The 144179-nt window shown below is 38.1% G+C and overlaps 4 protein-coding genes, 1 long non-coding RNA gene and 1 pseudogene across 8 annotated transcripts; 3 read left to right on the forward strand and 3 right to left on the reverse strand.

The window, feature by feature from the left end:
• Nucleotides 1–4154: 4154 nt before the first annotated feature.
• On the forward strand, nucleotides 4155–9453 carry LOC148870335 (uncharacterized). The gene is made up of 4 exons (XM_088968220.1): nucleotides 4155–4603; nucleotides 6132–6243; nucleotides 8701–8772; nucleotides 9002–9453. The coding sequence occupies exons 1-4, from the start codon at nucleotides 4476–4478 to the stop codon at nucleotides 9089–9091; spliced, it is 402 nt and encodes a 133-aa protein (XP_088824346.1). The 5' UTR covers nucleotides 4155–4475; the 3' UTR covers nucleotides 9092–9453.
• A 4461-nt stretch (nucleotides 9454–13914) lies between these two features.
• On the reverse strand, nucleotides 13915–36822 carry LOC148870336 (CASP-like protein 5A1). Of its 2 annotated transcripts, none has more exons than XM_088968221.1 (3): nucleotides 35670–36442; nucleotides 30351–30483; nucleotides 13915–14232 (listed from the first exon to the last, which is right to left on the reverse strand). In XM_088968221.1, exons 1-3 carry the CDS (start codon nucleotides 35879–35881, stop codon nucleotides 14023–14025), a joined length of 555 nt encoding a protein of 184 aa, XP_088824347.1. In that variant the 5' UTR covers nucleotides 35882–36442; the 3' UTR covers nucleotides 13915–14022. The 2 variants fall into 2 exon arrangements, with proteins under 2 accessions (XP_088824347.1, XP_088824348.1); XM_088968222.1 differs by lacking the exon at nucleotides 13915–14232 and adding an exon at nucleotides 23866–24249 and having other exon boundaries at nucleotides 35670–36822.
• Nucleotides 36823–52843: 16021 nt separating this feature from the next.
• LOC148870337 (uncharacterized) lies at nucleotides 52844–82122 on the forward strand (annotated as a pseudogene). The gene is made up of 19 exons (XR_016107262.1): nucleotides 52844–53542; nucleotides 54203–54306; nucleotides 54887–54973; nucleotides 55117–55192; nucleotides 55267–55341; nucleotides 55437–55490; nucleotides 67891–67950; nucleotides 68063–68179; nucleotides 69211–69305; nucleotides 69408–69613; nucleotides 70752–70849; nucleotides 75130–75233; nucleotides 75314–75527; nucleotides 76643–76771; nucleotides 77830–77912; nucleotides 78170–78311; nucleotides 78924–78955; nucleotides 79115–79180; nucleotides 80997–82122. The product of XR_016107262.1 is annotated as an uncharacterized LOC148870337 (transcript).
• Nucleotides 82123–88180: 6058 nt separating this feature from the next.
• Nucleotides 88181–89856, reverse strand: LOC148870338 (uncharacterized). Of its 2 annotated transcripts, none has more exons than XR_016106500.1 (3): nucleotides 89682–89856; nucleotides 89061–89219; nucleotides 88181–88734 (listed from the first exon to the last, which is right to left on the reverse strand). It is a non-coding gene; the product is annotated as an uncharacterized LOC148870338 (long non-coding RNA). The 2 variants fall into 2 exon arrangements; XR_016106501.1 differs by lacking the exon at nucleotides 88181–88734 and adding an exon at nucleotides 88741–88971.
• Nucleotides 89857–100520: 10664 nt separating this feature from the next.
• LOC148870339 (ubiquitin-like protein 5) lies at nucleotides 100521–111548 on the forward strand. Its single transcript, XM_088967535.1, has 2 exons — nucleotides 100521–100899; nucleotides 111368–111548. Exon 1 carries the CDS (start codon nucleotides 100678–100680, stop codon nucleotides 100897–100899), a length of 222 nt encoding a protein of 73 aa, XP_088823661.1. The 5' UTR covers nucleotides 100521–100677; the 3' UTR covers nucleotides 111368–111548.
• A 14570-nt stretch (nucleotides 111549–126118) lies between these two features.
• LOC148870340 (auxin response factor 18-like) lies at nucleotides 126119–131317 on the reverse strand. Its single transcript, XM_088973687.1, has 5 exons — nucleotides 130168–131317; nucleotides 128775–129966; nucleotides 126811–127733; nucleotides 126627–126692; nucleotides 126119–126327 (listed from the first exon to the last, which is right to left on the reverse strand). Exons 2-5 carry the CDS (start codon nucleotides 129894–129896, stop codon nucleotides 126246–126248), a joined length of 2193 nt encoding a protein of 730 aa, XP_088829813.1. The 5' UTR covers nucleotides 129897–129966; nucleotides 130168–131317; the 3' UTR covers nucleotides 126119–126245.
• Between the last annotated feature and the right edge of the window lie 12862 nt (nucleotides 131318–144179).

Raw genomic sequence — 144179 nt, forward strand, 5'->3', positions numbered from 1 at the left:
CTTCATTAGACAACCGTTACAGAGACTGAAAATATCCTTAATTATAAATACAATATCTTGATGACAACCACCCAATCCATACCAACTCCACTTATCAACCCTTAACACAACGTTACAACCCACCAAGTAGATGAGAGAAATTGTATGATCACAAAGGGAAGGTCACATCTGCTACGACCGTGGTCACATCCGACCCCAATGAAATGCGACACGCCAGTGTTTGATGTGAGCTCCACGAGAGGGTGGTTTGGGTGAGGTCAACTCCAGCCAAAGAAATGATAGAACCAAATCTATGTAATGCAAACTTAGGAGAATAAATTATTATATTAATAAATAAAATAATATTTGATAGACTATTTTCTTAAGGGGAAAAATTATTGAGAATGAATAATTAAAATTATACTATTAAATGGATGAACAAAATTCTTCTTCCCAAAGCGTTGATGCTTCTTAATTTTAACCAAGGTAGTTTTAACGTATGGAATTAAATTTTCTCCTATTGAAACTATCTGAACCATTTTGTGTGTTTCCAAAATAGGCATAGACATAGAGAATCTCTTTGATATATATTTGTGTATGTGTGTAATGACAAGAAAACCCTTCCCATTAAATGAAAAAAATGATCCTAATCCATTGTGTAAGAGATCTTTTTATTCATTACTGCCTTGTGTACTAGATTCTCAAATTACAAATCATCATAGAACTTGAGCATTCAATTGCAGCCTCTCTTCAAACATGAATATATCAAATTCTTGTAAATCTATTTTTCTTTATAAAATTGATCTATGAACCCAGCTCTGTGCTAGCCATTTGGAAAATTACTGATAAGGGCGCTCTTAACTTTTTACTCACAATCAGAGAATTTGGACCATAATCTTTGAAAAAAAAAAAAACAAATCCTCAATGAGAACTTCTACCCAATAGGTCTGCTCAACTATTTTTAAGATGGCCATTACACACCCAATGACTTTTTCAATTGATTGTTATTATCCTTGAGGACAGATCCATTAAAAATGCCCTTATGTAGGGTTCCTTTTAAATAATTAGTGTACTATGGTTGGTATCAATGGGAAATATTGTTATGTGTCCACCATTTGTTGTCACAGACCGGCCCACTGGGCTCGTAACACTGCAAGGCCCAGAAACGACAGCATTGAACACACAAACTTCTGAATTCAAGGCCCTACTCGCCAAGGAGTGGGCTTCCCTATTCAACTCTCTGGGGATAAACTCATAAAAGAAAACAAAATAGCCGAGAAACCTCTAGCCAGGTCTCAAATGTCCTTCATGATAGTGTGGATTATATAAGGTTAATACTTGTGCCTTTACGCATTTATTGTAATCTGTGCACACAAGATGATGGCCTGATGGGTAACAATCTCCTTTGTCGAGTTCTAACCGGCCAAAGAGAAATACCACCTAGAGAATGGGAATAGGAGATATCATCAAACGTAATCAAAATAGTCATTGTTGATTTTATCTCTTAAATTTCTAAGTCTAGATTTTGAAACCTTAAGATATGATAATATAGTGGAGTATGGTCCTCCCAATTCGGATCTCCTACCCACACTTATCCACATGATACTGTACATTGGAAATATTTCCCATGAACGATAGCATGCAAATATGAAAAATGTTTCCAATGTACGGTTGTAGTGTCCTGTGGGTAGGATCCTTGTGAGTAGAAGATCCGAACTCTGATCTTCTAACTGCAGTGAATGGCATTTCATAATGAGTGTGGGGAAAATAGTACTTACACTTAATACTTTTTTAGTTGAAAAGATTAATAAGGACCTGAATTAACTAAGGTGTCATATGTAAAGGTTCCCAAAAGAGCGCAGGCTACTTTTTCCAAACAGCTAATGTGAATTTCCTGTTGGTTGGGCACTTCATCTTCGTTTGGTATACCTTTGAGTTCATTCCCACTGTTAGCGACTAGTGAGAACTTCCAATTAATCCAATCCTTCTGACAGGTGTTTGAACATGTGGGTGAACTGCTCCCACATCCATTTTTGCCAGCCACAAGTGAAGGAGCATTGCTCTCCACTCTTGTAAGGTGGTGTTCAAAGCTGGAAGCTATGAAAGCCATCTCTGGCTTTGATACCAAATGTTCGTTTTGATCAATTTACCAATACTACTTATAAAAGTATGAATGGGATGTAATTTTCTAGAATTTTTATTTAATAAAATTCACTCCTTCAATTTGAGTTATCTAAGGGGTAAATTTGTATTTTAATAAAACTTTAATTAAGATGGCTGTCTTGTAGATTTAGTGTCTGGAAAATCCCCTCAGTATCTGATTACGACTGTCAAACTTCGAATTATCATTGCCAATAGGGACTCATTGCACATTTAACCATCATCACCCTTCATATCAACCGCTCAAAGGTAAAGCTACAACTTTATATTCTCTTTTTTTATTGTTATTATTTTTCTACTTGCAATTGTGTCAAAAAATTTAAGAAAAATAACTGTAATTATCAAACTTTAAGGGAGGTTTTAATAACGATCATGCTTTAGGATGGTTTCAGCAATTTACCCTTTTCTTGACAAATTCAAGAAGATTTGATATATTTGAATGGCCTTAGTAGTTGAAACGTTCGTATATCATTCAAATGGTTGTGATTAATTTACAAATCTTAAGAGGCTATTTGATGTCCTAGACATTTTTATTAATCTTGTGCATCATTTAGGAGTATCATGTGGGCCGGGCCTTTGGCCTATGTCACTATATACATTATATTTGATATCTAATATTTTATTGTATGACATATAGTATATGTATAAAATATATACTATAATTTATATAATATAAATAAAATATAAAATGAAATATATATATATATATGCATATATTAATTATATATAAAAATTCACATATTACAAACCAGGTTGATCTGCAATCAGTTCATTCATTCAAGGTTGCTTATTTGTTTTGATAATGCAGGTCATAAATTTTATCAATGCACCACTTTATATGGACAGTTTTTTAGAGTTTGGATCTATTGCTCGCCCTCCAAGTTCTAAAAAAAAACTGTCCACTTTATAAAGTGATGCATTGATAAAATCTACGACCTGGATTATCAATTGAGCGATATCGCCCAGTTGTTGTGTTGAATGAATTATTCCAGCTGTGATGTTATATGGTTCACAAAAGAGTAATATCAGCTGTGATGTTATATGAAAGTGTCAATCAATGATTAATATCAAATGTGGGGAGTAGCAGATCTAGAGTGGGTTTTTATTAGAGATTTTAATGCACCACTTAAATGACGGCACGATGAATATGGTTTGAAAAATAAATAATTATTTGATGATGTTGAAATTTCGGTTGAAAATAGGTCACTAATCTTAAAGAGGCGACTTTAATGACCTTGAAATTTCTATGGTTGTATTTATTTTAAATTTTTTTTAAATGATTTAAATGATAAAATCAATATTTTTGAACAGTTATTGATCTGGATGTATGGTCAGAGCATTCAGCCTAGGAACCATCCAGCCAACTGGTTTCGTTTTATCCCAAAGCCGATCATTGATCAAAAACAGTTGAATTGGTCAATGATTCATTGATTTGAGTAGTCAAACTGTTGATCTATTCAACGGTTTTTGGCCATTTTTTGTTAAAACGGGCCATCCATTCAAACCAGATGGTCAAACCATCAACCTAGAAAACATTGCCCAAAATGATTCTGATTCCAGTTGGTTTTTAAAACCTTGGATAAAATTAATTAAAAACTTGGTCAATTACATGCACAAATAATAAATGGATAATATATGGGCTTCTGGGGTATGGGGATGTGCAAAGTTTGAAGATAAAGCAAGGTTTTAAAAATTGGACCGGGCATGAAACCGTTTTGGCCACTGGTTTCTGAGTCAAACGGTCCACCACCCAATACAAACAGATAACCCATTCTGGTTTAAACAAATAAAAAAATTAAAAATAAACAAAATAAAATAAAACAGTCAAAAATCATTGTCTGAATTGACATTTCGATGGCCCTAATCAAAGGGTCACTCACCAAATCAATGGTTTTTGGCCCAGATGCGGTTTTAGGGTGAAACAGAACGAGTTACCTGACCGGTTCTCGCGCCAACCGATCTGACTGGTCCGGTCCGATTTCAAGACCAAAAGGTTTACATTGCCAAAATCCCCCAACTTTGGGCTCTTTTTCTGTTTTAGGAGGGGGAGTAAAAGAAAATTTATTGCTGAGAAGGACAAGAAAAGCCGAGGTCATCCACGCATACATGGCCTCAAGCAAAACCGCTGGGTGTGGAAACTTTGGGCTCAGTCAATTTCTCATTTTCTTCCCCCGTCATTCATTAGAAGCTCTGTTAATCGCTTTCTGCTACCCATACATGTAGCTTTCCGTTCACTTGAGATCAAGTGGAGTGGTGGACTCCGTCGCCACTCTTTCTGAATTCTGAGTTAGCGAGAGAGAGAGAGAGAGAGAGAGAGAGAGAGAGAGAGAGAGTCAATGGCCCTAGGTACGAGAACGCCCATCTTTATTGGCTTGATATTGGTTATGCTTTTGGGGATCTCCATCTACTTCAGGCTTTGGTCTATGGATTACAATTTTTCTTCTGAAGACCGAGATTTGATAAGGTTGGACTGCATTTACTCCCAGATTCTTTAATTCTTTAATTCTTTAATTCTTCCCTTCTTTTTTCCACTGTCAATGGATACTTTTTTATGTAGCAGCGGTTTTCTTCATTTTTCTGTCAATTCTTTCGTTTATGGATTATTCATCTTATTAGTTCTTCCTTCTGGGTGAATCGAAATGTATCCTTTGGAGAATCCGTTCACTTTTCTTGAATTCTTTTCGTCAATGTCAAGAAGGTAGTTTGACCATATTACATTTTATTTGTGTTTCACTGTTGAGTTGTGATGACTGTAATGGCATATTACTTATAAACAAAGAAACCCAGAATGTTGCTCCTTCAAAAATTTTGCGTTTCATGAATACCTTTGACGTGATTCGGATATCTTCTCATTTTACCTGTTCCTTTCCTTCCCTTCTCGCTTTTCATGCGTAATTCAGTTTAGGGTATAAAATCGTTCTCCATTTGAGACCGCAGTACCTGGCTTCATGGAAACGCCCCTGTTTAGTCTTAAGAATTGCTTTTCTTGGCGTCACTTCGGTCTTCAAAGTTGTAATCTGTGTTTCAATTGGGCTCCTGTTGTCAATTTTACATTGCAGCATGAGGGCTACCCATTTAGAAGGTAGTAAAATAATCATGTATCCATCTGAACACTCCCAGTTAGTCTTGGATTCAGTACAGACTCATCAGAAGCCGATAGAGAGCCCATGAATCCAGAAGACTCGTTTAAATTTATTTTGGATATTCTCATCATTAAAACTATTCAACTGCTGTGGAAAACCATTCAATCCTGGTACTCTCTGAATTCATGAAGGTGGAGAATGAATACTGATACAGATAAAAGGCATTACTGTTGGGGGAGGAAGTGTGTAATTGTCTCCAGCTAAAGCACATTGTTCTCTCCACAGCCGAATTTTTTCCAACCTAATATTTCCTGAGAAGCCTATGCAACATCAATGTTTAATACCTTTTTGGATTTGCTAGGAATTTTGAAGATAGGATAATTTAGGGGAGAGAATAAGAGGAAAAGTGAAGTTCCCCTTGGTAGAGAGGTTTTTTATCAAATAAGTATTCAATAAGTGGGCCTTATACTGACCCCCACCCAATGTAGAACATTCACTGCTTTCTGCTTGGCTAGCCAAGTCTTGTCTAGATGATTCTTTAATCACAGTACCAGATAGACATTTGGAGGTGGCTGATTGGCTGAAGTTAATTTCTCATTTCTATGTTTCCCATGATTAATGTAAAACCTTCAATCAAGACCTACTTCTGTAATAAAGTTTCAACTGAGAAGTTATGCTAAAAAAGAGCTTAGCTTTACTGATCCTATTCTGGAAATAGATCTTTTTTTCCATTTTTATTCTTTTTGCGATAACCCAGTAATATCCTTTTCTTTTCCTTTTTATTTTCTTCCATGATTAGTTTCTTCCCATCCTTAAGACATACTTTCTGTAGATGTATTATGATTGTGCATATAGTTTATATTATTTACAGTTGCAACCAATATTGCTTTCATTTTCTCCATATTGCAGGAGACAGTTTGATCTTGCTCACAAGGAAGCAATGGATGAATCAGCAGAATGGAGATTGAAGTATGATGAGGAGGTGGAGAGAGCTACGAAATGTCTTACAGAGCTGATCGAGGTCTTACCTTATCTTAAATGTTTGAATAGTTTTTAAATCGATCTCCTTGTCAATATGTTGTTCCTTATATTACCTTTTTATAGATATTTCTTTTTTTTATAAGTGAGAGTAATTTTATTAATTCAAATAAAACAAGTACAGTCAACGTAGGAGGAGTTACGAGGTGTTACCTCTCCCAAGGACTGAACCATAAGCACTAAACATACACAAGCCTGATACACAATTACAAGGTAGCCCAAAACAGATCTTCCCTTGATACCCCTTACTTGGCCAGAGAATCAGCCATTGCATTTGCTGATCTGCTAACCCATTGAACCCTGACTGTCATATTTCTTGTCAGCCATTTAACTTTCTTTAACAGATCCCTGTAGCCCCAACAAGTTGTTTCTGGATTTGTCAGCCAACCCACTACTATCTTGGAATCCCCTTCTAATATCAAATTGTTCACTCCAAGTTGATTGGCCAGCTGTATACCTTGTACCGCTGCTAGTATCTCAGCCCTTACAGAATCACCAACACCCGTTGGTCATGAAAATAAAGACAACATGTTTCTGTCTTTGTCTCTTAGAATCCCTTCTATTCCAAATGGCCTTGGGTCACCTTGGCAGCTACCATCAAAATTCAATTTTACAGTTCCATCCAGTGGGGGTTTCCATTTGGCTTGTGGTTTTTTCTTTGTGTAGACTATAGAAGCCACTACTGCCCAGTTTCTCCTTAAGTCATCAAAGGAGTAATCCGCCAACAAGTGTGAAGATTTCAATCACGAGGCTGTCCTTGTCATTATGCACTCCTTGACTTCAGCAAGGCTTCTTTCCTTTTCTTGAAATATTCTAGCATTTCTCTCCTCCCACAGGGTCCACAAAGGCAGATGGAGTGAGTAGCAACTTTACTTCTGAGGGCAAGTTCCACCTGCACCCAAATAATGATACAACCCAATTCCAAATATTGGCAGAAAAAAGAGCATGGTATCAGCAAATAATTACAGTCCTCACCCTTCACTTCACACATAAAGCACCAATTTGGGGACAAACACATATAAGGTTTCTTCTTTTGCAAGTTTTCCATGGTATTGATCTTACCATAATAGGCTTCCCAACAGAACACAACTATTTTAGGAGGTATTGGCCTTGACCAAACCTCTTTAACAGGGAAGACCCGAGAGGAGGGATTGGAGCAAAGGGATTTAAAGAAAGATGCACAGGTGAAGGAGTCAACCGGGGTTAGAGACCACACCCTTTTATCCAGATTATGGGGGTCCAAACACACAGAGTTTAGAAGCAAAAGAGCTTTGAAACACAAGAAAATTCATCATCCCTTAGCCCTCTTCGGAATTCAAAATCCTAGTTTAAAGCCAAAGGGAGAACTGGGGTGGGGAAGGAACCATGAAATAGATTTCTTTTTAAAGAAGGAGGTGGAATAGAGAGAAGGGAACAGTCTTTTAGGGGTTGAGTGCTCACCTAAATATCTTCCCAAAAAAGAATGGAATTTCCAGAACAAACATCATACCTTACAAACCTGAGGAATTTGGGGAGAATGTCGGAAATAGCCTTCCAAGGTGTTGTGAGCAAAGCCCTTCAGGACACCCCCACGTCCCAACTTGATTCAGAACAGCCATGGATACTCTTCACTACTTCATGCCACAACCTCTCTCTCCAGGGGCCACCTCCAAAGCCACTTACCTAAAAGAGCTTTATATAGATATTTCTTGATTCATGAAGTTGTTTGCATTGGTTATTATTGCTTCTCTAGTAGGTTAATTACCATGCATTAAAACTTTACACGTGCTTATGAAAATGATGTATATCATCTTCTTGAATTGTTTAGAGTAGTTTTTGCTTCTTCTCACACTTAATGTTGTATGCTTGAGGACCTGGCAGGTGAAGTTTTACTTTATCTCAATGTCCTACCTCTTGAGATGCCTACGGGTTCTGGTCAAAGCAGCATGTGCTTTGATATTTTCACATAACCAATGTTGTGATGAGGTTGTTACATGAAAAAAGAAAAGCTTTTTTCTTGTATTTTATACTTTTCTACTCCCTCGATCAAAGTACATCTAGCATTAGTGGATTTAGGACTTAGCATTTTATGTTTTAAGGGCCAATGGCACTAATTATTTCATTATTATGGACATCAAGAAAAGATGTCAATAGATTGTGAAATAAGTTTGTGGAATAGGAATGTCTAGACCCTCCTATCAACCGGAGTGCTGTTTGTAACCCTTCAAGCAGTTCTCAAGTACTCTATGCTTGTCTTCTGTAAAACATATATAGGGAGGAGTGGACAGGATATTTGAGCTTCCTACTTGTCTATGTTTATAACTTAATATTTTGCACAATGTTGTGCTGTTTGTTTTTAAATGTGAAGGACACATTCATTGTCTATCATACTCGGTGCATACAGGATATCCTATATAACCCATTCCACCTTTAATTAGATAAGCATGTTTTTCTCTGGCAGGCTAAAGAAGCTCTTGAAAAGAAGGCAGAGGAAGTTGCAAGCATCAACCATCAACTGACCATGCTACAGAAGGTGACTACTTAGCACCAATTTTTTTCATTATTTTCTTCTTGTTCTTGTTACCTTTTGTTGATTTCTGACGTGTGTTTTGTCAAGTAAGATTTGAAACTTGGTTTAGGTCATTTATCATGAAGTGTTAGCATGATTTGAGGGCCATACTGCATACCATAACAACTTGGCTGAATTGCACCCTACGTAATTTAACCGCCCTTGAATTTGTTTCTGCTTATGAAAATTTCAGGAAAACATGGGCTTGCTAGGCCAAGTAAAATCATTGAACCAAGGGCTTGAAGCTGAGAAGTTGAAATGCAGTTTACGACAACTTAGATGATCTTTAATTTGGAAATTGATTTGTAATGTGATTATATATTGGAAAACCCACCTTTGCATCTTTCACAAATGTTTTTCCACAGAGATCGGCTAACATGAGGTTGATGAAGGAGGTAAATAGTTGGTAGACTTCTTGAGATGCTGTATTTCCAGATGAGGTATATGTTGCCTCCCTACCACTTACTATGGCAACTACCACAACTATTGTTTTAGAAAAACCTACTACTTGACATTCCTAAATCATAAAGCAGTAAGAGGTGTGACAATGCTTTTGTAATGGTCAATTTTCTTGTCTATCTTTTGTAAATTGACGTCCGAGAATATTTTCCAAATTAAGTATATGCTTTTGGTTTTCTTTTCTCATTCATAGTTACAATTCTGTAAAGTCTTGCTGAACTATAATTCTTCGAAATTTTTGAGTAAAGAAGGATACAGCTTTTGTCTGTAACTAGATCATATTTAAATTTCTTAATAGAGAACTAACCTTCGATGACTCATACACTCTTGATTCATCAGCTCATATTCCCACTTAAAAGAAGAATCACATGCCCATAAATGGACCACAAGCAGTTTATCACATGTACAGGTATAAAAATTTGAAATGGTTCTTAATTATGTGGACAGGATGTTAAAGATCACATGGCTGAACCTGCTTTTGGAATGTCTTGTCTATTTGGATTGTATATATCAATCTCAGTTGTACCATACGCAGAAAGAGCTTAAGATGGAAAGAAGGTAGTACCCTTGCAACCTACCAAGCTACCATCAAGGTTTAAATGATCAATACGTATGGCATTGTACCATGCAGTATCAAATGTCACTGAAACTCGAAATATTTACAATTTTTACTGTTAATTCCCACCTTTTAAGTGCATATTTAAATATCAAGCTAAAAAGGAAAAAGAGTATTGACCCATTTAAACGAGATGAAGGGGTTGTATACATAGAAAGCTGGACTGATTTTCACGGGATCCACCCCAAATCCGGCTCCAAATTTGCTACAAAGTGGGCGACAAACTACAGATTTATGACACGGTAAACAGAAATAAGCATGTTATATGAAACTCAAGATATAGCCCTACGAGTGGGATAGAACAGGATTAAACAATATCACTTTGGTACTGTAGTATTTATTTAGGGATGACAATTTTTTCCATTTTACCTGATTCTTTTGGAGACACGGATAGGGAAATTTTCATCCCATTGGCGGAGATGGGATGGGGACGGGGAGAGAATTCCTTGCCCTGCAAGGACTCCGATCCTCACTCCATGCAGATCCCTGGTAGTATATATGTATATATGTATGCATATGTTAATATATGTGTGTATATATGTTTATTAATATTTTTTTAAAATGTCTGAATATATTTGAATCCTTTTTAGTAGAATTATAAATTTTAATTATTTTATTTTTAATTTTTTAAATAAAACAAAAATAAAATGATTGACATTATAAAAAATCACAGGGAATGGGCCCATGGGGATAGGGATGGGGATTTTTGTGAGGATGGGGATGGGGAGTAGCTCCCCACCCCGTTGCCATTCCTAACAATATCCTGGTGATTGGGCAACATCTCTCCCTAGTTCCAGGTTCCAAAATGTAGCCCAACTTATGAAAGCTTGAATAAAAGGTTATAGACATTTTTGCATGGATGTAGACGTATCTGAGAATCCGAATTCAACATGTGATACAATAGATACACATTTAAGGGTTAAGAAGTAAATTCACAATTAAAAATGCATGATGTCGGCCGCAAGGCAGAATAGTGGCCTCGCAACAATATCAACAGAATATGACAATAGTTTTGCTTTAAAAAAAAAAAAAAAAAAAAAAAAAAAAAAAACTAATGACATAGTAAGGTCGCATCATAGATCAAGACCTCACAAGGCTAAGTGAAATCAACCTTCACCAAATTCTGAGAAAACATCGACGGGAAAGCCTAGTTGGTGCGCTAGATGAATTGACCCAATGGTGGTGCAATTATAAATCAGACCAGAAATAATCTGAATTAAAAGAAATAGGAGAAAAGAAGGATTTTGAAGAGAGAAATGATGGAGGAAAAAGATGGAAGAAAAGAAAGAAGAAGAGAGAGTTGTTCTAAAGCTTTTAGTCAGCCCCCCAATATCTCTTTTATTCTTTTGTTGTAAAAAATAAGGACAATTACATAAATGCCCTTACTAGGGCGTCCACTAAAGACAGCAATAAAAAACAAGAAAACAGGCCCATAACTAAGGCCCACTACCTACTAACACAAATCATAAACATAACTTAAAGAAAAACAAAGAAACCAAAACCCATTCGGCCCATTATCTCTATACTCCCCCTCAAGCTAAGCACAGATATTAGTCATGCCCAGCTTGCTTACACAATGTTGTAACTTTGCCTTGAGGACACCCTTGGTCAAACATCTGCTAACTGTTGCTCTGAGGCAATAAAAGAAATGCAAAGTTTTCCGAAAGCTACCCTTTTTGTTATAAAATGCCAACCAATCTTAATATGTTTTGTCCTATCATGCTGAACTGGGTTATGAGCTATGTTGATCAGCTTGGTTATCACAACAAAGCATTAAGGGCTTATTATGTGTAATACCCATATTCTCTATAAGTGACCTGAGCCATGGCGACTCTAAAACTCTTATCATCAATTCTACCAGCCCAATCAGCATCTATGTAAGCCTCTAGCTTCATGTGTCCATGCTTAGAGAAGAAGATACCCTTTCATGGAGTTCCCTTCATATTACACAGAACTCGCTCTACAATAGCCATATGTGAGTCTCTTGGGGCATGCATAAACTGATTGATCACACTAACATCATATGAGATATCAAGTCGTGTCATGCAAAGGTATAACAACTTCCCCAAAAGTTTATAGAACACTCCCCTATCTACCAAAAGTTCACCATCACCAGCTAAGAGTTTATGGTTAGCATCAATACGTGTAGAAACAGGTTTGACACCAAATTTCCCTGTCTCCATGAGAAGATCTAGCACATACTTCCATTTGGAGATGATGATTCCATCTTTAGACCTAGCAACTTCGATTCCTAAGAAATATCTTAATTCCCCTAAATCCTTAATTTCAAATTCTGAGTTAAGAAATGTCTTAAATGCCTGAACTTCCTCTGTATCACTCCCTATAACGACAATATCATCAACATAAACAATGAGGAAGGTAACCTAAGTGTTTCTCTTCTTTACAAACAAGGTATGGTCGAACTGTGTTTGTGTATATCCAAACTCAATAAGTACAACTCTGGATCTATCAAACCAAACCCATGAGAATTGCTTAAGGCCACAAAGAGATTTCTTTAACTTGCATACATTGCCTTACATTTCCTTACCATACATATCTGGAGGAAGTGGCATATAAACTTCTTCAGTCAAATCTCCATTTAAAAAACCATTCTTCACATCAAATTGATATAAAGGCTAATCATAACTCACCGCCAAGGATAATAGAACTCTCAATGTGATCATTTTTGCAACTAGTGAGAAAGTTTTCATATAATCAACTCCATATACCTAAGTATAACCCTTAGCTACTAGGCGAGCCTTATACCTCTCAATGGTGTCATTAGCATGACACTTGATAGTGAACACCCACTTACATCCCACTAGTTCCTTTCCATGAGGCAAATCCACAATTTCCTAGCCTCCCATGTATGATTTTTACAGTTCTATTTCAGTTCTTATAGCCTCTCTCCGTTCTTGCTTAGACAAGGCCTCTGGTAACTGACTTAGGTATAGGCTAAGAAGAAATCAAGGCTAAGAAAGTATTATAAGATGAGGATAAGAGGTTGTAAGACAGGTGTTTGGAAATATAATGTGTTGTATATTTCATCTTACTTTTTTTCATAGCAATAAATAGGTCCAAGTCTGGAAAGGGAGGTTCTGAAACAAGCGGTGAGAGACTTGTCCTCTCTTCAAGGGTTGAGAGTGTCTAAAGCTCAATTGTAGACGAATGAACAACTTGACATTCCATAGCCTCTGTCTCTAGTACCACCTCTGAACAATAAGATAAATAATGAAATTGGAGGACTAACAAGAGGAGGAGGAGTAGCATAAATGGTAGAAGACTCAACCTTAGGATCAACAAGAGAAGGCAAAGGAAATGGTGAAGAAAACAGTTCAAAAGAATGCGCCCCCTCAGAAGAATGACCATAAAATGGAAGTGACTCTACAAAGGTAACATCCATGGAGACAAAACAAGTTCCACTAGTGGGATAAAAAGAGCAATAGCCCTTTTGTGTGGAGGCACACCCTAAGAAAATGCACTTCCGGGCCTTGGGTTTAAACTTATGTCTCTATGAGCTAGGGACATGAACATAATAAATGCACCCAAAGGCACAAAACAAAATAGGAAACAAGACAACAAAGGAAAATTTGAACCCCAAGAGCTAAAAAGGCATGTGGTTAATAAGGTAGGTAGTTGTCATCAATGAATCACCCCAAAATCTCACTAGAATATGGTAGGCAAAAAGGATGCTCTTGGCTACTCCAATATGTCGATTCTTTCTCTTTACTACCCCATTCTGTTCTAGAGTACGAGGACAATAACTTTGGTGTATAACCCCAAACTTCTCAAAATATGAAACAATATCTCTTTTAAAATATTCCCTAGCATTATCTGATCGGAATATATTGATGTGGGTATCAAATTGGGTAAGCACAAATTCATGGAACTGTTTTACAAATTTGGGTACTTTAACATCGAAACGTATAAGATAAAATCAGGTGTAATGAGAAAAATCATCAATAAACAAAATAAAATATTTATAACCACCCATGCAAGGTAAATGGTATGGCCCTCACATGTTAGAGTGAACAATATGAAAAGGAACTGTAGATCTTTTATTACTTATAGAATTAGAGTTTCTACAATGCTTTTACAACTCGCATGACTCACAATGTAGACTTGACAACTTAGTTTCTTTAAATAAAGCTGAAAACAAAAAATCTCAACGAAGAAAAAGAAATATGACCCAAATGATAAAAACATAACATAATACAATTGACTGACTCTAACACATTTGAACTAAAAGTTGCTCTCGGAGGTGATACTTGACTTTGTCCAAGCATGTCCAGCAAGTATATTCCGTTCACCTCATGGCCACTTCCAATCACCTTCTGAGAGTCCATGTCCTAGAAAACACAATAAGAAGGGAAAAATGTTACACTGCAATTCAAAAATTTTGTCAAATAACTAACTGAAAGCAAATTAGTGTTTAATTTACGAACATGAAGAACTAAGGATAAGGTGAAGGTGTCTAAAGCTTTGACGTTTCCCTTGCCAGAGATAGGAGTAAGAGAGTCATCATCAAGGGTGATCTTATCTTGACCAAATAAAAGTTGGTTAGTAAAAAATAAATGGGACACAAGTCATGTGGTCAGAGGCACCAAAATCAATTATCCAAGGGATCCTACGATTACCTGAGATAGAAGCATGATTCGCAATAACACAAATACCTGAATGGGCATATGCAAATGAAGAGGGAATTATCTTTGATGAAGTAGGTGTTGTAGCAGTAGACTCCAAGTGACTAATTATTCGGTTATACATCTCATACTCAGCCCTGGCGGTTGCTAGCTGCTCTCCCACTAGCTTCTCACCACTACTCCTCTTCACTCTGTGAGGAGGTAGCTACATTTGCATTTCCACCTTTAACATTCTCATTCCTTTTTCTATTGTTTGCATTCTTGAGTCTAGCAAGTTTAAACTCTAGATGCAACTTCCAACATGTGTCTTTAATATGTTTAAGCTTCTTACAGTATTCACAAATAGCATCTTTCTTCCTAGTGTTGACCTTCAGTTTCATCACACATTAGCATAGTGATCCATTTGTGGCTCTACAGGTCGAACTTGTCTCTTGCTCTCCTCACTACTCACCATAACATAAGCCCGAGATAAAGTCACATCATCCTTCGCTAAAACATTATGTCTCACAATATCATACTCTGGGTTGAGTCCGATAAGGAACTTAGAAACCCAATTTCTTTCCACCAGCTTCCTATGTGTTTCAACATCCTTTGTGCACCCCCAAACCACAATCTCCAACAAATCAATCTCCTGCCAAAGAGATTTTAGCATGGAGAAGTAAACAGCTAAGGGTTTCTCCCCCATGTCTTAGATTATTCTCATCATTCTTTAATTTGTAAGCCCGAGCAACATTCAATTTTTTGGAATAGGTCTTCGTAACATTATCCCACACCTCATTTGCAGTTTCCATCCACAAGTAGTGCTAACTAATATGTGGCTACATAGAATCCACTAACTAACCCACTACAGTGTAATTCTCCTACATCCACCTCTCATAGGTAGGGTCATCTTCCCCTGGTTTCTTCTTACTCCCAATTATATAACCCCATTTTCCTCTACTACACACATGTATCTTAATAGACTAAGACCAAGCTAAATAATTGGTCACATCTAGCTTAATAGTTGTCACTACCCAAAAAAAAAATCTACATTGAGCCCCCATGTCCAAACCCGAAACCTATGGGATATTTGGTTTCTCCTCTAGTTTGTTCAATTAAGTGAAACACATATCAAAATAAGTCTCAACTGAGCTAGAATTGATATCCCAAGTAAAAAATTACTCTTCAAACAACCAACTCTAGAGTTTCACAGGACCCACTTGAAAAGGAGAAGAGGAGAAAGTTCAACCGCTCCTACCAAAGGTTCCAAAATCCTGTCCAACTCAAATCGCCCTTAATGAAAATCAAAAGGCTACCCTTTGATCTCCAAGCGCTAGCTTCAAAGTGTCTCTAGGATCTATAACTAGTTTTCTCTAGTTGTCTAGGGTTTTCTAAAAAAAAAAACTCAGAGAACCTGCCTGGGCTTTAACTAGGGATGAAAAAACTTTACAAAACCCTCCCAGATGGTCTACATAAGCTGCTCCCTAATCAATTCTCCATACACACTATGTATGGTCAAAGAGAAGAAAGAAAAGAAAGTGAGAACCTTCTATAATACCAAGTTGTAAATCACATATGCAATAATCTGAATTAAAAGAAAAAAATTGGAGAAATGAAGGAGATTGAAGAGAGAGAAGTGATGGAGGAAGAAGATGGAAGAAAAGGAAGAAGAATTGGGAATTGTTCTAAAACCTCTTTTCTACCCCCAATGATCTCTTTTATTTTTTGTTGTAAAAAATAATGACAATTACATGAGTACCCTTAGTAGGGCATCCATCACTAAAGGCAACAAGAAAACGGGCCCATAACTAAGGCCCACTACCTACTAGCATAAGTTATAAACATAACTTGAAAGAAAAACAAAAAAATTAAGGCCCATTCAGCTCATTATCTCAATAGTTTTGAATCTCGCTATTATCATCTCTATAAGAAAAGAGTTGTTGATGTGATATTGTACTCTTCACTTAAAAGAGTAACAACCCTTATGGGGGTGTCGGGCAATGATTAATACAAAAAAATTTGTGAGGAAACAAATCCTGAGACAGAACCTCCCAAGTTTAGCGCAAGATGGGATTGCCAGCTATTGACCTGGCGATGCTGAAATAGAGCTCAAAGGCCGATGATTCAATAACCTAGTAATCCCCCACTCAACTTTGCACCCAAGTGTTGCTCTAAGATGTTATAACTTAGACATGTGATTGTTGCTTAGGGAAATCATGTATGGCTATACACCTAGTAACCGCTTTCAACATGAGTCATTTTTTTTATAGTCTTGAAGTCATGCCTGAACAACCTTGTGGTTCTCGAGAACACGTCCTTGAGAATATCCCTTATACCTCCATGCAAGTAGTTTGCCTCTAGGATTCTATAAGTAATCGAGCAAACAAGGCATTGGGGATATAATTCCTTAACTAATTCTCTACAATCCCATAGCACTTTAGATTATCCTTATCTCTATTGACTTACAACATAGGAGTCTAAATGAGCAAGAAGAAATAAGGACTCCTGGCTTGTGAGGAGTAACCATTTTCCAACCTCAGAAGCCCTAGTCTTACAAGCCTAGAGTAGCCCTTCCCCAACAATGTTTGCCTCTTAAATGTGAGAATACCAAAGGTTAAGTTCAAATCTTATGCACACGTCATAAAAGAAGTGGGCTACATTACCAGTAACACATCATCGGGCATGTGGATCGTCTAAACTCACAGATAGAGAGATTAGGGAGTTATTAATTTATCTCTATTAAAAATTTGGGCAGCCCAATAAATAGACTTTCATTTATTTGAAAATGGTGTTAGTTCATTGTCATGTGGGTGTTTGTCCCAAAATGCTATTTGCAATGATGTTTATCAAATAAATGTTTCTCTTAGTTTATGTGTAAGCCAACCGTTGGGGAAGCTTCATTTTAACATTTCCCCTAACACCAAGGTATTTGTTTATTGTTTTGCTTATGCGGCACCTAGTGGCATCTAATGGCACATATCTGTCAAACAAGAGTAGAAAAACATTTAACAATCACTTTTCTCGGTTTTAAAGATAAATCAAGTATAAATGCATTCCAAATAAACGGAAGCCATATCGAACATTATCCTTATCTTTCATTCAGGTGTTGTCAAATTAGAAAATATTGTCAGAGCAAACCAAGCCTTCATTCTCTCTCCTCTCCTTCAAATAGGAATAGGAAAAAGGATTTTTTTACACACCTCATGCTTAAATTTTATTTTTTTTTTTTTAGTTTTGTGGCTTTTGCCTTTCAACAGCAAACTTATCTCTCCATCCACCATCCTTGTATGCTCCACCTTACGTAAATGGCATTGCAACACCTAGCATGGTGTTTGGTATGGCTTCCGCTTATTCAGTAAATGGTGCCATCTCATCACCATGTAGGTGTTTGTCCCAAAATGTTATTTGGTAAGCTTGTTTATTAGATAAACATGTCTCGATTTACATGCAAGCCAACCGTTGAGAGAAAGTTCATTTTAATGTTTCCCCCAATATTAAGGTATTTATTTATTGTTTCACTTGTTGGGCCTAATGGCATCTAATAGCGCCTAACTGTCAATCAATAGTAGAAAAACATTTATCAACCACTTTTCCTCGGTTTTGAAGACAAATCAAGTACAAGCATTTATTAAATAAATGGTTTATTAAATAAATGGAAGACATACCAAACATCCCCTAAAATATAGAACACCCCACAGTAGGAGCGAATGAGCCAACTTGGGATGATAAGATAATGCCACATGGTTCTCCTTTTTGATATATCACCAAGGGATGACCATGCAAGCCATGGTTATTAAATCAATCCGTAATCTGTCAATCTTCAATCTGTTTTATTTTTTCTGAATTGGTTGTTAATTCTTAAAATAAGGTAATGTCTAGAACTGATGTCACTTTTTCGGTGTTGTTTTCTCAGAAAACAATATTGCATTGATATAGCTTTTTTTTTTAAATTGACAATTTTTGTTTGGAACTATTGCTTCCACTTAGATGTTTTTCAACACCACATCAACAACAAACTGCTACTTTTAACCATATAAACATGATAAAACATTAAAAAGAAAAAGACATTTTCTCAAACCAAGTCTTTCCTGATTTTTAAGGTATGGTCTAAAAAACATTTTTCAGAAAAATAAATAAAAATATCCAACCAAATAGGTATCGTTTTCCCCCGCACCAAATCTCCTCTATGGCACAACTAAAAAACATTGCATCATCTCACGTTGCTTCGGGGGTTATAGGTTAACCCTCATAATGAAGCTAGTCCTATATTTTGCATTTTTCCTCATGCATATCATATCCAAATGCCACCTATATTATGAAAATTTTCAGCCCAATATATTACATGGTATTCACAAATCAGTTCTCTTTTGGTATGTTAAGTGTGTATATATAGTACAAAAAGAATAAAGAAAAAAAAACCATGAGAATATATTAGAGCTATCCAAGAATTCTAGAAGGTCCCAAGAATCAAGAAAATCAAGACAGTTGTAACTGAATAAGGCGGTGTTCGGCATCGTGTTCATCTCATGGACAGGACCGGTCCACGATATCGTGGACCGGATCATAGACCAGTCCCATCCAAACCTCAATTTATCATCAACGGCAAAATCTCGTGGTTAGGGACCGTCCGCTTGATTTTTGATCCCCTACTTCACACTTTCCCTAAAAGGCTTAAACCCTATTGTCTGTTTCACATTTTAATATTTTTATCAATAAATTATTAATTATCTTACTTAATTTTTTTATTTTTTTATTTTTAATGTTTTATCAATAAAATGATATTTAAAATATATTTTTTAAAATTTTAATTATTTTAGTATTTTATAAAAATAATATTTATTAGTTAATTTTAATTTATTGATGCACTTTCCAATATATTTATCATATAAAATGCAAAAATTATATATTTATGATTAACTGTGTAGATCAAGGTTTTTGAACCGCTGTTGGCCCAGATGATCAGACCATTTGGCTCTGGAACCATCTAGGCAAGCGGTTCCGTTTTACCCCAAACTTGGTTTTTGGCTAAAAATTGTTAAAAAGGTCAACAATCCATTGACCCGAGCGATCAAACCGTCAACCTGTTGAATGGTTTTTTACCTTTTTTATTTTTAATTATTTTTTTAATTTGTTTGTCAAAACAGGCCATTCATTCAAACAACACGGTCGGACTGTCGACCCGAAAACCAATGGCCATAACGTTTCCATTTCCAGGTTGTTTTTTAAAATGTTGGTGTAGATCATTCATAAATGTATATGAGATACATGGAATCAAAAAGTGTGGTGGACTGGTCCACACCACGCCTACAGAACGCCACTGTGGGTGTGGACTGGTCCAGTCCACACAATTTGTCCACAGTTAGAACAGTTGTAGATTGTGGCGTGAAGTGGATTAGTCCCTACCACAAGGTGTGGTGTGAACCAATCCACACCCACCAATTTTTGCATCCACACTAGCACCCCCTAAAGCTGATGTGAATACAAGTCAGTTCACCTTTGTATCTATAAATATGTATCTATGTTTCTGGTTTAATACAAGTCATTTTTTGCCACCAATCCATTTTGTCATTGTATCAGAGTCGAACGATACCCCCTATTTCCCTATTGACACTGCATGCATCTCATATCCTTTGAAGAAATCGCCGCCTCTGCGTTCTGAATTCCAATAACCCGTCTGTACTTCTGGCAAAAACGACCTTTGCGCCTCCTGGATAGAGGGTTGTCGCTGCATCTTGCTCCCTCCGATCAAGGTAATTCTTGCCTTCATTTTGCCATTTTTTTTCTTTGTTGATTAACCTGTCGCCATGGCTGAGTTCGATCCATCATCTCCGTATTATTTGCACCTGTCGGATAACCCTGGTGTTATACTGGTGCTCCACCCCCCCCCCCCCGGTGATAATTACTCTACTTGGCAACGAGCAATGCATAATGCACTACTAGCCAAGAATAAATACAGTTTTATAGACGGATCTCTACAATGTCCAGAACAATTTGTGGCTGAAGAAAATGCATGGATCAAATGTAATTCCATGATCATATCATGGATCCTCAATCCATTGCCCCGTGAGCTACAGGGAAGTGTAGCCTACGCAGAGTCAACTTAAGATGTCTTGATTGATCTACAAGAACGCTTTTCTCAAAATAGTGCACCTTGAATTTATCAGCTCAAGCATGATATAACACTCCTTCACCAAGGAGAACTCTCAGTTGCCTCTTATTTCACCAAGATCATAGAATTATGGGATGAGCTTGCAATCTTATCACCTCTTACAACCAAAGAAATATTAATGGAACGAGAAAAGGATCGGCTCTATCAATTCTTGATAGGTATGAACAACAATTTTACTAATGTTCGATTCGACATCCTTGCCTCAAAGCCACTTCCAAGCATCAACAGAGCCTATGCACTAGTTATTCAAAAGTAAAGACACCAAATCACGGTGTCATAGAAGAGCTTGACATTCCAAGAAGTTGTAGCTCTCCATGCTTCCACACCGCAACCTACATCTCGTCCCAAACGAAAATGTGAGCATTGTAAATGAAATGGGCATTCTAAGGAGCATTGTTATGAGCCCATAGGATAGACTTGCACTTAACTTTCTGCTTATGCACAGACTGATCTAAGTGCTCAGACAACCCCTATGAATCTCACACATGACCAATATGCTATGTCCGATAAGATTTATTTCTCCTTTAATGCACAAATGCACGATGCATGGATCCTTGATAGTGGAGCTTCAGATCACATGACTTCAAATATATCTTTATTATCGCATATGGTACCATTGCACATTCTTGCATCTGTCTCTATGCCTAATGGCTCTATTATCATTGCCACACATAAAGGAGAAGCACTTCTGGCTCCTAGACTAGGACATGCATATGCCCAGCAATTGTTCTCTTCTACTACTTGAAATGTGTGTGACATTTGTTAACATGCTAAGCACACTAGAGTATCACATAGTTTGGCCTAATCCATGTTGATATTTGGGGTGCATAACACATAGTTTCTCAGGAGCAAGGTATTTCTTAACAGTAGTAGATTACTATGGTAGATGCACATGGCTATTCCTCATGAAATGTAAGTCTGATACTTGTCAAATATTGATCTCCTTTTGCAACATGGTGCACACCTTCTTGATAATGCAAGTCTGAGACTTGTCAAATATTGATAATGGAAAAGAATTTTTCTCGGGGCCTATGCAGCAATTTTATCTAACTAATGGAATTGTCCATCAAGCATCTTGTGTAAATTCCCCCCAATAGAATGGGATTGTTGAAAGGAAACATCAACACCTTCTTGAGGTGGCTAGGGTTCTTCATTTCCAAGCATCACTTCCCTTAGAATTTTGGGGAGAATGTGTGCCTACAGCCACATGCTTAATCAACTACATACCGTCCATACCACTTCATGGAAAAAACACCATATGAAGTCTTGGTTAGAAAAACACCCAATTATAGTCATCAACGAGTTTTTGGCTGCCTTTGTTATGCCCAAAAACGGCCACTTCCTAAAGATAAGTTTGCTCCACGTGCTTCTAAATGCATTTGTGGGATATCCCTATGGAACAAAGGGGTACAAAGTATATAACTTAGCCATCGGCCACATATTTGTTTCTCGGGATGTAACATTTTATGAAAACGCATTCCCTTTCAAGGACCACGATTCAGCCATACTCTTTGAACATGTTCCAAATACAATTGGCACATTCAATGAGACCATCCCCTGTGCCCCAAACATACCAGTTAACTTTCCTACTACAACATCACCAACCACATCTAAAGCCATGTCACCACAACCCATCATTGAAACTGTTCCATTTGAGCCTCTTACTTTTTTTGCACCCACCCATACAAATACACGGCCTCTCCATGCTCATAGGTTACCCAACCATTTCAAGGACTATATTTGTTATGGACCTACTACAAAGTTGACCAATCTCATTGAGCCCAAAGCATATACACAAGTTGTCTGTGACCCTAATTGGCAATTGACCATGCAAGATGAACTTGCCACCCTCGAGCACAATCATACTTGGTCAATAGTTGATCTTCCTCCCAATAAATGGGCATACAAACTGAAATTTTGGGTTGATGGTTCCATTGAGCGTTACAAGGCTCGATTGGTGGCTAAAGGTTATACTCAAGTAGAAGGTCATGATTGTCATGATACTTATGCTCTAATGGCCAAGTTGGTTACATTCAGATGTATACTTGTCATTGCCGTAGTTCGTGGATGGGAACTCTACCAACTAGACGCCAATAATGCATTTTTACACAATGATTTACATGAAGAGGTCTATATAACACTACCACCCGCCTTTCCCTCTTTATCAAAGAACAAAGTGTGCAGACTCCATAAGTCCTCATATGGTCTTAAGCAAACATCTATATGCTAGTTTGAAAACTTTACCTCTGCCCTAAAGAAGATTGGATTTTCTCAGTCAAGTGTTGATTATTCACTATTCACTTCCTCCCAGCAAAATAGCTTCATTGCTATACTGGTCTACGTTGATGATATTGTAATTATAGGATGATCCAAACCGCATAGCTTAGCTCAAAACATGCTTGGATAGTTGTTTCTATCTCAAAGACTTGGGTTCATTGCAATTCCTGGGCCTTGAGATCACCAGATCCGATTCCGACATTTTTGTTTGCCAACATAAGTATGATATGGATATCTTAACAGAAGCTAATATGGACTCCAAACCCATTTCTCATCCTATGGAACAACAACGTCATTTTGACGACCCAAAGAGTCCCACTTCTCAATGACCCAGCTCAGTATCGACGTCTGGTTGGATCCTTAGTCTACTCACTATTACTAGGTCCGAGCTTAGTTATCCAGTCCATGTGTTAACTCGATTCCTAAGTTTCACCTACAGAAGAACACGTGGTTGCAGCGCGACGTGTACTTTGATATCTCAAGACTAATCCTAGTCAGGGTATTTACTTTCCTAGCCACAATGAACTTCAACTTCAAATATATTGTGACTTTGACTGGGATTCTTGTACACGGCAACCCGTGACTACAAGTGAAGCCCTTTGGCTCTGGCGTGTCTCCAACGATCTTCAACTGCCTCTATTACAGCCTACTGTGACAGCAATCCATATAACCACTAACCCAGTCTCTACGAATGCACAAAGCACATTGACATTGACCGTCATTTTGTCCGAGAACACGTCTAGCGCAAAGACATTCAACTCTACCATCTCTCCTCCAAAGACCAGCCTGTTGACATCTTGACAAAGGCCTTGGGTGCTGACCAGTTTATTCTTCTACTAGATAAGTTGGGCATTATCCATGCTCCAACTTGAGGGGGAGTATTAGAGCTGTCCAAGAATTCTAGGTCCCAAGAATCAAGAAAATCAAGACAGTTGTAACTGCAAGCTGATGTAGCAATACAAGTTGGTTCACCTCTATATCTATAAAAATGTATCTATGTTTCTGATCTAATACAAGTTATTTTTTCGCCACCAATCCATTTTGTCAGAATATCACACGAATAACACAAACCGTTCAGACAATGAAGGCTTCTCTATAATTTCCTGTCATCGAGATGCCAACGACCAAAAGTTCAAGAAAAAAGATGGAGAAACAGCAAACCAGCTGATGAAAGCCATTGCTGTTGCTGTTTCAAACCTTCCGCAGTGGTTCTTAGAACAATCACCAAGATCATTGCCTATGAGCACAGTAATTCCCGCTGATGCACACGCTGCAGCAAATGTAAGCGTGGATGTAATCTGAGATGGAAATGACCCAGTATTACAAGCTGGCGAAGAAGGCACATAAAACCGGAGGAACAATGAAATGAAATATTACAATCACCATGATTCCAGATGGATCCTACAAAGAAAAATCAGTGTAACAAAAAAAGGCGCAACTACAAGCAATGGCTAGCACACTCCTCCCTCTTCTTTAAGAGGCACATGTCTAATTGGTAAATACCGCTTTTCTACCCCAATTTTTTTATTTTTCATTATCTATCTTTTTAACTCTTTGGAATTGCCATGTTGCGTTGGTTGCAGGTTTTGTTTGAGGGTTTGTTTGGTGATTAATACAAAATCATACTTGCATCACTGTTTACATTGCTCAACCACACAATATTACAATAATATCCGCATGAATGAAGCATGCACCTGAATACTTGTTATATCTTAGAAATATCATCCATAACCATAAGCAATCCACGTATCTGAAGTGCATGTATAATGTGGATATATTTGCGTTCACATACGAATATTAACATAGGCAAATGATAGATATAAAATATCTACATCTGAGCATAGCCAAAACCTTCTTTTCAATTTTTTGAAGAGGCTTTAGCTCCTGATAGGATTCCCAAATAGGTAAAAAGGAAATTTTTTATAAGCTGAAAGATAACAGATTTCACTAAAAATGAAAGGGGTACATGAGAATATGTACAAAAAGAGGCACACACATAGATTACATAGGCATAACTCTCTCGCTATGTAAAAAATCCCTATGAGCTACTGATTTAGCCAGCAATCCGCTACAAAATTTAACTCTCCGGGAATCCAGAACAGAATTGCGTTCAAAGAGTCCAGAATATCCTGAGCCTCATCCAGATAATGAGCTAGCCTCCAATAGCCCCCCATTCTTCTCCCCAAGCCATCTGATGGTATTGCTTGAATCACCTTTGATGACTAGGGAAGGTGATGTAGGACCAGCTCAGTTCTAGTCCCTAGAGAATGTTGAATGGTCACTTGGATCAGAATTTTATGGCAGTTGATGGCTGTAATGGCTTCTTGAAGGAATAAAAGAGAAAATAGGGAGAGAAAGAAGAGAGAAAGAAAATACCTGGAATCACTCACAGGGTGCCTAGAATCACTCTAGGGCATGGGAATCACTCACCATAGCTAGCATAAGCTGAAGAAAACTTAATAAACTTCATTGCCTTTGTGTAAAACGTCCATACATATTTAAACCCATAATAATCCTAGGAGTCAAATCATAAGTCTTAGGAGTCAAACTGTTAGACTCGATAATCCTAGTAGGGCTCAAACTAAGCTGTCATATCCTATTTCAATTCAAAGAAGACTCAATAACTCTAATCCCACTTATGCAATGACACTGAAATTTTAAATATAAATAAACTATAACTAGAAAAATTAAACCCTACCGTTGGACCCTACAGAAAAATTATAAAATGGCAAAAATACCCTTGGTGTTTAATTCAGTCCAAATCCCAAGTACCATCACTATGCCATATCAGGACCGGTTGTAAGGCCTTCTTCCTTCTAGAATAAGTCTTCAAGGGTGCTGATTGATTTCTATCAAAAGGCAAGCCAAGATCTCTTGCAATCCGGAGTCCAGTTAGCATGGCTAAAACTACAGCCTTTGTAGAGTATGCCATCCCGATTTGGACCATTGTAAGCCCACAATAAATTTCCATCCCCTCCCTTAAACATACCACCAATCCCTACTAGACTAGGGCTCCCAAGGGCACTTCCATCAAAGTTCAGGGTCACCTCTTCCAATCTTTAGTGAAGGGTGCTTGTTGCTTTTAGAGAGAAAGGAGAAAAAATAGAATCTCCACAGTGCTTCTCTGGATATCATTCAAAGATACCACCCATAAGTTGCATAAGTAGAATATGTAGGATAACAGCTCACCCATAGATCTAGCATTATTGTTGAAGATTCAGTTGTTTCTCTCCTCCCACACCCCCCAAAAAACTGCTTGAACCACAATGTGCCAATAAACGTTTCCCCTTTTTCCAAGGCATCTTGCTTGCCATTGGCAAAAAAGTCTTCAATGTGTTCAGGAAAGACCCAGCAGTACCCTACCAGGTTTAAGAAGTACCAAACTTTCCTTGTTTCTGGGCAATGTAGGAGGAAGTGCTCAGCAGTCTCACCATTGTTAAAGCACAGTATACAAGTATAGGGGGAAATACACAGTCCACCTTTGTTTTTCCTCTGTAGTAAGTCACAAGTGTTTATTTTTTTGGTAAAAGGAAAATTACCCACTTGACATCCCAACACCCCAGCACAATCTTCAAGAAGCCCTCCTCCAGTTTCCCTCATCCTTTATCATAATGCTCAACTACTTATCCCAAGTATATGGAGTTGGCTACATGAATCCTATTCCACCATTCTGCTATGTTCAATGTCATATCAATTGTTAAAGTTATGGGCCCTTAAATCATTTCTCACTACTTCAGCCCCTATCATAATGCCCTTTTTCAAATTATTTTTAAACCTGACAATCCTTCAAAATTCTTCAATACAGATCTAAGATTTAAAGCTTCTTCCACAGATGCCTTCATAAGCACTAATTTATCATCCACATAACCATCTGGAAACATCTAAACCACCTCAATCAGTTCTAGATGATCACTTGAATTTAGCATAGCTCTAAGGACTTCTGCCACCAAAACAAAGCGTGGAGAAAGAGAATCGCCTTGCCTGATACCTTAATATGCTTGAAAAAATTCCATTGAGGATAGCGAAAAAAACAAGGATCAATTAACCAATATAAGACCTCTCTCACTTGCCAAAACCCATAACTCTCATCACCCCCTAAGAAGCCACACGCCCCCACTTGGAAGTCTATCATACACACACTCACCAGCCACTAGCACCCCATCAAGAATTTACCTTCCTTTAATGATGCCATCTGGGCGAATAGGCCCCACCACCTCATGCAAAACTGCTTCAAGTCTTCTAGGCAGTAATCTTGCAATCACCTTATGGACTTGATAATCACTATCTACTACTATCCAACAAGTGAAAAGATTATCATGATTTTTTGTTCTCTTCCTGCACTAGGGTTTCATATTTATGAACCAAGAAAAGGATTCATGTTTATGTAGGTTTGGCAAAAGGTCTTTATGATCCCACCTTTATCCAGTCTTGGAACCGGCAAAACCAGCAATGGCAGAGTTTTTTATCTCTCTAAACTTAATAGTCTCCTTAAATTCCTTCAAATCCAATTTCCCTTAATTTAATACTGTAGCAGCCCTAAAATTTTCACCATAGGTAAGTATTCACTTCTTAATTCTCTAACCTAAATAAACCTCAAATACAGCCTTAGGCTTGCAATTGTAGATTATCCCTACATGCCCTGCATCACTATGCTAATAAATAAGCAAATAAATACATCAAGAAAAGTTAGGAATGGGAACAGCTAATAGATTAGCTGACATGTGTGCAAGGTTGACACCGTGGAAAAATACTTACGAAGGAGCAGGGAGTTAAATTAACATGCAATTGCATCAATGAACTCTATTTGTCAGCCATTGGCTGTTTTGTAATTGGCATGTTCCTATGTCTCCATAACAGAGAGTAATGGTTTGTCATTTTACATTGGTGTTGATGATCATGTGGAGGACAGTAAGAGCTGCATTTGTGTGGACAATTTGGGAAGAGAGAAACAATAGAATCTTCAATGAAAAGTGCAGATCTAAGGAGGACTTAATGGAAGTTATCCTAGTCAAAGCTGCACACTGGGTAAAAACCTTGGAAACATTCAGAGTCTTTTCAGTCAATAATATTATCAGAACTTGGTCTGAAGTAGCACAAACAGGTAGACTCTCTGAAGAGGTGAAAATGGATTAGAAGCCACCGGCTGAAAGTAAACTGAAATTGAACTTTGATGGCAGCTCTATGGGCAACCCGTGAGAGACCATCAAGGTTTGGTGGTTGTGATGTATTCAGGTCCAGCTGGCTTAGGAGATTCAGTCAATGCAGAAATCATTGCATTCCTACAAGGTTTGAGATTAGCATAACAGCTTAGTCTTAGAGATTTGGAAGTTGAAGGTGAGTCGCAGCTAGTCAAAGAAGCACCTTGGAAATACAAACATGTGTTTATGAAAATTGGTGTGATGGCAAAGAAATAAGCTTCAGCTGGGTGAGAAGAACTGCAAATGGGGTAACAGATGCATTAGCTAAACAGGGAGTAGATAGGCCAAGTCTTTTCTGGGCAAACTTGTAAACATTGTTACTGAAGGGTGTTGGAATCTCCCAACAGTTCTATTAAGTTCAACCTTAAGTCTTAATGAAATCTTTTTTTCTGATAAAAAAAAAAGGTTTGTTATTTTACACAATATCAATAAAGTTATAGCTTGTTAGCGAATAAAAAAAAAAGGTAGGAAACAGGGATAATAGGCAACAAGATAAAGAGAAGCTGACTGAAATTGTTCAGTCAAGTATAACAGAGACCATGCCTATCAAAAAACAATGGATAGCAAAGACCAGGTTAGTACCGGTAAGGCATAGTTTGGTGCAAATTAGAGCCTCTTAAGTTGGGGAAGGCCAAACAGGAGCTTTTTCTTCTTTCACCTTTGCAATCGTTGATGTAGAAAGAAATTAAATATGCGCAATTTTACCATATAATGTCGATACTTATCAACAGAAGAGTTGATATAACAGAGATCATGTGCTTTCTTCCTTCACCTTTTCTTCCTCTCCCTCCTTTTGCACGTGTCATTCAACTAATTGATAATTTAAAAAAGAAACCAAAAATATACAACATAAATAAAGTGCACATAAAAGTTGACACAACTTTGATGATGATTATGATTTATTACTATGTTTTTTAATAAGTGGTAAGAGAGTATTATATTATATTAATATACCAAAAAAAGGGGATGAAAGCCCCGTGGTAATAACAGTAAACCATAAACAATCATCTACATATATAAACTGCTACTCATCAACAGAAGTGTTGCACATTATGTCCTCTCATGATCATATCTGAAATCCTTCAAACTGTGAGCTGTGACCCAGCTAACCAGCCTCCCTTAAATTATTCTTATCAACCTCTCATGCACTAGTTTTTACCACCAAAGGTAAAGTCATTTCCTTCCTTACATTCTGGAAAAGAACAAAAAAGGAGGTTCAACAAAATTTTTCCCTGGCGGCATAACCCTCTAACAGATCAAGAAGAGAGAAGCATAGGGAAGCATATTGGGGACAGTAACCCAATTCCTTTCCTTTGAAAAGCAAGAAATGAGACCATATGCTAAAGGTGAACAGTTTCCTCTGTTCTACAGAGACTGCAACAGCTTCCAAAATTTCTTTTTCTTGAGATTAAATGATTAATTGTTAGAATCTTGTCTGCTAATGACTTTATCACTTAATACACTTTTTAACAAGAAAACAAAGGTTGAGGCCCTGCAGATCCCTTTCTTGGTGAGAAAAGGTGGAGTTCTGATTTGTGGTCAAAGTGCATTTCTTGAGTTATGACCAGCTGGTGAGATAAAGGTCAAAGAAGCAGAAGGAATTTCACGGACACAAAGACAGAAATCAAAATCCAGCACTGTCCAGGAGTCTGACTCAACAATACCAAAGAACATGAACTCATTGACCTTAGTATGAGATAGTATAAGCTATTAAAATAGCCCAGATTTCATTTGAGTTCTATATTTATATGCCTATAGAAAATGGGTCTAGAAGTTTATCTTGTTGCTTAAATAATGCTTAAGAAAAATGTCATTCATTGCATATATTGGCTATTCCTTTATGTAAAATAAGCAAGGAGAGAAAGGAAAATGGTATGATTTGTCAAAAAAAAAAGGGAAAATGGTGTGCAAAGTGTCCCTCAAGAATCCATGGACTGTCAGAATCCAACACAAACACTTCATTCCTTTAGAAAAATCTGCATAACACTGTTAACCCCCCTCCCGGGCCAAATCTAAAATTGTAACTGGGGAAAACATGACCCTTAATAAAGTTCTGTTACAGCACATATCAAAGTCGATACAAGGTCAGAGTTTTCAAGCAACAATCTCAAATTATTGCAGATATTCCTGTGCACCACCATTTAAACACCATGCATTCTGAAAATTAAACTCACCACAAAGTATTATCAGACATAACTTACCCCATCACCAATGGTGAACAAACTGATAACTCGGGAATTCCGCAAGCATCGCCTCACTAGAAGGGCATATATATCAACAAAAGCTAGTGATAAGCTCCACACACTCTGCAAGCCAACTGCTGCTACAAGGTAACTGACACAAGTAACGGACAGGACATGCAAAAAAAGGTTGGTCAATACCAAATTCATGTACTAGAAACAAATTTCACTTGATCAAGGACCATAAGCACAACCATCAAAGTGGAAATATAAACAATGAAATGGAAGATGGCTCAAAGTGCACTATTGGACTAACTGAAAACCTAAAATCATAGTCTAGATTTTAGAATTTAAAATATATATATATATATATATCAGATTATGGTTCATCCAGAGTTCATACATATTGATAGAAGTGATCTGGGGAGAAATTTAGGGGAAGTGCTGGAAATTCATATTTGTAATCTGGAAAATGTGTTTTGAGTTTGGATCCTACATTCTTGGTTGTAGTGGGTGATGACTCATCACCTTCTTGTATTTTCTTTTATTGTAATGAAATTTTTGATTTTTACCTATCAAAAAATAGTATAGATTTTAGAATAAAAAAACTTGAGTAAATTTCAAGAAACCTGGATTCTCACCATGTTCTAAGTTGTTTTTAGCAGATGAAAAATATTTGGAGAAATGATGGTCCATTTACCTTCACCAATGAAAAAATTTCAGTCCACCTTCTGAAAAGTTGATCTACATACATGTTCAGGCACAAAATTTTCACTTTTATTTGTTATTAGCAACCATAGAAGATTTCACTAGGTGGTTTTTGGATTGTGAAGAGAAATCTGGAGAAGGATATTTCCCCCAAATTCACAAGATTTTGAATTTTGCAGTTTGGCTCCAAAAAGGCACCATGCTGAATTCAGAAACTTGAGAAATTATTTGGCACAATTCCATTTTAGAACTTTTGACATAGAACCATCCACTAAAGCATCAAACCCCAGGCCAAGCTTTAAAGCAGCTCATCTTCAAATCATGAACTGCCAGCGCATTTGCAATTTCATTAAAAATTGCTGAACAATCTTACCGTAACATCCCATGACAGCTCCATTTGAGTGTAAGACATCATCTTGCCCACTTGTAGCGATATGTTGTTAAACAGCTTACATGTAGTCACAAGTATTTTGGAGAATGCTTTGTTGGGTCTAACTGACTAAACATTTAATTGGTTCACAAATGTACTATTTTAGGGATTTTTTTGGAAAACAGATAAGGTAATTATTAGATAGAAACCAAATGATACAACATACAAACAGGTTTGCCAACTAGGCAAATTCCACTTCAAATACATCAGTCAAGCCACAACTGAGAACCATCACAAAGCTCAATCAGAGACATATAAGTGAATCCCTTAGAAACAGAAACCTAGGAGCCAATTCCACCAATCACAGCCTTGATCAGCGCCCCACACACACCTAGATCTGCTCAAAAACAGTCTTCTATTTCCTCTCGGTCCAAATGGTCCAGATGATTGCTCCAGGGATAAGCTACAAGATTACTTTTCCCTTGGCACCATATCCAGGTCCATACAAGGCCCTTAGAAGATCCAACAGGGAACCAATCACCCAGGCTAGCATGGCTGCACCGATAAAATGCCACCAGATCCTGCAAGCTGATCCTTCATCTGCTGACATAAAATGGTGGAAAGAATGCAAAGATGGGAGATTTACTGTCAAATCCATGTATAATGCATTAATGAGGTCCTAGATGGAGGCTGACCTCCCAAGAATCGAAGCTTTTGCATGGCTGATTTCTAGAGACTGCATTCTTACACGGGACATATTGAAGAAAAGAGGCTATCAATTCCCAAACAGATGTGTGCTATGTTTTGCTGAAGATGAGAATGTTATGCACTTGATGGTTCATTGCTTCTTTGTGAAAAAGATCTGGTCCTACTTTAAGCTCTTTAAGGCGACTATATGGGCCCCAGTGGACTCTGCTAGAATCTTTGGTGATTAGCTGTGAGTTGTGGAAAGTACTAAAGCAAAAAAGTCTCTAGAGCTGCATTCCATTTGTTGTCTGGTGGGAGAGGTTTGGAGGGAGAGAAACAAGAGGATTTTTGAAGGGAGAATGAAAAGCTTGGAAGAAGTTGGGGCAGCAATCTCTTCTTTATTTGTTGGCTGGGTGTTGGTACTCCCAGAATTTGAGGGACTAAAGAAAGAAGATTTTGGTTCTGACTTTTGGCATACTCTAAATGTTTAAGATCTGATTTGGTTATGTAATTTTCTTTTTGTTGTTGTTGTGCTGGGGTGACTCTGGTCACTTAAGTTAGATGTGTCTTTTATTTTCAGCAATAATTTTTTCTCTTTTATTTATCTTCAAAAAGGTACAGGTAAGTTTAACTTCACCCTGACCTAAGATAGGGGTCTGAAATCCATTAACAACAGTAATTGTACCCTTCCCTGGAGTTAACTTATATTTAGTAAAAAGTAAAGGCATACCAGTCATATGGGCATTGGCCCCAAAGTCTACAATCCATGGGCCGGAAGATGTAGAACAAGAAAGTGCAATACTTTTCTTAGCATATGAACTAGATGAATTACTAGGACCAGAACCAGACAAGGAGGATGTTCCACCCTTTTCCAGCTGCAACAAGATACTCTGGAGTTTATCCATTACATCAAGGAGTCAGGAGCATCAAAAGACTGAACATCATTACCAATTATAGCCAAGTGAGCATTGCCCTTCTTCCCAGTTTTGAATTTTTCTAGCCTTAAACGAGGATTGAGCTTCTAACACTTTTCCTTAGTATGACTTGGTTTCTTGTAATAATCACAAATAATATACTCAATCTTCTCAGTAGCAAGATGCTTACTGGTACTTTGCTTGGGTTGAAATGACATAAAGGCAGAGTGATAAATCATAGGAGGTGCATCATGATGGTCCCTCTATTCTCCTCCCTTTGTACAAGGTAGTAAGTGGAAGTAAGAGTGACAATGTCGGCACTAAGCTTAGCATATTGGAACCACTCTAAAAAATTGGTTCCATCAAATTTAACAATGGTTATCATACCATTAGAAATATTTGCATTGCCCAGGAGCACATTGGAAACTATATGTACATCCTTGGATGATTCCATACTCTATCACACAATTAAGAGACACAAGGAGGCCAAAAAACTAGGTTAATAGCAAAATAGAGAGAAGAAAATCTCTCGAAAATTGTTTAGGGCTTAGAAAATTGCGGGACCACTTCCCATCATTCCAAACAATGTTTTAAAACCCGAAGGCATGACACGAGGCGACCCACTACCTAGAGGTGTGAGGCATAGTTCAGAACGTAAGAGGCATAAGCTTCCAAAACACAAGGAGGCATAAGCCTCCTTAAGAGGAGGGGTCAAGGAGAAGAAGGAAGAGAAAGGGGAGGAGGAAGAAGAGGAAGGGGGATCTCATTTTTTCTTTATTTTTAATAACAATCTTTTATATTAAGAAGAATAAAGATGCACATCACTTTCATTCCCCTTATCTTTCCGTCCCTTCCCTTTCCTTTTCTCTTTTTTTCTTCTCTTTCTTTCTTTTTCTTTTTTTTTTTGATAAATCTCTTTCTTTCTTTTTCTTTTTCTTTCCCTTCCCTTTTCTTTTCTTTTCTTTTCATTTCCTTTCCTTTTTTTTCCTTTTTCTTTTTTTCAATCTTTTTATATGAGATGTGCATGAGGCACATGAGGCGTACGCCTCTAGCACGCCTCATGAAAAAAGCACATGAAGCATATGCCTCAGAGGTGTTAGCGCCTCTGGCATACACCTCAGGGCATTTTGGGCGCACCTCCAGGCGTATGCCTCCCACGCCTTTTAAAATACTTATTCCCAAAATGTAAAACAACCCAAACGGTCTAGGTTTTGCAATAAAAAACTCCGTTAAACATGTTGTATTAGGCCCAACATCAGGTCTGGAATCTCTGCAATTTTCTTCTTGAAAAATCTACAAAAAATCATAGAAGCTTCAAACAACTGCAATAATCATACCAAAAAACTTCTAAAATCAAGGCAAGCCAAACCATGTAGGATTCATAGACTACCACCATCACCTGTACAGACTACTGACGTCATTTGGCTATGATGTCAGCAAATCATCTCATGGGAGAGGACCAATAGAAAAAGTCTTCCTAAGAGCCCCTATATGCTCTAATACCAAGTTGTTGATCTAGGGTTTGTAGAAGAAGAAGGATGTTTCAAATGAGAAGTGTGTGTTTCTGTTACACCTTCAAACTTGCTATTCATACTTTGAATAAAAAATTACAAGAAAGCCCGTACTTGGGCGCCAAATACAAAAAGATGATGAGAAGACTAAAACACCCTTGCCCAAGCATTCTCAACAATTTTTTTTCCATGAAACAGCCTTAAGTTACATCCCAATTTGCTTATGTGCACTTCATGTTTCATTGTGTATTTTATTAGGAGCAGATGCACGTAATGATGGCTTACCATTATTCCTTAATGTACTTATAGTTCCATGCAGAGGGATATATAGCTTGAATCGCCATTAACTGGCATAAGCTTCTAAGCAGGATGAATGGTGTTTCTCACTTCAAGAGACAGCATATGGTATTCAAAACAATGGCATCACATGCTTTCACAGTTCTCTGGTTTTTCTCAAATAAAAACAAAAAAAAAAAGGTCACTACATGGTTTTTACTTTTTTCCTTGTTTTGCTCTACAGCATAGTGTATAAAATGGCAGTTAACTGGTTGTGTAGAAGGGAGTTATGCAACATTGACAATGATATTTCACAAGGTTCCCCATTAGCAGGCTAAATTCCTTATAAATAATTTATCAAAAAAAAAGAAACTCCTTATAAATAACAGAGTGCCATATGGGACATGAAAATAACATATCCAGGTATACTCAATCAAGCCAACAACATGCATTAAGAGTTTCATGCAATTACAGGCCTGAACGATTGGATTCAAGAAAAATAGATATCATGTTAGCATGGGATTGGTAAAAGATGGTCAGATAGAGTTCTGTATTAACATTCTCGCTTGTGCAGACATAGGAAAAACATGAATACATGATTGATCTCTGGCTCTCAGTAAGTCAAATTTTATGGATTTTGTCCTTTTTTTTGATAAGTAACAATGTTTTTTTTGTCCTTAATATGCGTTCATAGTTGGAAAGTTGTGAGTTTGAGTAAATTCTGTAGTGAAAAAATAAAAGCAATATTTAAATCGAACTAGATTTGCATCCCTAGTCTGATGTCTAAAAGAACCCAATATGATGAAAAAGAACCGATAGGATGATAAAGTGGGTAGAGACATCAGAATAAGAAATGACAGAAATAACACGTTACCAGAAGGCTGTGACAGAGGTAAAATCGTTGGTAGAAGCCATGACGCAAACTGCTGCAACTGCAAAGACAGACTGAAATAAACGTAAGGCAACCCCTCCGGAGGTTCCAGGCATGCCTTGGATGTCCTTCATTCTCACTCTCGGTACATTGCCTGCAGCATCGGTGAGTGGGGGAGCTTCTATTGGGTGCACTGCAGGATGGCTTGCATTCATCGCTTCAGAATGATATACTTATAGAACATGAATTCTTATATTTTATAGCCTTACGATGCGCATGGGCATAAAGAGACAACAAAGCTTCTGTTATCGTAATCAAACAGCTCTAATCTGGTGAAACAGAAACTACTAATCTCCCTCTTAACTCGATACTCACATGTCGACCAACAGAGATCCCGATAATGGAAAAGGGAAAGACAGGCTTGTGGCCTAATTCCACGAGTTTGGTATGGATTGTGAAAAAGCCCTAACCTTATTGATTTGGGACATAAATGAAGAAATGCTTCCGCCAACGAAATCACATATCCCAGAAGCGATGAATGTAACCCTAGACTTCCACGATTCAGGGGAGAATGAAATAAATCTCTTAACTCAGAACATTCAAATAATTACGCTCCTCGATTCAGAGTTCTGGTTTGTGGCTGGCGGAGCTGACAGACAAATAAACAACAATATAACCCCACTCCCCAGTCCCCACCCTTCTCTCTCTCTCTGCTTAACGTATATACGGTTATACGCGGGACGGGAAGATTATATACATATGAGATTTTTCCAGCTACTTTGGCCTGGTAAATCTAAATGTTTATTTTAGATATTAATTATCACATTGAATTGTTGGATTATATTATATTGGATTAAGTTGCGATAAAACCATATTTGATCCGGTTATAAATGAATCAAATTCAGGTTCACCCAAAAAAAAAAAAAACAGATAGTCTTCAATGGATCGGGTTCAATTTCGAAATAGACAAAATTACTGCTTTTTTTGTGGTAAAAGATTTTATTCCAACAAAACAACACCAAATGATGGTATTGATACGTCGTCTGCATTTTTTCGTATGAAAGAAAAACAACCCTCTAACTACCACTGTCCTAAGAACCTGCAAGCAATAACTTTCGCACGGGAAGACTTCATCTCTTTAAGAAACAGTAGGCTGAGCACAGAGAAGACTCGCCTTTTTTCCCCCTAATGTTAGTATCAGCCGATTCGACCAAGGGAAATAGACCCAACTTGATTATTCAGGCTAAGTTTGGTTTGTAGGATGGGGATAAGAAAAAGATAATATTTTAAAAATATTTATTTTTCTTTTATTTGTTTTGAGGAAAATAAGAGATGGAATGAGAAAAATGTAGAATATCAGGTTTCAAAATTGTGAATTCGGGGTCGCACCAAAACCATGTGATCCGAGTGGAAAAATGTGAGAAACCACTATTTCCTCTCTCCTTTGATGAAACGAAAGATGATGGCACCCCTCTCCATTCATACCCAGAAACAGAGCAGCGGCAGCGGCACCCCCTCTCAGCCACTCCCTTCCTCCCTCTCTCTTCTCTTCTTCTCTTTCTTCTTCTAGGTTTGTCGACATTGGTCGGGAACGCTCCCTTCCTCCCTCTCTCATCTCTTATTCTCTTTCTTCTTTTGGGTTCGCAGACACGTATCTAAGTCCTGCCATGGTAGAACTTAGATCTGGGTTCGCAGACACAGGTCATAGACACTCTCTTCCTCCCTCATTCTCCTCTCTTCTTCTCTTTCTTCTTCTGAGTTCGCAGACACAAATAAGAGCTTTAGTCATGGAGTTCCCCGTCTCTCTCTCCATCTTCCTCTTCTCTCTTCTCCCTCATAACAGTGTTTTCTTATTATTTTCTCATGTATAAAACCAAACAATGAAATAGTACATTTTTACACTTTTCCCATCCCACCCAAATATTTCCACAAACCAAACAGAGCCTTAGGGGTGTTGTGGAGTGTGGATGAAAAATTGATGAGTATGGATCAATCCACAACACATCAAAGTCCACAATTGTTATGAATTGTGCCCATAGTGCCATTCCATAGGCGTGGTGTGGACCGGTCCACACCACACTTTTTTGATTCCATGTATTTCATATACATTTATGAATGATCTATACCAACATTTAAAAAAAACAACCCAGAAAACGAAACTATTATGGCCACCAGTTTCTAGGTTAACAATCAAACCGTTTGATTCAAACGGACGGGCCATTATGACAAACAAATTAAAAAAATGATCAAAACTATTGAACGGGTCAATAGTTTGACCACCCGGGTCAACGGGTTGTTGATTTTTTTCAGTGGTTTTTAGCCAAAAACTAGGTTTGGGGTAAAATAAAACCGATTGCCCGGATGGTCCCTAGGCCGAACGATCTGACCGTTCAGGTCAACGGTAGTTCGAAAACCTTGATCTACATAGTTAATCATAAATATATAATTTTTGCATTTTATATGATAAATATATTGAAAATGCATCAATGAATTAATATTAACCAATAAATATTATTTTTTTTATAAAAATAATAGTAAAATAATTACAATTTTAAAAAACATATTTTAAAATATTCTTTTATTGATCAAAACATTAAAATTTTAAAATATAAGTAAAATAATTAATACTTTATTGACAAAAGATTAAAATGTGAAACATACAATAAGGTTTCAGCCTTTTCAAGGAGAGTATGAAGTTGGGGACCAAAAAATAGTGTGGACAAGCCCTAACCACGAGTTCTTGCTGTGGATGAGAAATTTGGGTGTAGATGGGACCAGTCCACGATGCCCGTCCACAGCCAGCTGAACGGATGTTCATCCCGTGGATGGTCCTGTCCACAAGATGAACACGATGCTAAACACCGCCTTAATAATTTCATCTTAATAAAAGGCTTTCTTAAACAAATTTGAAGCACAACGAGCTGAATGATATTTTCAATTGGACTTCATTCAAGTCGGTTCAATATATTTTTTTAGGTGACCTAGTTGCGTGTGACGATTTTTTAAAATTGTTTGTAATTTTATTAATTACAATTACAATTTTGTTTACTATTTTAGAGCTTATGATATTTCCAATCGGCCAAGTTGGTTTGAATAAGCCAACATTATTTGTGGGTTATATATTGTCATGTAAAATTTATTAATCATATATCTTTTATATATATATTAATACGGAAGGGGAGCACTCCCCTTTCGCCAAATGACAATAATTTAATTATTGAATGTAATTAACTACTGATTATAATTACTAACTATTACTGACTATAAATACCAAACCCGATTTTATATATAAGCCCAGTCTAGGTAAATACTGTTATCTAATTATTTTAACCCATTTTTTATAATTACCAATTATTCAGTAGTTTAATAAATATATAATTAGTGATTATAATTAATAATTACTTTTATTATAAATATTGTTAATAAATAGATATTTACTTTAAATATTGTTAATAAATTTAGTAATTATTTTTATATTAAAATAACTAAAAATGTTATTGAAAATATTGTTATTGATTATTTAATAAAATATTATAATTACTAACTATTACCGATAAAAACTGATAATTTAATTTAATTTGGGTAATTGTTAATTTAATAAATATTGTTAATAAATCCAATTCATCAATCTAGTTATTGTTGCTATATTAAAAATAAGTAAATAGTATTATTAAAACTATCATTACTGATTATTTAATAAAATAATATAATTACTTACTATAATTGATAAATGTTGTTAATAATTAAATATTTAATAAATAATGTTAACAAAAACCAGCAAAAATAATGTTTATCTTTGCTAATATTTGGTTTAAATTTTTGGGTTTTTGTGCTTTGAAGATTGTTACATAATGTTAGTTAAAAACACTATTTGCATTTAACTTAATGAACTGTTTCAAGGTTCTAAAGATTGGCACGGGCTGATACGCCATGTGTCATTTCTTTTTTTTTCTTTCCAAAATTGGTTCAGAGGGGCCGGTTTAAGGCCTAGCTACCCTCTAAACCAATGGTTGACCCTATACAACCCCTGTAGGGCATATTGGGAAGCCACCAGCATCATATGTATCGGTCGATACAGGCCGATACGTGTCGATACTTTGAACCTTGAATTGCTTTGGTTTACATTTTTATATTTTGTGCTTTGAAGATTATTACATATTGTAAGTTAAAAATATTGCTAATTGGTTTTTTTATTTGATAATTGTTATACCTAAAATTGTCAAATAATATAATAATAATAGTTGTCAAATAATTATAAAAGTAATCAAATATAAAGTAAAAGAAGTTACCATTATTAGACATAAATTACCAATATTTATAAAAAACACTAAAAATAAATCAAAAGAAATTATCACAAATTCGTAGACTTTATGATGATAATTACTTGAAATTATCAAATAATATAACCCTAAGTACATAAAAATAATTTGCCAAAAATTATTATAAATTAATAGAAATGTCCAAAAATAGCCACTAAATTCCATAAAATTGACAAATTACTAGAATCTACCAATAAACTATCATATAAAAAGTATATATTGACAAAAAAATCCTCATAAGTTAGTATAATAAAAATGACCATAAATTAGTAGAACTTAGCCAAAAATAACCACTAATTTTCATAAATTATTATATTTATCAAGAATTATCATAAATTGTTATATAATAGAAATCAGTAGAACTTAGGGAAAAATAACAACTAATTTCCATAAAATAGTAGAACTTATGGTGATAATTAATTCAAATTATCAAATAATATGAACCTAAATAAATTACAATAATTTGTCAAAAATTGCATTTCATTTTCCTGTGCATCGCACGGGTCCCTGCTAGTATATATATATATATATATATATATATATATATATTAATACGAAAGGGGTGGTCTCCCCTTTTTCCAAATGGCAATTACTGCCATTAACGAATATAATTACTAACCATTACTATTAAAATTACTAACTATTACTAATTATAAATACCAAACCCGATTTTATTTATAAACCTAGCTTAGATAAATACTATTATCTATTTATTGTAACAAGGTTTTAATAATTATTGATTATTGCAAGAATTTAATAAATATATAATTAGGGATTATAATTAATAATTATTGTTGTTATAAATATTGCTAATAAATAGATATTTACTTTAATTTTACTTTAAATTAAATATATAAATAATACTAATAAATTTAGTAATTATTGTTATATTAAAAACAATTAAAAATGTTATTAAAAGTATTGTTATTGATTATTTAATAAAATATTATAATTACTAAGTATTACTAATAATTTAATTTAATTTTGGTCATTATTAATTTAATGAATATTGTTAATAAATCCTATTCATAAAGTTAATAATTATTGTTATATTAAAATAACTAAATAATATTATTAAAACTGACATTACTAATTATTTAATAAAATATTGTAATTACTTACTATTATTGTTAGATGTTGTTAATAATTAAATATTTAATAAATAATGTTAACAACTGATGGATGGTGATTTGGCACGACCTCGCAGCACGGGTACATGTGGGCTTGACCTTTCTCAAACAGTGACTCAGCGTGACAGCGCAACTAACATAACCACAACTCGGGGGAGGGTCTCACCGAGTTGAGCTCGACAATTGGGCGGATAAACTACTCGCCAGAAGTCGTCTTGCCTACATCTCCTCCCCGGGGTTAAGGCACTTCGGGGTGCCCCGAGGTCGGGGTACCCTGACCTTTCTTGATACCCGAGCTCCTCCCGATGGACTTCGGGCCACTCCCTGACGGGAGCTCACTGACCCACCTCTAGACACCCCGGGGCGAAAACACTTCAGGCCAGACAGCTCGGCATAGCTTGCCACAGGCAGCTTGCCGCCTATGGGATAGCCCGACATGGGGTAACTCGCGAAAGGGTAGTTCGACGTACCGCCGAAAGATCTCCTGCTCGACCATCGTAGCCGACAAATCTGGGGACAACAGCCATGTCCCTCGTCAGATATCGTCGCGCCTGCCACCTTTAGAAGGTGTCTTACACCTGACAGGCACGTACCCTACAACGACGGCCCTGCGCGTGCCACCTCAGCCTTGCCTGTAACGGCTGTGGCAGGCTAACAGTGGTGGTTATACCTGCCCTGTCAGAAGCCAGAGGGCCTGGTGTGACGGAATTCTGTTATATGGGGCTTATTCTCAAGGAACAAGGTATCTTCGAACCACTTGCACAATCTGCACTCTTAGCCTTTGTCCTCCCTTTGTTTCTCACACAGAATACTGACTTAATCGTCAGAGCGTTTCCGTCAGGCAAACCCCCCGGGAATCCTTCTTCTTCCTCCTCGTTTCAGGTACCTCTCAGGAACCACGTGAGTGCCAGTTAGGAGTGACCAGATCGCGCAACATCATTTGGCATCGTCTGTGGGAAACGCTTTGAAAAGCCTTTTTCCAAATTTTCACATCTCTTTACTCCGAGCTCGCTGGTCTACCACCCACAACCCACTCGAGGAGGTAAGCTCAGGCGAAGTCAAGGCACACATCCTTTCAGTTCAATCCCCCTGTCTCCCGAGCTCGTGGTCCCAATGCCTAAAGATTTTAAGATCCCCCCTCTTGATAAGTACGACGGGTCGTTCGACCCAAATAATCACATAGATGCCTTCCAGTCGCAAATGCACCTAGCAAGAGCAAGTGAGTCGTGCATGTGCGTGGCCTTCTCCACCACTTTCAGAAGAGTAGCCCGGACATGGTACCGGAACCTGGCACCCGGATCAATAAGAAGTTGGGCGCAGTTTGCGCAGGATTTCATGTCCCATTTTGTTACCAGTAAGCGGTGCCTACGAACTGAAGAGAGTCTCCTCAGCATAGTGCAGAGAGAAGGAGAATCCATCCGGGGCTACGTCAAGCGGTTCAACGATGCTTGCATGTAGATACCGCGCATGGACCCCGCCGTGCGCCTCGCAACAGCTAAGAAAGGCGTGACACACACAGAGTTCAAATGACACATGGTCGTCAACCAACCAGCGACCATAACTGAATTTCTTAAGCTCGCAAATAAGTTCATAGCCACCAAAGAGGAGATCAACCAGAAGGGTGAGAGTGTGCCCGAAAAAGAGGAAGAGGGAAGGAGAGCCTTCCAGACAAGGGGACAACCGAAAGAAAAGGGATGCAGCTCAGGGGGCAAAGCCAGGTCAATCATTCCGAGCTCCTGCAACAGACCGAACTGATTACACCCCACTGAACACAAAGCGGGCCGAAATCCTGATGGCAATCAAGGATGCTTCGTATATGAAGTGGCCACCCCATTTGAGGGGAAATCCCAGTGAGAGAAATAAGAATCTATACTGTAGCTTTCACAAAGATCACGGTCATAGTACAAAAAATTGTAAAAATCTCCGCGACGAGATTGAAGAACTCATCTGTTACGGATATTTAAGGAACTTTGTACAAAACAACAATAATAATAATAAAGTAGGTCGACAAGGGGAGCACGGTAAGGATGCTCTCGAGTCCAGCAGCAGGTCAGCCGAGCAGTCACAGAGGCAGCCTCCGGAAGAGAGGCCGGTCCGGAGCACCATCCATGTTTAGTGGGAGGTTCGATCGTCGCGGGTTGCACTTCAACGGCAGCTCGGACGTCAGTTCGCGACACGGCCCAGGAAGAGCGGAATCCTCTGAAGCGGCCGAGGCCAAGAGAACCAATTTTCTTCACAGAAGATGACGCACGAGAGGTCCACTACCCCCACGATGACGCACTTGTGATAAAGTTGGTGATCAACGACTTGAGGTTAGGTGCGTACTCGTTGACTCGGGCAGCTCGGCAAATATCCTCTTCAAAGCTGTGCTCGACCAGCTTCAGTTGTAGAAAAGTGACTTGAAACCTGCGGACACTCCTTTGGTGGGCTTCAGTGGAGAAGAAGTCCGGCCCCTTGGGACAATAACAGTACCTGTGGAAGTTGGCACATGGCCTTGCGTAGTCAGACTCAGCCATGACTTCCTGGTGGTCGCGACCCTCTCCCCATACAATGCCATAATAGGTCAGGCGATCACCCATATCCTACGGGCGGTGGTCTCCACTTACCATTTGGCAATGAAGTTCCCTATAGACTTCAGTGTGGGGGTAGCGCGGGGCGACCAGCTCGAGTCCCGCAAGTGCTATGTTGCCGCCCTAAAGGAAAAGACCAAGGTGGCCAACGACCTCGAACTGGAGCGGCCTATGGACCAAGGCGAAGAACGAGCCGCATCCACGAAAGAAACAATCACAGTTTCGATCTCAGCAGCAGACCCAACTCGGACGCTTCAGATCGACGCTTCCATCCAGGAACCTCTACGATCCGAACTGGTAAGTTTCTTACTTTAAAATTTATATATTTTTGCATGGTTTGCGACAGAGATGCCCGGTATAGACCATGACCTTATAACTCACAAGCTGAATACTAATCTTGTAGTTAGGCCCGTTAGACAGAAGAAACGCAACCTAGCCCTAGAGCGGTGGAAAGTGGTCAACAATGAGGTCGAGAAGCTCCTCGTAGCTGACTTCATAAGAGAAGTCCATTACCCGAGCTGAGTAGTTAACCCCGTCCTGGTAAAGAAGGCCAACGGCAAGTGGCGCATGTGCGTTGACTACACCGACCTAAACCGGGCTTGCCCAAAAGACTGCTTCCCGCTCCCCATAATTGACCGCTTGGTGGATGCGACCTCAGGGCACGAGTTGCTAAGTTTCTTGGACGCCTATTTGGGCTATAACCAAATCAAGAAGGACCCAGCGGACGAAGAAAAGACTGCCTTCATCACGGAGTTCGGTCTATACTGTTACAAGGTTATGTCCTTTGGGGTTGAAAAACGCAGGGGCAACCTTTCAAAGGCTTGTAAATAAGTTGTTTGCGCCATTAATTGGTAGAAAAGTAGAATGCTATGTAGACGACATGGTCGTCAAAACTCAATTCTCACATGAATTAATACAAGACTTGTATTCTGTTTTTGAAATTTTGCGTAAGTTTAATATGAGACTGAACCCAAACAAGTGTGTGTTCGGTGTGACCTCGGGCAAGTTCCTAGGATACATTGTTAACCGGCGCGGCATTGAACCCAACCAGGATAAGACTAAGGACATCTTAGAAATGAGACCGCCCCAAAAGTTGAAGGAGGTTTAAAGGTTGAATAGCCGCATAGCCGCCTTGAGCCGCTTTATGTCCAAGTCGGCGGACCGCTGTCTGCCATTCTTTAAGGCAATTAAGAGCAAAGGGTTCGAATGAACCCAAGATTGCTAGCTCGCGTTTGACGAGCTCAAGAAATACCTTGCTAGTGTGCCGATCTTAACCCAGCCCGAGGGGGGCGATGTTTTAGAACTGTACCTCTTGGCGTGCGACGAAGTGGTTAATTCGGTACTAATAAAGAAAATATATTGGGTCCAACGACCCATCTATTATGTTAGTAAAGTATTGCAGATAACAAAGATGAAATACCCAGAGATAGAAAAGCTAGCATACACACTGGTAATTGCAGCTCGGAACCTCCGCTCGTACTTCCAAGCTCATATTGTTATCGTCCTCACCGACAAACATCTGAGGCAAGTCTTACTCAAGCCTGAGGTCTCTGGTCGGTTGACGAAGTGGGCCGTTGAGCTCAGTGAGTATGACCTCCAGTACAAGCTGCGAACTGCCATTAGGGCTTAAGCCTTAGCAGATTTCATCGCTGAGTGCACATTCAGCTCCAAAGTTCCCAGGCCGGTTGAGCACGGGGTCCTTAGTTCGGGTGAGCCCGAAGCTCCCAGGCCGGTTCAGTCCGAGCTCCATGAGGTAGCATCCAGTGTCGCATCTCTCCTAGCTAGGCCAAGCGCGAGTTGGGATGAGGAGCCCTGGATCCTTCATGTAGATGGCTCCTCAAACCAACAGGGTAGCGGACCCGGAATAGTTATGCACGGCCCAAGTGGCACGGAACTGGAGTATGCGCTATGCTTTGAGTTCGCGGCATCTGACAATGAAGCAGAGTACGAGGCGTTGATAGCTGGACTAGCCTTAGCCAGAGAAGTAAAAGCCAAGCACATCGTTATCTGTAGCGACTCCCAGCTCGTGGTCAACCAAGTCACTGGCGAGTACGAAGCTCGCGAGCCTACCATGGTCGCCTACTTAGCCAAAGTTAGAGAGGCCCTGTTCAACTTCCAGTCACACTTCATTAGACAAATCCCTAGGATCGGAGAATGTTGATGTCGACGCCTTGTCCAAGTTAGCCAACACTAGCGACATCACAATGAGAACTGTATACATAGAGGACCTGCCTCGGGGGGCAAAGGAGGTCGCTCCCGTCGTTCAAGCAAAGTCAAGCTGGATTGACCCGCTCGTGAGCTTCTTGCTACATCGGACCCTTCCTGCATATCACAATTCAGCCAGAAGGGTGCAACGCCAGGCAACCAAATACGTCATGATAAACGAACGGCTATATCGGAGATCCTACATGCTTCCCTACCTGCGTTGCTTGCGATCTACCGAAGCCGAGCTCGTACTCTGCGACACTCATGAGGGTCTATGCAGCGGACACTTTGAGGGGCAGGGCCCTTGCCCAGAAGGCACTCCGATAGGGATATTATTGGCCAATAGTGAAGACAGATGCTATTGAGCTCGTTTGAAAATGTGAAAAATGCCAAAGACATGCCAATATTCACCACCAACCCACTGTCAACCTCAAGTATCTCACCAGCCCGTAGCCCTTTGCACAGTGGGGCATCGATATACTCGGGCCATTCCCACCAACAACGGGTGAAAGGAAGTTCTTAGTAGTAACAGTGAACTACTTTAACAAGTGGGTAGAAATCGAACCCCTCGTAACAATCACAACCTAAAATGTTCAAAACTTCTTTTGGAAGAACATAGTGTGCCGCTTCGGATTACCTCGGGTATTGATTTCCGACAACGGCAAGCAATTTGAGGACATCAAATTTCAAGGCTGGTGCCAAGACATGGGAATCCGACAGAATTTTACTTCAGTTATACACCCTCAAGCAAACGGTCAGGCAAAAGTCATAAACAGAGCCATCCTCCGCGGATTAAAGGCATGGTTGGACCGAGCTAAAGGATTGTGGGCAGATGAACTACCCAATGTTCTATGGGCATACCGGACCACAGAAAAGACCACCACGGGAGAAACACCCTTCAATCTCACCTACGACACCGAAGCAGTGATCCCGCAGAGATCGAAGTACCTACGCTGCAACTAGAAGCATACAGTGATCTGACAAACGAAGATGAGCTACGTACCAACCTCGATCTACTCGACAAAGTAAGGGACCTCGCATACATCAAGACTGCAGCCTACCAGCAGAGAGTAGCTCAGTACTATAGCGCCATGGTCAAGAGGTGGAACCTCTGCGTTGGCGACCTGGTCCTTCGTAAAGTTATGGTACCTGAGCCTGGCGCTGGCAAGCTCGGGTCCAACTGGGAAGGTCCCTATCGAGTGAAGCGAGTGCTCGGGGAAGGAACGTACGAGCTCGAGACCCTTGAATGGAAACAAGTACCTCGGGCATGAAATATTGTTAACCTAAGACAATACTATCTGTAAGAATTGAGTATGGCACGAGCCACTCCCAAAGCCTAAGGGTCAAAATACCGAGCTAATATGACTTCGACACAACAGGACCCAGTCGCTTCTATGGCATGGGCAGACTCCGAGAGTGGACCACGAGCCACTCCTCCAGCCTAAGGGCTGAAACGCCGAGCTAATGAAGAAATCTCGGTAGCATACAAAGCTAAGTTGCCCCATCAGCATGAACTAAGTACTTGCAGTGCCTGAGGTGTAGGCGGCTCGGGCACAAACCTTAAGGATAACAAACGACAACCTACCTCGGGTGCAGACAGGTCGGGCATGCGCCCTACTATGTCCCTCACCCTGGCATACACAAGGCTACCCCTACTAAACAGTTCAGGGCCACAATGGCCATTAAGGAACACCCACTTCGGAAGTTCAACTCGATAGGTTAACAGCTTGGGGTGAGATAACCATTTCGACAAAAATGAATTGCACAAACTTTTGACAAAAAGAAAAAATCTCTTCATTGCAAAAGATTCATTACACAAATTCCATTAAGAACATCTTGATTACAAGAAAGAAAAATGGAGAAGATTAAGTTTACAAATACAGGGAGCAAACTACTTCGGAAGCTCGTTGCCTCTATTAGGGACCTCCTCAGGAGCAGTAACTGGGCCAGCATCCTCTGCTTCATCTTCGGCGCCTCATCTTCAAAATCTGGATCATCTTTTGACTGACGCATGATGTCGTTAGTGATCCGTGAAGTCGTGATGGCGCTCGTATCCAGGTCGGGGTAGAGGTGCCTGATTAGCCATTGACTGAGCTTGAAGCCCTTGCGGTAGGCCTCGGTAATCACGTCATCAAACCTTGAAGATTTGACATAGTCAATGATGGCCTGAGTCTTGGCCTCCTTGAGAGCACCCTCGAAGATCGCGGTTTTCTCTCTTATATCCTCTTGGAGGTACTCCACCTCGTGCTCTAGCTTCCCCTTTACCTCCTTGAGGTCTTGCATCTCGAGCTTCAGGGCATTCCGCTCAGCCTTGAGGCTGTTCACCTCAAGCCCTAAGGCCTCTTGACCGACCTTGAGCTCGTTTACCTCGGCCCTCAGCTTATCTTTGTCTCGGGCCAGCTCCCCCTTCTCTACCATTAACACCTCGATGAAGCTCTTCTGAGCTGAGGCGTCACTCTCCAGGCGGTGGACCTGACAGCGAGCTGCTCGGGCACCGAGCCGAGGCGTCACTCTCAAGAGGGAAATAAAAAAAAAAAAAGAGAAGAAAAAAGAAGGGGGAAAAAGGAGACTCACCACCATAGTATGGGTGGAAGCTCGGGCACCGAGTTGACCAGAAGTGAGATCAACCCACTCGCTGACCTTCCCCGGGTATGTAACCAGCTTGCTCTTCTCAATGCTACATGGTTTGACTCCCCTGGCCCTCCGAGCTAGACGCCGTCATCTCTACATCGTGAGTGGAACTCTCAGAGGCCTCGGCGGCAACTTTGGCAGGATGAGCCTCGGCAGCAGCAACTGTAGCACAAGCCTCGACAACGCTCTTAGCAGCATGTTCAGTGGGCTTTGCAGCAGGTTCGGTGGGCCTGACGGCAGACTCCACTACCACCTCGGGCCCCTGAGGCACCGCCCCTCCTTCCAAGTCGATGGCAGGGTCTGCCACCACCACCTCGGGCCCCGGAGTTGAAGTCTACGGAGGTTGAGCCTCGGATGAAGCTTGCGGGGACTCAACGCACGCCTTCTTAGCTATGCGTTTCTTTCTCTTCATCTGGTGGAAGAGTTTCTGGTTATCTATTCTCTCCGCCTCCATGGGACCTGCAACAAGACATGACATTAGCAATCCGAAGTAAGCATACGCGCAAAAGGCCAAAGTAAAGCAAAACCTACCCGAGCTCAAGCCGACCTAGGCGAGCTTCTCTTTGGATGTGAAGTCTTTATAAGTTAGCCCGAGCTGAGACAGCATATGGAGTGCCTCCTTGGTCTTCCCATCTAAGATGACACCAGGGTCTTGAACAACCACCCTCTAGTCAGTAGGGAAGGGCCACCCCGTGCTGCTCTGAACTACAAAGTAGTCCCGCTTCCAGGCCGGAACTTTACACTGGAGTCTGTGCATAAGCTTGAACCTCGGGCGGGGAGACAGGTAGTAAGATTGTCTATGCCCAGGGAGAGTGCCCGAAGCACTCTTCTTTATGGCCAAAATGGTGCTAAGGATATCAAGGTCAATAGGAAGAGAACGGTTGAAGCAGAGAGAAATGGTCCCAACTATATTCCATATGGAATTCGGGTGAAGTTGGTCCAAGGTTATGTTGAAGTGCACCAGCACCTCAGAAATTAAGTGGTGGAGAGGAAGCCAGAGCTCGACTACCAATTGTTCCCTGAAGACCACGATCTCGTCAGGACTGTGCTTCCATGGGAAACTGCCGGTGGGAAGACTGTAAGAGTACTCCCTAGGAAGATGAAACTTCTGTATGATGTCCTGGAGTCTCTCCACAGTCATGATAGAAGGGCTAAACTGATCTGGCACTCGACCTCGGTGGGAAGTGGATGCCAAATGACCCAAAGCCACCCGTACATCGGATGGCTGGGCGACAGAAGGGACACCCCGAGCCGAGGTACCCACCTCGGGCTCGTCGATGAGGTTGTCTATGCTAGATGACATAGCAGACTGAAGGGAAGGAAATAAACTAGAAGGGAAAAGGAAGCTCGGGAGGACTCACCAAAGAAACGCAACTAGACTGGAAGAATAGGATGAACTGGAAGACCCGAGCTAAGAGACCCCTGGCACGAGCTCAAACGCTAACGACGAAAGCTTTGTGGCGAAGAAAATGGCCAAGGGACCCCCTATTTATAGCCACATTTGCGGGTTCATCGAGGCAAAAATGATTTAGCACATTTTTGACGTTCGCAAAGTCCAAGTCACGTGAAGTCCGTGTGTGATCTGGGCGCTACTCGAGTCTTTTTTCGATCGAACTGGGCACTAGACCGGTCCAGCTAGACGGAGCGCACAACAAAGCGGCATAAATACCGATGTCAAATCCACCTGACGCGTCATGCCCTCCCCGCGCTGGGTCATCGCCGCCAGCGCAAGGAGTGGGGGGCAATGGATGGAGGGTGATTTGACCCGACCTCGCAGCACGGGTACACGTGGGCTTGACCTTGCTCAAACAGTGACTCAGCGTGATAGCGCAACTGACATAACCACAACTCAGGGGAGGGTCTCACCGAGTTGAGCTTGACAACTGGGTGGATAAACTACTTGCCAGAAGCGGTCTTGTTTGCATCTCCTCCCCAGGGTTAAGGCACTTCAGGGTGCCCCGAGGTCAGGGTACCTTGACCTTTCTCGATACCCGAGCTCCTCCCAATGGACTTCGGGCCACTCCTCGATGGGAGCTCACTGACCCACCTCTAGACACCTCGGGGTGAAAACACTTCGGGCCAAACAGCTCAGCATAGCTTGCCACAGGCAGCTTGCCGCCTATGGGATAGCCTGGCATGGGGTAACTCGCGAAAGGGTAGTTTGGCGTACCGCCGAAAGATCTCCTGCCCGACCACCGTGCTTGACAAATCTGGGGACAACAACCATGTCCCTCGTTAGACATCGTCGCGCCTGCCACCTTTAGAAGGTGTCTTACACCTGACAGGCACGTACCCTGCGACGACGGCCCCGCGCGTGCCACCTCAGCCTTGCCTGTAACGACTGTGGCAGACTGACAGTGGCGGTTATACCTGCCTTGTCAGAAGCTAGAGGGCCTGATGCGACAGAATTCTGTTATAAGGGGCTTATTCTCAAGGAACAAGGTATCTTTGAACCATTTGCGCAATCTGCACTCTTAGCCTTCGTCCTCCCTTTGTTTCTCACACAGAATACTGACTTAATCGTCGGAGCATTCCCGCCGGGCAAACCCCCCGGGAATCCTTCTTCTTCCTCCTCGTTTCAAGTACCTCTCAGGAACCATGTGAGTGCTAGTTAGGAGTGACCGGATCGCACAACAACAACAACAATCAACAAAAATAATGTTTGCTTTTTTGCTTATTGAATTTCTTTGGTTTAAATTTTTGAGTTTTGTGCTTTGAAGATTGTTACATAATGTTAGTTAAAATTGCTATTTGTATTTAGCTTAATGAATTGCTTCAAGGTTCTAAATATTGACACGGGTCGATATGCTATGCTCGGTGCTTTTTTTTTAGGTTTTACTTATTTTATTTCGAAGTCAATTCAGAGGGGCTGGTTTAAGGCCTGTCTACCCTCATAACCAGTAGTGGCTAACCTAATACAACCTCTATAGGGGCATATTTGGAAGCCACCAACATGATACGTATCGACTGATATGGGCCGATACTTTGAACCTTGAATTGCTTTGGTTTACATTTATAGATTTTGTGCTTTGAATATTGTTACATATTTCAAGTTAAAAATATTGCTATTTGATTTATTTTTTTTAAATTTGATAACTATTATACCTAGAATTGTCAAATAATGTAACAATAACAATTGTCAAATAATTATAAAATATAAATTAAAAAAATTACCATTATTAGACATTAATTACCAATATTTTTTAAAAATTTACTAAATATAAATCAAAAGAAATTATCACAAATTAGTAGACTTTAGGGTGATAATTACTTGAAATTGTCAAATAATATAATCCTAAACACATTAAAATAATTTGCCAAAAATTAACATAAATTAGTAGATGTAAAAAAAACCACTAAATTCCATAAAATTGATAAATTACTATAATTTACCAATAAACTATCATAAAATAAATATAATACATTAGTATATATTTACCAATAAATTAGTATATAATAGAAATTACCAAGAATTATTAGAACTTAGCCAAAAATAACTACAAATTTCCATAAAATATTATATTTACCAAAAATTATCATAAATTATTATATAATAGAAATGACCAATTATTAGTGGAACTTAGGGAAAAATAAGCACTAATTTCCATAAAATATGATAAAATAGATGAAACTAGTATAACTTTATAAAAATAACCATTAAATTCAAAAAATCGGTAGAACTTGGGATGACAATTACTTCAAATTATCAAATAATATGAACCTAGATAAATTACAATGATTTGTCAAAAATTGCATTTCGTTATCCCGTGCATCGTACGGGTCCCCTCTAGTTTATAGATTAAAGGGGGAGTGAGTGATTACAATCAATTTCTAAATAAAAAGGAAACCGAATTGTAAGTAGCCACCATTTTTTTTCTAATTTAAATAAATCACAACATTGGGATTATCGGCTCTGGCAACCCTTGTATTATGCATAAAAAGACAATTTTACCCTTAAATTAATAAAAAGGCCAATTTAGACATTGGACTTAAAAAAAAGCCAACCATAAGTAATTAACATCCAATATTAGTGACATCTTTTACAATCCATTGAATAAAATAAAAAACTATTTAATGTATAATTATACATATCATACCGATAGCTTCCTGATACGCCCCTACAGGGTTATATCAGGTCAACCATTGGTTTAAAGGGTAGCCGAGCCTTAAACCGGCCCCTCTAAATCATTTAAAAAATGTAAAACATAAAAAAAATGCGCTGATACAGGTCGATACACCCTTGATATCGATATTTAGAACCTTTGTCCTCATCATCTCCCGTACTTGTTATTTTTTCAGAATACAAGGTGGGGATTTGCTCTAAGGCATTGTCGGAGGCACATGTAATCTCATTGGTGTACACGATTTTCTCCGGCCCATCCGGTCATTTTTTTTTAATTGGGATCTCTTGTCGATAAAACACGTTCCAACTCCCACTAACATGATCCGGTAGACCTATAATAAAAGTGGGACCCGTTATATATGAAATGTGCGGGGTAAGGTTATATTGGTAGGAAGTTGGAATGAATTTATCGTCAGGCGCAGGAGATCCATACTCCGATTTTTTAATCGCCTGATAAAAAATCGCGGTTATTTTTCAAAAGCAAAGTATCTATCAGTATCAGTATATGAAGCTCTGCCCTGGATATATTCACATTTGGTTTTGTTAATGCCGGCCTTTTTTATTGATGCATCAGCGCAATCTGCATTGTGTATCGGTTATTTTGGGGGGTTTTGATCTTCGCGGGTTTGCTTACTCTCCCTCCCTGCTCTCTGAAAACTTTTGTTTTCAAAAACCTGGGTAGAAGCTTCGAACAATCGAACTTAGAAGTTCAAACACCGCCTTTTCTGCTTGGGATTCTTAAATCTCGGACGGCGTTAACATTATAACGTTTGTTCTCGTTCATCTTCTTATTTAAGTCCGCAGATCTGCAGAACTGTTGCTTTCATGCTCGCATGTCCGTTAAGTTACTGATTTGAAGATGTTTTGGCGCATGACAGCTCTTTCCGCCTCTTCTCCTGTAAGCGAAACCCTATCTTTTTATATCTCTCCGTCGACAGTCTCAGCTGCTTGATTAGGGTTTCTGTCTGTCAATGGCAGTTACTTTTTGTTGTATAGTTTACTTGTGAAATTTATGATGTTAAGATTGCAAATTCTAAGCTGGTAAGCTCAAGCGTAATTGGAAAAACGGATGAGTATGTGGTTGTTTTGATATTATTTATGCAACTTTTTTAGCTGATAAGCTTCCGAGAGATTGCCAGTTCGATGCATTAGGGTTGAATTTGGATTTACTGCACTGGTTAGTGTTACTTATCGGTTATAGAGGAAGGGAATGTTTCTATTTATTCATTTATATGTTCTAACTTGCCACGTGGGTTGAGATTGAAAGTCGTGGAACTACCTTTCCCTTCACATGGACATTCTTCTTTTCATTTTTTTCCTAGTAGCAAGCACATTAGCACTAGCACCTTTGTGTTCTTTTGCCTGTTAATCGTCTTGAACTTTTGAGGTAACTGTTGTTATTGTTCTCCCTTTTTGAGGTACTCGTTATGTTTTGTTTGGATGAACCGTTGGTCGAATTAGCAGTTATTCCCCCCTCCCCTTTTCTTTTCTAGTTTGGTCGTTCTTTGTTTTTTGGTCTCTGGTATTCGAGTTTACCAACACTTTTCATATTTTATAGGTGGAAGCAGTTTTAGACAAGGACAACTTCACTTTGGAAGACCTACTAGATGAGGAAGAAATAATACATGAGTGCAAAGCTGTAAACAGTCGCCTCATAAATTTGTAATATATTTTCCTGGTCACTTGTATATATGCAATATTGCAATTTTGAGTCTACCTTCTAAGAAATAATTAGTTTCTCTTTGGTTCTTTCTGTGTAACAATTCAATATGTTTTATGTGTGCGATAACTTTTTCTTTTGTCATTCACGTGCAACAATTAATTCTACTTGGTGTGTGTCTGTATGTAAAATTAGCAGAAATAGTTATTCATATTTTTATTAAACCCAAAGCTTAAAGTTCAATGACCTAGTATTGGAAATGGACGGTGAAGTCTTCAAACGGAAATTGAGTATATGAAGAAAGTAAAGAAACAATCCAACAAGGAAAAAGAATCTTTGTTGTAGTTGGACATAAATTGCATCAGAAGTGGAAATTCAATATCCAAAGAAATAAGTCCAACCGAGATGTAAAATAAATTTGAAATGAAAAGTATGTAAAGAAAGAAAGAAAAAGAATGCCCAATAAAGAATTGCAGATGCAATTCATTTTGGAAACTAACATTCTTCCCATATATCATAGACCTCAGTGAAGTTACTTTTGGGGTGGGACCCCAGTGGCACTTACAAGTCCCCCTTTTGTAGTCTGTGTGACAGAGCCCAGCTTGAGCAGTTGCTGCGCTATATTGTAGAAGAAGCTCCAGAGGATGCTGAAAGGAAACGTGCTTTCAAGTAAGCTACTTTGACTTGAAGGAAATAATTTCTTCTAAGACTGCAGGTTTATTGAGTTTTGTGTTGTACGTATCCAAAGTACATATTTTCCTGCTGTTTTTTTTTTTTTTGCTTTCCATGACATTATTTATTTCATGTTTTAGGTTTCCCTTCATTGCCTGTGAGATATTTATGTGTGAAATTGATGCCGTCCTTAACACCTTAGTAGATGAAGAGGAGGTATGTCTTTCTTTTATTCCTGTTTCTGCAAGCCATCTTTGTTTATAGAAATTAAATTTTATGTGTGGTTGCAGCTCATGGACTTACTTTTCTCCTTCTTGGAACCAAATCGCCCTCATAGCACCTTGCTGGCTGGGTACTTCAGTAAGGTATACTTTGAGTCTCATTTATTGTTTGTCTGTTTATGTGATGTTTTTATGTGGGATTACTAGTTTACTAGTGTCTTTTCACTGTGGTATTCTAGGTTGTTGCGTGCCTTATGTTACGGAAGACAACCCCACTTATGAATTACATTCAAGTAAGTATTGGCTTGGCTGTTACTATTATAAACACTTTATTTCCTCCCTTTCCTTTTGTTATATAACCATTTCTTTTCAATAGAGCTGGAGGTTGGATCACTGAAACTACCAGCTCATGGTCCTGTCATTTGACCATTCAGTTTGAGCAGCTGTACCTGTTTAAGCCTCTAAGGTTAAAAAAATTGAAAGCTCCAACATTTCCACTGTCTTTGTGCCTTTGTGTTCTGTGAAAGTAGACAACTTTGATTCAACATTTGAAGGAAGAAGAGAGTATAAGTACCTATAAATTTTCCTTTATTTCACCTTGCTGCCACTTCCTGTTTACTCAGACTAGTGCTTGGCACTTATTGGGTTAAAACATTACAAAAGGGTGGAAAAAGTATAAAAAGAGGAAATAGGGAATGACTGGTTTAGTGCAGGTATGAGGTTGTCCTACAGGTTTGAACTGTGGTGGGCCAGAGGAGGGTTTGGATCTGGAAGATTGGAATAGATAGGATAAAATCAATTCAGGTCTGCACTGTAATTAGAAGAAATAGAAAGTAAGATATCTCAGATCTGTGTGCTTGAGAAAGCAAAGGGACCAGAAGACCATAGAAGCAGAAATAATTGAGGGTCTGTTTTAGAGAAGATTCCAGCAAAGAGGACAGAAGTCAGAAGAGAAGTAAAGAGAGAGAAGCCGAAACATACTTGTGCAGTTGTGTGTGTGTGTGTTTCCTCTCCGAAATGCAACATTTCTTTCAAACAAGCGATCAGGACCTAAACCATTCTCCGTCTTTGGCTTACACACTGTGCTTTTTTCTCCAAAACATACTTGTGCAGTTCTGCTCTCTAGTGCTCTTCCTGTCCTTGGAGCTCAAACCTTATTCTTGATTTTCTAAAGCATAAAAAACAGAGGTCATTGTTTTTCTTTTTGGCAAAGGTCTATTTATATTTCAATTTGTCATGGATGATTTGACTAAACATTTTTTTAAGACCTAAGGGTGAGATATGGCTCCAGATCATTGGGGAAAATTTGCCCATATTCCAATTCAAGATTGAGTAGCATATGGTTGAAAGAGGCTCTCTAACAGGGAGGTGGAAGATGTTTTGAGGTAGATCTCTTTGGAAAGATCAGGGAGGTGGAAGGAGATGGGAAGCTAGGAATTGGTACAGGGGTATAGAGAGGGGTGCGAGGAGGAGACCGAACTTCTCTTATAGTAAGGCGGTTACGACTGGAGTTTGGCCGAATTTTGGGCAGTCTGAAATCAAGAAGGTGGAGGATAGACAAATGATATTTACAAAGTCCCAAGGCGTAGAGGCCAGAAGGAGATTCCTGAGAGATTGCTTGGTGAGAAGATTTCAATGGAGGGCAAGTTTTCAAGAAGTGGAAAAATGGGTAAGTAGATGTTGGGAGGAGTGAAAGTAAAGAAATTAGCCAATGACCTCTTCCTGTTCATATTCTCGTCGAGATCAGCGACGGCTTGGATCCTTAAGCAGGGTCCATGGCAAATGGGGAGAAATCATCTCTTTTTGGACTAGTGGGGGCCAAGCGCTGGCTGCTTCTATCCAGAATCAAGCAAAAATTCAGACCGTTCAAAAACCATCTGGGTGAGGGTGTATGGTCTTCCTCTGATACTGTGGTGCTCGAGTGTGATCAAGAACATAGGGGATGCTTGCGGTGGTTTTGTGGAAACTGACGACTCCCCTGAGGAGCTTTCAACCTGTGAGTGGGTTTGGATGAAGGTGAAAAGGTCGGGAAGATTCCTTAAAAAGTGGAGGTTGTTTTGGGGGAGACGGTATTTGAAATCTGTATTTGGCCTGAGTTGCTGTCGACGGTCCGAAGTTGGACGCAAGAGATTCATGAGAACAGTCAGTTCCGATTACAGGGAAGGAGCTTGGAAATCTCTAACACGATGGTCTTAGAAGATGAGGGAGAAAGCTCATTGCCGCAAGAGTTCCATAAAAGGTCATTGAGTTTCAAACCGCCATTGAGTAGCTCGTTGGAGGTCGACGGAGGGGAAGAAGATGGTCGTGGGATCAATCTGATCCATCCACAAGCAGTTCCGCTGGACGGCTAGGATCGTCCTCAGGCTGAGTGCTTTGAATCTTGCACGCCAGAATTAACGAAGGGAAGAAGTGGGGATTTTCTGAGGGTGGAGGATTTAAAAACTCTCATAAAGCAATGCATTAAAGAACTACACGCGGAGTCGAACGTGGAGGTCTCGAGGTTTAAGGGGAGGGAGGCTTGACAAGGGGCCGGATCGGATTCCAAGGAAGATGCGGAGATTCAGATTTGGACTCAGGTTCCGGATCCGAGTCAAGCTAGGTTTAAGTCCTTGCCTACCCACCCGCTCTACTCAATTGGCGAAGAAACTTGAAGGTAAAAAGTTTTTAGTGAGCCTTGGTGGCCCACTGGTAGACAAACAAATTATGGTCCGGTTCGGTTGGAACCGGCCTGGGTTAGTCTGCCATCCAAACAACAGTTGAATCCAAGTGATGGTTCTCCTCTATCCCACATTCCTAGCCTTGATAATATGGTGATGGGTGATCTGAGTCAGGCTGCTACTTCATCTCAAAAAGTTCGGTCTTCTTCAAAAAGTGCGTGTGAGATGGACAACAGGCGGCAACAAAGTCAAGAGCTGCCTCTGGTGCCAGTGGAAGAGACCCCATTGGTGGCGACCCCTATTGCGATGGTGGGTAATGAGGTTCATAGTGGGAATGTGGGGAATTGTCTTGATCAATCCAAAGAGTTGGGCGGTGTAAGCCCGAAGCAAATGAGTAGAAGCAACGGAAAAGTCTTGATAGGAAACAAGGGGAAAGCAAGTTCATCATCCGCGGAGATAGGCAAGGACAGTAAGTCTGAAAATAATCAATCTTCTTGGGTGACATCGAAACCTCTGGGGTTGGGGACTTTCCTGGGAATTTCGATGGAGGGGATGGAAGTTGATACTATTAAGTTCTTGGAAGGAATTGAACAAAGAGTGCTTATGAAGAGGGGAAAATTGACGGCAAAAAAATGGGGATTAAAAACAAAGAGAAGCAGAGAAATGATGAGATTAACTTGGGGTTTGAATGATAAGGCGGGGAGCAGTGAAGGGGCTGCAAGGGGGTCTAAGGAGATGTGAGGTGTGGGTCCTTTTCTTTAGTTTTTTCTTATGGAAGTGAAAATTCTTTCCTGGTATGTTAGAGGGCTGGGGTCAGGAAGGAGGAGGATGATGGTATGTGATTCTTTGAAGCAATCGAAGTCAAAGGTTGTCTTGCTCCAAGAGACTAAGCTGGAGTGGGTTGATGTTGCTACAATTCGAAGTGTTTGGGGAGAGGGTCAAGTCAGATGGAAGGCCTTGGTTGCCTTGGGGAGTGCTGGTGGAATTGTGAGCCTTTGGGACCCCACTTTCTGTTCTTTGGTTTCTTGCAGAATTGAAAATTTCTCAATCACTCTGAGACTGAAACTACAAGATAGAAAACTTATTCAAGTCACAGACGTTTATGGTCCTGTTGATTCTAATTTTCGGGTGGCTTTTTGGGAGGAATTATCAGATTTGAGAGACCCTCAAAAGTGTCCTTTGGTAATTGGGGGTGATTTTAATGCAACTATTTTGGTGGATGAGAAGAATATAGGGGGTAAGAACTGGTTCGATGAACATGTTTGCTGACTTCTTAAACAATATGGAATTAATGGACGTCCCAATTCAGGGTAATAGATTCACTTGGACCAATAACCAATCTGTCCCGACCCTGGTTAGGCTGGACAGATTTTTGGTTTCTTCAAACTGGGATGAATTCTTTCCCGATTTCAGACATCTTACCCTTCTTAGACCGATGTCCGACCATAGATCTATTCAGCTTGTTTGTGGTATCCGTGAGACAGTCAAATCCCTGTTTAAGTTTGAAAATGCTTGGTTTGAGGAGGACAACCTTATCCCCTTAATAAGCTCTGTGTGGAATGAGTTGCAAGTGGAGGGCTCTAGTTCTTTCGTTATGGCATCAAAATTTAAGGTTGTCAAAGGTAAACTAAAAATTTGGAGTAAGGAGAAGAATATGAAGTGGGTTACTGATAAGAAGGTTTTGTTGAGAACCATCGTAGAGATTGATAGAGCTGAAGAGGTGTTGGAAAGGGATGATGAGGATTATTCCTTGTGGAATCCGAGTTAGAATCTTTCCTATTTTTTTAGTTATTTATTTTCTTATTTAGGCTGTGATTATTTTCCTTTTTTAGGCTGTGATTTAGTTTCCTTTTTTTCTTTAGGCTAATTAGTGGGTTAGTTTCCTAGAATAGCTCCTAGATTGATTCTTAGAAGTTGTATATATTTGTACAGATCTTCTCAATGAAATTAGAACAGAAATCTTCAACCATTTGTTTTTGTTTTCATGGTATCAGAGCTTGCGACAATGTCTGGAATGAGCCATTCTTCATCAACAGTGGACTCGACAGCAGTAGATTCAACAATGAATGCATCGAGATCCCTTGGAACCTCCTTCACCACCTCTGACATAAGCCATTCTCTGTAGATTAACCAACACAAATTAAATTTGGGCCAATTTTTGTGAATGGTTTCAATCCGTTTTGTTAGCAATTCGAGGAAAAGGAAAAACGGGTTACCTTACTGGTGAAATCCCTCCTCCAGCGAGCAGTGATGCGAGTTACAAGACATGAGAAGCTGAAAATTCCATTGTCATGGTGTGGTTAATCAATTCCATGGAGCCACAAATAGGACGCACGTATCTGTTTTACAAGAATACTCACGAAATATGGAAGGCTGTTAAGGAGATGTACTCAGATCTTGGAAACACGTCTCAGTGTTTTGAAATTCGTTCTCTCCTGTGGAACATAAGGCAGGGATCAATGTCAGTAACAGAGTACTACAACAGGCTGATTGATCTATGGCAAGAAATGGATTTGTTTTATACAATTTCATGGAAGTGTACTGATGATGGAGTATTGTACAATCAAGTCCTTGAGAAAGATTGAGTATTTGATTTTCTTCAAGGACTCAATAAAGACCTGGGTGAAGTATGAGGTCGTATTCTTGGAATCAAACCCCTTCCTTCACTTCGTGAGGTGTTCTCTGAGGTTCGACGAGAAGAAAGCAAGAGGAAAGTCATGCTGAACCCATCCTCACACGGAATCCTAGAGGAACAATCTCAAGGATCTGCACTTGCATCTACTCGGTCTTAACCTTGGAAGAAAAAAGAAAACCACCAGTGGTGTGAACACTGCAAAAAGCCGTTATCACACAAAGGAGACTTGTTGGGACATTCATGGAAAACCTCCGGATTGGAAACCACAGAATCAAAGGAAAGGCAACCCTTCAGCTCATGTAGCCAAATCTGTTGAGACAAAGAAGCCTAACACAACAACTTTCACATCGGAACAAATGGAGATTTTAAGGTCTCTTCTTCACCAGCAACAAATTTCTAAGGCATCAGGTTCTACACCTACAACAACAATTGCACAACGAGGTAATATCTCATCATCTCTATTATCACGAAAAGATGATCTCAATGACTGGATTGTTAACACCAGTGCATCAGATCATATGATAGGACATCATACAACTTTTTTGAATTATAAAAAAATGTGATGGTGAGATAAAAGTCTTAGTGGCAAATGGGAATACAATAATTGTGGTTGGAGTTGGAGATGTTTTTTACCAAGGACTTTATTTGAAATCTGTTCTTCATGTTTCGAGTTTAAGATATTATCTCCTTTCTGTTAGTAAGTTAACTAAGGATCAAAATTGTAAAGTAACATTTCTTTGTGATCGTTGTATTTTTCATGATCCGTCTTTGGGGAAGATGATTGGCAATGCTGAAGAACGACATGGTCTCTACTATTTCACTGATTCTTCTCCAAGGTCAAAACCACATCTATCTCTTTCTGTGTCTAGTTTGTTGAATTCAAATGTAATTCTATGGCACAAACGCTTAGGACATCCTAGTTTTCAATATTTGAAACATTTGTATCCAAACTTATTTCTCAATAAAGATCCTTCTTTCCATTGTGAGTCATGTATTCTTGCGAAATAGTCTAGAAAAAATTATCCTATTCACAATTACAAACCTTCCAAACCGTTCCATCCTGTTCACAGTGATATTTGGGGAGCATCACGGGTTGTGGATTTAACAGGCAAGAGATGGTTCATCACCTTCATAGATGACCATACTCGTGCTTGTTGGGTCTATCTCTTGAAGAACAAATCTGATGCCGCATGTGTTTCAACAGTTCCATAAAATGATAAAGAACATGTTCCAATGCAACATTCACATACTCTGCACAGATAATGGAGGAGAGTACTTTGCACAGATTCTTGGAGATTACCTCATTCAAAATGGCATATTTCATCAAAGCTCATGTACATCTACCCCACAACAAAATGGTGTTGCAGAACGAAAAAATCGTCATTTGTTGGAGGTAGATCGATCACTCATGTTTGCTAGTTCTGTTCCACATCATTTTTTGGGAGAATCTGTATTAGTTGCTGCCTATTTAATCAATAGACTTCCATCAAAACCCCTCAAGTTCCGTACAATAGTTAGTTGTCTCCAAAAAGAATTCCCTCATATTCGTTTACTCAACTCTCTCCCACCAAAAATATTCGTTTGTTTCGTGTTTGTTCATAATACCAGTCCTACTCGGGGAAAACTTGATCCAAAGGCCATCAAATGTATCTTCATAGGATACTCTCCCACTAAAAAAGGATATAAATGTTACAATCCTGTCACAAAAAAATTCTATGTATCCTATGATGTTACATTCCTAGAAGATCAATCCTTTTATTCCCATGATTCTCTTCAGGGGGAGAACTTAATTGAAGATAATCATTGGGATCCTTCGATATCTCTTCCTGTGTTTTTGCCCCAGTCTCCATCAGTGTCCACTTTACCATCCTCTAAGTCTCCACCATTACCCCTACCAGATATAACCACAGGTCTCGGTCAAGGGGGAGAATCAGTCCGACAACAAAGTGAACTAATTGTTTACTTAAGGAGGTCTCGTGTTACTTAGCAAAACCAATCATCGAAACCTATGGCGGATTCACCACAAGATTCACAAAGAGGTGCTGTTACAATTGATGATTTGGATGTTCCCATTGCCATAAGAAAGGGGGAAGATCTTGTACTCAACATCCGATTTCAAATCATTTGTCATATTGCCGTTTATCTAACACTCACAGGGCATTTGTATCTCTACTTGATAATGTAACAATTCCTGCAAATATGTGATGCCTTGAGAGATTCAAATTGGAAGAGATGAATGCACTAAATGACAATAATATATGGGAAGTTGTAAACATGCCTGAAGGGAAGAAGTTAGTGGGCTATAAGTGGATTTTTACAGTGAAAGTAGGTTTGGAAGGGAAAATAAAGAGATACAAGGCGTGTTTGGTTGCTCAAGGGTATACGTAAACATACGAGCTTGACTACAAAGAAACTTTTGCACCAATTGGATGTTTCAAATGCTTTTCTGAATGGAACTCTTGATGAAGAAGTCTACATGAAGCTGCCTCCTGGGTTCGAAGACAAAGAAAAACCAGGATCAGTGTGTAAATTGAAGAAGTCTTTGTATGGGTTAAAACAATCTCCTAGGGCATGGTTCACTCGATTCAGCACAGTTATAAAAAGATTTGGATACACACAAGGACAAGCAGATCACACCCTATTCATAAAACATTCAAGGGATGAAAAAAAATCAATCTTGATTGTGTATGTTGATGATATGGTAATCACGTGTGATGACAATGATGAGATTACGAATCTCAAGGGCCTACTACAATCTTAGTTCAAAGTTAAGGATCTTGGAAAACTTCAGTATTTCCTTGGGATGGAAATTGCTAGAAGCAAAACTGGTATTTTCATTTTTCAAAGAAAATACATCCTAGATCTGTTGAAGGAAATCAGGAAGCTTGGTTGTCGTCCAACTAGCACTCCACTAGAGAAGAATTGGAAGCATAAGATCTCTGAGAATGATCCTCCAGTTAGCAAAGAGAGATATCAATGCCTTGTGGGAAAACTAATCTATCACTCACTTACTAGGCCCGATATTGCCTATAGTGTTAGCATAGTTAGTCAGTTTATGCATGCTCCAACCGAGAGACATCAGTGTGTTGTTGATAAGATCCTTAGATATTTGAAAGGAACTCTTGGCAAGGGTATATTGTTCAACAAAAGTGATAATCGGTTAGTTGAGGGATTTGCAGATGCTGATTAGGCTGGTTCGGTTGAGGATAGTAAGTCTACTACAGGATATTGTACAAAGGTTTGGCGGAATGTTGTTACATGGTGAAGTAAGAAGCAAGCTGTTGTGTCCAGAAGTAGTGCAAAAGCAGAATACAAGGCAATTGCACAAGGGATTTGTGAGTTAATATGGCTTGAACGACTACTGTCAGACTTAAATGTTCCACTTGATAGTCCAATGAAACTGTATAGTGACAGTAAGTCAGCAATAGCAATTGTACATAACCCTATTCAACATGATCGAATGAAGCATGTTCACATTGACAACAATTTCATCAAATCAGAGATCGAAAGTGGAAAAATTTGTCTATCCTATGTGCCATCCGGATCACAGGAAGCAAACATCCTCACTAAACCATTACTTAGGGTTGGGTTTGAGACAAATGTATCCAAACTGGGAATGATTGATACACATTCACCAGCTTGAGGGGGAGTGTTGGAAAGGAATGACGAGGATTATTCCTTGTGGAATCTGAGTCAGAATCTTTCCTATTTTTTTTAGTTATTTGTTTTCTTATTTAGGCTGTGATTATTTTCCTTTTTTAGGCTGTGATTTAGTTTCCTTTTTTTCTTTAGGCTAAATTAGTGGGTTAGTTTCCTAGAATAGCTCCTAGATTGATTCTTAGAAGTTGTATATATTTGTACATATCTTCTCAATGAAATTAGAACAGAAATCTTCAACCATTTGTTTTTGTTTTCAAGAGGTGTGTCCCTTGCCTGAAAATCTGAGACTTAAGAGGTCAATTGCAAAAATCAGATATGATAAGATGGCAGTTGAGGAAGAGGAAGAGAGGAAGTGGAGACAAAGAGCTAATCCATTTGGCTTAAAGAGGGGATAAAAATACAAAGTTCTTTCATAAAATGGCAAATGCTCGTGCTAGGTTCTCTTCAATCAGCAAGCTGGTGTGGGAGGACAGGTGTGGTGAGTCTAGTTCTGAAGTTAAATCTGTAGCTACTTCTTTCTAATAAGAACCTTTATAAAGAGAAGTGGATTCAGAGACCTTTTCCCTCCGAGCTCCAATTTAATAAGTTAAATGAAGAGCAGAAAATCTGGTTAGAGAGACCATTCTCAGAAGAGGAAATTAAGGGCGCAGTAAAGAAGATAGAAAATGATAAATCACCGGGTTCTAATGGGTTCTCTGATCTATTCTATTTAAAATGTTGGGATATTGTGAGGAGTGATCCGATACAGGTGTTTCAGGCATTTCACACTAATGCTTCCTTTTAGAGAAGTCTGAATGCAACTTTCATCACTCTTATTCCAAAAATTGAGGGGGCTATCAATATTGAAGGACTTCAGGCCCATTAGTCTCTTGCACAGTTTCTACAAAATCTTGGCTAAGGTTTTGGCTGAAAGAATGAAGTGTGTGTTAGGCAATGTTATCTCTTGTAACCAAAGTGCTTTTGTCCCGGGTAGACAAATGGTTGACTATGTTCTCATTGCCAATAACTGTTGGAGTCTAGAGAAGAGAGGGGACCCCAAGTGTTCTATGTAAACTGGATATTGAAAAAGCTTATGATCATGTTAACTGGCATTGCTTGGATATGGTTTTGGAGAAAATGAATTTTGGGCAGCTTTGGAGAAACTGGATCAGAGTTTGTGTTAAGACTCCTAAGTTCTCCATCTTAATTAACGGGCAAACGACGGGGTTTTTTTGGAAGTTCAAGAGGTTTGAGGCAAGGTGACCCTCTCTCTCCTACTCTTCATTTGCGTTATGGAAATTTTATCTCTCTTTAGCAAGAAGGCTGTTGAGAATGGGCTTTGAGAGGGCTTTGTAATTGCTCCGGGAAAAGAAAAAGTCAATATTCTTCAATTTGCTGATGACACCTTATGCTTTGTTGATGCTTCTCCTAATCAACTGGAGGCGGTGCTTGGAATTTTGAGTTGGTTTGAGGTGGTGTCTGGCCTTAAGGTTAATTTGAGTAAATCTCAGATTATCCCTGTAGGTCTTGTTACAAATCTAGATGTTTGTGCAGAAGTTATGGCTTGTTAGACTGCCCATCTTTCGGCCAAGTACTTGGGGCTCCCTCTTGGAGCTAAATATACTTCCTCTCAGATTTGGAATCTAGTGGTTGAAAGAATGGAGAAGAAATTGGCTTCTTGGAAAGCTAAATACCTTTCTTTTGGGGGGAGAGTGATTTTGATTAAGAGTACTCTTTCTAATTTACCTACTTAATGCCTCTCCCTATTTCTTATTTCTTCCAAAGTGGCTAACAGATTGGAGCAACTACAGAAAAACTTTCTCTTCAGAGGTTGGGAGGAGGAGAAGAAGGTTCATGTTGTAAACTGGGATCAAGTGTGTCTTCCTAAGGAAGTTGGAGGGTTGGGAATAAGAAAATTGAAGAAATTCAATTCTGCCCTCCTGTGTAAATGGCTTTGGAGATTTGCAAATGAAAGAAATGCTTGGTGGAGAAAGCTGATTGTGGACAAATATGGAGTGGACTGGGGTGATTGGAGATCCAATTTTCCTATTTCAAGAGGGATAAGCTCCATTTGGACAGGTATAATGAAGAAAGGAAGGAATTGGTTACAACTTGGGAAATGGGGGAAAGAATCAAATTTTGGAAAGACTCTTGGTGTTCTGAAGTGTCTGAAAGATGCCTTTCCTCTCTTGTATCAAATTTCTGTAAATTAGGACTCCTCGGTGGCTGAGAATTTCAATGTGAATGGGAACTCTTTCAGTTGGAACCTAACTTGTAGGAGGTGCCTCTTTGACTGGGAAATTGAGGAGTATGCAATTCTGTTGGGCCTGCTCCAGAACCAGAGGATTGGCCCAAACATGGAGGATGCTTGGAGATGGAAATGGGAAGCTGATGGCATGTTTTCTGTTAAGTCTATGTTCAGTAAGTTGATAAGTTGAGGTCAGGAAAACTTTTCGGCTAGGCAGATTTGGAGCTCAACCAGTCCTTCTAAAGTGAAGTTTTTACTCTGGACAATGGCTTTAAATAAATGTCTATCCAAAGTTAATCTAGTGAAACGTGGCATTCAGATTTCGGACATGTCATGTGGCTTATGTGGTGGGGTAGTAGAAACTACTGAACATCTGGCCTTACATTGCCCAGTCTCGAATTATATTTGGAGGCATTTTCTTCAAGCTTTGGAAATCAGCTGGGTAATGCCAAATTCTGTGAAGGATCTGCTGTTGTGTTGGCAGATTGAGGGTCTCAGCAAGAAAGGTATCTTGGTTTGGAAAACTATCCCGGCTGCTGTGCTTTGGACTATCTGGATTGAAAGAAATAACAGAATTTTTCAGGGCAAAGCTAAATCTTCAGAGGAAATGGTGCAGAAAGCTGTGGGTAAACTTCTGTCCTGGGTGTTGGCAATGGAGGTGTTTAAAAATCAGAATTTGAGTCTGTTGTTTAGATCTCAGAACTGGTTGTATCTGTAATTTGTGGTGGCTCTAGGCAGCCTCTAATGGCCTAGGCTCCTTTGTACTGGTTCTTGTTTTAATACATTACCTTACCTTAAAAAGAAAAAAATAATGAAACTAGAAGGGAATTAAATGCAAAATTAGGTTTATGGACAAATGCCTTAGTCTTTGAATCCCCATCAACAATCAGACCCCAGAAACCAAGGGAAGTAGCCATTTTCAAATTTAAGCTGTGCTTGTTTGGAATTGTCAAATCCTTATGATCCACAAAACACCACTTTCAACATCCTCATTATGATCTCTCAATACGACCACCTATATCTTAGTTCCTAGTATTCCCTAAAGCTATGATCATCAACATTCAAGTTGATTTTGTTGGGGGGGGGACCATGCCATATATGGACTAACTAGACAAATAGATGAGGCTGCTACCTTTGGAAATAATCCATTTCTGGGTTGGTTGTTGTATACTAAGGGGACATGTTACCTTAAGTACTATGTGGTATGTAGATACAGATACCCCTTCCAAAATGGCTTGACTTTGTTGGGGGGGGGGGGGACCATGCCATATATGGACTAACTAGACAAATAGATGAGGCTGCTACCTTTGGAAATAATCCATTTCTGGGTTGGTTGTTGTATACTAAGGGGACATGTTACCTTAAGTACTATGTGGTATGTAGATACAGATACCCCTTCCAAAATGGCTTGACTTCAGAAAACTATAATTCTTGAACTATTGATGGATTGCATGCCTTTTTTATCCTTCAAGGCCTTGACTGGATTTGCTTACATCTGCTTGCTTTTTGGTCAGGTTCATCAGGATGCTTTCTGCCAGCTAGTTGATTTGATAGGAATCACGTCAATTATGGAGGTATGCAACTAAAATCATAATGTTAATCATATGTAGCTAATTGGGATATGGATTTTGCACTCTTTGTTGACAGGGAATGGAGAATAGTCCATCCTGACAAACTCTTATCCAGGTTCTGGTTTGACTTGTCAGTGCTGATGATCACATGTATCCCAATTTTGTGGATGTGATGCAATGGTTGGCTGATAGTAATTTGCTGGAAATGATCACCGATAAACTGAGCCCATCTGTGAGTGCCTAAATTGTAACTTTTGTTATGGTTGAACCAAATTTGATGCATGTAAAAAATTAACTGGTAATGTGTATAATAGTTGAATAAAAAAGGTAATAAAAATAGTTTTTCATTTAGGTGAAACTTTTCACATGTTTATCCATACACTATATGTTATTCATGTATTCATGTATGCATGCCTTATATTACGTATGCACATAGTTTTCAAGGCGCCAAGGCGAGGCTAGGTGATTGGGGGGCACCTAGGCGCCGCCTAGGCGATGGATTTTTTATGTTAAAAACATAGATCCTAGGGTAGTTCCCTAGGTACCATAACCATATTTCTTTAATAATTATTCCTGATTTTCATAAGATAAGTATAAATTTCATATTAAAGTATAGAAAATCAACATATTCATGATATGGAAGAGGAAAATGTGCTGATTAGTTAAAATTTTAAGTTCTTCCTTACTTATTGGTTCAGGTTTTTAAGTCTTTGAGGGTTTAATACAGCATTTAGCAATGTTTGTGTTGAATAAACCCTAATAAATAAGAAAATAATAAAAAGAACTAAGTATATAAACACACAAAATGATTATTTTAGTTTAATAATGTCTATTTTATAATTATAATCTCAAAAACGAATGAATAAAATAGTATTTTATAGTAGGAAGTAGAAAACTGCTAGGCAATTAGGCGAGGCGAGCCTCAAAGGGCACCTTGTCGCCTAGGCGTCACCTAGGTGCCCGCCTAGGTGTCGCCTTGACAACTATGTGTATGCATGTTGTGTATGCTAATTGTGGAACTTAAAATTAATCTATTCCTTTTGATCATGACTTTTTTGGCCATGATCAACCATTTACCTGAACAGTTGTGCATAACTTTACCTTGTTTGCTTAGTTTTTAACTCTGTCAGTTGGTGCCCTTTCTAAGCACAATGGACAACATATGTAAATGTTTATCAGTTTTTGTATATGTGTATTTTCAGTTCACCATTCTGGCTAATTTAGCAATCTGGTCCCTGATGAATTTGTGCATAAATTGATCAGAGTTTTCCTGAAGTTCATGCTAATGCAGCAGAAACTCTCTGTGTCATCACTCAAAATGCTCCTTCAGCTCTGGCCACTAAACTTTCAAGCCCAAGGTTTATGTCTTACATTTGAGATGTTATGCTATCAGAATTCCCTTTACAACTAAGCATTTTATATTGATAAGGTGGTTGTTTCCATTTTGTATTGCTATGCAGCTTTGTTGCAAGAATATTTGGTCATGCACTTGAAGTTTCAGAGTTGAAATCTGCACTTGTGCACTCCCTGTCTGTCTGTATTTCTTTGTTGGATCCCAAAAGAGCATCTATTTCTCCTTTGTTTAATCCTCTTCGAAGTCAACATTTATATGAACCATCCATTCATTTTAATCCTGAGACTATTAGTGCTATGCTTCCAAAACTTGGTAAGTTTGTGTTATAACAGGTTTGAACTGTGATCCTCAAAGTATTCTAGTATTTTCTTCCAATGGATCTTTATTTTTCATGTGTTGGATTGGATAAACATTGACCCAATAACCCCTCAAGAACTTATTTTCATATTGTAATTTGTCGTTGTTATAGTTTTGTAATTTATCAAGAAAAAAGCTTTGCAAGTGTACCGAGCTTCAAATTTTGGTTGAGTAAAGAAATTTTCCCTTTCCCCTTTGCCAATTATTGGACATGTTAGGTAGTTTATGACATTTCTTTCTGATTGTACCATCCTTGTTATAGTTGATTTGTCCTTTACTTTCCATGTGGATTCTGTAATTTATTGGGATAAAATTGAGCTCCAATAGTATTTTAAGCCTTTCTTTTTCTTTCAGTTCTGTAATTACTGTATGGAAATGGAACAAATGGGAACTTCTATGCTTTTTGAAAATGTTGGGAGTAAGTTGCCCTGCCCTTTGATGGCTCTTTGGTATGAGCTAAAAGTGGTAGTGTTATTAGTTGACTTGCAGTGTATATGTTCCTTGTGGAAAGTTATTGGCATATTTTTTTTTCTCAAAAAATAATTGTAGTCAATTGTTTTAAATTGAAGTTCCCTAGGACATAATTCCTTGTTTTCCCCCTTTAGGGCTCTCATCTCTTGTTTTATCTTAACCCATGAGAGAAACTTGAGCACACTGAGCTAGGGTTTTGATATCTGTTTTAACATAACAGAGCTTGTGTATTTGATGCCTACTTTTCGTTCCTGACAGTGAGATGGATTAGATGATTTTGATGTTTGATTTGAGCTAAGCCCTATGGTCAACCTATCAACTACTTATGTTAGTCTTTAGGATTTTGTTTTGGTGATTTATTTATCAGTTATCATCAACTCAGTAAAAATTTTAGTTTTAAAAGGTTCCAAATGAACAATCATTATGATACATGTAATACAACCATGTTGAAGCTTAGTTATTTGATACCTTCTCAATTTGACTAGTTTGTGATCGATGATGGTGGATTTAGTTCCTGTAATCAATATATCCTCACTTGCATCTCTTTGACCCTTTTATTAAATATAATTCTGAATTTCTTTAATGGCAGTAATCATCATGCTATTTCCTGATATTACTGCAGGGGACTTGCTTATGCTTTTGAATGTTTCCAATGATGAGAGAGTTTTGCTTACAACATATGGAGAACTTAGGCCTCCTCTCGGGAAGCACCGTCTAAAGGTTTGTTCTCCTGTGAAGGATGATGGGCCTTAATGTTGTATTCCTTATTATTTTATTTGCTAATAGCTTTTTGTTCTGTTAAAGTAAAGATACCATTATAAAGTTGCACAAATCCAATCTTCTAGAGGCTTTTTGGATATCTTCAAGACTTGGCCAATTGATTTATGTTCCTAGGTGATTTATACCCTCCTTTACCCAGGAAATGAACAATATTGTAATTACCTTTCTTTGACTGTGGAGTTGGATTTGGCTAGCTATCCAAATATATAGCACACAAGCTAAGCCCGCTATGTACCTCAATTTGTTTCTAATATAACTAATATATTTACATTTAAACCATATTTAATTTACTATAAAGGGTGAAGCAAAATAATGAAGTTTCCGAATCCAAACAGATGAAAGATGGGAAAACATTATAAATAATAGCATTTAGTGTGCTACTTTGAGGGTAATTTAGAGAGACTGGGCCAAATGGGCCCTAATATTTCTTTTATGTTTAAGTAATGTTATATCTGTTTTATGTATTAATGGGCCTGTTAACCTCTTTTTAAGTTACTGCTGTCTGCTTTGCTGGCCACCCACTTAAAGGGTAGACCTGTAATTAGCATGATTAATTAAGTTTAATAAAAGATTAGTGAAGGGAGAGAGAGCCATCGAACTCTCTTCTTCTTTCTCTTCTTCTTCTTCTATTCTGCTGTAACCTTTTTTTTCTCTCACATTTATTATTTCTTTTATAAGTTTTATATCAGATTTGAAGGATAGACTCACATCTTGGTATCAAAGCAGTTCTTCCTCCACTTTTCTTTCTTTCTTTTTTCCAATATGCCCTTCGATTAGAAGTGTATGGAGAGATAAGCTGCTGATCAGTCAGAGGACTATTTGCCTAGTTGGTAGAGGGTTTAGAGAGTTAGAATCTGGCTGAAAATTGCCAGGAATTGAAGCTGTATTTTTTTTGCCCAAGACCCTAGCTGACTAGAGAGATTTCAAGTTATAAGTTAAGGAGAAGGATTGGGTGTGGCGTTCATGGCTTGGGAGGTGTATTTTGATCCCCAAAAGTGTGCGGTTGAGATTTGAAGGAGGTTAGGAAGCTCTGGTAGGAGCGACTGCTACTCTCTTCCTCCCCGACAACTGGGTGCAGTGAAACCCTAGTTTTTCTAATCTCTAGGTACTGTATTGACCTCATTTAGGTCCATAAAGATCGAAAAACTAGTTTTTTGATTTTTGTTTGATCAATGGAGCAATCTAGAAGTGAAATGAAATAGATGCCGGTATCCGGGGCTGGTTCGGTAGATTCCGTTTTGACTGGTGTGACCACAATTAAACTAGATAGAACCAATTATCTAGCCTGGGCACAATCCATGCAGATTTATGTTTGTAGTAGAGGTAAACTAGGGTATCTCACAGGTAGTAAGGTGAAACCTGCAGAGACAGACCTTGCATATGAGAAATGGATGCAGGAGAACTACACAGTGATTGGGTGGTTGGTTAACTCTTTGCAGATCCATATAAGTCGGCATTACCTCTGGATGACCTCAACCAAGGAGATTTGAGATGGTCTTACAGAAACTTATTCACAGAAGTTAAATGTTGCAAGAGCCTATAAGTTGAAGAGTGATGTTAAAAATTTGAGCAAGGGGGAGAAGAGTGTAGCAATTTACTACTCCATGTTGAAATCACTATGGTAGAAATTGATGTTATGGAGTGTCAGAGACTCAGAATTATTGTGGTTGAGATCACTTTTGGGAGAGTTGGGTATTGACTATGAAAAGCTAATGATGCTCTACTGTGACAACTGGGCAGCTATTGACATTGCACATAATCCTGTTCAGCATGACAAAACTAAGCACATAGAGGTTGAGAGACATTTCATAAGGGAGAAAGTTGCTTTAGGGGAAGTCTGCTTGCCATTTATTGCTTCAGAAGAGCAATTGATTGATGTTTTGACCAAAGGTGTTCCAAAAGGAAAACTGACACACTATATAAGCAAGCTGGGCATGATTGACATCTATGCTCAACTTGTGGGGGAGTATAGAGAGACTGGGCCGAATGGGCCCTAATATTTCTTTTATGTTTAAGTAATGTTTTATCTGTTTTATGTGTTAATGGGCTTGTTAACCTCTTTTTAAGTTCTTTTAAGCTATTGCTTTGCTGGCTGCCCACTTAAAGGTCAGACTTGTAATTGGCATGATTAATTAAGTTTAGTAAAAGATTAGTGAAGGGAGAGAGAGAATCATCAAACTTTCTTCTTCTTTCTCTTCTTCTTCTCCATCTTCTTCTTCTATTCTGCTGTAACCTTTCTTTTTCTCTCACTTTTCTTATTTCTTTTATTAGTTTTGTATCAGATTTGAATGACAGACTCACATCTGGTAAAATTGTAACTTAATTTATCAGAAGAATCAATTACTATACTGACAAATAATGTGGTATTTAATATACTACCTATATATTTTTTGGGAAGATGTTTGGGTTGGTGAAAACTTCCTTAAAGATAGATTTCCTTCTATTTACTCCTTGTCTGAAAATGAAAGAAAAGTGATATCTTCAGTGTTTGTTGATAGCTCCTGAGATTTGGTCTTTGAGAAGAAGTCTAAGGGATTCTGAAATGGGGATGGTCGATGATTTGATCACTCAGTTAGGGGAAGTCTTTCTTGATCAGTCCTATAGAGATAGCAGAATTTGGAAACCTTCTCCTTCTGGTTTTTTCAATGCTCTTCTTTCTATAACATTTTGCTTTAGACCTCTAATCTTGTAGGGAACTTTCCTTCAAAGGAGGTGTGGGGTAGCCTTGTATCCCCCAAAATTTAGGCCTTCTGTTGGGAAGTGGTACTCCAAAAAATCAACACCTTGGATTTATTGCAGAAAAAGAGGCCAAACGTGTGCCTCTCCCCCCATGTTTGTTGCCTCTGTTTGGGTTCTGGTGAGACAATTTCACATTTACTAATCTCATGTCCCTTTGTGTTCTTTATTTGGTCTTGGTTCTCTTCTCTCTTTGGCTACAGGTGGACTCCCTCCTCAAGCGTGATGAACCTCTTTGATCCAACTTTTTACAGACAACCAACAGTTCATGGAAGGATTATGTGGAGAGCCACTAGAGTTGTTGTATTATGGTCAGTGTGGGAGGAAAGAAACAATAGGATCTTTAAAGGCAGATGTAGATCCAAGGAAGAGGTCGTGGAAGGAATAACTACTAAGGTTATCCATTGGTTGAAATCCTGTGATCTTTTTAAGGATTTCTCAGTTGAAGACATTTATAAAAGTTGGGGTATTGTGGCATCTACTACTACTTCCAAAGCTATGATACAGGAAGTTTGGTCCCCACCGGCACAACAAAGGGTGAAATTGAACTTTGATGGAAGCTCTATAGGTAATCCAGGCCCATCTGGTATAGGAGGTGTTTTCAGAGATACTGAAGTCAAGATAATGGCTTTGTTTTCAGGTCCAATAAGAGTTGGAGATTCCTTAAGAGGGGAAATCTTGGCACTACATCAAGGTGTAAAACTGGCCAAACAGTTGGGGCTACAGCAGATTGAGATAGAGGGAGACTCCAAGTTGGTAATTGGGTGGATGCAATCAGGGCAGCTGGGAATTTGGCAATATAGACAGCTGATAAGGGAAATTCTTAGCATAACAAGGGAGGTGGGTATTTGGTTCAAGTGGGTAAGGAGATCGGCAAATGGTTTTGCTGACGCCCTAGCAAAACAAGGGACTGCAAGGGAGAGTTTTTTTTGGGCAGTGCTGTAATGTTCGCTGTTTATTGGATCAACCTTTTCTAATAAGGGTTTCTGTATTTCAGGTTAATTTATCTCTAATGAAAGTTATCGTTTCTGATAAAAAAATTGGCAATGTGTTCTATTTACAGAAAAAGGAAAAAATACCGAGGAACATCAACAATAATACTATTGAACTGGATGGGGAAATTTTTCCTTGAGAAATTAAGGCACAACTAATTGCCAGGTCCTGCTTCTTGTACAAGGTAATTAGAAATCTCTTGTGGACTACATATAGCCTAGTTGTTGGTAAGATGTAACTTTTTGGGCTTGAGTTGAGGTTAAATTTTGAGTGGGTCCAGCCTTAGGGCATGTGCTTGATGCTGTGTGAAATCTTCAACTCGGGTACCCAAGTTGCACACCTAGTTGGTGGTTTTCATGATCACTGTGACATTGGTCCTTGGGGGTTTTCAAGGTTCCGTGTTGTATATAGTGAGGATGTTGAAAATAGATTACCATTGATCTGCAGTTTTGGTGTTCCTTGCTAATTCTCCTCTTGCTCTCTCATTTCAGATTGTAGAGTTCATTGCAGTATTATTGAGGGCTGGCAATGAAGTTGCTGAAAAGGAATTGGTCAGCTCTGGTACCATCCAGAGAATCTTGGATCTCTTTTTTGAGTAAGTTAGAATTTCATTTGTCTATTTGGCCAAACATGTGCAATTCCCCGTAGCTTTATACGATATTATAATGGATGCAGGTATCCATTCAATAACTTGCTGCATCATCATGTAGAGAGCACAAACAATATGACTGTTGATCATCTCTTCCGAGATTGCAATTTAATTGGCAAGTTTCTTCAGGCTGATAAACGTTCGGTTCTTTCTGGAGATTGTGGTCAGGTAGTTAAATATTCAAATAATCATAATGTTGCTTTGCTCATTTGTGAACATCAATATTTTTTTCTGGATAAGTAAACGGAGAATTTTATTAATCAGAAATGGCCTTAAACTGTATGAGGATTCACAGGGAGGTATGAGGTGCACCTCCCCTAATCAATAATAAGAGATTGCAACTGAACCCAATACAATCGTTCCCTAGAAACCCCTTGTTTAGCTAGAGCGTGCCATTCCTTGGCCAATCTTCTTTCCCATTGAATTCTTAAAGTCATTGTTGGTAAGCCATTTAAATCTCTTCAAGCCCTCCCCATACAACCAGTTTACTGTCTCTGGGTTCTCTAACCAGCTGTTGCCAACTTGGAGTTCCCTTCAACAATCAATTTATCAATATTCATCTGTTTTGCTAACTATATTCCTTGAGGTGCTGCTAAGAGCTTGACTCTGATTGAGTTTCCCACCCCTGCTGGTCTGGAGAACAAAGCCAGAATACTTCCTTTTTTGTTTCTAAATAAACCATCTATACCTGAACCTGGATTGCTTTGGCTGCTCCCATCAAAGTTAAGTTTGATAAAACCTTCTTCTGGTGGTGACCAACAAGAAATATTGATGTTATCCATTGTTTCTAAATACACCCCTGCTGGTCCGGAGTGTGTCATTTGTGAACATCAATAATTACTGTTGTTTTATGATGCCATTCTTCCAATGTGCAACACATGCAACACGTGTTTCTAAATACACATGCATGCAACACATGCAACACCTTTTCTGGTACTTTCTATTTTCCAATGTGCAACACATGCCCTTTCTACTAGAGGATCCCACCTATTTCTGTGACATGGAGGAATCCTGTTGCTGATCCAAACCATTCATTGGATGGGGATTCCCTTGACTGACCACTTGTTCACTCTCCCAATCCCCTCCCAACTCCAACAAGTTTTATGAGCAGTCTGTAGTTCCAATAGTTTAATTTACAAATGCCCATCGAAAAGGAGTTACATGTGGCAACTGGCAAGGGGTTTGAAGCTGTAAATTCATCCATGAAAAGAAGGAAGCCAAAGGAACTTGTGGGGCCTTATGGCCCCAAGCTATTGCTATGTGGAAACTTCCCAGATCATTGACACTGAACTAGAATAAGTTTTTGTGAAGATTTTTGGTTTCGTCAAATGCATCTGCAAAGCCTCCACGAGTAATTATCTATTCCTTTACTTTTGTTTTATGTAGACATGCCAAGGGCAGGCTACCTTGGTCATGTCACTCGGATTTCTAACAAGCTTGTTGAACTAGGACATGGCAACAACTACATCCAGGCATACCTACAGGTATTGCGAGATCCCTTCCTTTGACTTTGAGAAATTTATGGTCTAATGCTCAAATTCAAATAGTTATTGAAAATTCATATTTACTCTAGAGGTAATACTTTCCAATGGAATTATAGATATGGATTTAATGGAATCTTTCTTGTTGAAGCACCCAAAGACTGCTTTTGGATTATTGCACTCTGTAATAACTCCCCTAATTTTGGTTGATCCCCACATTACTTGATGTGTTTTTGTCAAAGTTCAGCTTCAAAGCTGATCTTTAAAAAGTTGAGCATTAGTACTTTGCCCTAGGAGTGCAACTTGGGTGGGCTGAACCTGAGCTTGGACTGACTCACCCTGAGATTTTACATGGGTTGGGCTTGGGGTCTGGGTCTGAGCCCATAATCCTGGATTTTCTAGGCTGGGCCCGCATCCTGCACCCTTGGGTAGCTGGAGCCCAGGCCAATCCTAGCCTGTCCTGAACCTAGGGCTGATTATACATATATACATGCATGCACACAAAATATAGTGTTCCTACCTAACAGTTCAGAAAGCTGATACTAAATAGGTTTAGGGCCATTTTTATACATTGGGCCCAAGAGGCCCACCTGAGTGTCAAATTGTAGTTCAGGCTGGACCTAGGTTGGGCAGTTCAGGTTTGATTTCAGTCTCGGGAGTCTTAGGGTTGGGCCTGCGTTGACCTTAAACTTGGCTCAGCCTGCCCAGATTGCTCCCCTACTTTTCCCTAGGTGTTTTTAGAATGGTTGGCATCGTTGATGGAAGCATGCTTCTGTTCTCAACTGCACTGTTTTGTAGGTGTTCAAATTTGTTACACTATTAATTTTTTTTTAAAGTCTCCTTTAAAGAAAGTGAATGGAGAGCTTTGAGAATTGAGAGTATCTTTATTTTCCAATAGCTTCTGGTACCTTGGTTCAATCAGAAAAGTGGGCTCTGTTAAATGTTTCTGTAAGGCCATTAGCTTCAAATAACACTGTTATAGGGAAAATGAGCACTTGATCATTTTTGAGCATTTTACTTGATGGAACTTTGTTACATTTTGGTTAATTTGTTTTATCTAGGAACATGATGAATGGATTGATTGGCAAGTGAACGTTCTACAGGAGCGTTATCATGTCGAAAATGTTCACCACTGGGCCTGTGGGTATGCTTCTATCTGTTCACTATAAAAGAGAACCCCCTTTGTCTATTGGAGAAAACACCATGTCATGGATGTTGGATGAGATATAATAATCATAAATTTTAGTTTGCTTAAAAAGGCATCTGATGCTTTGACGAGTTGTGTGTGTGTTTGTTTGATCAAGTGTTAGAGATTAGGATTTACTACTATTTATACTCTTGGCTGGTTTCTGTTTTCGTTAATATCAACCTTTAAGCTCTGTTGCAATCCATTCTATGCAGCCGTCCAACTGCATTGCAGGACAGGATAAGGGATAGTGATGAAGATGAACTTCATGATAGAGATTATGATGTTGCAATTCTTGCCAATAATTTAATCCCTGCGTTTGGATACAATATGTTTGAACATGATGATGGAGAAGAGGTATTGCATGTTTACTTAAAACCTTCTGACTAGTAGAAGTATATGATTTCTGTTTGTTTTGAATTCTTTTTTAGCTATGAGGCATGTAGTTTGCATGTTCTACAGCTTTGGGCTGGAGATGTAGAAAATGAATGAAAGGATTCTTAATAAGTTTTTAAGGGTGAGTTGAAAGGAAGAAGGGATAATGAGTTGACATAGGTAATGGGTAAAATGATGTACACCAAACTCCTGAAGTTGAAGAGCGGAACTACAATGATGATAGGGTACAATTTCATATTACTCTTTACTCACAGGCTAACCTGGAAGAATATCTCCCCAATAAAATTCCCTCTCAATTTCCTTTCTATCTTAATAACCCTCTTGAGAATTGGCTGATCTTCAGATCCAACTGAAGTAGGTTTTCACTCTTGAGACCAATGATTGAGCCATGAAAAAAATTCAAGGTCCTTTCCTTCACTCAGTATCTAGCCTATTACTTGAAAATCTCTTTCAACTTCAAGCCTAGTTGTGCCTAAAATTCTCACTAGGTGCATCCTGAAGTCACGTTGGTTCTGAACTAGCCTAGTTTCGCCTAAATGTGTGTATGTTTATGGTTTACCTTATCTGTTGCAGGTCCATGGATCTCTTGAGCAAGATGATGAGGTATATTATTTCTAATTTTAAGCTCTTGATTATAGAGAAAAACTAATACATTGATAATTATAAATCATTCAGATAAAAAACTAGGGAAGATGAATTTGTCTTTGATGCCATTGTAACATTTGATCTGAGTGCTTTTTGATCATTTAAAAATTGCGGGATACCTACTTTGATGATGAATCAACTGAGGTTGTAATATCTTCTTTGAGGTTTGGTGATGGCCATGAGAGGTAAGGTTCCTATCCATTGGAATATTTGGATACACGAACATTCATTTCCAGGGAATGCATTAATGATGTTTTTTTTTCCTGGGGGTCAACCTAGCAAAATGACTGCATGAGGTGAACAAGCCCAAGTATAGGACCCAACACTTGGTGGATATCATTAGATCTTATGGGCTAAAGATTGAACACATTGGGTTATCCTAACATCATCCATGGCCCAAGCACTCTAGGTGGAAAGGGTGGTCCTCCTTTGCATTAGAATAGCAATCATGTTTCAGTGCTCAAATGAAATTGCTACAATGACGGTTTGATAATTCTCCTATTAGTATCAAAATTTTCCTAATGAATTTGGATATTGGCACTTTCAGTTTGACAGACTCCAGGTGTCGCATGAGACTGCTGACTGCCATTGGTTTTGGTTTTTTTGATAGTAAAGTAAATTTTGTTAAAAACAAAAGGTATATAGTACAAGAAATGGTGATAGGAAATCAGCGAACAGTGAACAAAGATAATATCACCCCACCTTACTCAGAACATTCCAATACCCAGCTGCAAACACAAATAAGACACAACTAACCCCCCCCCCCCCCCCCCCCCCGAACACACACTACTTCATAAACATCCACTAAAAAGCCTGGTCAACCCAAGCAGCAACAAATGATGATGCACTGAAAATTCTCAAATGCTCACTAATTCTTCCCAACTCCCTACTGTTCCCTTTCAGCAGTTCCCGCTTCTAATCAAGCCCAAAATTCTTCTAATGTTGCGCTCACACTCCTTTGATTAAAAGATCTTTCTTTTTTTCCTCTCCTTTGATTAAAAATCCACTAATGTTTATTTGATGAATCAAAAACATCCATCCACTAATGTTGCACCTCCACTCCTTTATTTCTTTCCTTTCTCCTCATCCAAACCCCTCTTCAGTCTTTACCTTCATTTTCCTCTAACTGCAGTTCTTCTGAACCTTCTTCATCCTCATTCGCCTCATGATCCTCCTTTTCATTGATTGGTCATGTTCTGTTACCAATTTTGTTACTCATTTTTATAAGGGTGCATCTTGGGTCTGGGGACACTGGATTCTTATCCAGATCCGAGTCTCCTATGAGTTGCTATCTGTATTTCCAGTTTTCCATTTTCCAGAAATCATGACCAACCATTAAATGGATCCCTGTTAAAGCTATGGGCGTACTATATATCAGATTTATTTGATGGCTATTAACCATCTGATAAACTTTTCTCCATCATCCATTTAATGGGATGGGTGGCAAGTTACCGGACCCCAAATATATGTACAGTTCCTGTGTTCCCAGATCCCAGCTTTAGCCTTCTCTGAAGTTGGAGTAGATTGCATGCCTAAATCAGAGTCGTCCTCTTCCAAATTTGGCTGTATTTGTAGTTGATAATGTTTCTTTTACATGAGTTTGACACATGGTGCTGAATTTGCAGAAATGTGCCTCCTGTTTCCCTATACCACTCTTTCCCTTGGGCCTTGGCAAGGTTCAACTGGCTTAAAAGAGTTTACTGGGTCCATAATCATTTCTAAGGGACTAAGTGAGCTAATGACCTTATTATTTGTAGGAAATAAGTGAATTTCAGTGGCTTGTGGGACTCGTATGGATTGGGGCATATTTGGCTTAAAGCCAGAGGGTCAGTCAGAAGGATGGGTCTGGCTCTGCTAGAGTCATCTTTCCATGTAACTAAAATAACCCTGTGATTGCATTCTCTGATGCAGGCATCCACATTTCACACAATAATTGATGCAGCTGGAAACCCTTTTGGTTATCATTGAAACCTTGTGCAATTTCTTTATTTCTTGTTGCAGCAGTTTGTTTACAAATTCCAACTGGTTTGCTTTTCGAGATGATAAAATTGGTGGTGAGCATTTGAGCACTTCCCAATCTGAGAAGATGGACAAGATCAATTTAAGTTGCACAGCAAATGGTGGCAGCAACCATAGTGATGATGAAGTTGTGGTTGGAGAGGATGAGGATTTGGCTGACAGTGCAGCTCCCATGAATGGGGAATCCAGATCCAACAAAAATGCCCTGGGTGAATGTGCTAATAATGGTCCAGTGAATGGGCGAGATTTGAACCCCCAGAGTGAGAAGACAAGCTCTTCTGCTGATCTTGGTTTCTTCCAAGTTGCAACAGCAGACAGTAGCAAGCCATTTGGTGATAGGGCTTTTCCTGATTGGGTGGGATGGCAAGAGTCATTGGATTTAGAGGTAGGCAGGTCAGAGAGGAATCCTTCAAGTGGTAATGGCGACTCTGATGTTAATCTTTCTACTCCCATGGATGCCACTGGGACTAACGTCAAATCATTTTCTGATGGGAAGGTCAAAACACGAAATGATAGCATGAATGCTGATGGTTCCAGTGACAGGCCTGTGGGGGCCGATGCAAGTAAGATGGCTACTGTATCGTCATTGTTCAAGGAATATGCTGAATTTGTTGGCATGGAAGTAGAGGACAGAGAGAAGGCAATGGTACAGACCTTGAAAGAGGGGATAGTTGGGGAGGCAGGGTTCTTGAAGAGAAATCATGACCCTAAGTTATCAGAGGGCAAATCCACTGAGGATGGGACAAGTATGTTTGAGTTCAACGATGCTAACTATTATCAAGAGGTTGCTGTTCTGGAATGACTGGTTGCTTAACCGTTTAACTGCCTAATATTGGAGCCAATGGATACCGGTGCCATTATTGATGGCATGGGTGTGTTCTGTCACATGTATATATACAGTATAATCCAATTTGGAATTTTGTACTAAGGTCATGTTTTTTGTTGCTGTTATTGCTATTATACTATTCTTGTTTTTTCTATTTATTTATTTTTTTACCTTAAATTGGGGATTTTGTTTGGGTACCCCTAAGCCGTACTGTTGTATTCCATAGTTTCCATGTCTTTGGCAGTTCGACTACGAGCCAATTATTTATGTCCTATTATAATATCCTTGCTACCTAATAGTTTGTGATGTTTGAACTTTGGTTGGTTGCAGTCAGAGTGGGGGTTTCAAGTATTCCCTCTACATACTTGTTGGGCATTGGGCAAGTCAAGCTGAGGAACGTTTGGGAGGGCTTTCACGCAGCGGCTTTTGGCGTTAGATCACCTGAGGAACCTTGAACACATGCATCCGTATTTTGGGTAAAATCCTGGAAGGTCGGAAATGGGATTACGAGAGCCGCGAAATCGACATTCTGGTTAAGCTATCAAGGTTCTCTGGAGCAAGGTTCAAAATATCTATACACCCGATGTGCCGGTAGGGGTGTATCGGGTGAATTGATATTTTTTTATTATTTTTTTTCCGAAACAGGTTCAGGGGGTCGGTTTAGGCTTCCTTTACACCCTGAATTGGTCAGACCCCCAATACACCTATTATAAGGGCGTCTTGGAGGAGTTCCAGGATGATACGTATCGGCCGATACATAGCGGCTATATCCTCCCAAGTCCTAAATGGGCATGGCCGCAAGGGCTTGTAATATACCTACCTTATGTAAAAGATATTAGGTAATGACCTAAATTAACTCGAAAGCAAGCTCCTATGAATGGTATCCTTTGTGATGCAAGGTCTGGATTGACTAAACTACAGACATCTAATGAGAAGCGGGGTATTAAGATCTAGTAACTTGGAATGCCACGCCCACAACGAACGGTGACATCATAAATAAATTAAAAATAAAATATATAGTTATAAATGAAAATCTGTAAATAAAAAATAATTGAAAAACAGGGGCTTTACATCAGTCAGAAGAATTGGTTGATTCCCTGAGATCCAGGGATCTATCATCATCGCCAGCAAAAGTTTCGGATGTACCTGAAGAAGAATCGACGTCTTCGACCCCTCCTAGAATCTGACCATTGGAGTCAATACCATTCACCACAGTGGCAGCTTGATCACCGGCAACAATGGCATCCACCTTCTTCTGCAAGGCAATAGCTTGTCTGATAACTTTCTTCCGGAATCTAGCTGAAAAAACAAATCCATTACAAAGCCATTAGAGTCTCATTCACTATGAACCGCTCTTTCGCATCCGTACAAACCAAATCCACCATCATCCTCATCAAAATCCGCTGTTCAACTTGGTCTAATCTTTCTTTATCTCAACAATTTTCTTCACTCTTTCTAACCAAGAATCCCCAGAAACAGCTCTGAATCCTCAAAGCAGCAGCTGGTTGTTTCTCCTCCCACATGAAGCGAATCAGAATAGAGATGATGTTTGTAGATAAGGACTTCATGTGATGCCGAATGGGGATGATGCGGGGATTTGGCGAGTAGTAGCAAGGGTGAGTTCTTTTTCATTCTAACCCTTACGTAAGGTGAATGTCATTTTTTTTAAATGAGTGAAAATGAATTTCACTACCCACAAACTACTGCTTGGGTCAAACGGTTTAGTGGTTTGACCGCCCAAGTCAGTAGTTTTTTTTTGACATTTTCAATGTTTTTTAATAAATAAGGGTTTACAGTATAATCGGACTCAGGGGCTGAACGGTTATCAATTTTTCTGGTCCGACCATCCGATCAGGTCCGATTTTGAAAACCATGATCTGTAATATTAGCAATTAGAATATTTAGAGAACTTGCATCAAGATAAAGCGCGACAAAATACTGAAATAATTGGAAGACTATTGATAATTGACTTGCATTATTCTCGAGACTTCTTTTTCAGTTAGAATTCTAGTATTGGAGGATTTTGAAGGGGAAAGCTTTTTTTTTTTTTTTCACGGTCAAATCCAAGATTTGCATAACCGAATAAAGTAGATCTAAAATTAGGGGTGAAACAATTTTGAGATGGTGTGGATCGTGGATGGTTAACAGCAAGGTTTTAAAAAACTAACCGGAAACAGAACCGGTCAAGGGACCCGTTTCCGGTTAAGTGGTTCAACCGTCCGGGCCGAACGGTTTGGCCCGTGACATCATAAATAAATTAAAAATAAAATATATTTATAAATAATAAAAAATAGCATAAAATTAAATAAAAACAGAAAAAATATAGAAAATAAAACTATTTAAATACAAAAATTACACAGTACATAATACATAAAAAATATAAAAATAAAATACAAAAAAAAACACAAAAAATAAAAAAAAATATAGAAAAATAAAACTATCTAAATAATTAACAACTAAGGAAACCAACATGAATAAAATTTAAAACCAACAGATTATTAGATGACTATGACATTGTTGGAGGACCTTAGTAGAACACTAAATCATCTTATATCCATAAATTGAGAATCTGAGACTGAATTCAATTAGCTCTACTCTGGAAATCCTCGTCATCATCTCTAACTCCAATGCCAAGTGACAAAAGAAGGTGAATCACAGCATGTGTGCGGATGAGCTCAACAATGGTCACGATGACCAAGATTCTAATGCCAAGGACTAAGCGCTCAATTAAATCGGCAGTGACAACCAACGGGGCAGTGACAGGAAGTCAGGAAGCAACAGAAAATCAGTCAAGCTTGTAATTTGTATCATCGGAAGAACCAGAATATATCCAGATTTGAAATTGCCACCACTGTCAATAAGGTTCCAAACACCAAAGGTCTTTGCAAGAGGCTCAGAAAGATCATGGCCCAAACAGATCCTGAAAAATGGGTTCTTGGGGAAGCGTGGTAGGGGAGGATAAGGGCTGTCGCCGCTTGATAGAGGCAGAAGCCAGGGCCACCGGAGCTATCTACGTCGAGTGTGTTGATTGAAAGAGGAGGGGAGACAACTCAAATGCCAGTGCAGAAAGAGTCGTGCCGTTCAAAGCTTCTAAGATCCATTGCTCGATTTTGCATGCTCTGCTCCCAAAATGCAGAGAGACTTGCGAGGGCAGATCCGGGTTGGTTGGTCCGGAAAGTCATGGGAGAGGCAGGCTAAGTGAAATAATATACTGGAAACTACGCAAGTTTCTGATGGTTCGCACTGCGGCAGCTTCTGGGCTGAATGGGGCTGCAACTTTTCTGCGTTTTTGAGCTATGAATTCCTTGACATGCTCAAGCTTGGCTATCACTGCCCCCGCCATGGCACCAGCAACAAAGATGGTCACCGCCGATAATGGTAGTGTGACTGTGACGGTGGGCTTGGGCTTGGTCGCAGGCGATTGCCGTTGCAAGTGCTGCTGCAAGCCTACAACTGTTATTGCCGCTAGAAACCCCCGCCTGCCGCTGCAAAATCGCCTGTTGCCGCTGCAAATCGGTCGCGGGACCTGTTACTACCGTAACTATTACTGCTGGACGGCTGGACCTGCTGCAAAATCAATGCTGGTCGCAGGTCGCCGTGAATTGTCGTCGTCGCTGTGTGTCGCCATCGAACGGCGTAGGTCGTGGTCGGTTGGGTGTGAAGGCTGAGAGGAGGGAAGGTTAGAACGAAAATGGGGGTCGTTCTAACCATAAGCATTCGTAATATTTGGGGTCAAGGATATAGGAGTCATTTTATTTTTTGTTTTTTATTTTGTTTAAATCAACGAAAATAAAAAATATAACCCGCAAACCGTTGCCCGGGTCAGCGGTTTTTCTGATTTTTTCAACGGTTTTTAAGGAATTACCGGTTTATAGTATAACCGGACCCGGGGGCCTGACCGGTTGCCGGTTTTTTCAGTCCGATTTTGAAAACCATGGTTAACAGAAAGAAAGTTCTTGTGACGATTCCTACATACAATACAAGTAAATCATGTGATAGCTTTAGATAGCAGTTCACTCGCGTCCTTCGGTGTTATCTTGAGCCAATGCGAGTCAGTTATTTGCTACGGGGTTCTTGTCATCATTATCGCTCTGCAATAACAAGTAACGATATATATAGACCCCTATAACCTAATAAATATATATTGTGACAGGCGAATTTTGCCGTTTTGTAATTACTAGCAAGACATGCGTGTGATGCACGAGAATATATATATCAAAAAAATATAAAAAGATGTTGATCCGTCTCGATATCATTATATTATTTCTTAAGATAGAATATCTTTTATACATGATATATATACAAAGTAAAAAAAATGAATATATATATATATATAAGTTAAAACTTGAAGCAATGAAATGATAAATGTTCATTTAAATAATTATAATAATATTATTAAAAATATACACATTTTTGAGAATTTAATTATTTATATATTAATTGAAGGACTATTTGATTGTTTAAGGTTAAAAAATATTTTGATTTATTTACAAAAACTAAAATAATAAAATCATGCTATTGATCAAACACATGAATAAGAAGTAATCATGGATATACGGTTAAGGTTTCCAAATTCTTTACAAATGAGCCATACTTTTTTCCACCTTTGATACCTGCATGGTTCATCAAAGGGGCATGAAACATCTACTATGAGTAACCTATAGATATAAGTTTAATGATATCCAATTTAAGATATAGGCTTTAATCTGGAAACTCACAGAATTTTCCAACTCTTTCAACCTCTTTAGTGGATTAGTTTTTCAATCTATGTATATAGGACCTCAATTTTCTTGAAGTTTTCAATGAATATATTACCTAACTTCGTAGTAGAACAAAAAAAGTTTTACAAACACAAAATTTTGAGATAACTGGCACATCCTTGAGTCTTATAGCCTTACACTTACACATTGGTAGGAAACTTTATGAAGTTGCCCAAAGAATTAATAGAATGATGATTAAGTTTCCTAAAAAAGCAATTATATATATGTATGCTCTAGAAAGCCCATGCTGTTATTTGCATAGTTTCAAAATATTTTAGGCACATGACTTACCCAAAACATACTATTCTCTCTTGCCTCTATATCCAAAACAATCACAGGAACCACCACAATACTAAAAATCATCTAGGATCACACCACCACCCAAAGCATTCATTCCAATCGCAATATGCTCACAATTACTAAAGATATAGGTCAAAAAACATGGAACAGCATGTAAGGATTAATCAATTTCAAGAAGAAACCTCACAACCCAATATAGATACATACTTTTAATAGAACTAGGAAGCTAGCACAATGGATAATTGCAATTGGAGACATGAGCCATTTCAAAGACCTTAAGCCTCCCACAAATCCCAATTATTAGTTTGGAAAGAGTACAAATGCAAATGTGTACAATACAAATACATACAAAATATAAGGTTTTGCACTCTACGTATTTGCGTTTTTACTCCTTCCAAACAGATTCCAAGGGAATCAAACCTAGCTATTATCCGGGGCATATAACTCACACACTGAGGCAAATAAGGTGCCATTTGTTTAAGGTGAATTAAATATAGATGGAAAATTTCTACTTGAAACCAATTCCGTCCACAAAATATAAAAACAAAAAAGAAGAAAATAAAGGAAGCAAACGTAAGAGGATGTCATAACAAAATGTAAATAAAGACCTACAAATATATATTTAATACAACATCAATGTACTAATTCACAAATGCAATTGCAAGAGTAGAACATAGCAAGGGGAAAATGAATATTAAACAACCCTTTTTTGAGAGTAAATTAGGATCCCAAAAACAAAATATATATGTTGGTATGTAAATTTTGGGCCTAGGAAGTGAAGTAAATAGAACCCAATATGAGATTGAATGAAAAAGAGTTGTTAGGCCCAAGAAAGATGTTGGATGCTAATGTATTCCCCCCCCAAAAAAAATTGAGTGGGTTAAAAAAAAAAAGAGAGAGAAATATACCGTTAGATCCAAACCCAAGAGTGTGTTAGGTAGGGCTCACACCTACCACATAGAGGATTGAATATTGAGACAAAGCCCACCATTCATGGCAATTAGAAAGATTTTCTTAAACTCTTAAATCAATTAGAGATATTTTCTCTAATCAATTTTAGTGGGGCCCAATTGATTGGCAACCATGCCTAATTAACAATTTGGTTAAAAGGAAAATTTGCTTAGATTATTCAAAGAGGATTAGCTTAATTCAATCAATGGATTTCCTTCCTTATGTGGGCCCTAATTTCTTGACAAGTGGCACCTTTACAAACATCTTCCAATCAACCTTATTTATACAAAGATCATCGATTTGTTAATTGGAGATCTCAAACCAACCAATTTTCCCAAATAATAAAAAATTATAATTAAGAAAATCCCTTTCAAATCAATTTGTGGGTTCCATGTCAACCAACATTAAATTGCAACAATGATTGGTGGTCAAATCAATTTAAATCCTTTGGACCCGCTCATCGACTAAGGATGAATCGATAAATAGAGGAGAAAACAAGAGGAAGCTCTAGCACTCCTTTGGCTCTCTCTAAAAGGTGATCAAGAGAAGCTTCTCTGATAGAAAATAAAATAAAAAAAAGGAGAAATGATTTCAACACCTGCATGTTGCCGCTTTCAAGCATTTTGTTAGAAATGAAGTTTTAAGATTAATGGTGATAGCTGCATGCATGTTGGGAAGTGTGCCCAACTAAAGATATTTTTCTCCCCTTCGGGTACCCAATTCCTTTCCTTTACTTCTATTGCTTTTGAAAAAAAAGAAGAAGAGATAGGCTGCACCAAGATCAAGGGAAGAAGAATCAGAATTTTGGCTCCTCAACCATTGAAGCTTCGAAACCGTTACAGCTTCGTGCAAAGTCGACTAAAGGATTCTGGACTTTAAGTTGCTGCAATCAAAAGCTTCGTCAAATTACTACAACCACAAAAACAATAAAGAAAGAAAATTCTCCTATCTTGTGTGCATACAATTGATCGTTACAAGTTATTTCTTCAACTACAAGTTGTCAAACTTTTCGGATCGTGTCCCTGACAAGCTACAAGTACAAGTTTGGGTTGTGTTCGTGACAAGAGAATCAGAGGATTTTCTTTATAAAAAAAAGTGAATTTATATCCCACTTACATTTCTGCAAAAAAAAATAAATTTCTTTGAATTTGTAATTACAAAGATGAGAACAACATACGATATTGACATAAGTGGAATATTAGATCTCACCTTGGAGTATATCCTTTAGGCATATCTTGGGTAATGCAACCAAAGGGTCGTCTTTGTGTCTAGGAAAATGGGACTGAATATTGTCATGAAAATTATCTATTGGAAATCTATGATTGCCCAAGTCCCCTCATCCATATATTGTTGGTAATAGTGAAAAACCTACACATTTGCAATAATGGAGATTGAAAGCAACTCAACATACATCTATGTATATAAAAGAAGAAAGTAGAGAAAAGGTTAGGATCATTATTTAAACATAAGAAAAAAAATTTGTAGAAGAATAAACATGGGGTCCTTACCAAATTAAAGTAACCATTTGCATGATCGGTAAAACACCAGAAATTATAATCTTAAAAGTTCTTGCTTTTAACATTGTAGAGGGAAACAATTACATCTATTTATTTTACAAAATAAGAACAGAGGGGGATCATGCTTAGATAATTGGGGGGGGGGGGAGAGAGAGAGAGAGAGAGAGAGAGACCATGGTGATCAAAGGTGATGCAATTGCAAAAGATGTTTACATATGCATAAACAAAACAAATGCTACCAAGGTTAACTGAAAACATGCTTGAAAAGAAAGAAAATAGATGACGGAAATATATAAATAAGAGAAAAAATTACATGATTCCAATCTCTTTCTTTGCCTCCTTTATTTCTCATCAACTCAAAAGCGTGATTTTGAACAAGGTTCAAAGTAGAGATAACCTGAAAACCAATTAAAAGGTTTTATCAAGTAAAAATACAATAGACAATAATAAAAGCATTTGAAGAAGAAAACAATGAATTGGCTTTTAGTTGGCTGAGGGAAGAATTGGTAGGAACTTAATCCTATTTTGAGCATTAACCTCAATAAGAACACTAAAAGACGAAAATAACATCTATATAAGTTATAACGCCTGTATAAATTAATTAACCTTATTTAATAAGGGTGTTTTTGTACATTTAAAAAGCATTGATGAAAAATGGTCATTTTCCTTAATAGGTATTAAAAAGTAGAGATTGCTTACACGTTTGAAACGTGAAAGGCCAAAGAGCAGCATATGAGGTTTGTGGTGAGAGACCCTTAAAAACTACTAGGGATTATAGAATAATTTTTCAATGTACCTAAACCGAGTGCTATTTTCTTTTCTTTTCTTTTCTACCATAAGATACCAATTAGGTAAATAACAGGAAAATTCTGTTTACATCAAGTGAGCACATTATACATGGATACCAACAAAAAACCCATAAATGAATATGACTCACATTCAAAGGCAGTTGGGGCATAGATCCCTAAATATGCAAACATGATATCATATCAGAACTAGTAACTTTGGGTGTTCCAAAATTTGATACTTCTAAATATCTTGGATCAGAACACTTGCATGTAAGAGGCAAGATTTTGTCAAGTAAATATAACCCAAAGAGAATTACTAAAATCTTACCTACATGTTCAAGAAAATTAATAGTGGGAAAATAAAGTCATAGATAAAATCAACAAATTGACCACATATGCTTATACTACAGAATGAAAAATAGAGAAGCAATGATTTCTTTATATTAGTTCACCCACTGAGTTTGTAGGAACAGGTTGGTCTTTGATGTCTCATGGTTCCTTTCAACTTTGAAAGACATCTAGAAAACTACTTTGATTGGTTGTGAAAACCAAAATAGAAGGGCTTTGGTTCAAAGTTTAGAAAAGTGGTAAGACAGTCTAAAAATGCTAAAATGGAGTTTAGAAAAGTACATATCCATACAAAATGCTTTTCTCAACATGTATTCAATGAAAATGCTAAAAATTCCATTTCAAAAGTACAAATGCACACAAAAACCAAGTGTGAAAAAATATCTAGAAAAGTTCTAAATGGAGTTTAGAAAAGTACTTGGAATTGTTGGTTTACTCTTTAATGAGGGTAGAGGATACTTCTTAAGTAAATCCCAAGAAACATAAACCGACAACTTGCAAGTAATGGGAGAAAATTAGCAACTATTTAAGCAAATTAGAAATGTGCTGATAGAAAATTAAGAACATGTTTACCAAAAAAACCCAGAAAATATAGAAAAGATGTTGTCAGAGGCCCAAAAAATATAAAAGCCTACAAATAATGGGAAAAATTGGGTCTGAAAAAAATCTCATAAAATTAGAAATGCATTGGTAGAAGCCCAGAAAAGTAAAATTAAAAATATACCTAAGTTGAACAAATGACCTTATCTCTAGGCTTTCAAGAAATGTAAACCCAATTTGGAAAAAAAACCTAGAAAAGTAGAAATTCGTTGGGAAAAGCCTAGAAATACTTTCAGAGAAAAATATATGTGAGTTGAGCAAATGACTTTAGCTCCATAGATGGCTTGAGTGAAAGATATGATGTTAATAGGTAAACTATGTTCCGTAACGGTGAATGTACAAAGGTGTATATGCATGCAACCATTAATTTTAAATTAATTTAGAGCTTTTAAAACTCAGTAAGAGCCTAATGAAATTGAACCGACCCTTAGAGATTAAAACTCAGTATTCTACTATTACTAATAGGAGGAAGAATCAATCTCTTAGAGATTTCTTAAAGTTACTATGAAACCATTGGTAATACAAAGCATACCATGTATCAAAATCGAAAAACTAACCTCAAGAAAAAAAAAGGGAAAAAAAGAAGAGCCTATACCAAAACGGGAATGTGGACTTCAATGAAAAGTGGGGCAAGGCAAAAGGAAGTGGAATAAATGAGAAAACTTACCGATTAAAGCATTTAAAACCGCACACGTGCAAGTACTAAGAATGGAGAGGCCTATGGTGAGAGGGTCCTCGCCTCCCCCTCTATTCTCTTTATAATATAGATAAGTTTTTATGACATTGAAATTGTTAATTTATTATGTACGTATTTAATTATAGAATTTAATGATGAGAAGAAAACAAAGAAGCCTTAAATATACGATTCAATGAAGGTGAATGCAAATTAATACCTTGAATGTTGGATTTAATGAGAGATAATAGAATGTATTGAATATCTTAAAACTAACTCTTTTCAACTAATTTATTATCAATAACTAATTATCCTATTTGCCCTCATTTTTTATCAATAAATTTAAATATAGAGGGTAAGTTTTGTCATCACAAAATTCTAGAAATTTTCTTGAGGCTATTCTTACTTTTTAAAGTAGTATAGATATAAATGACTAGAGTCTGGATTACAGTGGAATTGAAGCTTGGCTTTTGAGTCCAGATTTCCTACTCACCACATTCTACTACCCTTCTTACTAACTCAATGACATGGTGGGATCTGTCCCATGTTTGTTTGACATCCCTCCCTTGTGTCGTTTTCCTTTTCTATGTTGCAGAACTTTGGCTGAAAGTTAAACCCTAAATAGGCAACAAAGCGGGTAAGCTCATCCTTCTCTCTTAAATCAAAAGGAAGCACGATTGACAAATTTTGTAGGCAGACCATTTTTTTCGATAAAATTTTTCTTCTTTCTAAAAAATTTGTACCCTTTGGATGTCAATGTGAGTTAGGGGTTCTGTTTGGATTCACTAAAAAACCAGAGGCAATGAAGCAATAGCAAATCACAACTACTTTGTTCGGCAGTCATTGTGAAAGAACACTTGGGGGTTCAATCTGGATTGGTTGCAAAGCAAAAATAGCAGAGGTAGTGCATTCAAACAAACCAGAAAATGATCCCTGGCAGAGTTGTGAAGAATCACCTTGACTAATTTACAATTGGTTTTACTTTCGTCCCCAACAAGCTTTAACCATTATACTAATGGGTCCTTTTGTTTTTTCATTTTTTTTGGTATCTGGGTTCTTAACGTCCTATTAAATTAGTTGAATATTAAATGATGAGGAATGAATTAGGAGACTAGCTGAATGCCAATAATAAAAACTCCTACCCATTTAGCACTGTTTAAATGAATCAACAAGAATGATTATATGATTTACTGAGTGTGTGTAAGAGAGAGAGAATAGTTAAATAGGGTTGAGGTTTCTATTATGAACTATGAACAGAACCAAGAGAAAAAGGAATTGATGGGGAGGATGGTGGTGCTGTTCAGCAGCACTAGAATGGGGGAGGGGGATATGCCTCACCTAAATAATAAGATCACACGAAGATGGAACAACTGTCACCAAGTCATTGAGTTAATAGGAAGGTTAACAGAATGGAGATAATAGAAAATTCGGACTGTTGTTACTGGAATAAAGTGTATACACAAGGGATTGGGGAGGGGAACCATTGGAGTATGGAGTAGGGGGAGGGGGAAAATATACATGGTATAAGTGGGATTTTGGGCCCGGGGGGATCCCCCTTGGCTCCTCCCCTGCGTTTAGGATTCAAATTCAGTTTCAAACCATGACAAATCTTCTGTTTGAATCTTAGGAATTGATTCAAACAGATTGAAAAATAAAAGGGATAAAAATAGCAAATTGATCAAAATTCATGCCAAAGTTGAAAAAAATAAAAGGTAGAACATAAAAATTTTCCTTGAGGCTTCTGAGAATCATAAAAACCTCCCTTGAGGTTTCACTTTTACAAAAACCTCCCTTGTAGTATTGAAAAAACCTATAATTACCTCCCTTTTGTTAATGTCATAGACAGAAACATTGGCCTAATGCATTAATTTTTTAAAAGTACTCATTTTACCCTTATATCTATCAATTCAGAAAAAAAAAATTGTTAAAACACCTCCAAAAGAACTTTTTCACTTTTAATTAAAAAATTTCTTGAGTCAAATTGAAAAGAATAAAAGTAATTTTATCCTATAAAAATATTATATCTAGTAAAGTCTAGAAGGGCAAATCTAACAGTTTAATTTATAATAAGGGTACTTTTATAAATTTGGAGATCCATTAATGGAACAAAGATGGAATAGAAGTAACTGTAGGTTTTTATGAAATTACATGTTTTTTTTTTTCATTTATGAAAAATGAAAAGACAACTAGGTAATTCCTTTATTACCCTCATTCCCAAAAATGGAAACCCTGAAAAAGCCGAGCATTTCAAACTCATAAGTTTATGTAATATCATATATAAAATAATTGCAAAAATTCTGGTGAATATAATCAAGAAATACTAAAGAAAAATGGTATCCCAATATCAATCAACATTTGTCTCTGGCAAGCAAATAATTGATAGCATTCTAGTGGCTCATGAGATATTACACACTATGAGATATAAAGAAAATGAATATGGGTACAAAATAGATATGGAAAAAGCCTTTGATAGGCTGAAATGGACATATATATAAGGAAAACCTTGGAGAAATTTGGCATAAATAAAAAATGGGTGGATTTAGTGATAGAATGCATTACATCTGTGAGCTATCAAGTTTTAATTAGTGGATCCCTAGGAGAAAGATTTACTCCCTCTAGAGGGATTAGATTGGGAGACTCCATCTTTCCTTATATCTTTGTTTTATGCAATGAAGCCTTGACAGGGTAAATCATGAGAGAAACATGGAGAGACAAATTTGACCTCGGAATACAGGTTTCTATGAATAGTCCCAACTCTTTTTACAGTTTGTAGATGATTGTTTAATCTTCTCAAAAGCTTTCGTTGAAGCCACCCTAATGATCATGAGCATATTAGGAAGTTATGTTAAGGCCTTCGGCCAACTTCCTAATTACAGAAAATCAGAAATGTATTTCTCAAAAAACTTACTCAGGAAATTGAGAAAGATCGTTTCGAAGATAGTCAAAATTCCTGAAAAAGAGATAGGGGAAAGTATCTAGGAGCTCCAATAATAAAAGAAAGGATGAGTAAGGCAACTTTCTAAGATTGTTTACGAAAAGTTAAGAAAAAGTTAGAAGGATGGACAGGTAAAACTCTATCAAGAGGGGGAGGATTGGCCTTACTAAAGGCATTAATTGGGAACACTAATCAATATCAAATGAGAATTTTCCAATTTACCAAGCAATTGATTGATAAAGGAAATGGTGGTCTTGGGGTAAGAAATTTGGAACATAGTAATAATGCCTATTTAATGAAGTTAGGATAGAGGATTATACGAGATGACAAGTCCTTGTGGGTAGAGTAGAGCTGTAAATCGGCCCACGGATCAGGCCGGGTCGTGCTTGCTATGGGATACTTCAGAGGTCTGGCCCGGTGCGATCCATGGCACGGGCCTGGGCCAAGCCATGAAGGTTTTTTTTTTTAATTGAAAAAATAATAAAAAATTAAAATAAATTAACAAAATAAACATAAAAATGAAAAATGAACTTAAAAATTTATTTTATATGAATTTTGATGTATACAATTGTTTATATATGGAATAAAATGAAATAATATATATATATACACGGCCTGTGTGTTGTCGTATTGGGCCGGACCAAAATCGTGTCAGGCCATAGACGGCATGACCTGATAGGGTAGAGGTAGTGAAAAGTAAATACATAAAAATTAAGGAATTCCTTTAAGCAAAGGCAAAGATATGCTCCTGGGTCGAGAGAGGATTTTGCAAGCAGATAGAGAATTTGGAAAAAAAAGTATGATGCGCCAAATAGGAAAAGGTAGGAGGTGCAAGTTATGGAAAGACAAATATCACCCATTGGAAACTATAATTAACACACAAAACAAGTTTGCAAGGGAGAAGATTTCAACAGTAAGGGAAATAATTTCTAATGAAACAAAAAACAAAAAACTGGGATCAGATTCAAATGAGACAGTTATTCCTTGAGGAAGTGATACATAGAATCGAATCGATAGTGCTACATTGCTACCTTTGGAGGATAGGGAGGATGAGATAGTATGGGGAGCCAATCCTAGTGGGGAACCGACAGTCTAGTCTGCCTATGAGATGCTCAAAAAGGAGGAAGACCCAAGTGGCATACAAATAACAATGATAAAGCTATTTCTTTGGTTAGTCACGAGCTGAGGGACAAACTACCCACTAAGGATAAATTATGTGACAAGGGTTTTAACATTGATCTCGATTGCCAAGTTTGTGGAAAAGCTGAGGATTTAATGCACATCCTTACTTATTAAGTGCGAAATAGCAAGACAAGTCTGGGGAACGACTGGGGATAATATCAATGCCCAGATCAGAATAGACACCAAAATGTCTTTAGAATGGTGGAATGAAGTTCACAAGGCAGATCACCTTAGAGAAGCAAATAATATGGCGTGGGAGAAAATAGACTATGGCTGTATTTGCCATTCCTTATTTTAAGGACTTATCTCCTTTTTACTGTTAAAAATTTAGGGAATGCCAAATGCAGCCTATAACCTATATCATGTGGTACTTATAGAAATGCATAAACGAAAAGATCTCTAAAAATAAAAATTATAGCTCTCCTAACATCTTAGAAGATGTAGAGAATATATCGAAGCCAAAAGGATGCTGGGCCTAATTGAGGAGATGCATGAAAAACTAGGCATATGGGTTAATTGGCCACTACCAAAACTTGGAGAGTTGAAAATAAAGTTTGATGCATCAAAATTCAACACTGTCAACTAATATATTATTCGTAACCATAGAGGGGAGGTGAGGTGCTGATACATGTGGATTATCCACCATTACCACAACAGAGATGAGAGCAGCTATAGGAAACTAAGGGCTTTAGAAGTTGATAACATTATTATAGGGGATTCTTTTTTTTTTTTAAACAAAAACACCGAAACAAGAAAATTACACAAAGGAGAAACTAAAAGGAGGCATGACACTTGGTAAAAATTGAGAAGACATTCTATGATAACAAGTGAATTTCCTTCTATAATGAATTTGTATCGAGGAAAGCTGCAACTTTATGGGTTTCAAGGGCTACCTAAGCCTCAGCCTCATTAATTGAGGAAACTCCTATATCCTTACAACATACCCATAGAGCTTGACCCCATCTGTCTCTTAGAATGGTCCCTATTGTGCAACTACCATCTGGATTTCTGGATGCGTCAACATTATTTTTCATTAATCCATTGATAGGATAGTTCCATTTAATTAAACTTTCATCACTTCCTCTTGGTTTATACAGTGAGATAGGATGACGACTACTTATGTACTCTTCACGGTCCCATTTATAGAGGGTATGGGTATAGTGTCACAAAATTTTAACCAGATTTGCCTCACCTTAACACAATTGTGGAGGAGATGTTTTAGGTCTTCTTCATTTCCACAAAAGGGCAATCCGCTACATCAGTTAGTCCTAAATTCTATTGTTTTGTCAGAAGTTTGTTATTCAACACTAAGTATAGGAAATAGTGTAATTTTGTAGGGCTTTTTAATTTTCAAATTTTACCAAGTCTCTTGATTCTGTCATTGGCATTTGAATTTCCTTCCAGATAAGGAGCAGGCTGATTATATGGAGTATTCATGATTAGGGTTGTGCTTCCAGATCACTCTATCATCTTCATCCCTCGATAAAATAGGGGTAGCACAGATTTGGTCTCATTGTTGAGGGCTGACTTTATCAATAATCTTTTCTTGATTCCATGTCTTTGAGTCATTGATGAACTCATTAACTTTGCATTAATGCTGATCCATTTGAGGATATGTCTTCATTTTCTAGGGCTTTATCACCCATCCACACATCTGTCTAGAAATTTATAGATTTCCCATTTCTTAGTTTCCAATCAACTCCTTTTTTAAGGACCTCTCTAAATTGGAGAATGCTCCTCGAAGCCTAAGAAATTGATTTCTTTGGTTTAATTTGTCAAAAGTCCTGGTTTTTAATGTATTTATCCTTTATTAATTTCACCCATAAGTTCTCTAGGCGAGTAAGTATTTTGCACCCCAGTTTGGCAATTCTTACTTCATTAACCCATTTTAAGTTTCTTAAACCCATCCTCCATTCTTTTTCATTTTACATATAGTTTCCTACTTAACTAGGTTCACTCCTCTCTTTCTACCCCGATTTCAAAGAAAGCTTTTTTGTTTTTTCTCAATATATGCTATCATAATTCTTGGGAGTTTGAAAACTCTCATCAAGAATTGTGGCATCATATTAATAGAAGCCTTTAGTAATGTAGCTCTGCCTGCTATCAATAGGGCATTTTTCTTCCACCCTGCAAGTTTTTTATCTATATTTTCCTCCACCTTCTTGAAGGTGTCTTCCTTATCACTCTTCCTTCTATGACAGGAGCTCCCAAGTATTCTTCCTTTTTATTTTCTATTGGGATTTTTAAGATTTTAGATGTCAATAATTCTACTATGCATGTTAGGGGAGAAAAAGATAGTGGATTTTGCAAAGTTGGCGCATTGTCCAGATGCATTTGCATACAGACCCATGATCTCCTTGATTCTTGCAGTATTGTTGAGATTTACTTTTGCAAAAATGATGCCGTTATCAACAAATTAGAGAAAAGGGCTATTAGGCCCATTTCTCAAAGCCTTTGAAGCCTAGGCAATCCCTTTTGGTTTCATTTGAACAAATCTTGTTATAGAGCACCTCATTGCAATGAACAAATATGTAGGGTGGGAAGGGGTCCCCCTACCCGATTTGGATGATTTTGTTGGTGATCCATTAATGAGAATTTGACAAGATACTGTAGATATACATTGCATAATCCAGTTTACCCATTTAATATGAAGCCCCATTTTTTTGAGCACTTTTTCTATAAATGTCCATTCTAATTTATCGTATGCTTTCTCTATATCTATTTTGCATGCCATGAGACCTCTTTTTCTTTTCTTTTTTTTCATTGTGTTCGTCATCTCATGTGCAATCAACATGTTGTCAGTAATTTGTCTTCCAGATGCAAAGGCACTTTGGAAGGGGGCTTTGATGTCTCCAATAAACGGTTTTAATCTATTGACCAAGGTTTTTGCTATTATTTTATATAGTGTGTTGCAAAGATTAATCGATCGAAATTTATCGACCGTGTCGGGGTTATTAGTTTTTGGTATGAGGGCTATGAATGTTTTGTTAATGCCTCTGGTCAAATTCCTTGAGTGGAAAAAAGCTTAACTATGTCCTCTACTTACTTTCCAATGATTACCTTGTATTTGTTTTTTAAAAATACGCATTTGAACCATCAAGGCTAGGGGAGTGGAGTCACCCATAGATTGAATTGCACTCCATATTTCCTTTGAAGTTACCTGTCTGGTTAGAAGTTCCTTTTTCCTCTCATATGATACTCTTGTCAAACCATTGAGGCAAAACTCCATGTTATTTGATTGGCCTATGTTGAACCTCTCCATATAAACTTGGTAATGAATAGATCCTTTATCTCCTCGTACCTTCAATATAGTTCTTTCTATTTCTGCTCCTTTTAATTAGAGTAGAAGTGTAAAAGAACTTGTGTTTTTGTCCCCATACTTTAGCCACTCAAATTTCGTTTGTAGTATTTTGTTCAGTTGTTTTTATAATGCTCGTTCTCTATGAATAATGTCTCTCCTAGGATTTTCCAAAACCTTCTCTTGAGCTATCTTAATTTGCTCCACTAGATTTTTCTTTTTTTTTTTCTGTATATTTCCAAAATTTAATTTGTTCCATTTCCTTATTTCTGGATTAATGTACTATTTGTTTTGTTTAAAATTTGATGGCTTTTGGACCCACTATCTCTTTGGTTCCAAGCTTCCCCAATTATCTGGTTTAGGTCCTCTCTACTTCCCCACATATTTTCAAGTCTGAATGATTTGGGGCCAAAATCTATTTTATTACTTAGGTGAACGATGTAGTAAGCCTGTAGAAAAGGCAAGAGCAGGGGGTGATGTGCAACATCCACATCACAGAGAAGGCAACCGAGTAACAGGCTGGCTAACAAACAAAGGTCCTGAGGGAGAGCTTTAATTAACTTCCACTGATCAGTGGCAGATATTTTAGGTTTTGAGGAGCCAACCAATGCGTGTTAGCTGATTTGACTCGAAATCAAATCTCACAACCAGCACTTTAAAACAAGAGTCAGGGAAAAGTTATTAATGGTGATAACACCGGATAATATATATATATTCAATGATTTAACTATCTTCATTATTCTGTTTTTGTACTTATTATATACTAAATATTATTTTATTTATTTTTACTTAATTTGCTTGCAGTGTGTTTTGTTGTATTCCTACTTTTTTTTCTTTATGTTTTTTTATGCCTTCACATAGCCTGATCTACCTCTACTAACTTCTATTTATTTATAAATGTGATTATTCTGTGTCTTCACACCAAGTTCTCTGTGATTTTTTATGCAAATAATGGCCAAACCAGTCTTTCGGTCTCTTTGGCTGCCAAATCTCTGTGAAAAACGATCCTGTAGTTTAACAAAACAGTGAAGAACACTTCATATTTGAGACGTTTTTGATGAAAATATTGGATAACCCAAAATTTGGGTCTCTTTGAAAGAAAAATACTGTGAAAAACTGGCTGTTTCACTAGAGATAGCATTATGTTTTGCTATTGTGATCGTCCAGTTGAGCGATCTGTGTAGCTCAAAACGGGTGAAGAAGACAATGCTTTTTACGGGGCATGGATAACCACCCAATCTGGATCCGAATCCAAGTCCATGAAGACAAAAGCGGTTGAAAAGAAGAAAGTATAAAAAAAGCTAGCCGCGTAATCTTTACTCTTTGGAAATTGGAACAAGTCAAATTAGCGCCTGCAGCTGGAGGGTAAGAAAAGGAAGTATAGAAATATCTTCCGGTTTGCTCTGCGTGGGTGGGAAAGTCGAGGATTAGGGTTTTCATCCGACGCCAACTGCAGAGTCGGAGACAGGAAGAAGCCAAGACAAGATGATTGAAGTTGTATTGAACGATCGATTGGGTAAGAAAGTGAGGGTGAAGTGCAACGAGGATGACACGATCGGCGATCTCAAGAAGCTCGTCGCTGCGCAGACGGGGACAAGAGCCGAGAAGATACGGATTCAGAAATGGTACACCATCTACAAGGATCACATCACCCTCAAGGACTACGAGATCCACGACGGGATGGGTCTCGAACTCTATTATAGCTAGGTATCTTTGTTTCATTCTAGCAGTTACTCTAACAAAATCATTTAGTTCCCTATATGTTAGAAAGGCGAAATCATATATCTTTTCTTTATTTCTTTTTTGTGATGTTCCTCAATACTTATATAGGGGCTTTGCAAAAGCCGCGCGCATATAATGAATTTGTATAAAATTGGACTCTTCTTTTGGTCTATTCTCATTTGAACGAAGATCACAAATACGAACTGGGTTCTACCGTTCTAAACAATTTGATCATTTCATGTTTTCTTTAGTATATTTTAGCTTTTGTTTTCTTTTTTAGCTTTTAATTTCACGAGGCCTCTCGAAGAGGCTCTAAGAATCAATCGGTCCTGGTTTCTAATATTTGGTATCTCTTGAGTTGCACTAATATATAGGATAGTGAGAATTAAAACTGTGAATTATAATTTGCACAAATGTGTCTTCTCGTATTTCTGTGTGGAATGAAATTCTATTTACCATAAAAAAGGTAGAAGTAACAAGAGGTAGAAATGCACAGATATTCCAGTTCCAGTCAGCTTAGTTGCTAAAACCTCTCAGAGTTGCACCACAGACACCGTGGTTCAAAGCTTGTTTTGTGAAACCAATATCCTGACCATTAATCCCCTTCCACGAAGGTAGGGGGTTCTATTTGGTACTTGAATTTATGCATGCTATTGCTAACCAAATCTGCTAGTTAAATATCAAGACGATACTAGAGGAGCCCTGGGAATACCATCTTTCATGTTTTATAATCAGTGTTGCGTGGACTCTCCTAAATGGATGAAGTGTCTGTATCTGCACACATTAGATTCTGAAACTCCATGGATTCTTGAAGGGCATTTCTATCTAATATTTTCCCCTTTATCCTTTCCTATTCAACATAAATGAATGGTTAATGTTTATCACGGATACCCATGTTCTACAAAATGTTACTAAGTAATAAAGATAATCTTTTAGACATTTTTCTATAAGCTTATAATGTTAAAAGTAAAAAAAAAGGACTATTTTAGTAGTTTACACTTTTCTAGAGATGTGCCAAGGGGTCCTTGTTTCTTCTTGTCGAGTCAGACTCCAGGGCACAAGTTGAATTTTGATTCTTGGATATGTGTCCATGTCCATGCAAAAACTGTCTATAACCTTTATTCATACTTCAGAAGTTGGGCGGCATCTTGGAAGTTGAAACTAAGGAGAGATGTTTCTCAATCATCAAAATCCTACAGTACCACTTGCCTTATCACAGTTTTGAGCGGCTTTGTTGAATCCTGTTCTATCCCACTCATAGGGCCATATCTTGAGTTTCATATTGCATGCTTTGTTTTTTATCATGTCATGGATCTGGATTATATTATCCAAGTACTTTGGAACAGGGTTGATATGCATCAGTTATATTTCAGCTTTAGGACATATCTGTATTGTGTTGATCAAATGACCTTCCCATATTGTTTTTTTTTGTTAGCAAATAAAAAAGAAAATTTATTAAGAGAAAAAAGAGAGATATAGGAAGTTAAGCAACTTCAAAAAGAAAAAAACCCATCCTCACTCAACTTCAAAAACATGATCTTTCCAGAGAAAACAACTGATAAACAACTCATCCTCAACTAAAAAGAAACCACAACCTTTACCCTGTTAAGCAAAGCCCTTCAACTATAAGACATCATTCCATCACCACCACGCAACTCACTAAGCATCCATCCTAAAATTAAAATTACCAGTTACTCAGCTTCTCCAAGTGTTTTCATAGGAACCTCCTCTACTTATCTTATTAGCTTTCTTTGACTTCTTCACCTTCTTAATGGGCCTAACCCCAAGTAAACCCCGGTCAATCTTGCAAAGACTCTTGACCTGAACATTATGGCTGCTTTTTTGACTACTGAATTGTCTAACTGCATATGGTGCCTTCTCAAAAACCTTTGAATCCTTTCGATTATTACTAATCCTTTCTAGTTTCAGCATTATTAGTTGACTGAATATCAATGTAAACTTGGACCAAATAATTATAATAAACTAAATAATGATCATACTTGCAGTGCCCATTGCCGTGAACCATTATCTTTAGATTTCAAGCTTGGTAGAACGTTTCCCAAGAGTTGATTGATTAGCCATCCAAAACGATCATCTATTTGGCAACTTTAACAAAATTGCTCCTTGCACTTGAAGGCTCTAGAGAGGCTAGAGCTTAGTCTCCCTTTATGACAATCTCCTCTTTCCCAAAGAAAAATTGGTGGTAGGAGTAAGAATGAAGGGAATTCTCCACTCTTAGAGGAGTGCTAAAGGGGAGGGGCCATATTTATCTATTTTTTGTAGGTTGTTCCCTCCCATCAAGGAACTTCCTCTACAATAGCCTATGAGAACCAAACACATCCCCCATTTTGCTCAACCACTCCCCACTCTCTTATCCTCTAAAATTGAATTTTAAATTTAAAGTTGGATAATGACAAGGAGGTTGAGAGATTCTAGGGCTTTGTAACTTTGATTCAACCAAAATGGGCATCCTTAAGTGAGAAACCCCAATGACCACAATGATGGGTCATAACTTTATGGATCTCACACTCTAACAATGGTGCACCAAAGCAATCTAAGTGTAAACCAGAGTAGGCAACCACAAATTGTGTCCAATTAACGAGCCAATGATCATAATGACCATTGACAATTTCTAGGAAGGGAAATAGGGTTTTCTTATTGCCTTAGGCTGTACAAACTTGGACCTAGTTATATGGGTTAAAGAAAAGCCTATCATCACGGATGAGAGCACCAAGGAAGAGAAGGAATTCCTCAGAAATTGGGAAAACTCCAACATGCTAAGCAAAATGGTAATAAAGTCCAAAATCAACAAAAAATATTAGAGGTGTAGTCTTCGATAAGGAGATAGTAATAGAATACCTGGTTGAAATAGAAAAGGACAATTTGAGGCCTAAGAGAAAATGGTGTCACAGAGCCTTCTTAACAAAATGTTTAATATGAAGCTCTCCAATTCCAAAACATTGAGAGAGTACATATTAGAAATGAAGGACATAAGTGACAAGTTAAGTAGTCTAGGCGTCACCGTTGCTGAACCTTTCCTAGTGGCCTGCGTGTTGAAGTTGAATTCTCTGCCTATAGAGTATGGACCCTTCAAGATCTCTTACAACACATAAAGAGAGTCGTGGAAACAACAAATCTTGTGCTTAAGGACAAAAATAAAGGAAGCTTTATAGGGCAAAGTTCAGAAAATGACCAAGGGAAAGGGAAAAGTGTATCCAACATGCTTCTTCTATAAGAAAAATGGCCCATTTCAAGAGTGATTGCACTTGTTACAAGAAATGGTTGGAGAGGAAGAAAGACCAGAAGGGAAAGAATGCAGGTATAAATCTATCCCTTGTTTGTGGATCACATTTGATAGAAGTCCATAGAGACTCTTGGTGGATTGACTTCGGTTCTTCAATCCATGTTGTTAATACCTTGTAGGGATTTCTAAAGATGCAGAAATCGAGCCCAAGTGAGTAGCACATTTACCTTAGAAATGGAGATCACCTTGAAGTGAAGGCCGTAGGAACATTTCAATTATTACTTTCCATTGGTTTTGAGTTATTTTTGAACAAAATTGTGTTTGTGCTTGGGTTTTCCAAGAATTTGATTTCAATTTCCAAGTTAACTTTAGATTGTTTTAAACTAATTTTTATTGGTTCAAAGTTTGATCTATTTAAATCCAATAAATTAGTTGGAAATGGTTTCTTAGTTGACAACCTTTATAAATTGGACTGCTCATTGGGCGAGACCAAATTGGTCTTAAGTTGCAATGCAGGTATTAAAAGGAGCTATCATGAAGAGGACTCACTAGTCTTGTGGAACAAAAGGTTGGGTCACTGAGTTCCCTACTTGTGTAAGTTGTATAAAGAGAAAACAAACTACCAAGAGGGGAATGAAGGCTACAAGAAGTAGTGTGATTTTAGACTTTATCCATACAAAAATTTGTGGACCCCAAGCTACAACCTGCTTGGGTGGCCAAAGATATTTCATCACCTTTATCGATGATCACTCTAGATATATGTATCTTTATCTACTGTGTGAAAAATCAGAAGCCCTAGAGGCATTTAATGTATCTAAAGCAGAGGTAAAGAAACAAACATGAAAGACCATTAAAATCATAAGGTCTAATAGAGGTTGGGATTATTATGGTGGGTACATAGAAGCTGGTCAAAATTTGGGGGCCTTCACTCTGTTTCTTTGAGAACACGGTATTGTCGCGTGATACACCATGCCAGGTTCTCCTGATCAGAATGGTGTGGCAGAAAGGAGAAATAGAACACTTATGGACATGGTGAGGAGTGTGATGTGTAACTCCTCTCTACCACAAAATTTGTGGGGGGAAGCCCTTAAAATTGCAGTGTACATATTGAATAGGTTCCAACAAAAGCAATTCTTAAGACACCTTTTGAACTGTGGGTTGGAAAGAAACCCAACTAAAACCATTTATACATTTGGGGCTGTAAAGTTGAAGCAAGGGTATATAACCCACAGTTAGGGAAACTTGAGTCAAGAACCATAAGTGAATATTTCATAGAATATGCAGAAAAGTCAAAAGGATATAGGTTTTACTGTCCTAATAATCCCTTAAGGGTGGTAGAGAGAGGATTAGGAATGCTAATTTTTAGAGGATTATGAAGAAAGTGGGAGAGAGCTCCCTAAAGCTCAACCAAGTGGGCAAAGTGTTGTTGCATATACAAATTATGTTTTACTTGTACGAGAAATGGAACAACAACTCCCCAATTATTCTGAGACCATCGAAAATGATCAAATAGTTGAGGCTACTAATGAGGTTCAAGAAAGCATTTCTGAACTTGAAGGGCTAGTACCTCCTCGTAGATCTTCTAGAATAAGGAAGAAGCACCACATCTCCGGACTTTGTGTATTTCCAAGAAATAGATTATGACATAGGCGTCAAAGTGACCCACTAAACTTTATAGAAGCCATTGGGTGGTAGAGAGAGGATTAGGAATGCTAATTTTTAGAGGATTATGAAGAAAGTGGGAGAGAGCTCCCTAAAGCTCAACCAAGTGGGCAAAGTGTTGTTGCATATACAAATTATGTTTTACTTGTACGAGAAATGGAACAACAACTCCCCAATTATTCTGAGACCATCGAAAATGATCAAATAGTTGAGGCTACTAATGAGGTTCAAGAAAGCATTTCTGAACTTGAAGGGCTAGTACCTCCTCGTAGATCTTCTAGAATAAGGAAGAAGCACCACATCTCCGGACTTTGTGTATTTCCAAGAAATAGATTATGACATAGGCGTCAAAGTGACCCACTAAACTTTATAGAAGCCATTAATGGTTCAGACTCTGTGCTTTGGCTTGAAGCCATGAAAAGTGAGCTAGACTCCATGGCCACGAATGGAGTTTGGGAGCTTGTATCGTTGCCAGTAGAAAAAAGAGCAATTCCATATAAATGGATATTTAAAAATAAGCGGAATCCAGCTGGTATAGTAGAGAGGTACAAAGCCAGATTGGTGGCAAAAGGATATAACATAGAGAAAGGAGTGGATTATAATGAAGCCTTCTCTCCAGTTTCAACGAAGGATTCATTACGAAGGATAATGTCTTCAGTGGTGCACTATGATATGGAGCTACATCTGATGGACGTAAAAATAGCTTTTTTGAATGGGGATCTTGAAGAGGAGATATACATGGATCAACCAGAGGGTTTCATAGCTAAAGGAAATGGACATTTGGTGTGTAGATTAAACAAGTCATTATATGGCTTGAAGCAAGCTTCCTGTCAATGGTATTTCAAATTCCACAACGTTATTACACCATTTGGATTTAAAGAAAACGTTGTTGACTAGTGTATATAATTTAAGGTTAGTCGGAGCAGCTTTGTTTTGTTGGTGTTATATGTAGATGATATACTTATAGCTAACGGGAATATTGGCTTGCTTAATCAAATGAAAGAATTCCTTACCAAACAATTTGACATGAAAGACGTGGGAGAAGCATCCTACGTCTTGGGCATTGGGATCCATAGAGACAGAGCCCGCAAGACACTGGGGTTATCCTAGAGGGCAGACATAAACAAGATCTTGTAGAGGTTCGATATGGAGAGTTGCACGCTGAGTGTAGTACCCATTAATAAAGGAGACATGCTACATGAATAGCTGCCCACAAACCCAATATGAAAAGAAAGACATGGAGAAAGTTCCTTATGCATCTCCAGTTGGGAGCCTCTTGTATGCACAAGGGCAGATATTGCTTTCGCAGTGGGAGTGTTGGGCAGGTTTCAAAGTAATCCAGGTAGAGAACACTGGAGAGCAGCCAAAAAGGTATTTAGATATTTACAAGGAACTAAGGACTATTTGCTTACTTATAGAAAAGTAGACAAGCTAGAGCTGTTGGGTTGTACAGACTAATATTTTGCTGGGTGCCCCGATAGCAAAGCCTCAACATCAGGATATGTTTTTTCTGCTTGCAGGAGGAGCCGTGTCGTGGAAAATTACTAAGAAAAAGCTTAGAGCATCCTCTACTATGGAAGCATAATTCATAGGATGTCATGATGCCATGACACATGCAATTTGGCTGAAGAATTTTATCATAGGACTCGGCGCCTTAGTGCTTGACTATGTGGATAAGCCAATAAAGTTGTTCTATGACAATTCTGCAGCTGTGTTCTTTTCGAATAACAACAAGAGTAGTAGTCAAAGTAAGTACGTTGACTTAAAGTGCTTATTAGTGAGGGACAGAGTGCAAGATAAAAAATCATCATCAAGCATATAAGAACTGAACTCATGATAGCTGATTTGATGACCAAGGGGGTGCCCCTTAATGTGTTTACATGACACGTTAAAAACATGGGAATTGTCACTTCTTTTATTAATTCATTATGGTGACACATGCGAGTAATTAATTTTCCAGTTCTTGCAGTCCCGCACTTGCCTAATGCATGCACATTATAATGATAGACAAGCACAAGAACACATCTAGGACCGGTGTATATAATCCACTGTACTAAGGGTTACGAGTGTAAATGCCCTGATGCATGGATGGAAACTTCACTTTTAGGAGGGGCTGCCATGATCTGAGTTTACATCAGTAATTACCTAAGTGAGTTTTGAGAGTCACCATGAGCTGATGAAGCTACATCCTTCCACTATTGACCACACTTGGGCCAAGTGGGAGATTGTTAGAGTGTGGGACCCATAAAGTTATGGCCCATCGTTGTGGTCATTGGGATTTCTCACTTAAGGACTACCATTTTGGTTGAGTCAAAGTTATAAGGCCCTAGAATTTTAGCCTCCTTGTCATTATCTAACTTCAAATTTAAAATTCAATTTTGGAGGATAAGGATAAGAGAGAATGGGGAGTGGTTGAGCAAAATGGGGGATGTGTTTGGTTCTCATAGGCTATTGTAGAGGAGGTTCCTTGATGGGGGGAGGGGGACAACCTACAAAATAGATGGATAGGGTCTCTCCTTTTTGGCATTCTTCTAAGAGTGGAGAATCTCCTTCATTCTTACTCCTATCACTGAATTTTCTTTGAGAAAGAGGAGATTGTCAAAAAGGGAGACTGGGCTCTAGCCTCTCTAGTCTAGTACTAGAGCAAGTACAAGCACCATTGAGAGAGAATAGAAAACTTGCAAAATCTTGCAAGACTATTAGTCTACATAGAAAGAGCCTTAAAGTGCAAGGAGCAATTTTGTTAAAAATTACCAGATAGAGGATTATTTTGGATAGCCTATCAAACTCTTGGAAATGTTCTACCAAGCTTGAAGTTTGAAGACAACAGTTCATGGCAATGGGCACTGCAGGTATGATCATTATTATTATTATTATTATTATTATTATTATTATTATTATTTGGTGCAAGTTTACGTTGACATTCAGTCAACCAGTAGTTTCAGCCTTCAGGACCACATTCTTCTCACAGATTTTTTCTGTTGTCATCTCACCTCCCTCTTTAACTCTGTTCCCTTCAACTTCAGGCAATGTCTGTCCCTCTTGGTTTTTAGACTTTCTCATATTTATCTGTCAAATATTGCTAGGGTTTTGCTTTTCAACCACAAATTTTATTATTATACTTGTTGCCACAATTTACTTTTAATCTTCTTGAACCCTTCAAAAATTGTCCCGTAATTTGGATTACTTCATCCATTCAGATCAAATTACAAATATTACCTGCTCAGGATGGAAATCTTGTAAACAGCATACTTTGGTGGTTTATTTACTGATATTCCTAATAAGCTATGTTTACCTGTTATGATGAACTGCTTATTAGTTGAGGTTGGTGATGCTCCAAACCTGTTGTTGGTAGATCTGTTCTACTTTTATGGTGGTTTATTTACTGATATTCGTAATAAGCTATGTTTACCTGTTATGATGAACTGCTTATTAGTTGAAGTTGGTGATGCTCCAAACCTGTTGTTGATAGATCTGTTTTTCTACTTTTATTGGATTATGTTAGCATATGTAAGGATTTTGCACAACATTTTGTGCTTAGTTTATCGGTGTTGTTTGAATCACATCTTGTGAAAATAGGGGAAGAGACCATCTTCATTATCATCTTTATCTGTGGTATATCTCACATTAGTGGAGTTGGCAACAATTCCTATTCCTTTGTTCCAACCTATATCCAAGGTTACATTTTGAAGCCAATGAACAAGTAAAGCTTATTTCATTACTTAAATTATATCCAAGCTTGTCCCTCCACCTATTATCTGGATCATTTGGATAGAAAGATGTTTTTCAGCAGGTCTAGATGTGTGAAAACTGATCAATGCTGTGATTGGTAGAATTTTCTCCTGGGCCTCTGTTTCCAAGGACTTCGCTGATGTATTTCTGAACCAGATTTGCAATGGTTCCCAGTTGTGGCTTGACTGATGTATTTGTAGTAGTGTTTGCCTAGTGGGCAAACCTATCTGTTTGTTGTATCTTCTGCTTCTATTTAATAAAATTTACCTTATCCATTTTCCAAAAATAAAATCATTTACTTCAACTGGGATTCCATGTCTGCCTTTTTATTGTCCTTCAAGAACTTTCATCTTGCATTATCATTCTCATCTATGCCATTTTGAAGCATATATGGCTTTATCTATCTACTCTGTTACCATGGGTGATACAGCCTTTAATCTCTTCAACTTTATCTATAATTTAATTATGATGTTGAAACTGATTAGCTTTGAGGAATTTTAATTCTTTATTTTTGTATCCACCATATATTTTGTTTTATTTGGGTCAATTTTAAAATAATTAGATTCTAAGATACCCATGCCTCGCTATGGTTTACCCCTTGTCTCCCCTTTTCTTGAAAAAAAGTTTTGTACTAAAAGAAGTCATTTGTAAAGTAGTATATAGAAGCAAGGTTCAAAATATCGATATGCCCGATACGCCGGTAGGGGCGTATCGATACTATTTCTTTTTGTTTTACTTTTTTTTTCTGAAACTGGTTCAGCGGGGCTGGTTTAGGTCTCCTCCACCCCCTGAACCGGTCAGACCCCCGATACACCCCGTCATTTGTTTTATTTGGTCTCCTTGGTTAAAACAAGTTGGTTTTCTGACATTGGCTTAGGTTGTGTTTGGTACCATTGCTGTGTCTATCTGAAACGTTCTGGGTTGATCAATACACACTGTTGTTTCTACTTTCTGCCTAAAACATTAATTTGAGGATAAATATCAACAATCAGTCCATAGTTTTCAAGGTGCCAAGGTGAGGCTAGGCGACAGGGGGCACCTAGTTGCCTAGGCGATGGATTTTTTTTAAGAAGAAGAAGAAGTGGAAGATGACAATAGAAAGTCTTTCCACTTTTGTTCAAAAGTCATGCTAACATGGTTAAGCTATACAGGGAACATCTATTGTAACATTTTGCTCCTTGCTACTCAACTAAAGCAATATCTCTTGCAATGTTTCTGGGAAAGAGTAGGAAGCAATTTGATTGAGGAAGCGAAATGTTTGGGATGCTTAAAAGGAGAGCATCAATTCTCAAAAATGGAGAGTCCATCGTTTCTTGTAAGAAGCACGATGCTTATATTTTATTCTGATGGGATGCCATGCTTGATAAAAAATGTGAACTTTCTTGCAGAGAGGGGTTCATTGACAGGTGATGTATTTGTGGTTTTAAACTTAAGTATGACTTTGTGAGAAGAAATTCGAACAGATGAAAAAGAGTAGAATGCTTCACATATGCTTTTTACAGCAGTAAATCAGATACCACGGTCCTTGTATTTTTCTTTTGATCAGAAGGCATTAATTTGTTATTGAAAGTGCAGTTCTTTTTGTGGCTATTGATTTCAGTCTTTGTAGCAATATCTCTGTTGCTTGTATGCATTTCAACTTTACATGGTCTCTTTTGTGGGATACATTCTGAACCCATGGCCCAGAAAGAAGACTCCATTTCGTTTCTTTCTTTTTTTCTTGCCTTTAGCTATGGAACACATCCTACCCAATAATGATTTATCTTTCTGTATGAGCATCACCTATTGGAATCTTATTTTCTGCTTTGTTTTCAGATGCAGTTATACAGGAGATGATGCACTAGGTGATGGAAAACAAGTGTAAGCACTATTGATATCTAATTGTCCCATGTATAAACTGATACAAGTGGATACTTGGTTCAATATGTAAGGACTATTTTCCATTTATGGACTCCGAATATCTATGCACGATATAAAGATCTGGTTTAAACTGTGACATGCTCTCTTCTGCAACCTTCATTTATGAACTGCTCATCTGTGTGCGTGTCGCAGAGACATTTATATAGGGTGGTGATCTAGGCAAACGTCGTTTTTGATATCCAAACGGTGCTTTTCGTATGATATGTATCGATTTTCAGGTCATTGGTACATCACTTGTTAAGAATTTTGACCTTTTAGAACTTTCAACACACTGTACATTAACTTCTGTCAGATTTTAAAAAAAGGAAAAAAAAAGTGTCGAAGACTCGAAGCTATTTCGGCCGGGCTTGGATCTGCTACCAACGAGTTCTCAGTTCTCACGTCCCTTATCAGTGTTCCGCGGGTATCGATGTGGGAACAGTTTGTGAGTAGCAGATCAAGCTAGATCTGCAGATTACAGAACAATGTGTTTGCACATCTACAGCTGCACATTGAGTATATCCCTGTCATCCACAAAAATGTTTTCAGTGTGCGACTGGTGTTATCATCGTGCAGATCTGCTCCTTAATTATGTCTAATTGGATTTCTTTATATGCCATTGAATTCCCTTAATTATTATGATCCGAAATTGTTTGGTATAAGAATCATAGGTAAGATGATTTAACTTTGGCCTTCAATTCAAGTTGAAAGAGAACAAATCAATCACTATGCCATGCTTTAATTATTTGTTATAGTACATTCAAGATTTAAAACATTAAATCTAAGGTTGAAATATGAATAGGGTATAAACATTAAATCTAAGGTTGAAATGCACACTTTAATAGTTTATATTAAAAGATACATTATAACAGGTTGAAATATGAATAGGGTATAAGCACACAGGACTTGTACATTTTTATAGTTATGTTAAGAGATGCATTTCAATCAACAAGTATTGCTTATGACTACAGCTATAAATTTTCAATGGCATTCCACCTGCACCACATGCATATGTCTTTACTGATACAGTAGGACACTTATGACTTGATATTTTACTGATACAGAAGGACACTTATGACTTGATATTTTGAACCTTGATATTTTTAACTTTTTAGACATTTTCTTTCCCTTTTTTACGTTGGCCAATAAATGAGATAATCATGTTTAGTTCTTCCATCATTTTTCAATGTAGTCTTGATAGTTCAACTCCACATAGTCATCTAAAACTTATATTTACTATTATTTAAGATTTATTTGGATTTTCTTAATACATCTATTGGTATTTTTTTTACTGTAATCATGCATAATATGCGATATATATTAAAAATTATTTTTTCTTTTTTTTTTTTAATTTTTTGCATTTTCAATACTTCCAACGGTGGATACCCATGAGTTATTTATGAATACCAGTTGATGATTGGTTACCACCTTATCATGGTCGGAGTATCGGACTATACCCTTTTGAGGCGTCCGGTTTATCAGAAGTGGGACAAAATGACGACCAGGTTTCCAATATATGGCCATAGAAAAAACATGCTCTACTGACATGATAGCTAAAGCATATATCACCCTTTTCAAGATTTCCAGATATCCAATCTGGCCCATTTATATTAAGGGCATCTAGCGAACCAGATGCTGTATTTTTGCAGATCCCAATGGATGATGTAAATGGACGGGCTGTGGGCCTGTGGCCGGACTAACATCAAAGGCAAAGAATCCTCTTTTTAATACCACCAGAATGTGAGAACGCGTTTATTAGTTTGGTTTTTTAGCAGATATTCTTAAAGGATTTGGCTGTCTAAATTCGATTAGATGGTTTGGTTGTTTTAGATTCGACAGCCTGGTCCTGGACTAGGGGTGGGTTCGAGCCGAATAGTATGAGGTTCGAGTTTGGCTCGCCTAGGAAGTATAAGGCTCGAGTTTAAGCTTGAGTTCGGTTCGAGTTTGGCTTGAGTCATAATCTCATAAGTTCGAGCTTGGTTTGGCTCGAATTTGATTTAAGAAAAATATTTTATGAAAATTAAAAATTATATATAAAAAATATTGTTTTATTTGATATTTAAAAAAATAAGAATTATAATATTTTTATTATATATATTATTTTCTATAATTATATTATATTATATGATATTATAATATATATATGTGTGTGTGTGTGTGTATGTGTATTTTCAAGTTGGCTCGTTAGCCTCATGAGTCGAGTTCTATTAGGCTCGAGCTCTGTTGAAACCGAGCCGAGCTGAGCTCTATTAAGCTTGAGCTCGATTGAAACCGAGCTGAACTGAACTTTTCTTGAACTGAGCTCGAGTAACTTGTGAAGAATCGGCTTGTAGCCACCCCTACCTGGACTGTCAAAATGGCTTTCCAGACGTTAGTTCACTCCTTCCACTTGGTAACAGTAACATTGGTTTTGATAGGAAAAATCTTTTAAAACAACCTACCCTGTTTTGGTAACCTGCTGTGAATGCCATGGAATCATGAGTGTGGGTAAAACAGTATTTATACTCAACATTCACAAACAAAGACCTGAATCAACTAATGTGTCATGTGTAGAGGCTCCTAAAAGCTAAAACAGTCCAAGCGTTTTGCAGCTGCAGGGAGAGGTTTATTGACAGCCCATGCTGTTGATCATGGACAGATGATTTTTTTTTTCCTGCATGTGAATTTTGGTCTTTGAACTGGCTTATGGGTGTTCCCGAGTTGCAAAGCTCTGGCCTAAATCGGGTTTCATAAAGAAATATTTGTTGTATGATCTTCAATTCCAGAGGAGTTTCACAAACTAAAATTTAACGTATTTCAGGTGTAATAAAACCGCAGTTGTAATCGGAATTGAAATCTATCAGAATTAGAACAGTCTATTTCTCTTACCTGTTTGGTTCATATGAGAATTTGAATTGGAATTAGAATGAGATGGAATGGATTCTCATTCTTAAAGAAAGGGGAGGGAATTGTTATTCTCTCAAATGAAAGAATGCCACTCCAATAGAAACGAAGATTCAGATTCCAATTCTTTCAAAAATAAATGGTTAAAATCGAAATGAAAAACTTCAAACAAATATAAAGGATTTTTAAATATTAGTTAACTTAAACTTAAACAAATATAACAATGCATGGAAACTTGGGTAATATATCTTAAATTATGAAAAAAATTGGTCTTTGCAGAAATGTCACGCAACTGATCATGAAGGGCTTTTCCTCGGGGTGGGTCTCAATTTCTTACGGAAAGAAGGAAAGAGACAGAAGTAAGAACTCATAGAAGCCAACCGGGAAACAAGTTGAGGCATCCAATCAAAACGCGAGCCCGCGTGTCCTTTTGTTTTGGCTTTTGTCAATCACCCACGTCAGGATGTTCTGTCAACTAGCCAAACCAAATTTCAACTTACAGAATGATTTACAAGAATCTTTTCTTTATTTTCTTATCTTATTATTGTTATAGACAAATACGTTCAACTACTAATCATGTTAATTCTTGACTAAAGAATAATTACTGGTTTGTAAATTCATATCCCGGCCCAGAACCCACTTCTGCACCTGACAGATATGGTCCTCTGGTGATGACACAGGACCATTGAGATTTGAGATGATGGGGACCCGCCAGTAGTCCATGGGTCCCATAAGGAATAAGGAAGTGCTGGATTTTGGAGGACGGAGGGGGGCTCTGATCATATTGTTTCTGAGTTATTCAACAGTGGCCAGCTATGAACAAGATGACTCCGGAGTCCGGACAGCAGTGTTGTGGCCCTTTAGAGTTTAGAAGCAGAGGTCCTTGCTGAAGTTTGCTAATAATAATACTTATTTGTGGTATAGATAGGACAATGTTGTCTCATTGATTGGCTTCATATCTGTTCACACACGATGTTAGATGTCATTAATGATCACAAGCGGTGAGTGTGAGAGGTGGGTGAGGTCTCTCATCGTCTCTGTGTTGGAGTGTCTATCCATATTCCATGGCTGGAGAAGGAGAAGAGCACTGGACCATGCCCTGATAATCAGGGTAGGTCATAAGTGTTGATGTGTGAGGAGAACTAAGGACAAGGACTATTACCACGGGTGGGGGCTATATGCTTTATTTAGGCTTTAGCTTGTAAATTAAAGGTGTTAAGAGTAGATAAGGAAAGCGTCGAGGTCGATGGACATCTTCCTCTGCCAGACAAAAACCTCTCAGCTCTCACTCAGCACTGGAATGACCGCAAACAAACATGGGGATAGCCGGATAGGGAGTCAAGTTTGTTGTTCGGAAAGGGACAGCAGTGCGTGGGGTGGGGTTGGGCCGTGTTTGATTTATATGTTTCAGCTCCAATCAATGAGGCTGGAGTATTCATATGGTCTTTTTTTTTTGGTTCAGCATTGAAAGCTCAGTTAATTTAAGTGAGAAATGGCCTACCCCTTTTTTTATTATTTTTTTTAATGGGGGGCGGGGGGGAGGTTTGGTTTCTTGGTTGGTTGTCCATTTGATTCCATCCACCAGGCTGGCTTCACCTATTTCGTACCACCAAACAGTGGTTTTTTTTCCTTTTCATTCACGCGTGTGGTACAAGAAATTGTCTCATTTTAATACTTACACTGTTTCAGTACAGAACAGTATAATGACTGCAACAGAACAATTGAGTGATAGAAGAATGAAGTTGTTAATGGTTGATGAACATTAAATTGAGGGCTGTACCAGAAAGAAAAAGATGGGGGGTTTTGCAATCTATAAGCAGTCTTATTAAAGGTTTGCCTCACTCCATCATGCGTATAGAGCATAAATAGGTAGCCTAGCTATAGAGTATAGAGACCACCAAGTTCAGAGGTTTGGAAACGATTGATCTGCAGACCTTGTAATAGCGTGTAGTGTCTACTGAATGGATAATGTTTGTTTATTAGATTGTTCTTTTGTTTGTTTGTTCTTTTTTTTTTTTAGTATGGAATTATGGACAGAAGATTTTGTTTTTCTTGACGAATTATTTGAGTTTACATTGTCATCACTTTTAAAATATTGTACATAATTGTTTTCCCTGTCACTTGTACCGAAACAAATTAGAAGGGCTATAAAAAGTTTTTTTTTTTTTTCATAAAAGGGATGGAAATGGCAAATGTTGGGGCCTTAGAGGAAGTAGATTTTTTTTTGACACTTTTGCATTCAAAATGGCCGGGAGCAAAGTTTGCTTCCAATTTAAATTTTTGCATTCAAAGTTGCTCAATGTAAAAAGGTAAGTTCTAGTCTTGAAATTTGTATATGTACCTATCACAACCAAATATGTTTTATGAGAATACAAAATTTACCAGTGTAAAACCAAACCAAATTTACAATTTCATGAATCAAACAAAAACAAATTATTTTTAGTAAAGTGGGTAAAAACCATTCTAAGATGATCAAACTGGAGCTTGAAATGAAAGAGGAGGGAGTGGAGAGGAATACTATATTGGTTTAATAATACTTGATAAAATTTGCATTTAGTATACATCTATTATGTATAATAACATCCTAAGATCATCAATTAATCTTTTTTATCGCCTACTCCCAAACCAAAGGAGATAGCAGTGGCCAAAAAAATCTTTAATTCACTAATCAACGCTTAACACAACACTCATTTTGGCTGGAAAGCTACGACTCACTACCACAACTACACAAAGATTATATTCCAACAGTTCAGTTTTTGGGGTATATGGTTCCTTGTAACCATGATTGCACCATATATTCCATGAAAATTATAATTTTGTATTTTGAAAATAAGTTGAGGCTTAGTTTGTAAGGTGTACAAATACAAATGTGTAGTGTGCAAAATCTTATTTTTTGTATTATTTGGTATGCATTTACGCTGTATATATTCTTACCAAACTGAGCCTAAATAAATTCATCTACAATGCAATGTAATCATACTCACTGAAACTTTTTTTTTTTTTTTTTCTGATGGATATAGTCATTGAACTATTGGTTCTCCAAAATATCACAATGAAGTTAGGCGTTCTACTTCAGTTTTTCATAGAATATTATTTATTCAATTTATTTAAGTTTTAGTAAGACTGTTCATGAAATTGATCAAACCGGTCAAACTTTTTAAATCAATTAATCCAACCCAACTCAACCCGATTTGCTAGGTTTTTAACTATTTTTGGTCGGTTTTGATTTGATCATGTGTAAACTGACTAAAACCAATCCAACCCAATTTTATATATGAAAATTTTCATAATACCATTTAAATTTTAACCTAACCCAATTATATATACATATATTAAATTAAAATTTTTTAATATAGGAAAGTGTCAAAATACTTTTCTACAATCATACACAACAAAAGGTTTTTATAATACCATTTAGGTCTCGTTCGTTTTTCGATAAGTTATTTACCTGGGTAAGTTTTTCCTAGGAAACATTTATCCGGATAAGTGCATTTACCCATGTTCTTTTATTTCTCAGGTAAATAAGGTAATGACTATTTTAGTCATAAAAATCTATTATTAAAAGGGACATTTTTGTCCCATTCAAGTGTTAATAACTTTCTTCCTAGGTGAGAAAGTTATTTATCCACCTAGGAGATGGGTATCACTTACCTAGGTAAATGATACCTAGGAAAATAAACTTTGCCCTGTCCCCACATTAATTTGAAAAATGAGCATGAGATTCTTGGTCAATGGGAACCAAAGTCCCATTGACCAACTTTCTCCCCTCTCAAAATCCAAAAAAAGAATGCCCCCTTAATATTTAATTTTTACCTAGTGAAATTCTCACATCTAACCATTCAATATATGATTTTTATCTATTGAAAAAAAGAACTATTTCTGAACTGTCTTTTGAGATGATCGACTAAACCGGTTCTTTACATTGAAGTCAGTTTTCGGTAATAACAGGTCGATTTTAAGTGGATAATTTCCCAACCCGACCAAATTAGCTTCGTTGGCCAAACATCCTAAAGCTAAATTAAATCGACACATAAACATCCATAAGTTTTAATTTAGTTACTGTTCTATTGTATTGCGTGAATCAAGCATTTGGACAGGAGAGTTCTTTTTTTGTTTTATGTAGTAAGAAAGAGAAAAAAGGAAATAGTGGAAGTGATTTGATCTTTGGGTGAATAAAATTGACATGTTCTCACATGAAAAGTTAAGAGAATGATAGGGTCAGGAATTGGCTGTATTAGGGCGGTATGCTTCTTGGGTGGACAATGGACATCAATTGCCTGAATTGAATCCACTCAATGGCTTACGGAGCTCAGCTCAACAAAAAATTCACCAAGAGACCAAGCATATCAGGGCTGGTGGGCCCCCTTGACATTGACAGTTATAACAGTTGTTCGGTACTTTTCTACAGAGACCCCACAGTTTTTAGATGATTTGATATGATGTTAATAGGACACGTGTTCTTGATAAAATTTATTTAAAGCACAGTAACCTTAATGGCGATAGGCCCCACACCTTTGTACTGTTAAACTGTCTTCTTCTTCTTCTATCATTCATTCATGCCTCTTTGGTTCGTTATTTTAATTACTGTTGCCGTGTTGGTGCTCTCGTGCTGCAGAGCAAGAGAAGCAGGGTTGCAGACTTGCAGTCGGAAAACCAAATATCTATAATCTATTGCCTTTTCTCTCTCTCTCTCTTTCTCTCTCTCGCTATTTTGATATTCTCACGATATTCAAATCGTGAGAAATTTCACATCTCGTTCGTTGTTTACTTTGGTTAGCTCTATTCGCTCAGATTATGATGCAGGGGTTAATCCTGCATACCTCGGAATTCCAATTTAACATAAAATCAGGACCGTACACGTGGTGTGACTATAACAGTTTAAAAGATGATGTCTACGTGTCACTACGGTCCACACATGGATGTCGGTCGGAACGATCACGACGCGAAAGTCGGTGGGGTCCATTCACCGCACGGGCGGCCTGCGAGCCACGTCACCGAATCTCTGTCGTTTAGGTGAAAGCCGCTAGCTTTTCTCGCACAAAAGCGACAATTTTGGATCTTATTCTACGCCGTATCAACTACAATGCGCTGTATTTACAAATTAGTATGTATTCGGTTCCGTGGCCATTTAGGGATAGGCCCGTTTATTTTTATTTTATTATTTGGTTGAGCTTCATTTTAAATGTTTTTTATTCTTTACCTCAGAGCCCCAGGGATAACTTGGGGGTCAGCCTAGTGAGTCGGACTGGTTTATAGGCCGAGTCTTAGGGCATATCGGGCCAAAGTTATTTATCAAAAGATTAAAAATTTAAATTTTATAAGAATTTTGATGTATAAAATTTTTTATATATAATAATTAAATAAATTAGTATAATAAATTAGAAATATTTAATTTATTAATATATTATATACTATATATTATTATATAATTATAATTTATATATAAATAATATATAGGCTATGCCAGTCCGTGGGTTATGGGTGGTGCGGCCCACCCATGGACCTAAAACCCCAGGCCCATCATGGCTTGCATGATTATCGCAGGCCTAGCATGGCTCGTGGATCGTTGTGCCAGGCCGGTCCAAATTCATGCTGGGCCACGGGCCGTGCCACAAGATTAATACTCACTAAAGTATGCCACATTAACATTTGGTTTTAAGAAATGCATCATGCACAAAAATCAAAGCGTTTCATTTCTTTACCATTTATTTAATAAACGATGAAACCAAACAATTGTTTCATTTTGCTTCATATGCAATAAGTGCCAATGTCTATGTGGTATTGATGTAGCGGCGTTTTTTCAATAAACACCCATGAAACTAAACACAACCTTTAATCAGTTAGATGCTAGATCCAAATGTGACAAAGGAAGGATGAAAACTACCCCTAAACCTCAATTTATTACCACTAGAACCTCAAGAGGCCCCAAGTTAATTAGTGGACTGAGTATTTAAGAAAGAATCAACCAAAGATTTTGAATATGCAATTTGGGCCTATTAGGGTTTGTTTACCCTCTCTTGCATCTTATATATATATATATTAAAAATAATAATTTTTTTATTAAAAGTATTATTATTGATTATTTAATAAAATGTTATAATTATTGACTATTACTGATAAATACTATTAATTTAATTTAATTTTGGTAATTATTAATTTAATGAATTAATAAATCCTATTCATAAATTTAATAATTAATGTTATACTAAAAATAACTAAATAATATTATTAAAACTATCATTACTGATTATTTAATAAAATGCTGTAGTTACTTACTACTATCGATAAATGTTGTTAATAATTAAACATTTAATAAATAATGTTAATAAAAATCAGCAAAAATAATGTTTGTCTTTTTGCTTATTGAATTTCTTTGGTTTAAATTTTTTGGGTTTTGTGCTTTGAAGGTTGTTACATAATGTTAGTTAAAAATGCTATTAGCATTTAGTTTAATGAATTGCTTCAAGGTTCTAAATATCGACACGGGTTGATACACCCTGTGTTGGTGCTTTTTTTATGTTTTACTTATTTTTGTTGAAATTGGTTCAAAGGGGCCTGTTTAAGGCCTGGCTACCCTTTGAACCAGTGGCTGACCCGGTACAAACCCTTGTAGGGGCATATCGGGAAGCCATCAGCACGATACTTTGAACCTTGAATTGCTTTGGTTTACATTTATAGATTTTGTGCTTTGAAGATTGTTACATATTGCAAGTTAAAAATATTGTTATTTGATTTTTTTTTGAAATTTGATAACTGGTATACCTAAAATTGTCAAATAATGTAACAATAAAAATCGCCAAATAATTATAAAAATTATCAAATATAAATTAAAAGAAATTACCATTATTAGACATAAATTACCAATGTTTATAAAAAAATTAATAAAAATAAATCAAAAGAAATTATCACAAACTAGTAGACTTTAGGATGATAATTAATTGAAATTATCAAATAATATAATCCTAAATACATTAAAATAATTTGCCAAAAATCATCATAAATTAGTAGAAATGTCCAAAAATAGCCACTAAATTCCATAAAATTGATAAATTACTAGAATTTACCAATAAACTAGCATATAATAAATATAATACACTAGTATATGTTTACTAAGAAATTAGTATATAATAGAAATTAGTAGAAATTATATAATAGAACTAATTTCCACTAATTTGATCAAGAATTCTCATAAATTAGTATAATAGAAATTACCTGAAATTAGTAGAATTTAGCTAAAAATAACCACTAATTTCCATAAATATTATATTTACCAAGAATTATCATAAATTATTATATAATAGAAATTACCAGAAATTAGTAGAACTTAGGATGAGAATTAGTTCAAATTATCAAATAATATGAACCTAAATAAATTACAACAATTTATCAAAAATTACATTTCATTTTCTCGTACATCGCATCGCATGGGTCCCCTGTAGTTTATATTATTAATACAAAAAAAAGAAAAAAGAAAAAAAAATAGAAATATGTGTAATTAATTTTGGGAAATGTAAGGAGGCAGAAGGCTCCGAGCCCGACCAACAACACGATTTGTCGGCCCATGTTCTTTGGTGTAACGTAAATATTTAATTGGTGTTCAAAAGAAAGAAGAATGGGGTTGGAGTTTTTGATGCTTGAAAGCTGAATTCGAGGTTGACTTTTTTAGTTGCAAAAAATGGGAAAAATAATTAATTAAAAGATTGATTAATTGGTGGGTGGTATTCTTGGATCTTGGTAACAACCCCCATCCCCACCCCAACCTTGGGTTGGATTCAATTGTGAATGAGAGGTAAGTCCATGAAAGAAGCGCCCTCAAATTCAACGCCACCTCTCTCTCTACTCTCGACATCTCTGCACTCTCGCAGTTTCCATTCCCTTCTTTAATGAATTCCTTTTATGAGTCTAGATGGTAGAGTAAGTTTTACAAGATTAATATTTAAAAGGGTTATGCATGTATGTGCTTCATTAGTTTAAGACAGTGGTCATTAAAGACCATTACTGGACCTGGGTAGATTGCAGAAAGTAGTAATTAATTAAGAGGCCCATCAACCTTAATTAATTTAGGGTTTGATAATAGATCTGGTTGTCTGGATCTCAATTTAATTAGAGAAATAGAATCAATTGTTTTCTTTATTGAGTGGAGCTCATCAGTTCAATTGAATTGAGATAGGGAATTAAAAGAAATGGTATATTGATCAGGGTGACAATAAGTATTAAACTGGTAATAATCCAGAAGATGAAGATATCTGCAACCCTATATAGTTATATATCCACCATGGATTATATTGCATGCAACAATTAAATAGTTGTTGGTTCAATATTGGTGTTTCTTCATTAGAATAAGCCACCCAAAAAGTGGTGATGCCTTGAAAAGTTGACAAGTTGTTTCCAACAAGAATATGTTAAAACTTAAAAAGCATGCACAAGAGGGGCATTGGTAGATCCAAGATGCATGCTTGGTTGTGTATCGTATGTTCTAAGCTTTAGAAAAAAAAAACGTATATGATTGACCAAGATTATTTGATTTGATCCGATCCCCCTTTTAACAAAACACATATAATGTACGTAATATATTTTCATTAGGACATAATTAATTAGAAGGATGAACTTTAATTTAGTATTGACTAATGACTACGTTGTATGCATGCCAACATATCAAACTCAAACATAGTATTTATAGTTAATTTGTATAGAAAACAAAGGAAGGACTAAAGAGGAGAAGGTATCAACAGTCAACTTCATTTAATACTACCTACATCTACATCTACATTGTATTGATGTTAACTTAATTATCTTGAATATTTAACACAAGGTCTAAAGTGGTAGTAATAATAGAATAGAGACAAGGCAAGGCCTGCTTATAGCTGCTCTCTACTAAACCATCCGATCCGGAGCTACAGGCTACAGCAATTAAGGTGAATGAGCAAAGTCAAAAGGCAAAAAGGGATAAACATGTGAGCACTCGAAGTTTGTGTCCTTTGTGTGCTTTTTTTTTTTTTTTTTTTTTTTTTTTCTTTTTCGCTTTTGAGGTTGGTCATATGCATTATTACTATACATTCATACTATATACTATTGTTATTTGAGTACTGTTTGTTTGTTTATTTACTTATTTGGTGGTGGGGGTGGAACCGTTGAATTGGGATTTTGGGAAAAACAACATATGGATCAAGGCGGTGTGGTAAGCTTATGGTACGGCGAGCAGAACGGTTGCCGGCCGGCCAGATCTTACTTCCACTGTACTGTAAGAGTTAAATTTTGTAACTAAACAAGTTAAAATCGGGAGAAAAAGTTAAAAGGAAATTAACTTTATCATCTAATAATAAGTAGGAGTTGGATTTATATAATTAGGACTGTGAGAGGGCAAGGGTTGAGAAGAAGAAGAAATAAGGGGTCAGCTTATACCTTTAAAATTAATTATAATGTGGGAGAAGTGAAAACAAGGGTATACAGTTGTGCGTTGGAAAAGAGTCTCTATATTAACTCCCTCTCTCCCTGCCGCTGGCATGCATGCTTCTGCATGTCTCCATTAGTTGTCTTCTTCTTTGTAGTTTGGTACTGCGCTTTTGACTGCCTAGCTAATAAACTGAACAACCCAACTAATTTCTTCGATTACTTGTCCACTGCACCATTATTAATAGAATGGCTTATTTTTCATTTACCACCCTCATATATTCTGACGATGATGATGATAATTTCATTATTATTAAATATAGTTTGGTTGGCCTTGGCCACATCACAGATCACACACACACACTTGCATCTTCATGGGGTCCAACAAGGGCGGGCATTGCGTTGCGATTGAGCCGTCCGGCTCTCACTCACCCTCTTACCTGCTCTTTTTGTATTAAATATAATATTCTCATTCAACATGTGCAACGTGGCCCATCTCTGGGTGGGTGTGGCTGTGTGTTTCTCCTCAGACGCATTCTCAGTCTCAGATGGAAGCTACCACGATTAGGTTAAACCATCTTTCTACAAAGAGAGAGAGAGAGAGAGAGAGGGAGAGAAAGCGCTATACTATATATGAATTTCTGAAGAGGACGAAAGAACAAGAAACATTCAGATTCAATAAATAAATTATAAAATGGAGGGGTTTTGGTATGGGAAAAAGATGGCAATGTTTGGGTTGGGTTGCGGACTTGCGGTTCGGTTTCGGTGGGTGTTGAAACTTGAAACTTGAAAAATGGGGGCATTGGAGAGAGAGAGCGCGACTGTTCTTTTCCCTTTCTCTTTCTCTAGTGACTGGTGTGGTGAGTTGTGAGTGAGGGTGTGTGTGCAGGCGTGCAGTCAACCGGATGAAGAGGGCCCGGCCACCAAAGCGGCGCAACATTTGCACTCGCTGACGCAGGCCTCACGTGATTCTTCATTACACTTTTGTGGGTCCCGCTGTTCACGTGGGGGAATGTGTATGTGTTCCTTCTCATCAGCTCTCCCTCTCTCTCTGTTTGTCTGTCTCAACTCTACTCTCAACTCTCAAAGTCACAACTCGATCAGAGACGCCACATTAGGAGGAATCAGGGAGGGAATCATGAGGATCCCTCCCTCCTGACACTGCAATCTGCAAGCAGAGGCAGGCATCATAGCCGACCGTATGACCCAACCTCCCATGCAGAGTCTCTTTAATTTAATTTAACAATCCCGATAATTAACTCCAACTCCACATAGACAAAAACAGCTTCTGTCCATTGCCACGGGGATCCTCAGGAAATAGGTATGAAACCTCCCTCCTCGTCTCTTCTCCCCCCCTTTTCTTGTTTGATGCTCCTCATGCTTCCTCTAGTACATCAACATTTCTTTTATTTATGTATTCCTCCATGCTTTGGCACTCTCACCATCCACAGAAAGAGCGACAATCTCGCCCAGGTTGTTGTTGATCTCCTCTGTCTTTCGTGTTTTTTTAGGAGAAAATCATTCAACTGTCTATTAAGGGATGCCCAAAAAATACCAAAAAACAGGTCAAAGACTCGAAACATCCCAAATATGACAATTATTAGTACCCGCGTTTGGTTTTGACTACTCTGGTAGTCTGGTACATAACAATTTTTTTTAGTGAACAAAAACACATTACGTAAGTCTATTAATTTGGATTATGATTTATCGATGGCTCGTTTAATCTCATACCTGTATTTGTATTATTTACCATTAAAGCATATCCCAACGCATCTCAGACATTAAACACTAGTCCCGAGCTTGTATTTGTGATTACTTGGCAAAATGTTGTTAATTGACCAGCTTTATTGTTTATAGGTTAGGATCGGGAGGATGATCGATCACAAAAAGTGAATTAATTACCCGGCAAGAGCGGGCGCGTAGAAATCCACGAGTCGTTACTTGATAGCAAACTGAATTTCAAGCAAACTCCGAGAGGGAGGAATCTTGGGATTCAAAATCCCTAAAACATGCAATGGAACAAAGACTACTGCAAAACCAAGCTGCAGGGGGTTGAATAAACCAACAATTCTGTTATCATGTCTCTTCTTAAAATAAAAAGAAGAAACCTCCCAGAAAGCATTCTGCTCCTTTTTACTTCCACTCTCCGAAAGAAACCAATATATACCGTGGAGCCTTATTGTTACGGCAGGGCGTTCAACTGCTTTAATGATGAGTAAACATGATAACAATTCTATTTTTAAAAATGAAGTGAAACAGTCATGTATTTAGAAATTACCAGTCAAGACGGTGATGAATGTGTGTCCACTCTCCACTCCTATATATATATATATATATATATATATATATATATATATATATTGAAATGAAGATCTCCGCGTCCACCAAAAAAATGAAAAAAAATTTGCACTGTGACTCATCAAAACAAAATCTTCAGTACCCAAATTTGAGATCTCTCTTCTACCCCCCAAAATAAAAAAAAAGACCTCTCTTTTAAGGACAGGACCAACTTTTTCCTATCTCAAGCAAATATGCTTAACGGGCCTGTCTTATTAGATGCGTTTAGTCCATTTTCAGCATTCTGCAATCCTGTGATCCATGCCCTGCAAAAAGATTTTAGACTTGTATTTGTACAATTTCTCTGAATGAAACTGGATAAATAAGATGAACAAATTTGCACATTGAGGTTTTGACATTAACAAAGACCGGAAACTCGAAGCCTTTTCTCAACTAGAAAAAAGAAGCTTCCTTTAGAAGGGTTTTCACTCTCAGATATCAACATTTTTTCCCTCTCACAATTCCGAAAAAGAACAAAATAGGTTAGCATTTGGAACAAAATGGTCACGGACTGTACATTTAACTAGTGAGGTTTTATTTTATTTTTTATTACTTTTCACTCTACCTTCCCAAATTGTCGCTGCCCGAATCCATTAGAATTGTCAGCCTTCTTGCTGTTTTCATGAACTCACTGCAATGCCACAGGGAAAAGATTGAAATGTCAGACTCTCCTAAAAAAAGATGGACATGTCATCAGACTTCTAAATAGTGCAGGACTTTGGAATATTTTAAGATGGTAGGTTTCTAACCTGAAGGGTTCATCCCCAGTGTGTTTTACTGCACCTGATGCATCTCGGTAGAACACATGGCTCAGCATCTCTGATCTTTCTATGCCAAACATGTTCGCCAGCCTTCTGTATAGCTCTTCATATGACCCCAGAACTGATAAGTCAAGAGTCCGACCTACATCCTCTGACTCCATGAATACCTTACAGTGGCCAGTTTCCAAACTTAGATCAGTTGTAGGCCGATCTTTGTACCATGGAAACCCTTGGAATGAATTATCAGCTAGGCCCTGTTGATTAAGGGCAGATGCAGAACCATCAGAGAAGTTTGCTGTCTTGTCCAGGTTCCCATCCGATGAGCTGTTTCCTGTAAGAACTGGTGAGACCATGTCTCCAGAGCAGTTAAGAGAGATTTGCTGCTCGGTAAGTATTGGTTGTCCAAAGAGCAAGAATTGGGGCGACTTTGCACTGTCAGATTTCTTTGAACTGTGTGTGGAACTCCCCATGGTAAGCAAGCAAGATATGTTCTCAGTGCTGTTAGGGTTGCCCTTGACGAGGCTGAGGCTATTGGGAATTCTAGACGGTGGGGTAGTGTTGTTATCAAGCCGCTGGAAACTGGCAGGAAACAGCCCTGACTGCAGTTTGTTGAGGTGGAGATCTGATAAAGATATACCGAATTGAGCATGCCTGGCTCCCTGTATGCCTGCAGGAGTGCTGTCTGATAAACAACACATGGGGCTGCTGCTGGGCCCGAGGGGGTTTCCTGAAAAAGGAGGAATCGGAAATTGACCATCTAGGGGAAAATCTGGGTGTTGTGGGAGCCGCAATTTCTTCCTTGGGGGTGAGAAGGGTGAAAGATGAATGGCTGGCATATTGGACACCAATTCTACCAGCCAAGGACTGACACGCTTCACATTTTGCAGCAAATCAGGTTCATCCCATGTTACCTGTAATACAAATTTTTAGTAAGAATGGTCCTAGAAACGACAGGGCTCAGGAGTAGCAATATTAACCATTAGCTTTTATCTTACACCTATGGGCTATAGATACCACAAACATCAATAGACCATGCTTTTAAACAACTGAGAAACAGGGTACAACAATCAAAAACATGTTATGGTAAGTTTTCCTTGGCTACCCACAAATTGCTCAAGTTACTAAGTAGGACTACCAGCACAATCAGATACTGGGATCTCTTCCATGATTGAATTGGTTTTAGATTAGGAAACCCATGTAACAAGACCCAATGTTCTCTGTACCCGGATAACAGAGCTGTTAATATGGTAAAAAGTAGTGTGTCCTCCCATTGGGTTGCAAGATAACAGTTGTGGGCTACACGTATAAAATATATTCATCAAAAGCAACAACAAAAAGAGAAGAAGCGGCTTAAGGACCTTAACAATCAATTAGAGACTGCAAGGATCTGCATGGCAGTCATGTAGAATACCATGCATCCTATAGATTCCCCCGTGAAGGCAAACCATGCCAATCATAAAATAAAGCCATTGCAGGGTCTGGGCCTCTGGGGAGAGCCTTACCCCTGGCAATACACAGAGAGGCTGTTTCCAAGATTTGAACCCTGGTCACCCAGGTTACAATAGGTGATGCCTCAGAAGTTGGGATCATAAACAAATAGTGTCACTAATGGCCTTAAACAAAATTGCTCAAAGTAAAAATTGAGCTAAAAGGGAAAGGCCATTTCTTGCACTGAAGTTTATCCTATGAATTATAAGACAAGTTTTGGTCCTCCAAAACAAGCAATTAACATTAGAAGAATAGCCAGATGGCCTAAATGCCAAAAACCACAATCCGCTAGTCGCAAAACAGAGCAAAGATAAAGCAATGATAATGCTTCAGCATTACAGAAAATATGGATGCGAATAAGAGAAAAGAAACAATCACACTTCCATATATATTAAAAAAAAAAAAAAAAAAAAAAAAAAAAAAAAAAAAAAAAAAAAAAAAACACAGATGAACAGATACTGCACCTGAAGCAGCCTCCAAGGTGAATTAGGCCAATGGATGGGGTCAGCAACCTGAACAGAAGATATAGTGCCCATGAACCAACTTATCCGTGAAGAATCCTCAGTCTCAAATGCCATCTTGAACCTCATCCCTGAGCACCACTGGATCCTCATTGCTGCCCTTACGGCTGATGCCTTCACTACAAATTCTGGTGTGCTTGCTCGTGGGTAGTAAACAACCTCAAAGGGTTGCCCGTTGGCAGCTAGAGTTGCTGCCTCTGTAACAGATTCAGGCCTCACTCTCCCCCTTGCCCTCAAACCCCCACCGGAGTTTGAATTCCCGCCATTAGAATTTCTCATTAGCTTGTTTTCATCCTCCCTCAAGAAGACAGAAAAACCCCCATATGGGGAGACGCAGTTTCCAGCAGCTGGGTTCCACCCAGATGGGGATTCAGGTCCACCACCGACACCTCTCTTTGCCCTTCGGATTCCAACACAGAGTTCACCATTCTCTGCTCTCAGGAACACAATGGAATCCCCCGCAATAAGCTTCTTCTGGTTCACGAAGGTACTCCATCCTGTTGTTAGGAGATGGCGGCGTGGGGTACCTCTATATATATGCCGGAATTTCCAAACCTCGCCATGAACATCCTTGGCGATGACAGTTTGGACGGGAGGATCCGCAGAATAGTCAAGGCGAGGAAAGATTGTCTCTGCACAGTACCGAGGAACAGAGAAACCTCCACCATTATTGGCATCAGATTGCGTTAAAGTTTTTGCGAAAGACGCAGGCTTCTCTGGAACCTCAGATCCATTGCTCCCAAGAACTCCATCGTCATCGTACTCAGGTCCGTTGTTCCTAAGGGGTACCAACCTTATCTTTGCGTAAACCTCGTCGGTCTCAGGGTCCGCCATGTATTTCACTGCGGCCACCCTGCAGAGGATGAGCGCCGGGATCCTTTGGGAATTTCCAAAATCCACGTTCCCATGAGCATGCTCCGACTGGCCCTGAGGGAAGTAGAAGACCTTGGAGTTGATCGGTGGCATCTGCACCATCCCTCCGGCGCAGGCATGCCAGAGTTGAGAATCCAGGCACTTCTCCGTTTCCTTAACTGGTTCTTTCATGGAATCGGTGAATGTGATCATTGCATTCAAGATGATAACAGCAATCTTCAATGCATAAAATACTTTCTTGATGCCTATTTCTCAAGGAAGCCTGTAAATAAGAAAGAATAAATGTACGTATTTAGGGATAAACAACCATAAACGGGAAATTGAAAAAAAAAAAAAAAGGAAACACACGCAGAGCCAGAGCTGGAGGGGGAGAGAGACAGAGAGCGCTATAACTATAAAGCAGAAGAATTGATTTTTTTTTTTTTTAACTGAACAAAGAGGCAGAGAGCTTTAAATCTCTTACCTTTCTCTCATGCGAGAAATTCCAGCAAGATAACACTAATCAAAAGAATTTTCACCGAAACAGAGATGTAAGGATAACTTTGCAGAGAAATCTATACGGAAAGAATACAGAGAAGCCTCTTCTCTTCAAAAGCAAAAGCCCAGAACGATAAAAAGAAACAGATGCTCAAAAAGTTTTCGGGACCTTTCAGGCTCCAAGTCCTACGGCTCTATTCGGCTTCTTCACCATTTCAACCTATCTTCAGTGTTACACAAAAGCAAAGCTAATTGTTCACCAAGTAACGCCTTTTGAGCTTCTTCTGACTCCTTTAACAGCCCAGACCGTACATTTACTCTCTACGTTCAAATTTCCGGTCTCAGAATTTCAAAGATTTGCATATAACAAAACCCTAACTTCAGGCTCGCTTGACTGGAATCCCAAGAGATTTCACGCGGCAGAACTTCCGCGAACAGGGGTTCATAAACCTTCCGTGCTATTCAACGAGATTCAAAACAGAAACCTCACTTGGACTTGCAAAAAGGCAAGATCTACTGAGAACTTTGCAGAAATCCATGTTTGTCAGAGATTTCCCCCGGTAATTCTAGCAATCTGAGTGCTACGCTAACGAACCCTCGTTTAACAGTGGATTACAAGACCCTCCTGAATGCATCCACTCTGCGTGCAAAAAGTGTCGTTCCGTACGATCCTCCTTCAATGGGTTTCACACGTCAGAAGGCTGAAGCCTGAAGACAGCCGTCCATGTTCCATAATTGAGCAGTGCTTGAGAGAAAAAATGGAGCTGTGAGAGGAAGAAGATTCCAACGGTTGGAGTGAAAACCTCACTTCACCTCCAGACCTCCTCCTCCCCTTGTTCTTCCTCTTTGTTTACGGGCTTTCTGCTTGAACTCCCGAAAGCGGCTTCACACCTGAAGCTTTGGCACCGACCGGATTTCAGCAGAAACCATAAAGAAATTTCCACAACATTTCATCCGCATCGACGCTTTTTCGATCATAAAATTACAAAACAAAAGCTAAGATCGATCGGGTCTCTCCTACCTGATTTTCGTTCTTATCTGTTACTTGAGATCTGAAGAAAATTCTCTCTTTTTATCTCCCCCCTCTCCCCCTCGCGCAAGTGAACAAAGAAAACAACAAACAGAAATATCAGAAGGTAGCACAGAATTTAAATTAAACTAAAATAATAAGGAAAAAGAACAAAACAAGGAATTAGTTAATTATTAATTAATTAAGTATTAAATAGGTAATTAGCCATTCTCAACGAAAGCCAAAGCAAAGGTCTTCGCTGTTTGAACTGGGGACAGTATCTCGCGATATATTGAAAATATCGCCAGGTGCGAGGCGAAACAGAGCAACGTGAAAATTTGTTCATGGACTGCTGTAGACTCCGAAGTAGTTTGTTTTTAACTTTTTTAATCAGTAAAATAAGCAGTAGAAATTAGAAATTACAGAAGCGCTTAACCACAGTAAAAAAAAAACAAAAAAATTCCTGCCTGGCTATCCTGCTTCTTGTTAGTTGCGACGATTCAGGTAACCATGGTTAAAACTAACTATGATCAACTACAGTATTTTATTTTTATTATACTCGTCTCAAACTCAAACTCAAGTATCTAACCCATGTTTTAACTCTAGTTTGTTGGTTTTCCTGGTTATACTTTTTCCATACTTTTTGGTCGGGGGGCGACGAAGACGATATACTGCGGAATCAGTTGCAACTAGAAATGTAGGCCCCATGCACCAACAACAGAAGATTCTAATTGGATGGGTATTTAATGAGGACTACGATTCTCACTATGAACAGTACGCTGGGGTGATACATCATCCGTATCTTATCCACAGGTGTACGCCACCACGGCCCAATGCTAATGCATGGGAAGACCACCAATCAAGATCCAAGCCGCCTCGCTCAATGAATCGAAGTATCAAAACTGGTTAAAGCCAAGCCAGAGTTTCATGATTCATCCACAAGGCAAGGAAATAAAGAAGGCAAAGCCTCTTGGCCTTTTGGGTGATGCATTAAATACAACATCCACGTGCATGATAATAAAATAATAAATCTGGATATTACGTGGACTAACTGCATACTCAAGAGGTTTCTATTTGTTGGGTGTCAGTTTGGGACTGTCACTGCGATCAATCGGGTTGGGTTTGAGCTGGATGGATCAGCTTTGAAACCCGGATAATTTTGATTTTGGTTGTCTATATTTTAATTGGATCAATTTGTTTTGCTTTGAGAAACAGGGGCCCGTTGGGCAAAATACACGATCTAACATGCTGCAATTAGTTTATATGAAAGTCTATGATGCGGAGAAGATGAGAGTTTTGACCAATCAAAACTCATTTTTCATAACATCTTATTTGTTATCATGTTTATGATTCAAATTTATTAATCAGTTGTTTTTCAGATATCGTGTCTTATAAAAAAAAAAGGTCCAATAGATTGGTTAGGAAAAGAAATAAAACAGATTAGGAATGGTTGGAAGGACGAATCAAGGATTACTAACTATTTATAACTTATGGATAGATCATCATGGCAGATGGTTAGCCTCATTTAAGAATGTAGAGGAGTTGGTTGGTTGGTTTAGTTAGTTAGTTAGATAGATATTGATAACAATTGTGGAATATTGCCTATAAATAATGTTATTTAATTTTAAATGGCCCGATGGGATGGATTGGGTTGTTTGAGCCGGTTGGTCGGACCGGGGAGGCCGAGCCACCGGGTTAGTATGAGGAGATGGGGAGTGAAGGAGATTGATGGAAGAAAAATTTATAAGGATAATAATATTAAAGATGAAGATGGGCGATCTTCAATTCAATGCATGGATCCTCGTGCTTTGGAAATGGGAAGGAATAGGCGGACAATCTAACATTTGCAGTTTTAGGGACGACAAAACGCTGAGAACACGAACACTAAAGTGAAAAACCTTGGGTGGGGGATTCTGGGCCAACCAAGCTAGAGAGTGAGACATATTATCTAAACAATTCAAACAAGACATTCCTAACAGTACTGGAGTGAGTGTGTACCATACAGAAAGAGACAGACCCGAGAGAGAGATTTGCCAGCCATGCAGCAAGGAAAACAGAGAGCCACGTCGACCCCAAGTGTTTGGACGTCTTGTATCCAAACAACATCACAACCGGACATCTCTCATTTAATGTAAGACTGATGCACTTGGGTTGAAGCCGACCCCCACCCACAATGTCTGTATAAAGCTAAATTGTCCCGGGGTTGTCCTTCAAGTGGTCCAGCAAAACCAACCCCCTCCATATGCATTTTTCTTTATCTTTATTAGTTTAATTTGGGAATAAATAATAAAAAAAGAAAAAACAGTGATGTTTTGTAGAACTATTATTGGCTTATAGATGAATTCTATTATTGAGTGCCTGTAAGTAGGTAGGGCACTCAGTTTTTAACTTTTGCGGTGTTATAAATGTATATACTTGAGTGATTACAAAATAGCATGTTCCAGTGACAAACTACGACCATCCCTTCTACTATGATTCATTCCCATTTCAGTGTAACTTTGACACCACCGAAAGGGATTTGTCATTTGTGGCCAAAACACCAAGGTAATGTGATTTCAGATGAAACAACCCGCTTCAACTTTCAATAAATTTTCTATCAAAGAATGGAATGGAATGATCGGTTTGGGAGATAGACTATGCCCAAAACCAGTCGCTTGAACAAGACATTTATGAATCCAAATCCGTCCATTAGAAAAAACAAATTACTACCGTCTGAGTGTAAGCTCGAAAACAACAACAGATATAAAAGCAAACTATTGATTCTCTTTTTAATATGCACATATATAATATAATCTTTCTTATTCCCAATATACCCTCTACACACAAAGTTATATATATACATAACAAGTCAAAAGTGCCCTGTGTCTGGACACGTGTAAGAGGAATATGAGGAGTAAATCTCCAATTCTATTTGCCACATATATAGTATGATAAGCACCTTGGATTTATTAGAGTATATATGTTTGATTGCAGGAATCAATTTGTCTATTCTGAGTTTACTAAATCATGTGAAGTTCCATTTAAGCAGATTACTTCCTCAAAATTAGTAGAGGAATTGGATAGTATTGATTTTTAGTGATTTACGATTGATGCCAAATACTCCAGGAGATGACTTCCAGAAATGGGGTGAATTTCGAATCAATTTTTGACATGTTCATGTTAATAATGTGTTCTTTTATTTTAGTTTCTTCTTTTGATAATTGCATGTTTTCTAGACAAGTTGTTTCATAGTATTTCTACCAAAACACGTATTTTCTTTTAAGAAATTAGAGGAACGGATGTGTCGATTCCTATTTATAAAATTGTCATATTAATTATTTGATTATGTAAGTATGCATTTGGCATCAATACTATTTCTTTATTAAAACGGTACCACATTAATGCCATATCTGAAATCTATTTTTCAAAAAATGCTTGATATTTGATTAGCATCCTACCTTGGAAATGGGGAAGAGATGTGGTATCAAAAAATGTCCATTTTGGTGTTTCTTGCTTTTTTTACTATTGCTACCTACAGTATATTCACCTTACATTGAAAAATGACTATATATCAATAACAATTCTAGTACCAAATAAAAAATCTGATAAAACATTTTCTGAGAAAGCGTATTGCCTATACAGCATTGTTTTTGTAAAAGTACTTTACTTTCACGAAAGTATTTTTTGTAAATTTATTTTTATAGAAGTGCTTTCGTACAAAAGTGTTTTTGCAAAAGTAAATATTTATGCCAATAGTTTTGTAGTCAAAGTTTTCTCAAATAATGAAAATAAACAAGATGGGGCATGATTATTTTTCATGTTGTAGGCTATTCAATTTTTGTGCTTATTGGACTGATTTTTCATTCTGAAAAGAGTGTGCCCATGACAAGAATTTTGCAATCAAACATTCTAATATTATTAATTCTTGCCTAAAATGAACAGGAATTAAAAGAATGAGGCCCAGAACAGTGAATCAAACATGGCCTAGTTTATCAACATTGTTTTCATTAAAATGGAAAAAATATTAGTTCACAAATTCTTGACAGGCTGATCAGTTGCCATATCAGCAGAAACACTACAATTTTTCTGACGTGGCAATTATTTTTCCCCAAACCCTTGTGATATCATTCTATTGTTGATCGAGGAAATCGATTTCTTCAACTCTACACCTATTAAATGAATTCCATCAGCATCAGATGTAATAATTTACTATTAAGCGTGCCACCCACCCATTGTTTCAAGTTTGAACTTTGGAGTTTGGATGATACATCCCTTGCCTCTGCCTCTCTTTAATTTAATGGGGTAATAGTAACGCTGGCAACTTACTGGGGTGGCAGAAGCATCTGTTCAAAGGAATAAGCCCTTTTAAATTTTGTACTGGGACACACTATCAGACTTTGTTCTTCCTCGTTTTTTTCTGGCTGACTCCACAAAGTAGGGCCCAACCCGTGAGATGGGGGATTCATGTCTAGCTGCAACACTGGAACCAAAATCAACTTTTTTTTTTTTTTTTTTTAATATGAAGAGACAAGAGGATTTCTTTTATTTATTTATTTTTCACAAGACCATTAAAATTGGGCCCAAAATGACGCTGGGCTTTAATTTTGGCTCCGAAAATGACAGTCGAACTGAAAGGCACGTAAGGTGACAATTCTGTTGCATTCCCTTTCCCTGAAGTCGTCTCCTCCCTTTTAACCGGGATTGCTATCATGCGCCCAAAGGTTCCATATACCCAGCCTCATTGGAGTTGGGGAATTGGGATCTCTCTCTTCCTTACAGTCTTTCTCTCTCTGTGTCTGACCCTCTGGAATGGCACACGCAACTTAACAGCTACAAGACAACCAAGTAGCAGACCTTGATCGTACACGTTGACTGCTGTGTGACATGGCAACACGAAAACATCCCACGTGTTAAGGATTGAATGGGGTTATGACGTCGAAACCAAACGCATATGTCGTCGGTGGCGCTGATGGAACAAGTCACTGTGGCTGAGGCTGAGCCCACCGCATTCCGAATACTGTTGCTGCTTCCCCGAATCTCTGTCGCTAATGCCTAATGCCTAATGCCTAATGGGACTTGTACTGTACAGAAGGCATCAAAACGGTGAGAGTTTACTCAGACTGGGTGTTAGCTGGGCGTAATCCACAGCGCGGTCGAGGCAGACTGGGTGGAAGTGGAACCCTCGACCTCCAGTGTTTCAACTTTCAATGCTTCCTCCCCTCTTCAGTCTTCAATCTTCACTGAGCGGAGATACTGCCCTCGACCTCGTGTCTTAATATATCCTTGATTGCTTGATACAACTGTGGGCTTCATATCTCAATATCAAGGCCATCGGTTGGAATCTGATTGGGCCCTTTCGATATTCTCATATTCTTATTCCTACTTTTTAGTTTCTTCCCTTTTGGCCCAATTACCCTCTAATCAATACATACTAGCTCGTTGGCCGTTGCATATTGTGGATTTGTGGTGCGGGGCAACGATACTGAGCTGGTATAGATAATCAAAATATTACGTGCCTATCATACGATAAGTATTAATCTTTTTAATTTACTGAAACGCCATTATATAAATATTAACATCCCCTTTTTAATATATGCATTTGTGAATTTATCAAACTGAATGAATAAACAAAATTAAAAATATTGATGGTTAGAAACTCTGGATATGTGATAGGGTCTCAATACTTTGATTTGAACGTTGGATTGTAGAGATCATGACCATCCAATACATGGACATGATCATGGTATTGCCACTATATTAATTAAAAACAGGTTGAGCTAGAAATGATGGGCCTTGTGGTGGGCTTAGCATTTTCCATTTAATAATGCCATATTAGCTGGACCTTTGTCTACATTTTCCATTTCCCACTGGATATGTTTGTGTGAGAGGTAAAGGTACAAAAAGGGAGGAAAGGTCACATGAAGGAATTGAATGAATGAATGATGGAATTAGCTTGATTAGTAGAGGCACCAAAGAAAAGAGCCCCCACCAAATGACCAACCCATTACCTAGCCCTTGTGTTGCGATCCACATCGATAGTATGGGATGTTTTTGTAGGATATATATATATATATATATCCTACAAGTTTTTAGGGGTGAATTTTCCTAAAGCATGCAACACCTCGAGTCTTTGCCTTTTTCTGATTTCATGTGACTAGTGACTTTCCCACTTCCAAAACCCTGTTACACACACACTTAAGGATGTCGGTTTCCTTTCACTAATAACCTTCCCTTCCTTTTTCATTCTTTTCCTGCTTCCTTATTATTATATGATGTTTATTTTAATTAAATAGTCCATGGGAGAGAGGCCACTCATACATAGTCATACTAAAGGTCCACAGTTCACATGATCATAGATATATAAAAAATAATCAAAATAACAACATAAAATTATATTAAAAGTCATATATTCATAGTAGCCCCAACCTACCTTTGTGCCGTAAGCGTGGGAAGATATAAATCACTTCTTATCATCATACTATTGATCACATAAAAAAATTATTATTTAATTAACATGTGCAACATTACTAAATTAATAGATCCAGTTTTTGTTTTTGTTGAGTTAAAAAATAAAAAGAAAAAAAAGAAAATTAACGTGGGGAATGGGGATTAGAGAGGTTAGGGGGGGTGGGTGGGTTTGGGTAGACGGTCGCGTGTGAAGTGTGGAGGGTGGTACGGGTTGGGTCTGCCGTCTGCGAAGCAACAAAGATTCCAAAAAACGTCAGCCAGACGTGTGATATGTACTATTTAGTCCAGTTGGGGGAGGGGGGTCCCCAACCCCCAAAACACAATAAATGTGCCACGTGTCAACGCGAAGCATACGCGGCTCTGGTGCCGCTTTGACGGCCGCGGCCGGCGCGGTCGCTTCTTGTTTTTGCTTCCAAGTTACAACTTCTCTCTCTCTCTCTACTAAAGTCTCCTCCACCTCCACGGTTCTTTTGTTCCCTCTCCCAGTTGTCAAAACGGTAACCCCGATTCCTATTATTGTTGGTTCTTTTACTGGTCGGTCCTCTCTGAAAGGGAACTGAAAACTGATTGCTCTTCTCTAAAATACGCCAATGCTATTTGTTATATGTCCACCTCCACCATCTGGCAAGGGACATCCGACCGTTGACGTTGAGACTCGGATGTCCTCTCTCTCTCTCTCTCTCTGTGTCACATACAGAGACACACATTGATTCCATTCAGTCAGTCAAGTGAAGAATTGATCACAAATGACAAAAAGCTAATCGTGGATGATAAACGGGGGGTCATACGTGAATAATCTGAATTATTGGTCGTAGTTGTCATAGTCATAATCATCATTATGATTATGTCGTCGTCTGTCATTCCCTTGTTCGTTGTGATGCGATGGAAAATTCCCTCAACATTTTTTTTTATTTTAATTTTAACCTTGGAATTAGTACATCAGACAATTAAAACATATTTGGATGGAATGGAATTGATCAATTGAAGTAGTGGGCTCTATACTTGAAGACATGACATTTAGTTAATTGACTTGGCCTAACCAAACTTGAAACTGGAAAAAAAGTGAAGTGCAGTTCAATCTTTTTAGTTTTTACTTCTTCAACCAACACAGCAATACTCAATCGAATCTAAATCACAACACGAAAGTGACATAATGGATTTTGGTTTGGGTTGGGCTACCTTGGGTGTAACGTGTAATCTCCCCTGTAATGGTTATTCAGATTTATTTATTTATTTATTTTTTTGTTACAGGTTAGTTAATAAAATTTAAGTGACCGCCCTGCTCAAAAATTGGGTCATTGGAAACAGCATCTCTGTATGTAGAGGTGCAAAACCGCATATATCTCCCCACTCCTCATACCCTACATTGGTGGGAATCTTGTGCAGTGGGCTGCCTTTTTTTTGTTATTGGGTCACCCGCGCTGAGAAACCATCTGTGATCTGGAATGATCAAATTTGTAGCCATGTGGCAATTTGTATTGGGAAGATTATTCTCTGAACAGGCCGCAGAGGTTGGCACTTCAGCCAAACTGCTACGAACGGATCCAACTGCGAACAAGGACCCTATCCGGTTTGGCAGCATTGATAATCTAGTATTCAAAACATTGGTTGTACTATCATTTGAACCATTTCCTTTCCAACCATTCTCAGTTTTTTTTTAGCAAAACTAACAATCCAGAAAACAAACACTACAATAGGGAGGGGAAAAGTTCAGGTAGAGTACTAGAGTATGATTTCAAGTAGAAAGAGACTGAAATGGATTACATATGCTCAACCAAAATGGTCCCCTTTCTGATGAATGGTCTGAATTGGCCAATATTCCTTCACATGCTTAGAAACCTCTGATCTGGGTTTTCTAAGTTTGGTTTCTCATTCAACAACAAGGTTATGGGATCCACATTCCACACAGCTGTAAGTATTCTTCATAGGAGACCCACTATCCATGTGGTATGTTTTACAATTTTTATTTGGTAAAATTCTTCAAACTTTTCCTGTGATTTTTGGAACTAGTTGGAACTTCTCTTGCTTTAGACTGTCTTTCATCAGAGCGAATCTTTGTTAAAATACAAAAAGAAATGTCAAATGATAAGAAATCCTTTCCATTAAATGACAAAGATATTTCCATACAATCTGAGAGTTTCAAAAACACCCTTATGTAATAATTTTGAAATTACCGATTATCACATGTAGGATCCATGATTAGAGTCTCATTTCAAAAATATACAATCAAAACTTTGAAGATCAATTTTTCTTCATAGAAATTCATACATTTTTTTTGCTCTTTTTTTTCATACATAGAGATTGGATATTTGACCCTAGCTCTATGTTGGCTTGTTTTTTTTTTTGTCAAAATTAATCTCCATTCATATCTTTGTAGTTTTTATTGGTTTTTTCAATTTTCCCTAACAAAGTTGTTGATATATAATACTTATTGGATCCAGGCAAGATGAAGTCAAATTGGTATCAACAAAATATACATTTACTATAGCAGAGTATTTCCCATCTCATATGCGGAACAAACATATGTGATAGGGGATGTCCAAATTTAATTCTGAAAAGTGAGACAAGTTTCAGCTGGTTTGTAGAGGTATAGGGGAGAATCAAATAACTTTCCTTTTATATTTTGTTTTGGGTTTGACCAGGGCAACTAGGGTCTGGTGAACTGGTGATAATCCTAATGGTTCAACTGGACAAAATATATATATATTTAACTGCTGAACTTAATCGTTTAAATATGTTCAATATAAGGAAAGAGCGAAACCTGTAACTAAAAAAAAAAAGACCTAAAAGACGAGTGTTTGCAAAGGCCCAAGCTGCGAAATTAATTATCAAGTGGCAAATGGCAAATGACTGTGGCTGTGGGCCGAGGATGGCTCTCCATACTCTTCCAGCTTTCTCAATCACCTATTTTCGTGTTGGTGGTGCCTCCAACCAAGGCATTCATGACCAAAGTACCCAAACCAAACCATTATTGCTGATTTGTCAATAACCCAGTAGCTGAGATGGTCACTCGGCATGTCTCCGAATATGGAGGGGCAGGATCAGACCCATATAACTGTAGGCTCTTCATGGGAAGGTCAGTGGACTTCACATGCATTCTGCTCTGTCCCCACCCTTGATCCGGTGTAAAATGTAATAAATAGTACCCAAAAAAAAAAAAAAAAAACCAATTTTGCTTAGTTTTTGTAAAAGAGGACCCACTGAGTTTGAGCTGAATAGGGGAAAAAACAAGTGTCTTCCACTTTAGTTTGTCTAATCCAATAAACGTATTTGCTGTCAGAGTCCTACTCCCACATATGTACATATGAAACAGAAATGGACCTACTAACATCCATTAATTTGACTAACAGTAACAGGATTGTGCTGTTATTTGAAATCCATTATGCTTTGACCTTTTAATACTCAAAATGATCAAGTGAAGCAGCCAACAGTTAAAAGATTGCTTTGGTCCCTAGGGCGCTGTAATCTTATTAGGAGTAGTGGAGTACCATGATTGTAGATGTAACATAGGCCAGCCAGAATTGTGGTGGCATTTTTCCCAAATAAAGGCATTATCATAAATAGTTAATTGATCTGCTCACTCTTCAGCTCTTTGTGTTTGCTTTGTTAGGATCAGCCTAAGTAAGTGCTTTGAGATTAGTTTGGGACACAAACTACTAAACAAGTCAGAGACATTCGACTTCCTGGCGGTTTCTCGATCTGTCTAAGTCTAAGCCAAGGCTCTGGCTGTCTACTTGGACAAATTTCTAGGTAAAAGTCGACCCATTTAGTTAACAGGCCTTAACATTATGCCCAATAAAATTATGGATCAAGCACCAACTCAGTCGAGTCCAGTTACTTGGGATTTCAGAAGCCCCATGGACTGCGAGCATCCGAGCATCCTTGGAGCCTCCTATACTTTTCAGACAGAAGATTGTGCGAGAAGGATATAAATAGAAGACCTTTTCTAATTGACAACAGGCTGTTAAAGTGTTCCAAGAGGCTGGCCCAAGCTTGCTCAATGGTCCGTTAGTTGGCAGTTGGAATCAGAATCAAAATCAGAATATGTCGGAATTGGAATTGGAAGTGGAATGATCCGTTGCTATCAGCTGTTGACTTCAGATGGGAATCGGAATTCGTTGGAATGGATATTCACATTCCCGAGGGAAGGGGAGTAGAAGGCCATTCCCTCAAATGGGGAATGCCAGCCATTCTACCAGAAATGAGAATGGAATCCTGATTCTGCCCAATCAGAGAGTTGAACCATTCTGGTTCTAATTCCAAACCCCTATTCGCATGAACCAAAAACCTAAAAGTTTTTGAGGTAGTATGAACTGAGTATTTTATTGTTTATACGAACAGAATAGAGAACAAATCTGCTCACTTTCATGCTCAGTCTATTACTACGCTGGCTGTAGGTGTTCTCCTCCCTCGGTCATCTAATGATGTAAAATTAAACCTGTCTTTGTTAATGGAAAATTTGGCTTTTCCCAACAATAATTTGTAATTATTTTAAGAAAATATATGAATAAAAGGTGGATGTTGTAGCCCACCCTAGGTTGTAAATTGACTAGACTACATACTTGGTCTCTCCCTTTTTGAACGCCAATATTCACAGGGGAGATGTGTTCAACTTCTTTATCTTATCTTATGAATTAGGCAGCGTTTGCTAATCAACATCAACGCTGCCCGTTTACTAGTAGAGGTGCCATTTAGAGTTGGTCTAGACCAAAGTTACCCATGCCAATTCCAAGGACTTGGGAAGCACAACCCAAGCCCAGCACAAGAGTGAACATGTCTCAAGTGTCCTTGGGGCCGGGGGATGAAATTTTCCATCGATTAAGGCTGCCAGGGTCAAACAACGGTTCGATATGTGTCCTGTATCTACTAAGTGGCTTCAATGCTTTTCTGATGTGCATGTATTAAATAAATATTCCAGACATTCAGATCATTTCATGTTCTTTCTGGAAACCCAAGCCAGAAAATTGAGGGGCCCCACTCAGCCCATATGGGCAGAAAATGAGGAATGTGAAGGTATGATTAAGACAGAATGGGAGAGAATTTGGTTGAGAGTGATGTGGCAAGTCGCAAGGAGAGTAATGTGTAAACTCAAGAAATGTAAAATGAAGCTCAAATTTTGGAATAGAGAATCGTTTAACTTCACTGATGAGAAGTTAAAATGGGCAAATTGGAGGAAGTAAACTTAGACCCACAGAATTCCCAAAAGTTTCTTTCATTAGAGAGGGAGTTCGATGCATGACTTCTTAGGGAAGAGCGGTTATAGAGACTAAAATCTAGAGAAATCTGGTTACGTAAAGGGGACAAAAATAACAAAACATAAGAAGAACAAATTATTATGAGGGTGTCAAGGATTTGAATGGTCACGGCTTATATCTATAGAAGACATCCCAAGAGCTTTCCAATGTATGGCACACCATACAGGAGGGAGAAACACAGAGTTTTGCCCACTAACCTTGCAGAACTTAACCTTCCACAACTAATTGAAGAGCAGAAGCAAGTCCTACTATCAGTTCCATCATTTGAAAATGTTTGGGAGGTGGTTAAAAACATGAAACCACACACTTCTCCCAGAGTTTTCCCCTTTCTTCTATAAAAAAATTTAGAATATGGTTAGAGGGGAGGCCTATGAATTAATTAATCATGGATTTTGTTGAGAAAAACCTGCTATCTCACAATAGCTAAATAGCAAAATATATATGCCTGAACGAAAACAAAATAATTTTATTTTCCTCTTTGTGCAATTAAATGGACATGCAAGCCAAACAATATCAACTAAGTAGAAAAATTATATGCAATAGTAAGAACACAATCCACAAATAGAAGACACAAGATTTTAACATGGAAATCCTCTAAAACGAAGGGAAAAACCATGAGCAACTAGCCACTTAAAACTTCCACTGATAAATCAATGAGATATAACGAAGTTCTTCTCTAACAGTAAATCTAGAGGCTATCAGCATCAACTACTCCCCCAAAGGTGGATTTCATCACATATCACCAAATAACTCAGAGACAAAAATAAATCTCACCACAATGATAATAGAGAAGAGGAATAGCAAATCAAACCAGTATATATGCAGATTGAGGCGCCATCGACTGTATACAAAAATCCCAAGACGATTGGAGAATGGATCACTATGCAGGTTTGTGTTCTTCATCCATGAAAACCCAAAAACTTATCTTTTTCTTTCCCTCTCTCTCTCTCTCTCTCTCTCTCTCTCTCTCTCTCTCTTCTGTTTTCGGTGGTAGGCTTCACCGAATGGTTCAATTCATTGAACTTGCCGAGCAAGTTTTGTTCCTCATTAATGTCTCTTCCCATGCAAAGACACACGAGGCTGCCTTTATGAACCTCTTCGACTTCCAACTCCCCCCCTCTTTTTATTTTTATTTTTTATTTTGTGGGCCCTCCACGTGGGAAGGGATCCCAACCAACAGTCTCCCCTCACTTCTCACGTGGAGGGTGGCAGCCCCATGCCAACGGCCTTCCTGCAAACAACAAGCTTTTCCTTTGATAAAGTCTTGGCCATCATATCTGAGCCATT

Source organism: Nelumbo lutea, chromosome 2, assembly GCF_056320005.1.
Source record: "Nelumbo lutea isolate HS-2025 chromosome 2, American lotus-T2T, whole genome shotgun sequence".
Classification (NCBI taxonomy): Eukaryota; Viridiplantae; Streptophyta; class Magnoliopsida; order Proteales; family Nelumbonaceae; genus Nelumbo; species Nelumbo lutea.

What these genes read in the sequence shown, in the direction of transcription:
- LOC148870335 (XM_088968220.1), top strand. Translation starts at nt 4,476, where the DNA reads ATGGCCCTAGGTACGAGAACGCCCATCTTTATTGGCTTGATATTGGTT. An exon ending in GAAGACCGAGATTTGATAAG is followed by an intron (nt 4,604 to 6,131) that starts GTTGGACTGCAT and finishes TCCATATTGCAG; the next exon opens with GAGACAGTTTGATCTTGCTC. An exon ending in AACTGACCATGCTACAGAAG is followed by an intron (nt 8,773 to 9,001) that starts GTGACTACTTAG and finishes TGAAAATTTCAG; the next exon opens with GAAAACATGGGCTTGCTAGG.
- LOC148870340 (XM_088973687.1), bottom strand. Translation starts at nt 129,896, where the DNA reads ATGATCACATTCACCGATTCCATGAAAGAACCAGTTAAGGAAACGGAG. An exon ending in CACCTTGGAGGCTGCTTCAG is followed by an intron (nt 127,734 to 128,774) that starts GTGCAGTATCTG and finishes TTTGTATTACAG; the next exon opens with GTAACATGGGATGAACCTGA. An exon ending in ACTGGGGATGAACCCTTCAG is followed by an intron (nt 126,693 to 126,810) that starts GTTAGAAACCTA and finishes GTGGCATTGCAG; the next exon opens with TGAGTTCATGAAAACAGCAA.
- LOC148870339 (XM_088967535.1), top strand. Translation starts at nt 100,678, where the DNA reads ATGATTGAAGTTGTATTGAACGATCGATTGGGTAAGAAAGTGAGGGTG.
- LOC148870336 (XM_088968221.1), bottom strand. Translation starts at nt 35,881, where the DNA reads ATGAATGCAAGCCATCCTGCAGTGCACCCAATAGAAGCTCCCCCACTC. An exon ending in ACCTCTGTCACAGCCTTCTG is followed by an intron (nt 30,484 to 35,669) that starts GTAACGTGTTAT and finishes TACTTGTGTCAG; the next exon opens with TTACCTTGTAGCAGCAGTTG. An exon ending in TGTTCACCATTGGTGATGGG is followed by an intron (nt 14,233 to 30,350) that starts GTAAGTTATGTC and finishes TGTGTTTTCTAG; the next exon opens with GACATGGACTCTCAGAAGGT.